Source organism: Volvox carteri, assembly GCF_000143455.1.
Source record: "Volvox carteri f. nagariensis unplaced genomic scaffold VOLCAscaffold_21, whole genome shotgun sequence".
In the NCBI taxonomy this organism is placed as follows: domain Eukaryota; kingdom Viridiplantae; phylum Chlorophyta; class Chlorophyceae; order Chlamydomonadales; family Volvocaceae; genus Volvox; species Volvox carteri.
Window position 1 is genome coordinate 1612559 of NW_003307564.1, and position 140872 is coordinate 1753430.

At 54.2% G+C, this 140872-nt stretch overlaps 9 protein-coding genes across 9 annotated transcripts; 5 read left to right on the forward strand and 4 right to left on the reverse strand.

Annotated features, from left to right (window-relative positions):
- The first annotated feature begins 144 nt into the window (after positions 1-144).
- Positions 145-2732, forward strand: tubA2 (alpha tubulin). The gene is made up of 4 exons (XM_002950961.1): positions 145-892; positions 1017-1239; positions 1445-1807; positions 1924-2732. Exons 1-4 carry the CDS (start codon positions 848-850, stop codon positions 2646-2648), a joined length of 1356 nt encoding a protein of 451 aa, XP_002951007.1. The 5' UTR covers positions 145-847; the 3' UTR covers positions 2649-2732.
- Positions 2733-4191: 1459 nt separating this feature from the next.
- VOLCADRAFT_91573 (uncharacterized protein) lies at positions 4192-12181 on the forward strand (the record flags this gene model as incomplete). The annotated part of the gene is made up of 8 exons (XM_002950962.1): positions 4192-4210; positions 5070-5410; positions 6098-6257; positions 6576-7386; positions 7728-7859; positions 8215-9733; positions 10241-11516; positions 11841-12181. The coding sequence occupies 8 exons, from the start codon at positions 4192-4194 to the stop codon at positions 12179-12181; spliced, it is 4599 nt and encodes a 1532-aa protein (XP_002951008.1).
- Positions 12182-13834: 1653 nt separating this feature from the next.
- On the forward strand, positions 13835-35961 carry VOLCADRAFT_104960 (uncharacterized protein; the record flags this gene model as incomplete). The annotated part of the gene is made up of 39 exons (XM_002950963.1): positions 13835-13950; positions 14098-14180; positions 14339-14415; positions 14597-14729; positions 14843-15013; positions 15620-15667; positions 16062-16339; positions 16807-16941; positions 17285-17571; positions 18243-18345; positions 18788-18882; positions 19210-19359; positions 19749-20010; positions 20231-20401; positions 20947-21008; positions 21215-21347; positions 21768-21942; positions 22264-22475; positions 22772-22933; positions 23887-24133; positions 24363-24493; positions 24731-24945; positions 25387-26627; positions 26882-27092; positions 27309-27350; positions 27751-27896; positions 28290-28382; positions 28766-28850; positions 29286-29407; positions 29593-29759; positions 30246-30695; positions 30994-31131; positions 31690-31959; positions 32347-32484; positions 32749-32849; positions 33183-33300; positions 33533-33813; positions 34651-34712; positions 35282-35961. 39 exons carry the CDS (start codon positions 13835-13837, stop codon positions 35338-35340), a joined length of 7170 nt encoding a protein of 2389 aa, XP_002951009.1. The 3' UTR covers positions 35341-35961.
- Positions 35962-37118: 1157 nt separating this feature from the next.
- On the reverse strand, positions 37119-52165 carry phox (alkaline phosphatase, secreted, phosphate-repressible; the record flags this gene model as incomplete). The annotated part of the gene is made up of 33 exons (XM_002951058.1): positions 37119-37313; positions 37536-37681; positions 38178-38283; positions 38442-38611; positions 38815-38995; positions 39484-39544; positions 39817-39944; positions 40386-40472; positions 40896-40992; positions 41506-41687; positions 41878-41940; positions 42297-42374; positions 42784-42903; positions 43498-43621; positions 43713-43833; positions 44144-44260; positions 44509-44599; positions 44836-44964; positions 45394-45548; positions 45858-46146; positions 46412-46508; positions 46817-46878; positions 47311-47416; positions 47605-47789; positions 48413-48445; positions 48823-48896; positions 49268-49328; positions 49542-49662; positions 49855-49956; positions 50310-50397; positions 50866-51015; positions 51552-51612; positions 51848-52165. 33 exons carry the CDS (start codon positions 52163-52165, stop codon positions 37119-37121), a joined length of 4098 nt encoding a protein of 1365 aa, XP_002951104.1.
- A 4253-nt stretch (positions 52166-56418) lies between these two features.
- Positions 56419-59657, reverse strand: VOLCADRAFT_104962 (uncharacterized protein). The gene is made up of 7 exons (XM_002951059.1): positions 59092-59657; positions 58726-58818; positions 58576-58635; positions 58197-58265; positions 57643-57732; positions 57147-57416; positions 56419-56811 (listed from the first exon to the last, which is right to left on the reverse strand). The coding sequence occupies exons 1-7, from the start codon at positions 59476-59478 to the stop codon at positions 56599-56601; spliced, it is 1182 nt and encodes a 393-aa protein (XP_002951105.1). The 5' UTR covers positions 59479-59657; the 3' UTR covers positions 56419-56598.
- A 126-nt stretch (positions 59658-59783) lies between these two features.
- Positions 59784-66137, forward strand: rpt6 (26S proteasome regulatory complex). The gene is made up of 13 exons (XM_002950964.1): positions 59784-60119; positions 60201-60268; positions 60729-60797; positions 61368-61490; positions 61821-61883; positions 62210-62272; positions 62509-62544; positions 62832-62959; positions 63358-63448; positions 63621-63686; positions 64313-64431; positions 64941-65118; positions 65516-66137. The coding sequence occupies exons 1-13, from the start codon at positions 59987-59989 to the stop codon at positions 65567-65569; spliced, it is 1191 nt and encodes a 396-aa protein (XP_002951010.1). The 5' UTR covers positions 59784-59986; the 3' UTR covers positions 65570-66137.
- A 2165-nt stretch (positions 66138-68302) lies between these two features.
- VOLCADRAFT_33975 (uncharacterized protein) lies at positions 68303-68870 on the forward strand (the record flags this gene model as incomplete). The annotated part of the gene is made up of 2 exons (XM_002950965.1): positions 68303-68389; positions 68742-68870. Coding segments are annotated over 2 exons (216 nt in total), but the record flags the coding sequence as incomplete, so codon positions are not given.
- A 10347-nt stretch (positions 68871-79217) lies between these two features.
- On the reverse strand, positions 79218-99016 carry VOLCADRAFT_91579 (uncharacterized protein; the record flags this gene model as incomplete). Its single annotated transcript, XM_002951060.1, has 35 exons — positions 79218-79442; positions 79723-79871; positions 80055-80077; positions 80604-80704; positions 81048-81185; positions 81802-82071; positions 82286-82447; positions 83085-83144; positions 83423-83589; positions 83819-83940; positions 84198-84324; positions 84492-84584; positions 84744-84889; positions 85065-85106; positions 86081-86291; positions 86663-87951; positions 88297-88502; positions 88780-88898; positions 89217-89703; positions 89741-89899; positions 90209-90420; positions 90728-90902; positions 91125-91257; positions 91632-91693; positions 91934-92104; positions 92889-93159; positions 93502-93651; positions 93948-94042; positions 95273-95375; positions 95799-96085; positions 96451-96609; positions 96982-97259; positions 98044-98172; positions 98473-98605; positions 98942-99016. 35 exons carry the CDS (start codon positions 99014-99016, stop codon positions 79218-79220), a joined length of 6729 nt encoding a protein of 2242 aa, XP_002951106.1.
- A 20869-nt stretch (positions 99017-119885) lies between these two features.
- On the reverse strand, positions 119886-129516 carry VOLCADRAFT_81342 (uncharacterized protein; the record flags this gene model as incomplete). The annotated part of the gene is made up of 10 exons (XM_002951061.1): positions 129437-129516; positions 128438-128546; positions 127902-128023; positions 126376-126453; positions 125440-125548; positions 124936-125028; positions 122178-122203; positions 121669-121746; positions 120749-120857; positions 119886-120335 (listed from the first exon to the last, which is right to left on the reverse strand). Exons 2-10 carry the CDS (start codon positions 128438-128440, stop codon positions 119886-119888), a joined length of 1068 nt encoding a protein of 355 aa, XP_002951107.1. The 5' UTR covers positions 128441-128546; positions 129437-129516.
- Between the last annotated feature and the right edge of the window lie 11356 nt (positions 129517-140872).

A 140872-nucleotide genomic window follows, 5' to 3' on the forward strand; every position in this document is an offset into this window, starting at 1 on the left:
AGGACGTTGCGACCCGGCCCTTGGTATCGACGCAACCACTGGACTATTGCAGAGTTATACAGAAGTAGCATGGGCTCGTTCACAGAGAGTAAACACGTGCCTATGCCCTTGAGTTCTTGTGTGCGCATGCATTGATTCGGGGATCCCAGATGGAAGAGGAGCGGCCCCATTTATGCGGAAAAGAGATTTACGCCAGGTTAACCTAACATAATTCTTTTCACTGAGTTCGAGTTCTATCTCGACAATATCCCGCAATGGAAGCATTTGGACAACTTTAGGCGGTGGCACGAGAATTGTGCGATAATTGATACGCGTTGCGCCCTGACTAGGAAGATTTCGACTGGAAACAAGACAACTTTAAGCCGGGTCCTCTACATTATTTGCGGGAAATGAATGCGTGCAAAAGGTCGCGTTGGTGTATTAGCGCCTCGGTTCAAATCACCGAAAGATCAAATTGATAGCAAACCAGGACAATGAGCATAGCTTTCTAATTAAGAACCTGATCGTCCACTAAGACATATCCTGACGGGGTGGAGAAGCTGTTGGCGAGGATAAGCATGCCTGACTACATGAGCAGCAGAGAGGCTGAAGAAGAGAGATGCACTGTATATCGTGCATTAATTCGAGGTGATAGGAATGTGCGTACGGGTCGTTCATTCTTAGAACCTCCGGCAAGCTGAGGCCCCCTGGAGCGCCAAATAGTTCAAATGCGCAAAGCGCCCTTCAGTATTCAGTCTGCCTTTGTAACTTTTACCCACAGTATCTTAAACTTCTAGTTGGGACGCAGGTCATTACGCCTCGCGCAACCCAACGGTAGGACCCCTTCCGTTTCCGTCTAAAATCAACCATGCGTGAGGTCATTTCCATCCACATCGGCCAGGCCGGTATCCAGGTAAGAATACAGTTTCTCGTGCTTTTCTTCATGAAAATGAGCGCGCGATAATATCGCCCCGCGGCCCAGCGCTCCTGGCCTTACCATGAATATCTTCTCCTCTCCCTCTTATCTTCACATTTAGGTTGGCAATGCCTGCTGGGAGCTCTATTGCCTTGAGCACGGCATTCAGCCTGACGGCCAGATGCCATCGGACAAGACCATCGGTGGTGGAGACGACGCCTTCAACACCTTCTTCTCCGAGACTGGCGCCGGCAAGCACGTGCCGCGCTGCATTTTCCTGGACCTGGAGCCCACTGTCGTGGACGAGGTCCGCACCGGCACTTACCGCCAGCTGTTCCACCCTGGTAGGGAAGTAGGAATGGTACTTGTTAGTTCTGCAATATAAAATGTAGACATGAGACGTTCGGTAAAAACAGCAGTGCTTTGTTTATCGCTTAGAAGTTTGCGCTAGTGCGTTTCTATGCCTTAATGTGCCTGGTAATCTTCCTGGACAGAATTTAAAATTTGCGTCTTCTAACTCTTATCGATTGTCTGGCTTGCGCTTTACAGAGCAGCTGATCTCCGGCAAGGAGGATGCCGCCAACAACTTCGCCCGCGGCCACTACACAATCGGCAAGGAGATTGTTGACCTGGCCCTGGACCGCATCCGCAAGCTGGCCGACAACTGCACCGGTCTGCAGGGTTTCTTGGTCTTCAACGCCGTTGGTGGCGGCACTGGCTCCGGCTTGGGTTCCCTGCTGCTGGAGCGTCTGTCGGTTGACTACGGCAAGAAGTCCAAGCTGGGCTTCACTGTTTACCCGTCTCCTCAGGTGTCGACGGCTGTCGTCGAGCCATACAACTCGGTCCTGTCCACCCACTCCCTTCTGGAGCACACCGATGTTGCTGTCATGCTCGATAACGAGGCCATCTACGGTACGAAGATGCTGCTTTTGATGTCGTTATAGCTTAGGCACTGTGTCAGTGAATCAGTAGGTACTTCACATATTATTGCTCAGGCAGTTCCTAACCTACTGTTCTTTACTATGCAGATATCTGCCGCCGCAGCCTGGACATCGAGCGCCCGACCTACACCAACCTCAACCGCCTGATTGCCCAGGTTATCAGCTCCCTGACTGCTTCCCTGCGCTTCGATGGTGCTCTTAACGTCGATGTGACTGAGTTCCAGACCAACCTGGTGCCGTACCCCCGCATCCACTTCATGCTCAGCTCCTATGCCCCCATCATCTCGGCTGAGAAGGCCTACCACGAGCAGCTGTCCGTCGCCGAGATTACCAACGCTGCCTTCGAGCCCGCTTCGATGATGGTGAAGTGCGATCCACGTCACGGCAAGTACATGGCTTGCTGCCTGATGTACCGTGGCGATGTCGTGCCGAAGGACGTCAACGCCGCTGTGGCCACTATCAAGACCAAGCGTACCATTCAGTTCGTCGACTGGTGCCCCACCGGCTTCAAGTGCGGTATTAACTACCAGCCGCCGACCGTGGTGCCTGGTGGTGACTTGGCCAAGGTGCAGCGCGCTGTCTGCATGATCTCGAACAGCACTGCCATTGGCGAGATCTTCAGCCGTCTTGACCACAAGTTCGATCTGATGTATGCTAAGCGTGCGTTCGTGCACTGGTATGTCGGTGAGGGCATGGAGGAGGGCGAGTTCTCCGAGGCGCGTGAGGATCTGGCAGCTCTGGAGAAGGACTTCGAGGAGGTCGGCGCTGAGTCCGCTGAGGGCGCTGGCGAGGGCGAGGGCGAGGAGTACTAGACGGATAGAAGCGGTCTTTTGACTCCGTGCATTTGTCCTCCTGCAATGTGAAACTGCATTATTGTGTAACCATTGACGGAAGTATTTGTTACGCTGTGTCCATGCGACCGCACATAAACAAGCACTGGTGGTTTGCGTCAGCATGGTTGGAGGGAAGGAACCATGTTCAAAATAAGCTCAGCTTGTCTTCACATAAGCATATATGAATATGGATGTGTTATACGAATGCAGCAAACTTGAAAATTGATCTTCAGCGCGTCAAGGACCAAAACCGAACATAAACACAAACAAACACTTGTCACTGGCGTGAGCGTGAATCATCAGAGAACTTCATGTACAATGAATGTCTCGTAGTCTTGCGATGCAATCTAAGATAGCGTACCCATTCGCAAGAATACAGCTTGATTTGTGTTTGTGCAATACGAATGCTCGAGGTGTGGTAATTTGGGCCTATTTATTGCCTCCAAATGCAACCCCAAGTGCTCCACAGGTCTTTCGCTTTAATTTCATTTACCATAGGGAAGCCTCTCAGTCTGCCGTACATCGCCAGCATCGCTATCCTAGCCATCTCGAAGGAGCAATCAGTGGCAATAATCGCAGCTCCGCCACTGCTTTCAATAGCATGACGCATGGCGACATGGATCCTCACTCGGCATGCCATGATGCCTGGCGCATGGATCCTCACTAGCTACTGAGTCGTTCAGTGGTCCCTTGAGTTCCCTTGCTATTGTACTCTATGCTCTTTCATTACGTGGCCACTATGTGCAAGATGCTAAAAGCCATTATAACATGCGTCCGAGATCAAAGAAGCGTGTACGGCTGCGCCGTGTGGGGCCAGGAAGGGTTGCAAAAAGCTGTAATACATAGTTGCAAAGCAACTTGATTTAGGCTCCAATCACCTAGGTTAACCTAAAGACTATAGCCGGGGTTCATTAAGGTGGTGTGCTCTGGCAAATTCAGGTGAGAACATCCATATCACAAACGTGTCCCGTAGTTCGGTCGTTGACTGTCGATTCTGGCGGATAACAGGGAGAGGCATCCTTATTGGGATTGCCCTCGGCCTTTAAGTTGGTTGCTCTGCATCAAATTCCAGTCTTAGCTTCGAAAGGTTACGGGCCGCAAGGTTCTACAGGTTCCAGCTGACCTCAGTCACCCGGTCCGGAACTCTTCTCCTGGCCCGCTTGCTCTTAGCAACGGCTGCTGTGACACGAGGGGCTAGCATTGCTGCAGATCTCGGAATGCATGTCATGGCATTCCAAATGCTTGTGCGGCTTTCGCCCGTGGTCCTTGTTTTGTGCCAACCCCCGTGTGGCAGGCCCCGCTCCGCGTGTAAATAGCGTGCTTCATCCCGAAAGTTTACGGGGCGGATGATTTCCTGTACTTGCCGGCTTGCTTATTGGCGTACGGCCACGTCTAAAAGTATGCACGTGCTTCATGCGTACGGGAGTTCGGCTTGCCTCCTGATATGTACGGCGTGCCTTGTCACCGCTTCCCACAGGAAGCGCGTCACCAGGGCATCTGTAAAATGGTTAGTTTATGAATTATGCCGATGTTTCGAAGCGGTGCGGAGCTGAGTTGCTGGTCAGCATCCCTTTTGTATGCAACCTCTTTGAACATCGCCGTATTGCAAGATGCAAGCATCTGCCAATCTCCCAAGCAGACTGGGTTTGTAAATGCGCTGTCGCACTTCTGTGAAAGAATGGCATTTGTACGGTATTGCATTGAATCCGACAGCTGTACCTTGCGTGGACTGGCAGCGCCGCAGAACGCTCGCTATGAACAACTGCGACATACTGTTATGTATGAAAAAAATAATGGAAGACATGGGCACCTTTCAGACCTATGCATTCTTGGTTTCTTCCTCACCTTTCAGTGTCTGCGCCGTATAAGTGTAACCGAACGGGCGGACCATGTATAGGTCTGCTTTCTTCAATAAGTCAGCGCCGCAGGTACTAGGAGCTACACCTGCGGCACCTGTTGTTAGCGATTCTATAGTCGCACAGGCACCGTTTACTGTTTTCACAAACCAAACATCAGGTAGAACGCTGAAATTTCCATCTAGCAGGAAATTTCTCTGGGACAGAACACCGCTGGGCCGTGCTGAGGTCGTCGAGTTAAAGGTATGAGGACCGCGCACCTTGGGTCCTTGAACAGGTTACTATGGGAAACACCAATATTTTCTATGCAGGACAATTTACCGGTCATCAGCGTTACAAGCGATCTGCATCTGCGCCTTGGACCGGGCAGGGTCACCGTTGCAAATGTATCTTGCACCAATGGGAGTCGAGTGCATATTAGCCTCCAAATTGCAGCGCCCACGCACCAACGTGAGACCCGAGCGGTGCTTGTGTCAACGTGTCGCAGTAACTTTGCAAATCGCACATGTCTTCAACTCATCTGTCTTACGCCACTGCTTTGCAGCTGCCCCTGGCTCACTGGCGGTGCCGCTTACCACTTCCACCAGTGGTCTCAGCCCCGACCAGTTGGGCATCCTTCTCCAGAATCTGCAGCACAGCCTGGACCAGCGCGGTGCTTCTCGCCTTACCATTGGCTTTGCGCTGGCCCTGGCCTTGCAAACAAGTGGCTCCATCGAACCTACGGGGAACACGTCCAGGGGCAGCTGTCCTTCAACAACCCTGATTGCTAAGCTGCTGCTTCCGGCGGTGACTTTGTGCCTGACGCCATTGTACGCGAAGCGGTTGTGCGATGTCCCTTTGGCACAAAACCTATCTCACCATCAGGGTCCTGAGGCAGGCGTGCAGGTGGGCCTCCCCCGCTGACAGTTTCAGCAGTAGATGATCGCTTTATTTTTACAGCACCATGCATGTCAAGGCTCGGCACTGGGCAATGAGGCGTGTCCGCCGACAGCTCGTACAATCCCGCTTTTGCATTGCAAGCTGTAATCGGCAACCTGGCAAGGGCCGCTGGGCCACAGGGCAAACCTGCTGAGGGACGAAATCCTTGCTTCAATGATCTGCTTAAGTCAGTCTACGGCATGCCTTTTAATCACCTGCGCAGAATGGCTTCTTGACCATGGACCAGGCCAGGAGCCTGCTTCCGCTTGCGGAGGATGACGCAAACGTGTGTGGGGTTGGGCTGGGCCCTTCATGGAGTCTCGGTTTTTTCGGGCAGGAAAAAAGTTTGTTCAGTTTTGTTCAGCTGACGTGGGCTCGGACATGCAAGCCTGAGGTATCACGGGTCTCGCTGAGCCTTGGCGCATTGGGAACACATCGCATCCGCTTGCAGTTGCCAGGCTGCTATCGCTGCGCGCTACCTTGAGCCTGCATGTACGTGTCACACATGCTGTAGCCAACTGCCACCGCACATGCGTCGAACAATGGCGAGCTTCAGCGCTGCCTTTGCAACAGAGCCCTTTCATAGACCTTCCATGCTATCGTGACACGATTGAGTCTCCACCAATCGCCACCTGCTGCCTGCGTCCTTTGCAGGTGTACAGTGTGCCCTTGGTTGGCGTGTGGGTGCGTGGCGTCCGTGGGACTGATCACCCGGCCGTGTACACAGCCGCGCTCCAGTTTGCGTATGGCTCCACGCTACCGGATCGCGCCGTGCAGTCAGACGGTGCCTTCCTGCTGCTTATTTTTACCGGTGGTGGGTGCTACTCAGGGGGGGGTCGGCAGGTGGTTGGCGGAGCGGCTGTCGTCACAGGGAACCGCATGGTGCGCGGTTCTTTGTTGTGTAGCGATTCTTGGCCGGGTTGTCCTAGTGCGGCCAACCGTCTACTTCTTTTTATTGCAAGTAGACACTGCGGTAGCGTGCATCTGCAGTGCATCCACGAGGGATGCGAAATTGGCGCGGAGGCTTGAAAGGAGTAGCCCGCTTGTGCGGCTTTGGAACGGCCGGGCAATAAGAGCTGTTCCCTTAATTGCTGATTATTTTTCGCGTTCCTTGCATTGCCGCTGTCCACAGAGAGTCCGGTTGCGCGCTGTTATGAAGCGCGCTTCACAGACCCGTCTGCTCAGCCGCAGCTTCAGGCGCACGGCCGGGAGACCAGGAGTGAATGTTTTAGCCCCGCCGGCGGTCCAAACTCTACCGGTGGGGCCGCAGCTAATGGCAGTGGCTGCAGCGGCTTTGGTGGCAGCGGCCTCAGAGTTCTCCCGTACTTGGTGAAAGCTGAATTGACAGGGCAAAGCGCCGCGCCTTTGGAGCTCAGACCGGTGCTGGACACAGTGACGGCAGCGGCGGCGGGCCCACGCCTAACACTCCCGCACGGCCGCGGGCCCGCGGGCCAGACGCAGCAACCGTCAGGGCAAGCACGTGGAAGCGTATCCACTCTGGAAGCAGCGGGGACGCCACGCGCTGGCTTGGACGGCACACCATCCGGCTGCAGGCCGGTTTCAGCACCTGTGCCGGGGTCCGCCAGTCGATATGATGCCTTCAGCATATTTCAGTTGAGGGGCAGTGGAAGCAAATTAATGACTAGTCCCAGCAAGGCCATGAAGATTTTGACGGGAGAGGGTGAGGCAGCATACGGCGAAGCTGGAGCCGTTGGCTGCGGTATGAGAGGTGGCGAGAAGTGGGGCCTGGGGAATGCTACCGGGGTAAGGATGCCAGTGGCAGCGCCCGCGCACGGCTTGAACGGTGGCGTGCGATACGGCGCCCGCGGACCGGCTGCACCTCCAGTCTGTGACGCGCCTGGATTAGGACTTGCCCCGGGCGCGGGGACTCTGCGGGACTCGCCTCCGGTACCCCGGAGCTCGGCAGCGCCCACACCGTTTAGGTATGAAGGTAACCCTAGGATCCAGGCCTGCACTGGAGCACCTTCATGGTTAACTGAGCCATTGTTGTTTCTGTCCTGGTGTCCTCATGCAAGGCGGTGCACGCATGGCATAAAGTGAGAGGGGGCGCCCTTCATGCTTGGTTTGTCCGCAGGCCTTCAGTGCCGACAGCTGACGACTGGCATGAAACTGGCTGCCTGCTGTCTGCCTGCGTCGGCACTCCATTACCTGCGTTCTGCATTTGACACGGCTGTTGCTCAAACGCCAGATGGCGCTGCACTGTTTAGCTGCCTCGTGCGCGCGGCTTCCTCACCACATAATTCGTTGCGTTGCTGTAACTCAGGACGGCCCCGGGCCCTACTGTCGAATCCGGGCGATCATCTGGGGTTGTCCGCCTCATAGCAGCTTCCGTGAAAGGCGGCGGCGGCAGCAGCTCTGAAGGAGGCGATATGCTGGGTCTGCCAAGGGACCCCAGGTGGGTGTGGGGCTGGGGGAGACAGCCGCTGCTGCGGACTGGTTCAGACTGGTGTGTCATAAGAGTCTTCTGCGGTATATTTCTGGCAGATTGAAGTCTCCCAACCCTGGCTTGAGCCATGCAGACAGTTGCAGAAATAGCAGTCATAGCACAGTGAGTACCAGATTGGAAGACCCGCTGATGCCCTTTACGCTGTACCTGTGAAGCTGCCTTTGAATGTCAGCGCATGCGTGTCGACTATGACCTGGATTTATTGGAGACATACCCAAATTGATTGTAAAAGATGCGTGTGTTTGAGTATACTGCAGAGGGCACTTCACCTCCTTACCGCCACGACTGATTTCCTAGCGTGCAGGCTGCAGTATCGCGCGGCCGCTGTGGAGGCACCTGGAGAGCGCTCCGCTGCCGCAGTCAGCCGCAGAGCGTTCGAGGGAAGCACTTGGACGCCCTCCTCGAGAGTCCCAGCACCCTCATCAGTTCCTCTAGCAGCAGGGGGAAGTTTACCGGTGTTGCCAGCGGTGCGGGTTTCTGCTGCTGGCGTGACCAGCGGGGCGTCCTCACTGTCACGGACCGGCTCCACCGAGTGGACCGATGCTGCGAGTGGGGTTATGGGCACGCCCGCAGCGCCGATATCTGGGCGCGATTCGCAATTTCTTGCGGCCACGCCTGGCCAGCCGCACGAGCCGACATGGCCTCACACTCAGCTCCAGCAGCAGCCCTATGCCACTGGCGAGGAAGCCATGACTGCATCGACCGTGTGTGGCGTCACAGCATGGAGGATGACTGGCATGGTCGCAAATGGTGCTCGAGGCTTCAACACTGCCCGCCAGGCTGCGTGCGCTACCGCGCCGATGGCTGAGGCCCCAGTTGCAGCACAGCAGCACCCTTGCGGCCCTGTTAGCACTGGGAAAGGGCTGGGTCAGCAGCCCTGGGTTGCAGCATCCTTCGGCCCTGAGATGGCCAGTACTGTCGGCGCGGACGTTACGGGCACCTGCAGTGGGACCTGGTGCGCAAACCAAGCAGCTGCTGATAGTGCCGGGGGACCCCCTACCGAGAAGCGTGTGGCTGCGGCTGCTAGCCAAAGCCTAGACCGATGGCTGCAGTCCAGTGTCCAGGTCACTGGGTATGACCGCGGCTCGGCAATGCACACGACGGGGACAGTGGTCACAACCTCAGTAGCTGCTACGTCGGACACTTCCGCGGTTGGTCCTGCCACAGCGGCGGGAAATCGAGGTTCCTATGATAGCGGCTATCTTGGGACTGATCGGCAGCCTACCACGGCATCCACAACCAACCTTGAGCACCCCGCCGCAGGAGCACCCCAGGCACAGCCGTTACAACGCCCAGCGTCTGCAGACCCGCACACGCGTCAGGAGTCCAGCCTCTCACTACAGCGTCCACCTCAGCAGCATCCGCTCACACAGACCCAGAAGCAACCACCCGGCGAATTAGCAAGGGGCCATGGACTGCACCGGGTCTCAGCTGCAATGCCGGACCCGTATCGCCTGCAGGAACCGCCCAGACGCCCCGATACGCAGGACAGCCGCGGTGAGCTCCGAGGACAGGAACTCCCTCATAACCTACATTCCGTGCAACAACCCGTACCACATGCTTTCCAACAACTGCATCTCTATCAGCTCCCGCAGGAGCATACCGAGCAGCCTCCACAGCAGCTGCCCCTGCAGCATACGCAGCCACAATCCTCTGACCGTTGGAGCGATGAGCAACTTCAGCAGCGCAGGCCGACGAGCCAAGCAGTGCTTGCCGACTGCGGGGAAGCCGTGGAGTTGTCAGCGCCTGATGGGGAGGGGAGTGACGATCTGCCTATGGACCCGGTGCTACTGAAGCGAGAGGTGCTGCAGCTGCGGAGACAGGTAAGTCAGGAAAGGCAGGTTTTTGTCTATTAAGGTGTTATCTTGCGTCATGGCACCTGTAGCCTTGTTTTGACACCAGCTGCCACATAGGGCTCGCGAATCGGGCCATGCGAGCCGTGCAGTGCCGGCATTTGCGATGGGTTTGTCTTCTTGAATACCCAAGTTAATTCGCTAGCAACATCAGGCTTCTGTTTTGAAATTTTAGGAACATGGGGCATTTGTGTGTGTTATGTGGTCGAGGGTGCCTGGTACCTGCATAGCTGTCTAACACGACTGGGGGAACCAAGGGCTTCCTAATGCCTGCCGAATGCTTTATCAAACTCCACAATACAACAGGTGAAATGTGAGAAACGGAAAGGGAAGGGAAAGAAATGCAGCCCCACGTGACCAAACGCAGGGTCTTTGTAGAATGCAAGCGGAATCGTTCTGTCCATAGCCTCCTCACCGCGCGGAGCGCCTCCTTATCCGAAACCCTGGCCCCCGCCCTGCCCTGGCCTGGCGATTCAGGTCGCTAGCCTTCAGCAGAAGCTTCGCAGTGTAGCCTGCACCGCATGCCAGCGGCTCCTGATTACTAGCGGACAAGAAAACAGCACCAGCAGTGTGCGGGCCATTAACCCGGAGGCGACGTGCCGACTTGCTGCCGTGGCTGTTACCTCAACTACAACTTATGGGCTGCGCCAAGCTAGCCGGCAAGCCGAATTATACGATGCAAAGTGCGATGGCATGGTCTCAGGTGGCTGTGAGAGCTCGTCCAATGGCCTAACGTGTAAGCGTCAGGAGCATGTTGCGAATCAGCAGCCGGGTGACGGGACTCCGAAGAGCTCTCGCAACAGTACAGCATGTGCAGCCAGCGCCAGCGTGAAGACACCAGGTAAGTTACGGCCCAGCATTGCCACCACAGCTGGGTCAGCATCGACGGAGGCACGGCCATCCGGTATGGCAGCTACGCTGGCTTGCTCGGGTGGAGGAGTTGAATACGCGGCACCTACTGATGCCAGCGCCATCCCGAATGATCCTTGGGTGCGACAGCCGGCAGCCGCAGCCGCAGCCGCAGCCACAGCTTCTTCCGTAGAACGGGTGGACCGCATGTCGGTGTTTTCGGAGGCTTCCGACCGTGCCAGCGTGTGGAGCATGGCGTCACTCCAAAGCTCTATCCTCTCCTACCACTCAAGCACCTCACGGATCTCTGCGGACGACATTAGCCGTGGCAACAACGGCTTCAGCTCTAGCGGGGGAGGCTCCATCCAGTCCGGCAGCCATACGATCCTTCGGCAGGACACATGCAGTGAGCCATTGCTGCAATGCAAGGGTGCGAATCAGAGCAGCGGCGGCGTCAGCAGTGGCTCAGGGAGGGATGATGCAGTCGCGCAAGGTGGCGGCCACGCGCTGCCAGCGCATCAGGCGTTTTCAACGGCCCAGCCGCACGAACGACTGCTGTTAAACCTTAACAGCAGGGTGTGTGCAGCGCAGGCACCTCAAATTGAAGCTACACCTTCTGTTCAATCTGGATGCGGTGCTGCTGCTGCAAGTGCGTCTGGGGGTCGCTCAGCAGGCCATCTGGGGAACGGAGACAGTGCAGGGCTTGAGGTTGCGGATCGTTTGTCTTCACCTTTCCAGCCGAACACAACGATCCGTGCGAGTGCAGACTATCAGCGTTTGGAATGCAAGCCGCGGCTTTGTGAGCGAGCTTCTGGCGGGGTCGTCAGCCGGGGTCAACGAAGGCCGCGACGGACCAGTAGCGACAGCGACGACCTTAGTGACCACTCCATGGTTTCAGAAGCTGGTGAGTCTGGATATGGGCGGTGTTCGTGGGCTATGTTGTCTGCCGGCTGATTGATGCAGAGGATACAACATGAGGTGGGAAATGACCCCAGGTCGAAACACATGCAAACGGCAGGCGCATTGTGGGTAGGAATTGCAAACTGCCATGTGCCATTGAATTCCAACATGCGTCATCTCGGTGTCGGCCGGTTACTCATACACCACATATGAGCGGTCGGTAGCAATGAACAACCATACCATCCGCCTGTCCTTGCTCCCTACCGTTTCCCCCTCCCGCGCTTTACATGGTGTGGTCTGCATTAATTCCTGGTTTGGAACCACTCAGATGACGTAGCCAGACCTGTACGGCCATCCGTTCCCCACTCCTGGAGAGCCGAGTTCCCAACTGCGCTGGATCGCGCGGATCACTGCAATGCGCTACCCGGTAACGCAGCAGGTGCCAACCACACATCCATATCCAGCTCCAGCGGATGGTCTGATAACCAGCCTCGCGTGATTACAGCGCCGCCACCACAAGTTTCCTCGGGGCCAACATCTGCGGCGGTATCGATTGGGCCCGTGATCCGCACCAAATACGTCCCGCTAGATAATGACAGTGACAGCAGTGACTCAGAGTCGGATGGGCTGCTAGAGCAAAAGTACGGGATACGGCGTACGGAATTGTGATAGACCAATGAGGACACAAATTACTCGTGGAACAGGCATGGAGGCGTTGGCGTGGGTTTTGTCGGGTTGACTTCAGTGTTGTGGTTGCGGTCCGGACGGTTCGTTTACTCTAGTGCGTGATTATGATGCAGAAATAAGAGTGCAAGAAGCCGCGGGCACGCGGTGGCATAAAACTTGGGAGCCGAAACACAAGACTCCGTCAATGTGAATGTGGCTAGAATTGCACGGTCGCGATTGCAAAATACCGTGACGGGCGTGCTTGGGACTGGTGATGGTGGGCGCCGAGTGATCAGTGATCAAGTTGTAAGGCATCTCCTTCTGCCTTAGGCTGGACAACAGAGCATTCTTTCGTCTTATCATGGCGTTGGATTTTGGTTGGAAGTGCGGGCCCTCAACGCCCATATGCCTTGCATGCTACCACCACTGCACAATACAGCGAGGGCCCCGCCTTCCTCGGCTCCGAGGGATTTGCACGTGTGGCCTCCCTGTGGAGCATTACTATAAGCACCGCAAAAAAGTAGGGGTGTCAATATTACAAAACCATTCATACTCGCCACTGGCCCTTATCTGCGACACCAACGTACCAAGTGATTAGCGGAACACAGTCTCCACCAGATTTCCCGTCTTGTAGAGATCTGCCAGGATGCGCCGGGCATCCGTTAATGCGGCACGACCCGTCGAACTACATTTTTCCTGTGCTTATCCAGATTGACGGCGGTGCGGATTCTGAAAACTTATTTCTGGGCACACGTGGCGGCACAATAATATGCGGGTGACTTCTGGGTATAAGTGGCCAAGTGAGAATGCGGGAAAGCTTTGATGGCCTTTATAGCATGCACGGTGCGGGAGGCCTGCGACATTGGGCACCGGCGGAGAACGCGGACAGCAACGCAGCTGCGGGGCCAGCTGTGGTAGGCCAGCGGAAACAGGGATGATAGCGGCAACGAGAGATAACCGGCACTTGTAGCAGCAACGGTGATGTAGAGGACGATGGTGTGCCTGCAGTGCGCACGCCAAATCCCGTTCCCTTGCGACCAGAACCTAGCAGCACGTATGACTGCTTGGGAGGATGTGTCGCCCATCCGTAAAGCTTTTTTCATGCACGTGGACGGGTGATGAGTAAAAACTCGAAATAGCGGCCACCGCGCAGACTTTATAGCTCAATCCAGTAAACGCATTGGTTGCAACCCGTAAGATGCCCGTGACATTACTGAGCCTATATGGTCACTCGTTTGCATTATGTAATACTGTGCGCCGCGAATGGAAAGACGACGAAAAAACGATGTATCCTGGGTGTAACGATGTGTTTGTTTACAGTTAGGTCCACCTTATCGACAGTCTATCGCGGTTGCATCCTATAAATTATGGTGACGGCCTGTACTGCTGCCAGGAAGGCGGTTGAGCAGGCAATCCAGAACCTATACGTGAGGAAAACGCAATATGGACCACAGTTAATATTCCTTATGAAGTATTGGACTGCCTGTTATTCTATCATCGCCAGCATCGTTCAGCTTTGTACTTACATTGTCCTTGCCAAACCGCATTATCATTATCTGGTGGAGTTTTTCAGATATGTTGCCTGTACTCATTACTTTTGCACGGTAGCAGTGAAGGAAAAAAATTGCCGGAGGAGAAGCAGGCACCGTTCTTAAAATGACTGAGCGAAATGACGGAGACGCGGCATCCCAGCGGAGCGGGGCAAGCTCAAACAGCGGGAACATGAGCGAGACCTCGTCTCAGCAGTCTGATGCAAAATTTTTACGAAAGCGGTGAGCTCTCCCGCCTGGTCCCAAGTCTCCTGTGCCTAACAACGTGTTTTCATGCGGATTATTTTGTGATGGCATGTAATAATTAATGCATTACAGCTTGTCTTGATGGACTAAAACTTTCGTGCGCTGATTCCGACATCCCGATAGCGCTTTAAAAGGGCAACATGGAGCAAATGATGAAACGGATTTATTGGAGCAAAAGAAGAGCTTTCAAGAAGGCGTCTTTGCTTGTAAGTATGCGTCCGTTACATCACACAGCTTCGCGACGACGGGAAATTTAGGATGCAGTTAGGTTCTTATGTACATCAGTGGTTCTTCATATATGTTATGCTTGTAAACAAAGCCTTACCCTTCGGGTGGAACGTCGGCCGCCTACCCCTGGAAACAGGCATGTACACGCTGGTTCGGCAATCAGCGCTTTCACAACTGGCTTTCGCCGTGCTGAAGGTGGTTCTAGAGTTTTTGGTGAGTAACATTAGGTTTGTGGATGTAAGAATGCATACAGACGGTCGTGTGTGCAGCTCTTCTATAGCATGGCATGCGTGTTTAATTCCATGCACTGGCGGATTTTGAAATGTTTTTCCGTTCTGGGTCAGGAACGTTATTGCGGGTCAGGAGTCGAACTGCCCACCCCTGCGTTGTACAGATGAATTTCATCGTGGCCTTCAACCCCAGTTTTAAGACATGGCGTATTGACACATCCAGCCCCCTGTGGCAAGTGGTCCGCTGGGCGGTGTGGCGGTCACCAATCATGCGGCTGTACGGCTATAAAACATACGGTGAGTTCTGATCCAGGGTAGCCGGGCAAATGTAGATGCATGCGGTGGGGCGGCGATATGCATTTATAGTCACAATCCTTATTTACTGTTGACACACGCGGTGTGTTGTGCAGTGATTGTTATGTACGTGATGGCGTCCCTCGTACTCGTGGCCGTGGTCGGGCTGGTGTGGCTGACGCTGGCGATGCGGAAACAGGAGCAGTCCAAGGTCCTACGCACGGCGGCCACGGCACTGCATGTGGTCTTTGACATCATGTTTGTAATGTGCTATGTCTCATTCTTCGGTGAGCACAGCATGTATGAACTGTAGCGGGTAGCCGTTAATATTTGCCTCAGTTTTTCTGCGTCGGCATCTGCTGGCTTCCGCATCGGGGCCCAACACGAACAGCAATAAGGGGCCAGAGGCATTTGATCGCAACGGCAACAGTGGAGCAGGCACCAGCATCGATGTCCCGCAGGCTGCCATTCACTGAACCACTCATGGACATGTTTTCGATAGTCTTGCTGGCCTCTAGAAACCAAACAGAGCGTATGGGGCGGTTCCACGTGAGCAGAGGACCTGCATGTTCAACGTGCGCATCCTGGCTGACTTCGTGATTATAGAGCAGCCCACGAGATGTTAGCCTGCAGTGGAAGCATCCTGCATACTTATGCGTACCTAATGCTTATGGTCGGGGACGAGTTTATAAGCACGAAACGTATGGAAAATGCATCTGGACACGTGGAATAATGTCTAACGTTGTCTAACATGTCACCACCTACCCACACGCGTCGTCTGCCCCTCCTCGTGCCCCTTTCCCAACGAATGTGCGCACTTGCTCGGACGGGACGGACGGGATACGTCCGGCGGGTCGCTGGCTAACCGCCAGATTTCTTTGTCTTCATGGCAGACTGCTCCTTCTTATCCACCAAGGAGCACCTCTACTTCACCGGCGTCGGTGAGTGCGGTCCAGGGGAGGCACGGTTAAGACACGCTACTGCTGGAACCACTGTCTCCAGCTCGAAATGTGTTTTTGCGCCAGATATTGACGCTTAGGGAGAAACACTACACCCAGTAACCGCTGGGCCATGCCAACTAATAGTCGACTAGCAGAGGACTGGGTCTTGTTTGAGTATCCCCTGCCTTGATAGGGAGTATTGTACTTGAAGTTGACAGCAGTTGAATTGCGATGCGTGCACCTGTATGCCGCCACTACTATCATGGGCACTGGGTTCTCTTGGGCCGTAGTTGTGCTGCCTGCCTGCCTGATTATTACCAAGCGTGGCACGGCATGCAGCTTAGAAGGTCGTACCGTTATAACCTGCTGTCTCGCCTCCTTGGGAAACGTGCAGCTTGTCTAGAAATGCCTCACCTGCTGCACATGCTGGTGGCGCTGTCCGCTGCCGCGCTGTTCCTGATTGTTACGGCGCTCGTGGTGGTGGCGTCAGCGGAACTGAACCCCGTCTCTTGCGCCTACCTGTCTACGCCGGCGTCAGTTGTTAGGCTCAAAATCCTATTTACCAAAGCGGTGTACGTTATCCTGGCAGACTGCCTTGACAGCCATAGTCGGCTGCAGAGCTTAGGCATGGCGGCGGCTGTGGTGCTTATCTTATACTGGAACTTCCGGGCGGTGGGTGCTGGGTCGGGTTGGCGGTATAGTAACATTATCCTGCCGTGGGCAGGACGAAGGGTGAGGCGAAGGACAGAAAGTGGGGATATCGTGTTTGGGATGGCCGAGTCCTACCGACCCAGCGTTGTGGTCACCATTGGATGCCTCGTGCAATGCTGTGCGTGTGTGTTTTCCGGCGGCGGCTCCACGTTGCCCGTCCGTCCCGGCCGTCCTGGCGTTATTTCTTTCAGACCGGCCCACCTAAAACGCACGGTAATGTGTCGATGGGCTTACGCGCGCGTGGGTGCAGCTATCCAAGATGCACCCGTATGCCGAAGAGCCACTGCTATCTGTTGCTGAGCATTGTTGGTGCGGTCCTGTTTAACGAAGTGATCCACGGGTCCCTGTGTTTTAGTGTCTTTCAACCCTGACTGTGTTTTAGTGTCTTTCAACCCGGCCACGTATGCACTCGCTTGATTTTCCTACAGATGCCTTTCTACCGTAAAACGGTCAACATCGTCTGGACGGGGCTGTGGGGAGGTGTCCTATACACATGCTTGGTGCTTAACGTGGTGACATTCGGTAAAGACCAGTCACCGGAGCGCCACAGGGAAATGACCAAAGTGAGGCAATCGAGTGTTCAGCTCCTTGCTTTGCCCTGCCTTGCATAGGCTTGCGGTGCTGTTCTTAAGATTCCAACATCCTTTTACTCTTAGGAGTAAAATGCGTGCTGCTGGTGTGTGCTCTGGCCAAGGACACGCCATGAATTGGAGAGGTGTGGAACACCTGTACTGTATTGCGCTGCAGCGTAGTATGAAATTCGCTTGCAGGAGGTGCAACGTGGCCGTGTGTGCGTTGCTCCTTTCCAGTTTACACTCAACCCGCCTATGGTTAGAGCAGCCGCGCTGCTTGCACGTGTTGCTTCATTTCTGAAATGTTTCCCGCTTGCGTCTGGTGTCTCCACAGCTTGTGCTGTTAGGCATCTTCCCTGCGATTCTGATGACCATGCTCGTACAAGCCTTGTACGTGTGGTGGGCGATGCGCCCGGCGCGCAAGTTTCGAAACCTTGAGTTGGGTATCAAGCTGTCCAAGGTCTACAAATTTGAGTCGGTGTACGAGGTGGAGCGGCTGGCTCGCGTGATGCGCAAGTTTGACACCGAAGGGCTGGTAGAGGAAGATGCGGCCGCACTGGGGGAGACCATCATCAAGGCCGGCCTGCAGACCTTCCCCAATGCGCCGCACCTCCTCATCCTGTAAGCGAAGCGAGCGGAAGGGAGAGCCTGCTCGTTGCATTGGCGGTCTTCTGCGTGCCTGTGGAAATACCGCTTGTATGCTGTGTGGGACAGGGGGGTCATATCTTTACCCTGTCATCACTACCCGGCAGACCCTGCCTTCCCCAGCATTTAGGGGCACCCCCATCCAGTCACCCTAGCCAACTCCTCAGTAGATTAGCACCCACCACCGGCATCCAACGGAATCCGTCGGATCGACAGCGGCCCAACTCCGTTCCTGGTCAGCTCGCAGGTCAACTTTATCCCAGGTCACCACCGTTCATCGCCTAGGGGCACTTTTACCTTCCACCATCAGAAGGATGTTTTGACCTTGGCAGGTCTCGATCCCGGAACCTCCGGGGGCATCCGTGTGTGCTTTAACAGTACTGCCTGACGCTTGTATGTAAATGTCCTATCGAGGTGATGGTTACAGCTGTTGCCGAGGTTCATCATCGCCTTGCCCAGCTCTTACCCATCCCGTATCCTCAGCGAGCTAGCTGCGGTACCTGGGATTCCTAGAATTCGGCCAGGTGTGGTTGATCTAGTATCCCCTCTGGGGGCGTGGACTTCTTGACCCTAACTGCGGTCCCGAAAAACGCTTTGTTACCCCCCGTGCGCTGGCGCCACCTATCGCTGCCCATGTGTGCGCCTAGGTACGCCAACTTTGTGCTGGAAGTTCGCAAGGACGGCCCAGCGTCAAGAACACAGTTGCAGCTAGCGGCAAAGCATTCGCCCGATATCATCCAGCGCTACCAGGTGACTGTGGGCCGTACGTTTCCGTGTGTATGGGAGCTTGCAGCGTGAGCGCGGGGCGGCTCGGGGTGCAGGGTAGGGACGCAAGCGGGCTCCGGCCTGAATTCAGGCACATGGCCGCGGCTTGTGGGACGTGTTGGATGGGTTCATAACATTACTAACAGACCGATGGCTGCGCTCATGAGAGTACCCGCACGCTGGTAACAGGTGACTCTTAGGCGTCATGTGGAGCTCGGTTGTGTCGCACGAACATACGAGCTATATTAGAACACACGTGATGCCAGGAATCCTCAAGCTGAATGTAACATATAGCGGCAGCTTGTGCGCGATCAGGTGTCGATTGCTGCTGCTCACTTCCGTCAACGCTACGGAACGCGCTGACTTGGTCCCCATGGCGCTCACATGCTAATTTCTTTCCTTTTCTTCCACATGCTCACATGGATAGATCTTCTGCACCTACGAGGCCAGCAAGCGGCTCAAGGGCAGCCAGCAGGACTGTATGGACCTGCAGGCGTACACTGAATTCAAGAGGAACTTCAGGTGCGAAGCGGGGTCGGGCGGGCGGGAGCCGATCAGTTGCTTGCTTGTTCTATGTTTGGGAAAGGCATTACGTACCCGTGCCCATACCTCTGTTATCGCAAGCTGTCCACTGCTACGTCTGTCCATGTTCATGTTCGTGGAGTCTATCTCCTGTCCTTGCCTGTAAGGCCTGGGGTGATACCAGCGTTAGCTACCCCTCAATTTTATCGGCCACTGCACTGCCGTTACCCCCTGGGGGCCCGACCCCCGGGCGACTCACATCACTGCTGGCAGTCCTCCTCACCTGTCTATCCTTGCTTCCGTGTCTATGTTTTGATGGCGCCGCAGGGCGGTTTTGCGCGTCCATCGCGAGGTGCTGGTGATGCAAGCGGAGCTATGGCAGCTTTGCATGCGGCCCTCGCTGAGAGTGAGGCAGTTTGACGAGGCACTGGACGCGCTGGAAGCGGCATCGTCACGGGCAAACCAGGTCTATAAAAGGTGCGTACTACTGCAGGTGCAAGCGAGGCGGTGCGCGCGGCTCATCGAGGTTGCGGGATGTTCATGACTTTAGACAACTCCATACACACATTCAGCTGTGGTATACATCTGGAAAGTGTGGAGCAGCGGCACGTGGTCAGGCCGTCTGGGATTGTGTTCTCTGCTGGTCCAGATGGCGGCAGCTTTCGCGACGACACAACGGCTCTTTTGCTTTTTGGAAATGAACGGGTTATCTATACGTGCCTGAAGGGTGACCGACAGCAACAAAAGCAAGCTCAGCAGTCCCTTTACACTCCCCCGTTGCGCTCCCTGTTGCTAATTGCTGATAACGCGCACCTTAACGCCCTTGGTTAGCCGTCGTTGCCTTGTACACGTGGCCACATTCCCAGGGTCATTGAACGCTACCCCAGCAATGGCAAACTGCTGCGCTGCTACGGGAAGTTCCTGGAGGACGCGCGGCACGACCACGTGGCAGCGGTGAGGGCGTACACCGCGGCCAACCGCAATGGCGCTGGCATGGCATTACTGTCACTGGATCTGAGCTCGGGCCTGCACGGCGGCGATAAGCCCGACTTTCTGACGTCCATGTCATTGGAGGATGACGCAGTGGTGGTGATTGACGCGGAGGGCACCATCATGATGGTCAGCCAGGTGCGTGTGCGTTGTGTGGAGCTTTGTGCCTTGTACACTACAAGCTACCGTCGTGAAGCAGGCAATCGTCCTCCGTGCGCGTCTCGCTGCCTGGGTTGCTTGATGGACAGGATGATACAAGACAAATCGGTGAATCTTCCCCAAGGCGATGGGATTTTTGACCGCCCGTTGACGAACGAATAACCGCTGCTGCTGGGACCGTTCCTTTCTGGCCTTGCAGGCAGTCCAAAAGACTTTTGGCTACGCCAAGACGGAGCTAGAGGGCGCAAATGTGTCGATACTGATGCCGCAGCCCTTCAGCCAGCGCCACGACGCCTATTTGTCTCGATACGTGGCCAGCGGAGAGGCACAAATTCTGGACAGCGTGAGGGAGGTGGTGGCACTGCACAAGGTGCGATGGTTGCCGTGGTTGCGCTGGCCCAAGATTAGTGTGGGGTGGGATGGGTGGGAGGAAGGACGTGGATATGCCTTGCTGCTAGCCTCGCTCATATTTTTATTTGTCGTGAGCGTGTAAGTGCTTTGGGGCGACAGAGAATTACGTGGTTCACGTTCTTGGGGAGCGTTACCTCGTTACCTTATTCCTGCTTGCTGAGGAACTTTGTATACTTTGGATGCAAAACTGTCTTGCGCGTCTTGAGTGGCAGAGACGGAGCACTGTAGGACTGATGGAACGCAACTAACCTAAGTACCCATCCATGGGGACGTGCAAGCCGCGGGACGCCAGGACGCACGAAGCAGAAAGCAAAGCTAGGTGTCCTGCGTCCATTTGCCTTTGCACACACGTCCAGAGTCCTGGCCGGGTGATTGTTTGTCATGTGTTATTTAGGTATCCAATCTTCACGAGCAAGCTGGCGCGCAGCTTCCACCTACCTGTCGATCGAGGTTTATTTCCGTATCACTCAATTCATTTCATCACGCCCCGCTCGTTGTGCTCAGGACCGTTACGTCTTCCCGGTGGCGCTTTGCGTCACCAGGCTTAGCGGCGTGGGGACGGATAGGTGAGTTCGACAGAATTGGCGGCCACTGGCTTGCGAACTGGCTACCAGCGTATGTGGATTTCGTACCAGCGCACATTGCTAGTCCACGGCGGGGAAATTGTCTGGGTCAGCGCTCCTTTTACTGCAGAATGACTGGATTGTTCATGCGCGGTGTAGGCATATCTCATGCGCATTCTTGCAACCTACTGGATTGCCTTTTGATGCAGCATTTTTCTGGGCGTCATCCGGCCGCTGCCCCCTGACATCCGCAACCTTCGGGCGTGGATTGCGCCCAATGGCGTCTTCCTGTGTTCGGACCAGCAGTTCGCCTCCTCCATTGGGGTATTTGAGGGAGATCTGGTGAGCATGGAAATTAGCTGCTGAGTGCTGGGAAGACCGCGGGACAATCCACGTGTGCGATAAGCGGGATGCGGCTCGTCAAGTCTGTACTTTCTACCGTTTCCTGTGGGCAAATGCTGGGGTTGAGTGCCTTTAAGCAATTTGTTTATTGGCACTCAGCTGGACAGTAGTGGCCTCGATTAAGATCATGCTAGTACGGGTGCTGCACTGGTCGCCTGGCGGCTTGAGGTCCAGAAGGGGTGGCAAGTATATAGGGTGGCAAGGGGCGCCCAACATCAAGCAAATGCACGTGTCGCCCTTGTGTCCTTTTTCTGGAACGCAGCAGTCGTGCGTTCTTCCCCCGATCCCTGTTGGGCTGTACTAGATTTTGTGCAGAGGTATCCCATCCGAGCAACATTATTTTATCCCCTCCGTCGCCAGGTCGGGCACCCGCTCTCCTCTCTGGCGGTGAACAGCGAGGAGGTGGAGGCGCTGCTGGAGCGCTGCAAGGCCGCTTCCGCCGCAGAGCTGGCCAGCGGGGAGATCACCGCACAGCTGACTCTGAGGCACAGCTACACGGCGCCGGTGCCCATGGCCGCCGTTGTCCGCCTGGCAGGTTGGCGAAAGTCTGAGTTTGCCCTTGCAGTATTCACTTGTTATACCTAGAGACGCTGTGATCAGGATGACCTTACTTGGAAAAAGCGGTGTCAATCAGGGCCATACACACATGCGTCATGCGTAAGCAACAACGCTACTGTGTATGTGCGATGTGGCATCGCATCTGAACTTTCGCTGTCTTGTGGGGGTTGCATGACCAGTACAGATCATGCACAAGCGTAGCGGCAGTATGTGTACCGAGTCATCAATGCTTTTTAATAAGTGATGAGCTCTAGGAACGAGGTCATCCTGGCTGTTGCTTCCTGCCGTGCTGGTCTAGGTACCGACACTCAGCGCATCCTGGTTCTTCACTGCCGACGCACTGATGGGCTGGACGGCAGCATGCTGGCTGTGGACACGCACATGCGAGTCAAGTTTGCGTCGTGCGAGGTGGCGCTGCTGCTGGGCTACTCGATGCGCAAGCTGGCCTCCATGAGGCTGGACCAGCTGCTGCCGCCGCCGTACAACGCCCTCCACGCGAAATGGCTGAGGGTAGGTGCATGGGGACGTATGCCCACGGCTGAAGCTCCAACTTCAGACGTTTTTGTGTCTTGCTTATAGAGTATAATGTATGGAAGTTATCTTGTCAATAATATTTGGGATAATTTACGGAAATTTGCAATGATGAGCTTGACCCGCGTGGTTGCCAAAGCAAAGTCCTTCTGACAGTATCTTACACACCATCATCGTTTCGTGTCCCTTGCATTGTCCCCTTGCTGTCTCCAGATTACACTCATTAACGGGCGGGTCGCTCGCTCCCGCGGTAATCCTGCTACTGCCTGCTGCAGGACCCTCCCCATGTAGTTCCGCCCGCCAGCTGCCGCTCCGGCTCCGTGGTGCATTTACAGCCTGAATCCGGATTCCCGGTCCCCGTCCGGCTGCAAATTAGCGTTCTGGACAATGCGATACAGGGGGCATCCACCGCCGCTGCCACCCTCTACGTGGTCCAGGTAAGCAAAAGCAACACATATAGCCGGTTGCGTCCGACAGATAGCCGGTTGCACGACTGGGTGATAATAACGGGGATAAACCAGTCCCACATCGTGCCTGCCTTTCAGATCTGCCTGCAGAGTGAACGGACGGCCAACTTCTGCATATTACACCTGGCAGCTTTCCCCCCGCTGTGCGCCTATACCTGATTCGGTGATGCAGATAGCCATTAAAAGCAAGTCTGCAGTCATTGCCGAGGCCTATAGACTGAATACCTCCTAACTTATATGTGACTTAGGTTTTGTGAGCGCAAGTCGCAACATGCACTGCTGTTGAAGTCTTTTATGACCCCTTCTAACCATCTACGAATAGGCATATCAGATGCCTCTGTGGTAGGTGTCGTACGGTACGGCACACCATGAATACCTATGCGCACCAGAGCACACTCAATGGTAATAGGACCACACCTTTGGTGACACCAGGAAATATTAGTTCGAATCTTGCAAAGTGCAGGGCGGCAGCATGTATATTTATCGATTAGGTTCACCAATAACGGTCTACCACGGTTATTTATGTACCTCATGCTGACTGAGAGGGCTCTGTGCCTGAAAGTCTGTTAAGATAGCTAGGTGCATGTGAGGGGCCGCATGACGTGGCCTGGACTGGCGTGGCATCTACTGCCCAAAGGTTAGGAGAAGGTAGGCACAGGCAGCTGGTGTGGCCAGGACCCGGGAGGGCCCGAGAAGGCCAATCCACGGGGGAAGTGTAGTAGCTGTCGTACAGTACGGCACAAACCAATTCCTATACGCGCTAGAGCGCGCATCTCGCGAGGAATTTTCAGCGGCCAGCTATTACAGCCTAATACGCTTGCGCATTACTATCCCAACCAGCAGTACCCCACAAACCTGTTTGACTGGACCATGCGGTCCTTTCGCCTTCTGCCCGTCCATCTACTTTGCCCGCCCACATGCAGGTGCACAAGGTCCCTGCCGACGAGCTTTTTCACGAAAAGCGGCTGGTACTGACGCTGGATTTTGCTGGCAAGGTGCTCATGGTATCGCCCCCTGACTCCGCCATGTTTGACTTCCCCGCACTGTCACTGATTGGCACCAACGTTTCTGACTCGGTCGACATTTTTGCTGACTGGCGCCAGCGAAGTGGGGATGCCCAGATGCAGCTCATCCTGCTGGCCCTCCTGTACAAGGAGCAGGAAATGCCGGGTGGGTTTGATCTAATGTTGCCCCTCGCGTTTGCGTTGGCGCGCAGCGGTACCACGCATACGCACCGTGTGATGCAGGGAACGGCATACGGCCTGCACTGCCATGGGTAACGTTAACCATGGGTAACGTTAAGCCATCGGTAACGCTAAGCCATCGGTAACGCACTGGCCCGCTTCGTTGCATGCTGTGTTTCTGGACAATGAATGAAAAGATTTTTGTTTCTTTGCAGGTACATCTTGGCGGGTCCGAGTGCACAGACCGGAGAGCGATAAGGAGGCTGCGACCGCTATGTCGTCGCTTGCAGCTGGATCCGTAAGGGCCGGCGGCAGTCGGCGAAACTCTCTGTCTGCGTGCCTGCAGGTTAGCGACCGTAATGGGAGGCCGCGGGTTAGCTGCTTTTACGGTTTGGACCTCGTCCTCTGTGGTCATATGGCTAGCTAGATTGGTTTTGGGCATGCGTTTTGGGCATGCGATTCTTTAAGTGACAAACATCAAAAGTCAACCTTTCTCTCCCCTGGCCTCTCTCAAGATGCGTCTCGTGCTTGAATCATGCGTCGCGAAGAACGGTGCTCTTTTGCCCTTTATACCGAATTACAGGTCGAGATGCAGGATAATAGGGACGAATTTCAGGCCATTGATAGGGATGGCACTGGAGAACACGAGCCGCGGGTTCGCGTTACGCTGTGGCGGCGCGACCGACTCACCTCCGTGCTGGAGCTGGACGAGGAATTAATCATTCGTCGTGCGAGTCCCCTCACGGGCCTTATCACAGGGCTGCCCACGTCCGCGATGCTGCGCAAGCCGTTGAGCAGGTGTGCTTGTATGACCCCCACCGTAGCTGTGGGTTATGGCACAAACATGAACCCATTTTTTTCGTCAAACAGGTACCTTGCATTTTACTGTTTATTCGCAAAAGGTGTGACGGACGGGAAAACAAATCGCTGCTACGGCTTAACACCGTTCCCTGCAGCCAGCCGGGATGGATGAAACGAAGCTGGAACAAAGCAAAGGACAAGTTGGATGCACTCTTTGTGCAGGTGTTTCCTGTGTTAGCAAAGCCCGCACGGATTAATCTCCCTTTCCCTCTACTGCCTCAGGAGCTACCTTTGCCGACTTACAAACTTCTAGGGCCATTCCTGAGCTGCGCAGGGCGCTCATCGCGCACGGTGTCCATCAACTCCTCAGCAACCCACATTGCCTAAGGACTGAGCCATGTCGGTGGTCCTGCTTCAACTTCTCCCATGACGTGACAGGTTTTTGAACATTCCGCACTCCGCGTCCTGGGATAAGCTGGTGGCTGCCACACGTCAGCCGGGTCATGGTCACCACAAAAAGAGCGCGCTGAAGGCCACCACCGACCGCGGCAGCATCAGTCCCGTGATGGCCTTCATCGGGCCGCATCCGGACTCGGGTACTATGCGGCTGATGGTGCAGGGAGTGCAAACCCTGGGGCCCGGGGGCAGGCCAAAAGTCACGCTCACCATGCACCCCGACACCACCTTCGTGGGCGCGCACGCCAACCTCATGCGTGTACTGAGGCTCAACGCAGACATTGACAGAAGGGCCACAGCCGATGGCGGGGCTGTCGCAGACGACGACGGTGTGCGTTCTCTGGCTGGCGGTCAGGCGCGCTCACGGGCGTCATCGGCGTGGCAGTCTCGGACAGCAAGGAAAATGAAGAGCATGAAGCAGTCCGCAGCAGTGGAGGAGGAGGGCGACGGTGCAGCAGCTGGCGATGCTCTGGATGCGTTAGCGGCGGAGGCGGAAACAAAGACAGAAGCGGAGTTGGGTGCGAATGGAGACAGCGAAAGTACCAACGGCTTAGAGGGACTTGGTAACAGTGATGAAGAAAACGCTGGTCGGGATGGAGGCGGTGGGGAGGAAAGACCGGACAGCAGGTCGAAGCAGCGTGAGGTGGTCAAGGCCACGCGGGGTGAATTGGAAGATGACAATGAAGACCCGGGCGCCAGCCTTCACCGCCAGTCCACCTCCAAGTCGGAATTTGTGGCCCAATGGGTGCGCACACTGTCACACCGGGTCAGCGGCCGCCTGTGTCTTGAGGCGCCACTACAGCAGCAACCCCCAGGCACGCCCGGTGGCGGCGAGGACGGCAGTAGCGGCGGTGTGCTGCCTCAGTCAAGGGGTAGTTCACGCCTGGCTGCTGCAGCTGCATGCGCTCCGTCGCGACTGTCTACCATCAGGGAGGCCGCTGATGCGGGTGCCGCCGAGAAGCAACTCGATCTGGCTACACAGCCCTCATCAGCTGGTTACCTACTGCACAGGGTCAACAGCAGGAGGGACTGGGCCGATGCAGCCAGCATGCCGCAAGCAGGCAGCCCCGCAGCTAAGAGCGGCGGAGGAGCCTCACACCGGGATTCCCACGAGGACGATGTCGAGGGGGGCCCTGTCGACGCCGGCAAGGAAGAGAAGGCCATGAGCGAGAGTGGCGAGTCAAGCGCGGACGGCAGCCAGGCCGCCGGAAGCATTATATCCAGTGAGCTGCGTGCGTGTGGTGTAGTGATCCGAGATTCACAAGTTTGATGACCCCACATGGATGAACATGGGTGAACTCTCTTCTCTGTCTCTACGGGGATTTAAATGAACGGAGGATCCTATATATATTGCGCAAACACCGGGTATTCCGGTGATCTGGGTATTCCAGGCACATTGTGCCATTCCAATGAGAGCTCGTGGCTATGTGCGCTGTGCGACTCTGCTGGTGCCGATGGGCCCTTTGCCGTGTTGCAGGTGCCACAGACGCCACTTCGGTGTCGGAGTACATGATTGACTCACGGCGGGGCCGGCTGCTCAAAGCTCTACACAAGCAGCTGCTGGGGCCGGCCCTCATGAAGCACGTTGACCGGCTGAGGCTGCAGAGCTTCCTGCTGATTGGTATCATGTTCGTCGCCCACGTGATTGCGTACAGCATTATCACTTCGATGATCAAGACAGAACATGAGTGAGTCGTTTGTGGAAGGGCGCGCAGAAGTATTGTCTGGTGTTTCAGGTAACCCTGATCCAACATGACCAAATATCGTGATCCTGAGATGCGGTATATAAACACGAACGTCATGTAAGCGTCCGTGGCAATGTTCGGGATGTGTGGCACAGGTTCATGTTTAAGTTGCCGACCTGCTGATCAAGCCCCCTTCCCTTTGCCCCCCCCATCTAACAGCTACGTGTATAGCGTGCACCGGCAGGCTATGGCGATGGACAGGTGGGTTGCAAGGCTAGCTGCGTCTAAGAATATGGGGATTCATCCCCTTCTGATTCTCACGGCAGGATGATGCCGACCTTATGGTTACGGTGCGCCGTCACTTTGTGTGTTCCCCATGCCTGACAAGTTCACCAAGTAGAATGTAGGCAATGCCGCCTAATAAAGACACGGGCAGTGCCGACGTCGTACCGGGGGCACGGTGAGGGACAGCCCACTCCGCGACATGCAGCTGCGTAGGTTTGCGGCTTGCCTGTACCAGCAGGGGCCAGAAAGGTGGTTCAGCAGCAAGTCGCACCAACCAAGTATCGTGGTTGCTCCCTTGGCGATACGCAAGTAATACGCAAATGGGAATATTACGTACCCAACCCGGGGCTGCTGCCGCCACTTGCTGTTGCCCCAGGTCGCAACTTATTATTGTGCGAAGTGTCGCCGGTGCCTTCTGTGAGCGCGCCAACGTAACCGAGAAGGTTTCGGTGTGCGCCAACTCCCTGAGCTTTACCCTGGATAAGCTGAAGACCAACATTGCGCGCATGGAGGAGTACCATCGTAAGTATCCGGAGGGCAACTTGTGGCAGCGGGCAACTTGCGCAGAGCGCGAGCTGCGGTTGTGTTCCACTTACCTAGTGTGCTGTACGGATGGGGGCCGCAGGGGCCCAGGGAGTCCTCGCTTGGCACACGTCGTCAAGCGCTTATATCGCCGCCAGCCTTCAGTGTCTCTGGTGTATTATCTTACGGGCGTGCATTGAATGGCAAGGTCCTTCAGGGTTTTCCGTTCGTTAATTGGTGCTGTATTGCTTTGACACTGCGTTGCTTGAGGGTCAGGCAGGGAGGAAATGCCTTTTCACCGACGTGCGCATTTCATGACCCCAGCAAGGCTGGTGATAGCTAACGATGCGCATTTCCTTGCATTTCCTTGTTTTATACTCGATCTCCGTCCAGAGGGCGTGTACCTGGGGTTTGACAAGAATAACGTGGACAGGCTGTCGCAAAACGTATATGACGTATGGACCAAACACGGACTGGAGTACCACGGTGGGTGAGGCATGGCCAGGCAGGGCATTACGCCAATTTGGGAACCCACGGCTTAGACACATCAGGCTTCAAACACATCAGGCTTTAGACAGATATTAAGGAATTGTGGGGATATCGGGTGGCCGGGTCAAGGCTTAGGCATCTTGGCATTGTTGGACTTCACGCATGGGGCTGCAAGGACCTTCCCACCCTGATGGAGGGAGCTCATCCCAAAGCCTGCCTAAGCAGGAGCTGCATCGCATCTGCCTCGGTCACGCTGGCCTACCTTGTGTACTGTCCTAGTGCCAATAGCTTACCTGTTTACTTTTTTGGATCCTTGATCCCTCGGACATGTGATATAGTGTATATGGACACAAGTTCCCCGCAAGTCATGGTGGCCACAGCGGGCGCCTGGCAGCTGGGTAACCGCTTCATCGCGGCGGCACGGGAGGCGCTTTACCTGCTGCCGAAGCTGCGCGATAATTATAAGTGAGCCATCCACAGCCACCGCAACAGGCTTCCCTTCGTCATTATATGTGTGTGTATTACACCTTGTGGAGTTGTGTTACTTTCCAAAGGTGTCACCTAGGGGCCCATACGAGCCCGAGGGAGCCCAAGGGCCCAGCCCAGGGATGGATAGATAGCATTTGCTTTCCCCATGATAGTACGAACGTAACTCGAACGTCGTCACACCGTCTGCACGCACGCGTATGTCTGGACACAGCCAATGACCACTTCGTTGCTTTTTTCGTCCCTGTCGCCGATATGGCTGGTCCTTACCACCTGCCTTCCACTTGAGCAAGCTTTGTGTCGCGCGGCAACTCCTCGTGTACGAACACAAGCTAGCTTGCTTTTCCACTACCCTCGCGTTGATTTCCACCTATTCACTTTTCGGCCGTTCCTTGTCCCTTCGCCTCCTCTTAGGCTCCACCGGACGTACCAATTCATCAAGACTAATGGGTTGGGGCCACTGTTCGAGGGCTACGCGGCTAGTCTGGACATGCTGGTGGATGCGGCGTGGGCCAGTATTGGCAAGCTACGAATGGGTAAGCAAGCATTGTAGAGTGGGTCGGCTGCGTGGAGCCTCGCCCCACAAAGACCACAACAGGGGCCACCGCCATGGGTATTGGGGCTTAGGTCGGTGCATCCTTTATTCTTGCCACTGCATGCCAGTTGCAAATAGGTCGCTCACGTACCGCTCCCGTCCCTATGCTATTGCCACGTCCTCTAGACCTGCTCGTCACGCTGGTTGTGGAGGCGATTGTGGTACAGCTGTGCTGCACTTGCTACGAGCTTTACCTGGTGCAGCGAACCGAATGGGCGCGGCTGCTGGGGGTGCTGGCCATGCTAGGGTTGCCGGGCCCGGTTCTCAGGCAACTGGCCAGCTCGGATACGAGGGTGCGTTGCTAGACTGCAGGGGTGGGATCGGGTGGGGCGGGGTTTCTGCAGCGGACGTGGGGAGTGAGGTATGGTGACGTCCATTGTGATTGTGAGAGCGATTTTGAACCGGTGTGTGCATCTGGAGGTGCATACGGGTAATGCAGGCGGCCTTGCCTTCCAGTGCGTCGGCCCTCTCGCTTACGATGGGCGCCTATCAGTGAAGGGTCCTAGCAGTCGGATGACGCGGCAAAGCACGAGTGCCGAATCCGATAGCTGTTTCTCGGTGTGGATTCGCTTAGACCCGGTTTGGCTCACTCCATTCGCTTTGCGTGCACACATACAGCCACCTTGGAACCTCCTGGGGGGGTTTGACTGTAATGGTGCTACCGAAGGAGTGCCGCCGCACTTCCGGGATGTACCAGCCGCCGCCAGTGTACGCGATGCAAATCTATTTGAAATCACTGAGAAGCTTTCCTGCCGCGGCCTTTTCATATCCTCGATCAGATTGTCGACGACAGCGACGACGAATCGGACGATGACGATGATGATAGCAGGGCAGGCGACGAGGAAGAACGACGTGGCGGTGCGACGGCAGCCCGGGCTGGCGATAATAACAGTGGCGACCGGGACAGCGCCCCGGATCGTGATCGCGATCGTGGCGGCGCGGGCCTCGTACCGACCGCCGCGCCGCAGTTACAGTCTGGTGATGTTGCGGAACCAGCAGACGTAGCGGGGCCCCTCCAGCGGCTTGAACGCAAGCCAGCGGACCTTAGCAACGAGCCCCGTGCTAATCCGGCGCCGAAGCATGTGGTGCGCCTACTGTCCGGGCGTAGGAACCTTAGTAATGACGGGCAGGTGGACGGCATGGCCGCGCCCGCTTCCGCACCATCCAGCAAACCCGGCTCTCCGAAGCTTGACGTGGAGGAGAGGCCCTTGCCGGCGGCCGGCGGCCAGGTAGGTCCTGCTATGCACGAGGGGAGCCGTGATGCCGGGCTCGATGCGTGATGGATATATGGGTGCGAGGAGTGTATGTGTGTATGCCGCTGATGTGAAGGCGTTTAACGGTAGCTTCGGCCGAATCTGAAGGTCCTGGTAGCTGCTGTAAGTTTTGTTGGGAGCGCGATTTTTGCGTGATTCGCTCCGATTCCGCTTGGTTATCGTAGCAAAACATGCTCCCTGTTACGCCTTCTTGGCAACGTCTCACATCTGGTGCACGCAACTGCCTCCCTCTCTCCCGGACGTGCACTTGCAGGCGAATGCCCCTGCTCTGCGCGCGGTGTCCCCTCGGAAGGCCGCACGGACACGCGGTCAGCAAAGCATCTCTCGGTTCTGGATGCAGATCAACGGCAAGACATTGAGACCATCGTTCTGGAACGTGGCCAAATTTATGGTGCGGTGGGAGCCGGGGTCGGCAAGGATAAAGCGACACACCCCGCACTAATGCTAATGCTGGCGACGAAATAAGTTGCCCAAGAGTAACGTGGCTTTGACGCGATCGCCTCAATAGGAGTTCTTTTAAGGATTAGAATTCGTGATCGCAAGGGTGTAGGTTCGTATCCGGGTCGGGGCACAGTTGGCGCAGGGAGCGCAGTTTGGATAGCCCAGCCTTCCAGTAGGGTCTGAGTCCGGCCCTGCGGGATAGTGGCCATGCGCCACGGGATACATGTACAGTCCGAGAAGTGCGCCTGATGGCACCTGTGAGGATGGCCGAGGGGGCGTGGGTTAGACATCCAATCGCATGCAGTGGAGGACGGTTTGACGGGGAGAATGGGGGCAACACGGATAGGGGCCGCAGGCGTATGCCTGCGAGAACAAAATACGGGTGACCAATAGCGATTCCTAACCAAGCCTTTCATAGCTGGTCCCCCGCTGGGGTTAATGGTCCTGGAACAAACATTCCTTTACGGTTTTGACATCACTGCCCTTCCGTTCATGTGCCGCCTGGCAGGTGCCGTTCTTCCTGTGGAACCTGGCGGTGATCCTGGTGTACGCCGTGTCGCTGATGAAGCTGAATGGCATGCAGGGCCCGCTGGCCTCCCTCAACATGGCCTCCCACGTCACCTACCGCTACACCCGGGTGCGGGCCATTGCACTGGCATTCGTGACGCAGGACGACGCTGCCTCGCGGGACGTGTGGCGCCCTATGTTGCTGAGCGAGCTGAGTCTATTCGAGAGCGAGTACAATGCGGTCATGTACGGCGGAGAGCCCTCCTCAATGGTGGGCTAACAGGGCGGGTCGCTTCTCCTCACCGAGCCGAGCCATGATTGTAGCACGGACGGATTGGCGGCTTGAGAAACCCACCCACGACAGAGAGCAGAGAGCGGCTGGGGACTACGCTATGTCATAGAGATTCTCCAAAGTCTCTGAAACTTGAGCGATAAGCAAAAGCTCCTCCGCTTGGGCAACGCACAATATGCAATTAAGTATGAGCCCAACGGGTTAACATTTTCCGTCGCTGGCCCCCGCCTTGTGGGCTCTTGCTTGGCCGTTTGCCGCGGACCCTACCCTGGACTGCCATCAGCCGGTGCATCTAGGGAACCCGGCAGCAGCTTGAACGACTGTCGCCCGCGCTGGCTCTCCTCCGTTACCCGCACATGCCCGCAGGCCAAAAGCACGTTCCGGCGTGTGGTCCCCGCGGGCACCTTCGCTTCCAGCTCCTTTGCACAGGCGTTCTTCCGCAGCAAGGCCTGCTTCCGATACGACAAGAGCACATGCTTCCCGCCGGGACATGTGTACTATGAGGTAGGTACGCGCTTGTTCGAGGGACAGCCCTTGGAAGGAGGGCTCCGCGCACTGCGTGCGTGGAGATGAAACTAGGTATCATGACCACCGGCATGTGGGACGCCTTGGGTGTGCAATCTGCACGAGGGAAACGAAAGTTTGTTGGCGTGTAAAGTGTGCACATCGAGTGCCTTTGCCCAGGTCACTGGAACTGCTTCTCGGCAATTGCGACCCGGCTACTTGCTTGTCCATTCATTGCTCCTCCATTCACTCCCTCTCCCGCAGGTGACCCACAATGGTTTGGATGTCATGGTCAGGAGGATGTTGTCGGAGATGAAGCTGTTGGCGGAGGATGCAGATCAGGACGTGGCGTATAACAGCTCTAGGTAGCTGAGGGAAAAAGGGGGGAAATCAGGCAGTATTGCAACCCGTAGATGGGGACTTGGGAGCTGGCCTTAGGCAAACCTTGCCTATCATCTCACGTCCGTATGTGCATACTATTACACGACTCAACATCTACTAGTGCTGCTGCCTTTACTCATGGCCAGTAAACTAGCACAGCTTGCCCTTCCTCGACGTATGCATTTCAGCCGCAAAGTCACACGTGCTCTACGAAAGCGCGCGTCCCCCCATCACGTGCACATACCTGTCGTCATACTCACCCAAACACAGGTGTGCTTACCACACCTACTGTATGCACATCTATCTAACCTGAGCAGGTACACCTTCATGGCGGTGGTTGGGGCCAATGACTTGTACGAAGGGCTACAGCAAGCGGCAGAACTGTTCGTGGACTATTCAATCTCGCGATATGTTGAAGTCTCCATCCTGCACACGGTGCGTACTCGCGCGCATAGGGAAGTCAGTAGATCTCCGTGAAATAATGCACACTTGTGCTCCATCTGTAGCAGCCTGCCGCATTGGTTGGCGGTTCTGATAGTGTGCTGCATTTGCTGCCTTTGCTGTCGCCCAACACTGATTAGTCTCGGAACGGATCTCTCACGATTTGTCCGCCGCATATCCCGCCCGTCTGTGCAATTTCGTCTGTGCTTACCTGGTGTGTTCGTAGGCGCTTCTCTGCATCTCAGTGGCGCTGGTGTTAGGCTTTTTCGTGTTTGTGTTGTGGCCCCACATACGGCTGTTGCTGCGGGATGCGGCCCGTCTGGGCGCCCTGCTGAGCATGGTCCCGCCAGAAATGGATGTGCGCGCACACGTGCGAGGGGTACTGCGTAGGGCGACGGGACGCGCACTCAGGCAAACGTTGGCAGCAGCTGCGACAGCGGCCACAACACCACTGGCAACATCGGCAGGCGCATCCTCGGGTGTTGACAAGTCGGCTACTACGGGAAGGTCAGATTCATAAGCTGCCCGTACGGCAAATGTCACCGTTGGCGGATTCTGGGCAGCTTATCCAAAGGAGCCCTGTTTGTTCCTGCATGACGAGGGAAAATGAATCTGGCGAATGTTTTCCCCAAATATTGCCTTACGGGAGGAGCGCGCGTCGTTGCTCTGTCGCAAGATTGTTGGCTGTATTATTTCTTATTATGTGTTCAATGTTTCGTGAGCAGGTTTATTAGGGCTATTCGTCCTAATGTGCATGTCCAAGCACGTGCCGGATGTGTACGCGAGGTGGCGTATCGTTGTGTATACCAGTGGTCATAGCGAGCGTGGGACTTGGGTTTTCACGCTGAATGTTCATTCTCTCTACTGATTGGTCCATTGCCTTTTTCCCCTCTTATGTATTTATGTTGTATAAGCTGATGATGGAATCTGGAACATGAGATATTACTGTCCAACGATAGGTCATGCTCCATGTATATACATAATATATATAGGTGCCCAAATGGCGCTGCGAATCAATCGCATCGATTGATTGCTATGGTTGGAGTTCGCCCATTGCACGCCAATATTGCCTACAGGTCTTTCCCACAACAGCGCTGGCTCGGCAGCGTTCAGGGAAGGGAATGACCTGATGCTATGTCTTGGTTAATTCCGCCACATTACGACTGATTGTAGCAGCATGGCTGGGCCCCGCAGCCGGGGCTATGGTTTCTATGTATAACAGCGGACATGAAGGGCAAATCGGTGTATATTTCTTTATATGCGGTTGGTGGCTTGAACGTTTACATACGCGTGTATGTAGGTCATGGCGGGTTGGTTCTCAACTGCCTCTCTATGATGCCACAGGCCCGCCGGGCAAGTTGCGGCGGTCAATTACCCGCACATGCAAAAGTGGCTGGCGGACTGCTGTGTGTGCGTAGACTTGCATACGAAATATTTCGAATTGACTGCTACCTCAGGGACGACATATATACCGTTTTGCCTGGCACGACAAGTAAAGATGCTTGGATGGACACGAGGATTTAAATTGTAGACTCTTCCAAGTCGGTGCGAGCCGATGGGCACCTGAACTGGGTTTTTTCATATTACTCGTAAGGAGATGTTTTCGCAAGCTAACGGCCAATCGTAAAACTGCTTTTCGGGGTATTTGGCTATTTGGGCTGCCATTAAGGTGGCTCATGCGCGTGTGCATGTGAGGCTGTGGACTCTCTGATGATGTGGAGATCGTTCAGATGGCTAACTAGTTGCCAAAAGACGTCGTCATCTGAAGCTGAATGAACCGCAATCAACAACGTAAGTTGTCGATGCCGGAAGCAGCGTTTGGACATAGTTTTGTTCGACGGAGATTGATCGAACGTATTGGCTGCATCCATTACGAGGTCTAGGTATGCACTTCTATTTTCAACCTTGCCGAATGGCAATTCATTTCCTAAGACTTCTCCTTGCGGCCCTCCAAATGGGCCTCCTTCAACCCCAGCCAGGGTTTCGGCCTTTGGTCGCTGGTTACGTTCGGCGGGTACGGAACAACATGCGTGAAGGGTGAATGGACGACCTCCCTTGGGCTAATGGTCCTTGGGGTGGTAATGCGAGCGCCTTTTTAGTGCAATAAACTTTCGGTTGATATAAAGGTCCTGTTGCGTGGCAGGACGGCTCGAAGTCCCGCGTCGATGGGATGTGATTCATCGTGCGTGCTGACTAAGGGCTTCGAGGCTTGTGGCATCTGGCATGCAGGTACATGCACGATCTCGGAGAGATGTATTTCGCATTTCGAAGCATGAAATAATGTTTGGAAAGGGCTCGACGATTTGACAGTCGCATATTTCAGTGGTACACGCATCCAAACTTGGGCACCCAGCCCAGGTGCGAGGTCGGCTGCTGTACCCGTCCGCAACAGGATGCACAACATCGCATTTCCATAACGTCATTCTTTATGTTATGGCGACTCTCCGCCTGCTTGATGTTTTATACCTCGGTAGCACTCGTGGCACTGCGGCGATAGGAATTAGCTAATGCCGTGCCGTGCAACTGACGTGGAATGATTACGAAACGTTGTCATCCGGGCTCATGTTAACAGCTCCAAAATCGTACGGACGTATTATAGCACGAGTTGATACCACTTACGGTCCGTACTGGTCATACACCCTTTAATTATGAAGTTGGAAGTGTCGTACGCAACTGGCATATCTCAGTCTCACATACCGTTGGAAACGGCTCCCGGCAGCGCCAGATCGGTCTGCAGAATTGTTTCCGACATGTCTCGGGTCACATAGTCAAGAAGCTAATGTCTTCACGCGTGATGCTTCGTTGATTTTCTAGGCTGCTAAGCGATGCAGCTGGCATTCATAGTCCTCAAACTGGCGGCAGGTTAATATGTTTGTCACAGGACTTACAAAGTACGCTAGTAGCGCGTACAGCACCAGTGATGCAATGATCTTACAAGCTTAGGCCCAAAGGTCCCTGAGGCCCGCGGACCGTAAAGAAATCAGCCAGAAAAAGGCTGCATCATTAACAAGCAAAATGGTCGAAGGTGAAAAGCCAGCCGATAGAATTTGACCGCACATTTGACCGCACGGTTGGCCGCAACTCCGCCGCCAACTTACGTGCTGTGTGGCGTACACCTAGCGGAAGGAACGGGCCCCAAAGGACGGCATATATGAATTAAGTTGATGATGAACAAGGAAAGCTCCGCCCCGCTCTGAAGGATACAAAACACGAATCTATCGAATCACACATCGCTTTTTCCGTACCGTAAGCTCCATCATAACCACTACCACCGCTATCACCACACCCAAGCTGCTTCTGATGACTGCAATGCGCATGCCATCCAGGAATACGCAGGATCCACTCCACCCTTTTTGACACCCCCAGACGATGACAGTATCTACCAACATAACTCGCTCCTTCTCTTGGTCCTCCAATCCTTACTACAGATACACACACATACATGCACACACTGACATACATGCAACATGCCATCTTGTCCCCTCTTCAACTGCATTCTGCCAGCCAATTAGTCACGCTGAAACGAGAAAAGATATGCAGCTGCAGGCCCGGCACGGACATGCCCGTCACAGCCCTTCTCCATCCGGACGGAGCATCCTCACGAGGCGTGAGGAAAAGCATACTGCTCAACTGGACGCATTCCCGAGCCAGCGTGTTGAAAAGATACTCAACCACAAGCCCGGGCGAAACCGGCGTAGCACGCACTTTACATCACCCAGCCAGCTGTACTTACTCATCCGCGTTCGACACCACTGAGGACTTGCTCCCTTCATGAATGTTAATCACGAGCCAAAGATGTCACGTGCGCGCATCTAATCCCAGGACGATACGCCTGCTGGCGGTGTGTAAGCCTCAGACCGGCGGACAAATCTGGGCTGGGCGATCTGCACTGAAAAGCCCGGGAAGGCTGCGGCGGTTGGTGCACCTGCAGCTCCACCCCCGGGTGCAGTGGACAGCGCCGCGAAGAGCGCGGCCAGCTCCGAGCGCAGATCACCCGAGGGGTCGGACTGTGGGAGATAAGAGTACAGATGCGGGGGAGGTATGGGGAGCGCATAGCTGTACTGGTCTGTGTCTGCAGGCACGCAGGTGCATGACGCAGGCAGGTATGGGATTGCTCGCTCTCGCACCTATTACAGCAAGTGCGCGAGGCAGCGCATCAAATCAGTTTTCTGTCGGGGTTTGGGCTTTTTTCTAGCAGAAACATCAGCGTCCATGCAGATGCAACTCACCGCCTTCTGCTGGAAGACCCGGGCCTCCGCTGCACTTGGGCCCAGCTGCACTCGGGCGAGTACGGCGTTGCGCTGAAGGGAAGTACTGTTGCCGGTATCGCCCTTCCCAGTCACACAGCGGACCGCCACCCTGGACGCGTCATCGACTGACCAAAGTGGGGATGAGTGGGGCTCAGGTAAAGGGGATATGCGGATGGAGGATTCTAAGTAACAACGGGTGTCTGCACAGCGAGCGAGGCAAATGTAAACGGTAGGTTGAGGAATAGGAAGGTATCAGCAAGAGGTTAACAGAACAGAGGTAAGGAAAAAGGTTGTGTCTTAACGTGTCTGTGTGTCGCCGCTAGCCAAGTGCCTTATCGCATGTCCCCCTAGTGTACCCCAACGACTGCTGCCACAAGGCCCAGGTTCTTTCGCAACGGCTCCTGATAACGCAAGCGGACATTCCAGATGCGTTGCAGACTATGAAACTAGATCTTGCAAATCTGCATGAACAAAAGCTCTTGGTATCTTCACTAGGCCCTGCACATGCCGCCGCCGCCGCTGCCGCCCTCCAGGCTCGCGACCTCCGGCATGTAGAACGGGTTGCGGCCACCCAACCCGTTCTACCCCACCCCGCTCAGCGTTGAGCGCTCATCCGCCCACCTGCGCCACTCAGCCGCACTAGCATGTTATCCACCCGAGCACACACGTACGCGTCCAGGCGGGCCGCGTCGGCAGGTGATGACACGGCCGCACTCTGGTACGTCACCTGACAACAAACAGTACGACAAACTCGTCAATAATAAGCGTTTGGGAGAATTTCGGCGGAATCAGGGCGTTGATGGCGTGGTTGAGCCATGGAGTATTAAGCTGATAGGTTTTTTGACCAAACAGCTCCCCCCCCCGGCCGTACAGCCATGCACTCACCTGCACCTCCACCACATACGTGTCCATGGATGCACATTTCAGACCTGTGCTGCGGGAGGGGCTGGTGGGGCTTCCTGGCGCTGCTACTGCCGGCAGCGGCCCAATCACGCCGGAGGCACCCCCCAGCCCAAACGACAGCGGGTCGTTCACCTTATCCGTGTCGGACTCGCCTGCCGGGGGCACATGAACAACGGGGAGAGAGGGTTTTGGAGGGAGAGGAGTAGCGAGCAGGGGACGGGAAAGGACGTGAGGACAAAGAAGGGAGGAGCAAACATTCCTCCAAGCTGTATCCCCTGAACTGCACGGCAAGTAAAAAGTTCTTCCCCCCACGTGCACGCCACACAATGGTGCACACTCCCGCCCATCCACGCACCGTAAGGATGCTGCACGGTTGCCGCGATATATGCGAAGCCATTGATATTGCCGTACCAGTACGCTGATGTAGTCTCAGAGCCGTAAGGCGTAGAGAAGATGCGAGTCAAGGCGCGGGTCTCAATGTCGTACGCCCACATGACGTCATTCACGTGTTCTGAGGTGTCTTCTCCGATGACGAGCTGCCGAGGGTTGTTTAGGGCAGTTAGGGATAAGGCCTTGCAGTTAATAATCGGCCGTTGGTAGGAGGGGACACGTTAATGAGGGCGAACGCTGAACAGACGGCGGCACAATGGAGGCAAGAATACAGTCATCGTGGAGGGCGATAAGCCCTCATGCATGCGCCGGCATACTAACCACTTCCTGCTGCCCCTCCGATTGTCAACGGAAAGAGCACCAAGGATCCAACCGGGCCAGGGTCTAAACACGGACCCCTGGAGCTGCCACTGCGATTCCTGGCTATATCTCTCCCCCCGCCGGCCCCGCCATCCATCCATCTAACCTCCGCATCCCAAAGTGGCCAAAGTGAGCACAATCCTTGCACCGTGAAGGGCCCCCGTCCACCTGCAGGGACTTGCAGGGTTCCCCATGCATCGGTTCTCTACGCTGACCGGAAGCCAACCGGCAACCGGCAACCGGCAACCGCCAACCACATCCAGCCCCATCCTACCAAGTCGTGTTCAGGGCTGTAGGCAACGTTGTCTGGATTTGCGATTCGGTCCATGAGGCACCTAAGAGAGGGGAGATGGGGAGGGAACTTCGCAAGGGGACGCCAAATATCCCGAATATGGTTAGCGAAGAAATGGAAGATGGGTTATGTGGTGGGGCGACACTACCTTCTCATGCAGCATGCGCAAACCTGCCCAAAACCCCCAGGACCCCCCACATATTCGCAGACACACACAGCCATACATATATATACACGAACGACGGGATCCTGAGATCCACCGATCTGTTCTTTTCCATACCTACATACACATCACGGACACACGCACGCACACACCTGTTCCCAGCCACGTAGCCCGGGGCAGCGGGGTTAGTGGCGGGTGTACCGCACACGAGCTCCTCCATCCAATAGGCACTGAAGGAACCGTCCAAGGATAGCGAGTACACGCAGCCGCATCGGTTGTACTGGTGGGAGGGGAGGGGAGGGGGTTTGCAGGTGGCGATGTTAATTGGCATACTTGGGAGCTAAGCCATGCGAAGCGAGGTGAGACAGGGTTGAATGGGGTTTGAAGTAATCCCCATCGTGAACATATGGCCCGGAAGGGTCCTTACTGCCCCGAGGAAAGGCTGAGGCGGGTGCGTGGAGAGAGCTGCTGGTGCCCTCATGCGTGTATGGCTGTGTCTGGGCATCTGCCTGTGCGTGATGTGCCTTGAGCCGTGTGATGTGGGTCATGGGGGAATGAGAATTGAGTAGCAACATTAACTGAATCACGTATGTACGGTGTTGTCACTGAGCGGATGGAGCAGGGGGGAGGTGGGCGAGCCGAAATATACGCCGCCAGTGCCCATCGTCAGGCCCGGTCAGATGATGTATTAAGGCACAAAAGCATTCACACAAGAACACACCTCGAGGCGGACGTCGTTGCTGCCGCACATGTCGAATTTGCTGCTGCTGGCCCCGCGGTCCTTGAAGTCCTCCATGCCTTGGCGTACCTGTCGTACCGCACCAGAAAATATACCAGAAAATCTATGAAAGCGGTATGTAATTAGCCTAACGCCCCCAGCTCCTGGTTTATCATCCAATCAAATTCCTTAATGCTGCATGGCTTTGGTGGATTAAATGAAAGACTTCGAATGGCGTGCAGGAACATGGAAAGAAGGGGTGGGTGATGGGATCTGGTCAGTTACGCCGTTGCGTGCACCTGCAAGTCCCTTGCAAGTACGGCACTCTGGAAATAGTGCAGCAACTCGTTGCCACCTGAGCTGCTTCCGTCTTCTCAGCCATGACGGATAATCGGCATGACTCTTCCCTGTCCCTCTTGGCCCCCTTCCCATGCTTGTCAGGTGCTTGTGAGGTGTGCCAAGCACGCCTCACGCAACCCCCACCAACCCCTCCACCCAAATTTGGAAACTCACATCCGTAATTGATGTGTAGATCTTCCTCCTGGCGGCATCTAGGGTGATTCCCTCCCACTTGGACCACTCCGTGGTGGCACCCAGGTAGGCGGCGTATCTGGTATCAGGAAGGGGAGGGAGGGAAGGAGGGGCAGGGAGGGAGGGAGGGGCAGGGAGGCGCAGGGAGGGGCAGGGAAGGGGAGGGAGGGGCAGGGAGGGGCAGGGAAGGGGAGGGAGGGGCAGGGAGGCGCAGGGAGGGGCAGGGAAGGGGAGGGAGGGGCAGGGAGGGGCAGGGAAGGGGAGGGAGGGGCAGGGAGGGGGGGGAGGGAGGGAGGGAAGGAAAGCAGCAGACGTATGAGGGGTTTCCGTGGAAGAGGGGCACGTACACGTACACGTACACGGCAGGGAGGGAAGCAGTACATGGAGAGCGAGGTGGCGGAGGGAAGGAACCTATGCGCGGCACTAACCCTGGAGGGTGGGGGTGGAAGTAAGGACGAACACAGCAGCACGTCACTCATGCCACTCCCCCCCAAGTGGCCCGCCAGTCGTTATCATCCTTCGCTGTTCCCGCTGTTTCCCCCACGTGCAACACATAACGCACGCAGTCACGCACATACATACACACACACACCTGCGCGTCTCAAAGAACGCCGCGAAGACCTCGCTCCCGGGCCGCAGGCGGAGGCACTCGCACCCCCGTCCGCCCGCGTTGATGGCTCTGAAACCCGGGGTAAGGCAGCTGCCGTTGGCTGGCAGCTCCGCGTCGAATACGTCAGGGAACTGGACAACACTGGCGGCTGCTACCAGTTGGTCCTGAAGCAAGGAATGGGGAGAGGACAGGAGGGGAAGGTCAGGGGTGCGGTGCTGAGGGGGGAAATAGGGGTGAGGGGTGAAGAGTGCGTGTGGCGAGGGGCAGGTTTTCGGGAGGATGTGAATGGAAAGCCTAGAGGAGGGGGCATGGATGTAACGACTGCGGGTTGGAAGAGCGGTGCATTTGCCGTACCTGTGTGCCGTACGCCAGCCAGATCCAGCTGATTCGGAAAGTGCCGCCGCCGCTGCCGCTGATCTGCAGGTTGAGTGAGAGTTTCACGAGGGAAAAGGAGTGGGGCTTTGTGCGTGGAGGAGTGAGGGCAATAAAGGTATGGAATTAAGGGACAGAGGGAATGTGTTTGTGTGTGTGTGGAGATGGGTCCTTTTCCTGCCGTGTACGGGAACTCGGGATTGCCCAACTGATACCCGCACGATATTGCCGTACAGCACGTTAAGGCCCGTTACCTCCGACTGAACCGCGGATGCTTGTGAGCGCCGCTTCTTCTCCCCGCGTGCTCCTGCTTCCCCCGTTTGGGAGTGGAGTTTATGACACACACGGCAGGGGCCGCCGTCGGGTTTCGTTGCAAAAGATATACATATATACCGACGCACCTGTGTCGCCTTGGCTGCGTACAGGTTGCCGGCGGTTAAGTCCCCTGGCCGGTCCGCAACAAATTTGAAGAAGCCAACCTGCAGCAGGTGGTGCGTATGCACAGTGCGGAATGATTGCAGTTGCGCTATATGTGAATGGGAAACAGCGCTGGGCCGTGTGTGTGTGCGTGTGTGTGTGCGTGTGTGAGCGTGTGTGTGTGTGCGTGTGTGTGTGTACAGAAATGCGTGTTCGAAGGGACTAAGAGTATGTACTCGTGAATGCGCGTTCACAGATTCAAACACCGCATACCCCAGTGTACATGGGGTATGCGGGTGCATGCAGGCAGGTTTGGGGGGGGGCCCAGCGAAGCAGGTGGCTGAGGGAAGGTCCCAATCATTAGCCATAACTAGGAAGGGGGGAGTGTGCCGTGTCATACAGATGTGTGCAGCAGTCGCAGAGGTATTTGCACGCACTGCTGTATAGAGTGAGGCTCAATGTACGACGTACGTTGGATCCATCATCCGTGATGTACACCGTACGTTTGTCGGGCATGACAAGACCCAGCTCCGTTGCCACGCGACCGAGAGTGTAGTGCTTCTGTACGACAGCCGAGTTGTCGTACTGAATCTGCGTGGTCATTAGGAACCGGAACACTCAGGGGAGGTTAGCTGCACAGGGACAGCGCGGGAAGTCCCCAGGTAAAGGTTTCGCGGGGCCTCGATCGATTGGGCGAGTGGTTGAAGTTGATGTGACCATGATTGCGACCATGGCTCGGTCTTGCTGGTCCCGCAGTGACGTGTGCGCACTTGGCCACCTTCACCGTCCTGGGATGCCTACCCCCATTAGCAAGCCCGAGGTGGAGCGCCATAACTGCAGCCATCTTAAGGCCAATAATTCCGCCTCTACCAGCCGTTGCCCCCCCTTCCGGCAATCCTCCTCCCATCACGAATTCCCGTACCCGTCACAAAGGGTCCCTCCATCCACATACAGAGTCGTGAAACCCTTCCCATTAAGCAGCTCAACTCCCTGATTAATGGAAGCGCTTCGATTGGAAAGCCAAGGCGTCCGCGACCCGTGGCCGCTGTGCCGGGCGCACACCCCCGCGCACCCCTACGAAGAAGACCCCAAGGCCCTAAGTCCCCGAGCTCCGTCCTAGGGCGCAGGACCAGGGCGGCCCTACGACCCGGCCAGGCCCGGCCTCGCCGCACACTGCGTGCGCACCTTCGCCTCAGTGATGTAGCCATAGAGGTACGGCTTCACGGCCGCCTTGAACTCCGTAAGGTTCATTTCACCATAGTACAGGTCGTACAGGCGACCCATCTTGAGCGCGTTGCCGCCGTCGTACCTGAAAGCAAGTGAGGGTGGTAGGTGGTGTTAGGGAGTGAAGGAGCTTGACGCCCGGACCCCCCCGACCTCCGGACGGTTGTAACGCTCACGTGAATTGCGCCGCGGTGGGACCTCCTCCGATGTCCTCCACGGTCTTGGCGTTGGCGAAGGCTCGCGCATCCGGCTCGTACTCCTCACTCCCCAGACGGGTACCCCAGGGGGTGATGGAACCTGAGATAGGAAAGGGAGATGGAGGGGAGTGGGCCCGGGTTTAAAAAGGGGTTGCGTCCGGAGCGGAGGTCAGCGAGGACTGGGAAGGTTCGGGCCGAAGGAAGAGCACTCGTCGGATTGGAACGTGCAAACCTATCCCGCCCTCGTCTCACCCACCACCCCCGTTCCGAAAGCTCTTGTCAACTACCCCATCATTTCCGCGCTCTCGGATTGTTGACATTATATGCCTGCCGAGCGCCTTACTGCACACACCATCACCGCTGTCCATCCCTTACTGCACACACCATCACCGCTGCCGCACACCACCCACCTGCGCACGGTGTCAGCAGCCCACCCCAGGCCGACCAGTCCACAAATGCCGCGTCAGAGGTGGCACTCAGCCGTCCAGTGGTGGGCTCCTGCGCCAGGACCTGGGTGTACATAGCAGCTAGGAAAGGCGGCGGAGGGACGGAAGGGGTGTAAGAATATGCACGGGATGCAAGAGGACGAGGGTCGGGAACAGGGAGCGCGGATGATTTGGTCGAGGGAGAAACGGAGGGATGGGAAATGGGGATGAGGATGGGGAGACACTCCCAGGTGCGGCAATGCCTGAATGATTTTGGTCAATATGTTTGCCTTCGTTTTGCCTAGCTAGCTGAGTAGCCAGCAGGCCATGTGTCCCTGCACTCCACCTACCGGGGTTGGCGTACTCGAAATGGGTGCTGAAGAAGGTCTTGTCGCACACAGCGGTCAGGGAAGAGAAGTCGGGGGAGTTGGATATCTCGGACTGCACGGCAGGCAAGGAATGCATGGCCGGGTTTAGTAAGAATACCTTGCTCCTCGTCCGATAGGGGAGACTCGGCGGGTGGGAGTGGACGGGGGAGCAGGACAGGAGGGTACATCGCACTTCCCGGCTATTTGCCTATATCACCCCGGCCTCTCACGCTCAATCACATGGCCAAAACGTCAGGTGAAATGGCATTTTGATGTATGGCACGTGCACGGCTCTTCTGGATCCCTGACCTTGTTCCGGAGCAGCTGCCAGTTGGATGTGATGGTGGCCACGGGTTGCAGAGCGGAGTTCAGGTTGGCGCCCCACACTGTATCGCCGAACCGCTGACCCGACCTGGCCAGAATGGTGTAGGAGGCGGGCTGGGGGCGGAAGAAAGGGTTGGCAAGCAGTCAAGTGGGCAGGTGGGTTGATGTAGGCTGCGGGTTAAGTTCAAAATTGCTGGGCTGCGGAGTCCTTAGGCAGCCCATGATCTGGGGGATCTAAGATGATTTTTGTGGGGGTCGTATTGTTCCCATTACACACTTCCTCAGGAGTCATCAGGGCGGGGTTCAGTGCACTTCAGACGGGGAGGGGCCAGGAGACCGGCCTGCGGCAGCGGGCGACGACAACAGCCGATGCGGCGGCGGAGCAGTATCAGCTAGAGAAGCCGCTTCGCGTTATCGACCTTTCCACATCAAAATCCCTTTTCCTCCCATTTCCCGTCAACTCCCATCCGTGCCTCTCCGCCCTTCCCTAAAGCCTCTCATCATGTCCACTATACCTGCACCGCATCCGCTGCAAACACCCACCACGTATTTGCCAATGACGGCCTTGGCGGAAGATGTGACCACCAGCTTGGAAGTCGTCTCCACCGGGGCGGGAATGGCCTGCAGCCCAAGGGCTTCCCCCTTCCCCAGGCGGAAGGGACCGAAGTAGCCCACATAGCCGCCCCTGCCAGGGTCGCCTAGCAATGCACCCCCGGAAGCCGAAGGGGAAAATCCGAGTGCGAGCGCAGGAACGGTATGGAGGGAATTGGGTTTAGGACGCCGGGGCTTGAAGCGGAGTGGCCGGCCGGGACAGAACATGGTACATGGCAGCATGGTAGCAGGGGTTCTAGAAGCTACCACCTGACCCCCTTTCTTAAGCCGGTGGCAGTTCAGTACTGAGGTAAATACTGGAATGATCAACCACTGGATCTGTACTCCATTCAGGACCCAACCCACACCGCCATCCCGGTGGGGGCCACATACACACGCACACACTGCCAACCCACCGGCTGACCCCGCCATCACGCCGGACGCATCCGGATGCTGAATATTGCTCCAGATGTACGACAGGCCGTTGGGCAGTGTGAAGAAGCCGATTCCGGTCACCTCCGCGCCCACAGGTGCGGCCAAGACACGTGTCATGTCTCCGGAGCTCACATCCAGGGCCCACAGAAAGTTGTTGTCGTGGTAATCAGTGTCTTCCGCAATTAGGAGCAGGTCCAAACCCGGCACGTAGGCCACGTTGTCGGGGGAGGCGATGCGGTCAAGGTGGCAGGTGTTGTTATAGGTAAGGCCCTGCGGTGCGAGGGTGTGAGGGTGCGTAGAAGGGGAAAGGATGTGCGTGCTTAAGGATGTGGTGAATCTTGGGGATTGTCTCAACTTAAGAATCAGCCTAGTATTCCGGACCGTCCTGAATAACGGTCCGTCGTCTTCCCCACCAGTCCCCATATCTCTGCCTCAGCCGTCCCTAGCGCTTTACGTAACATGCCATTCCTCCAAGTAACGTTATGGTTGCAGCTACACACTCGGACACAAGGAACTGCGACGGGAAGGCACCTACCGGCGTGCCGCCTACATCAGGCATGCCACATGTGAGGCCGTACATGTAGGTAGCGCTGTACGACGAATCCAAGTCCAAGGAGTACACGCAACCGCACCTGGAAATAGGCGGGAGAAAGAAGGAAGAAAGGGTTCTTCACCAGGACGAGCTGCACGACACCAACCTGTAGAGATCCGTATGTATGTACAGATACAGCACACCTCTCATCCTAAAAACCCGTATACCCTTTTTGCCAATCTGCCGTACTGTCGCTACGTGGTTGCCCGTACAAGGCGGCTCGCAAGGCCCTTAACGGCTGCCGCACAATCCTAGGAACGTAGAGAGGAGGATGGCTGGTGGGACATTTCATCCTACGTAACCGGGGCGACCTATCATACGGAGTGTTCGCACGCATGCTGTACGTACTTGTTGGAGGGCAGCCGTACATCATCTTGTCCACCAAAGCGTGTGGGCTCCGGCAGACAGCCCTGAGTGTGTTCAACGTGTAAGAGGGGTTCCCCGCAGGGTATTTAGTCGGTTTGCGCCCAACGGGTTGCGTGGAGTTTTGGATGGGACGGCTCCGGCAGTAATGCATAGATGAAGGTAAAAAGAACAAAGGTCAACTTAGAAGCGTTGTTTTGCAAACTGTCGGTTTGTCACTCCAGATCAGGTTGGGCGCTACCTGAAATATGTATCCGGAGGATGGTGGTGGACGAAGTAGCTAGCACAGCATGTGCGTGTGTCTCTTGAGTGTCTCTTAAGTGCAAACGACAAGAAACAAAACTTCTTTCAGCGTGCGAGTTATTCACAACAACCCCTGCTCATTGCAAGAGGAAGTACGATAGCAAGTGCATGTGGGGAGCTCCGGGTTCCCAAACCCAAATACCCGCGCCTGTCCGGGTTGGTTACCCCTCGCTTACGTCGTTCACATCCGTAATTGATGTATAGATCTTCCTCCTGGTGGCATCTAGGGTGATCCCCTCCCACTTGGACCACTCCGTGGTGGCACCCAGGTAGGCGGCGTATCTGGTATCAGGAAGGGGGGGAGAGGGGCAGTGAGGGGGGGCAAGGAGGCTGACGCGGGTCGGCACGGAGGGAAAGCAGGAGCGGAAGTGGTGTGAGCGATGGTGATGTGGTGGTGATGAAAGAAGGTACAGGCGACTCCCACCTCCCGGCTGCTGGCGGATTCAATCCACTCCCAGCCCCAACCCTACCGCCGCGTCTCGAATGCAGCCGCAAGCTTCTCCGCCCCTGACCGCAGCCGCAGACACTCTTCGCCATATGAGTGTTTCACAGGTCGGAAGCCCGCACCGGCCGCTGCACACGACCCGGCCACGGGGGCAGCGTACTCGAAGATGTCGGAGAAGCGAAGTCCAGGGATGGCGGCAGCCAGGAGGTCCTGTGAGCGCCCATTGGGAAGGGGAAGGGAGTGCTCACGATTCTGTTATGTTGGTTCGGGGACAGGGGGGTTCGGGCGGTATACCGTATGGTTTTCGGGACAGGAGTTCTGGCTGGAAGTGTGGAGGGGCCGTGCTTGTGGGGCAGCTGGACCTAATTTGGCCGAGGAGTAAACCTGGGAGGGAAGAAGAGGCGAGCCTAGCTTAGCTAATTGAGGTGACGGGAGCTCATGCCAGAATTAATTGCACGGAGTGGACAGCAATCCGCATGTTTAATAGGTATTGGTGATAAAGAAAGTCTGACGGGAAGTGGAAGGAATCATCTTTTCCCCGTAGCCTGCCCAGCCGCCCGTGTTACTGCTGAATGAAATTGCAACAGTCGCCGGCGATACGCGCCGTCGTGCTTCACACCCCGAAATCTCACATCCCACGCCTCCGCTTGTGCAACTCAAGTCCCCATCCTCCACCCCCTAACCCTCAACCCCCACTCCAAATTCCCCTCGTACAGCTTTTCTGGAAACCCCAAGCGATCCCTCATATCTCATAGGACCTAAGTAAACCATTCCAGGGTAGGCCTCCGGTTGACTTTTCTCCAACCCCGTGGGGCTGCTTACAGCCTCCCTACCTGGTCTGTACTGCCCAGATCCACCCAGGAGACCTGAGAGAATCCAGATTCAAAACAGGACGGGTCGTGCGGTTTATGTTCATAATGGGTTTTTTGAACTATGGTATGCGACATACAGGATAAAAAAAACAGATCAATGTTGTGCGCACTTATCATCCACATCCACATCGGGTGGGTGGATTGGGATTTGGGGAGGCAGGGAGGCTCACGGCGATTAGAGGTGACGCCGCCCTCCATCCGCTAGATCCTAATGGGTGCCGATTGTGGGGTCTGAACCTGAGTCCAATCCTGAACTCGAAGACGTCCGCTAGGTTGAACGGATTGGGTTACCCCAAGGCTGTCCCGAACACTATACCAATGTTTCCCTGACAAGGCATAGAACTCTTTTAACAGCTCAACGACATACTCACTGTGAAGTTCCCTCCCTTCGTCGCAGAGATCTGGGTGAACTTTGCTGCGTAGAGCCGACCCCGGCGGAAGTCACCTGGCGGCCGTGTTGGCCGTCGGGGTAGGTACGGAAGGAGACAGAGGGGGTAACCGGGTCCGTGAGGCCCATCCAATCCAGCTAGCTCGCAGTGATATCCGAGGGGGCACACAATGGATGCATGATACATGTGGCAGCCGTGGTCGCCAGTAAGCCCAGCCTTTCACTGTATGACACCAGGCCCCCGCCTCTGTTGACTCCTTATAAAAAGCTTTCACATACATACATGTTGTAATGAGTACAACATACATACATGCAAACATACACATACGTGTGCACAAACACGGTGATGGATAGCGAGAGGTTCAAAAACTGGCCGCCTGCCATTTTTGGTAATACATCATCTGCCAACACCGAACCGCCAACCGCACCTGGCCTGGACGCAACGAACTTGAAAAAGCCCACGTTGCGACCATCGTCGGTAATATACACCTGATCATGCAACCAGGTCGCGCAGAAGAGAGCTCGTCGGGCTTACAGTATGGTAAAGTACGGCAACGTGTAAAGGCAGGGGATGGTATGGGAATGCCTTGTATGCAAGACGGGGGCCAATGCTGTCGCCCTCTCGGCCCACAGCCGCTCCGCCTCTCTGGTCTTAGGCCTCGAGCCCGTCTGGCCCCCGCATTACCAGCTTCAGCCACCCACCGTTTTCTTGTCGGGCATCACCAGCGCCGCCTCCACCGACACACGGCCCAGGGAGTACCACTTGCGAGCCACAGGGGTACCCCGGGCCACATCGTACGACACCTCTGTCACAAAGCCGTACCTGCGCCGCACAGTAATCTCAAATCAATTGGGAGTTGGCGCCAATTCTACCTGTTGGTCCCCCTGCGCTATGTCCCCTCCCTCGGCCCCCCTCAGAAGTCATAACCTGGTTTTGGAAAAGACCCACCTTCCCTTCTCCCCAACGTTAATAGGCTAACTCAGCCAATCCATACCCCCAGCCCCACAGCCGTACCTGTAAGGGCTCATGACCTCACGTACTCGTTCCATGAAGGTGGCGCTGCCGTTGAAGTCGCCCTGGTACAGCCCGAAGTAGCGGGCGAATTCACGGACACGGCTACGGTGTGGAGTGGGCGGGGGAGTGGACCGGGGACCAGGGGGGACGCGGGTAAGGGGTGAGGTTAGCCGGGCCGGTGACTGGCCCCAGGTAAGACCTCGTACGGACCCCAGGCCGGGAAAGAGTGGTCGGGCTGAGGAGGATTTCCCGCATCGTTACCCCACAAGGAGCTGTGTGTGTGTCCGTGCGTGTGCGGTCGTGCACCAGCTCAGAACACGAAGTATTTATAAACAGCTTAATGTAGCTTCCGCGGAAAGTAACCTCCACGAACCCTGCACGGCCAGCTTATTTAGGCCACTGCTCATCCTGGTTTTAGGTGGCCGCAGCCGGGCCCCCCTTGTCCAGCGACTCACCTGGCGGATGAGTTGGACGAGTAAAACGTCCGGGCATCCGGCTCATACTCCTCACTACCTAGGTGGGTGCCCCAGGGTGACATGGAGCCTGACGAGGGAGGGGCCAGAGGCCCGGGTGAAACGGGAGGAACAGGTCAATCAGTAGGCGAGACGGCGGGAAAGGCGCCTCACAGCAGCCCCAGCAATGGTACAAGTAGCGGCGACGCAGGTGCTGCCGTCCTAAAGCACCCAGTTGGGACCTTACGTGCCCTCATTGTCTGTGTAATCAGTTCTAGCCGCCCACCTCGCCCTTCATCAGTACGTGGAGCGCCCCCGCTTATTTCTACTGGCTCCGGCATCACTTCTCCAATCCACACCTACTTATGGGAATTCCAGGTACGTGTTCAGCTACACAACAGCCATTGATTAATGCTACCACATGCCGCTAGTGACTACGGAGCTTGCTTCGGTGAAGTTGTTCTCTGGTATACCACCATCGCCGTTTCCCTCCTCGCGACTCCGAAGATGATTAGCACACGCAGCCACTCGCCCACTCGGCCACACGCGCACGCCTCACCTGCACACGGTGTCCACACTCCCCCCCACGCGGAGAAGTCCACGGGTGCCTGGCTCCTCACAGCCAGTTGCCCATCGGGGCCCACATCCAGCTCCAGGTGATACACGGAGGCCGGATTGGGGGACTCGAAGTGGACAAACAAATCGGCCTGCGTGCGGGACGTCCGGTGGACAGGAGGTCGAAGAAATGAGGGCAAGGCGAGGGGCTGAGCGGAGTGCAGCGGAGGTTGTTAGAAAGGGACATAAGCAGCGGCCGCAAGTGTGCGAGCAGTGGGGCGAGCAGTGGGGATAGCTCGAGGCGACTTCGGGTTGTGTTTTGAGCAACCGGGGAGGCTTGGAGGCAAGGGGTTAGGACGCCGAGTCGGTCCTTTGCGTACGTAAGGTAAAAATAGGGAGTTGCGGTTGCGTAAAATAGGGAGTGCACTCTCGTATATTCCCAAGCAGCCGATATACCCTTTTGTTGATATGAAATGTAATTCACGACGACGACAAACTAATGCATCTTTTGGCGCAATGGTGTGTTCCCAGTAGGTGCCGTATTCCCGAGGGTGTGACGGCCTTCAGGGTTTGACTCTCAGCTGGGACTTACCGACCGGTATCACTACCGTACCGCCGTACCTTACCGACCGGTATGACTACCGTACCGCCGTACCGGTATGACTACCGTACCGCCGTACCGCCGTACCTTGGTGGGATCGCCTTGGCGCGGCAGCAGGGTTGTATAGTCGGGATTGACGGAGGTCTCGGGCTACACAGACCGCACGGGGTCGAGGGGAGGGCGGGGGAAGACATAGAGCCGTTGGGGGAAGGGAAGACGCGTCAGGCAACAGAGGCCCCATTCGCAGTAGTTACAGAGGTACATTGCAGCTGTCATTTCTATCGGAAACCGCGGCGATATAAATTACGAGTTTGCATGAGCGGGAACGACGTTTTAAAAACAGCCCAGTCAGCTTTGAGGACATGGTTGCGAAACCGCGTCGTACCGTGGAGCCCTTGGCGTAGTTTAACGCGAATGACATTACAGGCTGGCCGTTGACGTCCACCACTGCGCCTGGCCCGCCAAGCATCGCGGTGCGTGTGAGCAACTGGAAGCCGCCAACCATTCTGCTTGCGCGGGCGGCCACATTCGGCTTGAGTGTGATGCCGCGCCCCACGATTGCGTGGTGGATCGACATCACCGAGTGCTTTTCCTCCTCGGTAACAGCTGGGGGAATATTAGGAAAGTAAATGGCGGCCTCGACGCACGTGGCAATGAGGACATTCGCAAGCACGAACACGACAATAGGGGTCTGTGCTTTCATATTTCCTCTATCCTTAAAATTCTTGGATGGGAGCTCAGCAAGCTCACTACCGACTCAAGTGATCGCGAAATAAATCGGCCGAGGGCTAGGATTAAGTCAGCGGGAGATCCGCCCGTCGTCGACTCCCTCCATGCAAGCGAACAACCTGGTCATCAATCACTTATACTTCTCAACATTTCATTTGGGCCCTTAGGCGGAACATATGTAGGAAGATTCCGAATGATATTCTGCATTACTGTTACGGAATCATGAACCCTTTCGTTGCAACTGACAGTAACCGTGTTAGGCAGGTTGTGCCCTGTGCGTTGCAATGTATGATAAATGGTTTTGATACATGAATCTTCCCCATATTATCTTTGGCGTCCCCTTGCACTTGTATGTGCTTGGGATTCAAATCCGTCTACTCGATTATTGGACCAATGCGTGATGCGCGCACTCATTCCGCGGCCCGCGATTCTTTTCATTTATCCAGTTAATAATTACTCGCTTTATCTCAGTGATGTATACATTTGTTTATTTGTGAGTGCGATGCGGGCGTGTCGAAGTGCCGGCCGCTTGGCCCACGTGGCACACAGTCTCAGGTTTCTCATAGCCTCTCTTGTTCTTTTAAATTATGTCAGAAAATAAGATGAAGGGAAGATGCTTTTTGATTGGGGGTCGGTCGTGTTAGTCGACCTGTGCACGACATGGCGATTACGGCAATGCTTTCTCTCATGAATCATTCCACACCGATGGCCAGGTTATGAGACAGTTCTATGCTCTTGATGCATATAATCTGGTCATTGTGCGTGTTCTGGAGGGGGGGCAACCAGTATTTCGGCCGGTCATATGGAAGACGCACGCTCGCTACCTTGGCCTGCACTTTGGACCCAGCGCGGCTTTCGGATCTTGTGCGATGGGTTATACTCAGGGGGGCCATCGGGCCATGTTTGCTCTATGCAGAAGATTACGTCGGCAAGGATTGCTACTGCCCTGCGTCGGCATGAAGTGTTTCAATGTGCAAGTACGCTCTATCTTTTCCTACGGCGCCCAGCTGTGGGGTATCGACCAGGTTTTGATGATGCTAGGAAAGGGTTATCCGGCCAATGAAGCGCCGCGTTCGTGCTCCTTTGAGGTGGCGGTATGGTCAAACTACAGATCTGGTTCATGAAACAGCTGGTGGAAGTTTCTTTCTGTACCCCCCCCCCTTCAGCTCCTGTTTAGGGTGCTTGGTCAGATGCCGCTGCAGTTGCATTGGGCCGAATCCGTTTTTCGTTTTTGGAATAGTTGGTGGAGGACACTAGTAGTGTTTACCATAGTGCCTTTCGACAGGAAGTTCGGCTGGCGCTGGCAACGAACTTTCAATGCGATGGAGGGGTTCCAAGGTCATCAGGGTCCTCAACTACTTAGGGCAAGACTGGGTTGAAGGAGTGGTCACAGGTGACATCAATACGAGGGTCAGGCGTTACTCTGCCTGCAAGCTGAATGTTGTGGCGCTACTGGATACCCTCAGGGGCCGTATCAATGGGGAAGTGGCAGGCTAGGTAGACCCAGGGGCCTTCATCTCGGACGGCAATGTGTCCTGGATGGGGCTGCCGAAACATATCGTGGGTTACGTCCCACCGGCACACCACCATGCCTTACTTCGTTTCCGGTTGTGTGTTTCTGAATTGGCGGCTTATAGCGCGAGCAACAGATTTAGGGAGCAACGCGTATGCACGGTTTGCGGCATAGATGGTGTCATCGAAGATGAAAAGCACTTCTTGCTGGAGTGCCCGGCGCTAATGTAGGCATGGCAGAACCTCTGGGACCTAGGAATGCCCATTAGCGCGAGCATCCTTGATATCAGGTCGATGATCAACGTGGGCTCGCGAATGACATGTTTCGCTTATGACACGAGCAAGTTACATCCTAGAACTGACTGGCCATTATAGCAACGTATTTCTTTTTTAGGTTTTATTGATCTTTACTGGTACAGGCGATGGCGAAGCGTGAACTAGACTTTATCTTTTTCTCTTTCTTGCGCGACTGAAAGCCGTCGTTTGAACCGTACGAGCTCGCTGTAGCTTGTAATACCCATCCATCCATGAATTATCTAAGAGTTATTTAACATATGGAACAGTTCAGCAGCCGCAGCAGCTGGGTCGGCAAACTCCTCATTAGATAAATACCGTATTACTGTTGGCTTGCTCACCGGAGATTTGACGAGCCATGAAAGCCTGCATGGGTCGTAGACGAACAAGATATTGACAAGAAGTAACGTCAAGGACGGATAGCGAGACAGACGGTGGTTTCTGCGTTTGGGGTGCGGCGTGACATGCAAGCACGGAAGTGTAGTGTGAATAATAGGAAGATTATGAAGGTAAATCTGTGAACTTGAACTGCGAGCAGGAATGACAGGGCCGAGGATAGCGCGTGCGAATTACGACCAACTGCCGCATGCCGAGCCAAAGAAAGCCAACAAGCCAAGTGAAACCCCGACCAGGCGAGTACGCCAGAGATTCTATTTAAATGTAAGCTGAAAATGAAGAGATTTTAACGAAACCGTTTTTTATCTTCAGAAAGGAATATGAGGATGGATGAGATGGATGAATGGATGGATGCATGTGTCCGGCCCAGACGAACCCGATAGCCTCTGGACCGCCTTAAGATGAAAGGAATATAAAAATGATTTGCGCATCACGTACATGCGCCCCGGTAGATTAAGGAACTTCTCAAAGATAGCGGTATAGCAGCGTTCACTTGTTCCGCCATTTGGGTGCTATTACAGTTTTCTTGTCGACTTTTGTGCCACCGCTGACGCAGTGATGGTGTTCCTGTTATGCCATTGCTGAATACATTCGTTACATACCAGCTCCGGATCCCCACCATTCCTCACATCCTAAGCCCCCAAACCCCGCTCCACCCACCATCACGGCCCCCCATACATAGGCGGTCCGGCTTCTGGAGGTGAACCGCCATCAACCTTCTATGCATCGCAACTTCAGTGCCGACTGCTTTAAGCTTGCCCTGGCATCATTAGGATGCAATCATTGCAAGGGGGACAGGGAACCAACCCACATCACTAGCCGTACATGCTAGCGGTTGACAAAAAGCCAACCTACCCCAGGACACGTACTCCGGGCAAAAAACAAAGGAGCCGTGCATTTCGCAAGTATCAAAAGTCCACAAATACGCCTTTAAACCGGCCGGGACGAGACTCGGTTTACCGCAATGAAATGTAATGGAAAGTGCCTAACCATGCATAAGAAGTGTCTTGTCTACACCTGGTTCGGTGAAGCAACCAGACCTGCCTGCTGAGCTGCTGCTACTGTGCTGGCTGGTGCACGCTGACAGATAACTTTTTTTGTGATAAGACTGCCTATGTATACATCTTATACTAGGGTTTGGTACTACTGGTTACGCGCGACCATTGCCCCCGGGAGATCCCAGGATCGATACCCGTTAGGGTCAATAATCCTTCCGATGGTGGAAGGTATTGCGCCCCTAGTTGATGGACGGTGGTGACCTGGGATAAAGTTAACCTGCGAGCCGACCAGGAATGGAGATGGGCCGCTGTCGACCCGGCAGATTCCGTTGGATGCTGGTGGTGGGTGCGGAACCTGAGCGATCCACTGAGAAGTTGACTAGGGTGACTGGATGAGGGTGCCCCGAAATACCGGGGAAGGCAGGGTTTCGCAGGGTAGCTGCCACGGGTGAAGATACACCCCCCCTGTTTCACACATCTTTAGGCTTGGTTTAACATACGCTGAACAGGGGTAAATTCCAAAACTTGGACGAAGTTCTTCACAAACAAGTTTTAAAATCCAATACTTAGCCATTCATACGCGACTCTTTCGACCCGGCCCAGAAGTAGTCTTAATGAAGAGCTACATGAAGCATGAAGCAAAATTGGCTTTTGTGAAATGCTTGACTCCGCTAGACCTCGCGCTTTAGAGCGTCCTCATCTGGGCTTTACGACATCGCCAGCTTGTAACATCACATAGCCAGGCTTGGTAAGCCGTAGCTCTCCACCTGCTATTCTGACCCTCGTTAGCCAGACATCGTGGAAGATTTGCCAACTTCAGCTGTTTGACTGCTGCCATCGCAACCTTCATAGTCTGATTCACCTGAAACCTGACTGAAACCCTGGATGTTCTATTTGCTGGGCACTCAAAAAAGTATTACAGTAATTTCTAGCACGTTGCCGCTGCTGGACTACTTCCTTGACTAAGGTTGCACGTGTGTCAAGTCCTTAAACCTGGCCCATATCTGCCTATTACCAGCTATTACTACCGACCCTCCCTCCTCACCAAGTGACCCCACCCAAACACCGTGGGGTCTGCTTCTCATTCACCGCCAGCTCTTCCTCCTCTGTTCCTACAATACCTTGCCCTCAATAGTGCATAAGCCCCCTTCTCCGCGCCCCTCCAGTTGCCCCCATATACAATCAAATCAGCTCAAAACGTCCAGCATCATGATCTTCCCATGCTGGACTCCTCCACGGGGCCCAGGTACTGCCGCAACCGTGGTGAGAAGACCTCGTAGATGAGGGTCAGCGGCCGGCCCCCACTCCAGAAGACGTAGTGGCGGCCCCAGAAGGGCCCTGCACAGCCCATTAGCTGCTCCAACGGGGGACTGCAGCCGCAGAACAGCGCGTGGACCTCCCGGTACAGCTCGATGTGACCCTAAAGGACCAAATCGTGGTAGTGGGGGTATTGGTAGGAGTTAGTGGGGGCTCAATCATACCAGGAGTCAAGGGAGTAGCTGCTGGCGTCCAAAACGTAGTGGGGAACGGGGTGGTGATGGTGATCGTGGATGCAAAACAGATGTTTACAAACACCAAAATCCGCCTTCCCCTTCCTCGTGATCAACCCCACCTCGCCCCACCTCATCTGTAACCAATATGTACCCATCAAGCCACCACCACTACCGGCTCTACGAACCATCCATCCACATTCCCCCCACCTGCCGCCCCCAATCCTCATCTATTCCTCTAAAACTATGCATCCTACCCACACACCTGGCTAAGAGACACCCAAATGGGCTTGGATTTATCCCTCAGGTACTCGTCCACAGTGTCCGCATTCCACCAAGAAGACGCATAAACCAGCGGCAACAATGCTGGACCCTGAGCGCCCCGACCGCCCCCATCATTATCACCACCACAACCACCACTGTCATTGCTGTTGCTGCTGGTGATCTGTGCGCTGTTGTCGACGCCGCTGCTGCTGCTCTCGTTGGCGTTGCTGTCCGCGAGGCCACTGGTCACCGGTTGACACCGCAGCAGGACCTGCAGCACCATCCGGCAGCCAGACTGCATCAGTCCATATAGGTCGGCCATGGCGATCTTTTCCTGACTGACTGACGCATATGGCCATAACCACTGCAGCTCCTCAAATGCACCATCGCACCCCTCACGGCACTACTGGTAGGGTCCGCAAGTTTGGACTAAATGCTTTTCCTTGACAGCCTTCCTGTCACCCTAATCACCCCACCACCTAAACTCCGTCCCCCACCTGTCGCTGCACCCTAGGTCCAGGTATCAGCTCCGTGCCCGGGGGCAGTCCCTCCAGGGACCAGCCCACGTTGCGCATGGAGAGACACTCCTGAGATGGGAGAGGAGCGGGAAGTGGGGAGAGGGAGGAATTGAATACGGAGGAGGACACGTTTTTGAACTTCATACGCGCAGATGTGGGGACAAGCCAAGGGGAGATGTCAACGCAATAGAAAAGGGACGGGAGAAGGAGAAAGAAGGGTTCAGGTTGATGCGCAAGGTGGGACAGGGCACGGGGGGGGGGATGTCCGTAAGGTATGTCGGGAAGGCCGATTCCGTTAGTCCAGGTGGGGGTAGGTAGGTAGGGACGGACGAACGAACACGACGGAAACAATCCAAACTGCACAAGTCCCAGGTCTCAAACTAAGAGGAGCCGGCGGTGGTGAAGATGATGAAAACAGCTGTCAAGCGGACGATGAGTGGGCGAGCAAGAAGGTAATCGGGGTTGGGCACGAGAGGGTTCACGACTCGTGCGAGGGGAGTGTCTTCCTCCTGGGGTGTCATCACCCTTCTTACCACAGCGACAGGTGAGCCGCTGAGGAGTTGCAGGTGACGTGTTACGGAGCCATCACTCAGGAGCAATACCTGGACCCAGGGGGGGAGTCGGGCCCGGGGCCAGGGCGGCGACGGAGGGATGTTATGTAAGGTATACGTAAGGAGGCAAACAAAGAAGCCAAAGAGGGCTGAAGGGGTTGCGACGGGGTTCGAGTTCAGGAAGAAGACAGCCGGGTCGGGGGTAAAAGGAGGTTGCAACGGAGTGCTTAGATAACAACCCGTTAGCAGGGCAGCCCGGCCCCTGAACTCCGGACCAGCGGCTGTGTCTCCTTATCACCATCTCCCCTGGTAAACCATTTCCCGTGGGGAGCAATCCCCGTCCCCGGGGCCCCTATCCCACCTTCCACATGGGCGACAGGCCGCTGGGCACGGCGTTGGACTGGGCATCCTCTGCGGAGGCCTGGAAGGAGGTGTGGTAGAAAAAGCGAACGAGGCGGCGGGGTTGGAGTTAGAGTGAGGAATGCACGTCCAAGAACGCGAGGCTGTGCACCTGAAGTGGGGGGTTGGGTGTTCGAGGGTGGCGTGGTAGCGGCGCGAGTGGAGTGGCGGAATGGAATGGGGTGGGGAGGGGTAAGTGGGGCGGCTGGGGCGGTGTTGGGTGGGTTGTGCTGTGGTAGGGTGAGGGAAATCACGTGCCAAAATGCAGCTATGAACTGGGGTGAGGTGGGATGAGTTAAGGCGTATCAAATTCCCGTCAAACGTGCAATGGAGGAGACGAGGAAAGGCGTGCGGATACGTTGGTGGAGTTGTCGCGGTGCTAATCCGGTCCCGGTATTAACCTTTGATTGCGCGCAAACGAACGTGCGGAATCGTGTGGAGAGGATGAGGGTGTGCAGCCAACGCCCTGACGCCTTACGTTGTAGGAGAAGGGGGGCTGCAAAGCCGGCCAGAAGGGTGGGGCCTCATCTGCTGGTGGGCCTGCTGCGTTTGAGGGCCACGTAGTCGTTGTGGAAACGCCGGCGTAGGAGGAAGGTGCCGAGGTATTGGCCCCGGAACCGTCATTATTGTGCGCTGTTGACGCGCCTCCAGGACCAGGAAACGCTCGCATCTGACGGAGGCGATGGGCGCTCCATGCGTTCATTAGGCAAGGTGCTCGCCTTCTGTACGATCCAAAGGATGCGCGTTGTCCCCAGACCCATGGGACAGGCTGAGACTCTTTGCGTGAGCGGGCAAATGCCGCGACCGCTGCGCATTTTGCATGGATGCCCTGCGAGGCCCAGCTGTCGATGGCTGTGCATGGCATGATTGCCCAAGGCAGCCGACAACTACCGCACGCTCATAAGGTCAAACTAAATAATAATTGCTATCAGAATGGTCTGAGTGTAAAAGTCACCGCGACCTTGCGTTCATTTATGATGGATGGCTCACAAGAAGCAAAGGGTAGTGATAAAGTAAGGGGCTGTTGCAGAAGGTTAACTTATACCGTATTATAATGTGCGTGATGTAAGGGACGACCATCAATTGCCCACCTGACGTGTTGTGCATCAACATGCATTACGCGAGTTAACATGAAGCCGTTCACTAGAGAATGTATCCTACAGTTCTATACGTATAACACATGTCTTCGTTCATACATTCGTATCCGTGAGTGTATAACTGAGAACAGAATTTTCATTAGGAGCGATCTTCCCGCTTAACTCCAATTTTGCTGCTTTCTTTGCCGGTCCGCCAAGCCTGTGCAGAATTACTTAAAGGATTTGCTAGGAGAGGTAGTTACCCAGAGAACTGTAATAGTTAAGAGTTCAGCCAAAATGGGTAGGTCCGGAGGCGAGGGCCTGAAGGGATACTACCGCGCGAAGATTGAGGAGCTTGAGCTTCAAGTCAAAGATAAAACACACAATTTGCGGCGATTGGAGGCGCAGCGCAATGAGCTGAACTCACAAGGTTCGCTTACCCGCCGTTTGTGAGGGGACAAATGGCTATGAGGCATATTTTGGGGCTTATTTTGGTCGCTTTGTGTTGTAGTTCGCATGCTAAAGGAGGAGATTCAGCTCCTTCAAGAGCCTGGATCCTATGTGGGCGAGGTCATTAAGGTGCGCAGCGGAGTTTTGTTGTGGGGTTTCATTATGTTATCTGGTTTCTAATTGTTTCCCTGGTTTCGGAGTTACGCTGCACCATGGTGCTGGTCTTCTTCCCCGGTTTGGGCTCTCTCGGAGTTACCTCGGTGTTCAAATGGGGTGCCCTGGAATTGACATGAGGCCACGCCTGCGCGAGTCTTGCGCGAAGGGATCACGTCAGAGCCGGCAGAGATATCTAGGGTTTGTCCGCTTAGCCCGCTGTTGCCCACCTTAGTTTGACATGCACTTCGTAGGGGGTTTGACTGACCGATGGCCTAACATGGCGGCACCATACCACCAACTAGCCCACCCTTTGTGAGGGGTTTCGAGACTTGTGGTTCACCTGCGTTGTCGCTCGCCCCTAGTATATCGTTCCTCGTGCTGGTTGCAAGCCGTTATCAAGGAATTCCTTCGTCCGGTTTGTCCTTCTGCGCAGCTGATGGGCAAGAACAAGGTCCTGGTGAAGGTGCACCCAGAGGGCAAATATGTGGTGGACATTGATAAGGTGAGGGGAAGGCGCTATTAGGTGAGATGCGATTGGTAATGATGCAGAGGGCCTGCCAAATCGATTGCTGCGCCTTGTTATGCCCCGGCAGCTCGTGGTGTTGAGAGTTTTTAAAAAGCAGGGCCACAACGCGCGGAGTCAGGAGCGGCGAGGACGTGTGTGGATATGACGTGGGAGGACGGGCGATGACTTGACTCGTGGTGGCAGGCGTAGCGTCTATTCACACCTTGCGGACAGGGTTCAGGAGGGATTTCAATTCGCAGGAAAGAGAGCTGTGGATTAGGACCTTGTGACGCGGCGTGACGTGGCAACCTTTACTGCTGCACTAACTCAGCACCACTTTCGCGCGCCTCTCACCTTCTTCCTAGCTCTGCGACACCGTTTGTCTGGGAGAAGTGCTTCCTAGGTGGCAAGCATGCCATCCAGCATGGCATGCCCGATTGGGCATAAGGCATAGGCCTTCTTTCTGCGTGCCTGCGGGGTGGCAAAAGTGAATCCAAAAAGCCAGTATCGACCTATAAATAACGTGGCACGTTCCTCCCCCTTTTCCGTGTCTGTCCCACTCGGCAGGACATCTCCATTGACAAGCTCAACCCTGGTGCCCGAGTGGCCCTCCGCAACGACTCCTACACGCTGCACCTGGTGCTGCCCACCAAGGTGGATCCGCTGGTCAGCCTTATGAAGGTTGAGAAGGTGCGTAGTACGTCAGCGACAACCTGCGCATGGAGGGGGATGCGTTTGTTTGGAGATTTACAAGCGGGGAAGGATCGAACGAGTAAAAAGGGGAGAAAGTGGTATGGGTGCGGGCTGGGAAAAGGTGGGGGGTATGCCGAAGGGGGACGCGAAGCGCTGCTTGGGTAGACGCCTCCGTGCGCATTTGCGGTTTGAGGGGCGTGATGTTTGGGCAAGGAGGCGGGAAGCAGGTAGAAGGATACAAGATGCTACAGGAGGCATGCTAGTCCTTGCGATTTTACAGCTTTTTATCCAAGAATGCATAAGTTTCTTTTGGATACTCCGCTGCAGGTCCCCGATTCCACGTACGATATGATTGGTGGCGCTGATCAGCAAATCAAGGAGATTAAGGAGGTGCGATTTTAGAAGGAACGGGCGCAGTACATTGGTGGACGTTGCCGGATGCGGCTCTGGGGTTGGCTTCCCTGTGGCATCAGGCCGTACAAGTCGTTCCCGACGGAATCATTGCCATTGGAAGTTCGGAACCTCGCGGCCCTCCGTTTGGTTACGTCGCCGAGGATACATGCTAGGCTAGTTCGGCATAAGGAGGCTAGCTCGTATGCGGGTCGCGTACCATCACGGCCAGCTGCAGTGACCTTCGCTATGGTTAGCGTAGCTTTGCCAGATCGATGTGCTCCTGCAATTCTTGCCTCATACCTCTCGGCCCTGTTGCACTGAAGGTCATTGAGCTGCCTCTGAAGCATCCGGAACTGTTTGAGAGCCTGGGCATTGCGCAACCGAAGGTGAGGCGCGCTGGACGTCTCGCTTCACGGTTCTGTTCACCTCGCTCAGACAGAATGCGTGGCCGTGACGGGAACAGCAACCGTAGATCTTTCCCGACCTGCTTCATTTGTCTGTCGGGCATCTAGACTGTCACGTTCTATTCGTCCAGCGTTTGTACATGAAATTTGTCTTAATCTGAGGGTTGCGTCGGTTGCTTCATCGCCTCTGTGTCCTTGCTCCTGCCGACGTATTGCAGGGTGTGCTGCTTTACGGACCGCCTGGTACGGGGAAGGTGCGCAGGGGCTGACGGACAGGGACTGAAAAAGGGACAGCAAGACTGTTATGTTTACCTGGCAGCGGGCCGGGCAGAGAAGCGAGCGCCACAGCCCACGTACCTGCATTCGCTACCGCACAGCTGCCCGCCTCCCCCTCGCGTCATGGCGCAACTACGCATTCACACAAGGGCTTCCGTCGCGTCGTATGCCCATTGGATGCATGCCTTCATCTTTGCTCTTCGTGGTCTGCTTGTGGTTACTCTTCATGGCGCCCTCGGCTGTATGCGCACCTCTTTTCTTCCAGACGCTGCTGGCTCGCGCGGTGGCGCACCACACCGATTGCACTTTTATCCGTGTCAGCGGCAGTGAGCTGGTGCAGAAGTACATTGGCGAGGGCAGCCGCATGGTGCGAGAGCTATTCGTCATGGCCAGGTATGGCACGGATGGGTGGGGAAGAGCTACTGTTGTGACATGGGGGCCAAGCGGACTATGGAGAGACCCGGCCACATGGGAGAGGGCTAGATGGCGGGGTTGCGACTTGAATGCAGGATACTGTGATGCGCCATGTCGTGGAGGTGGTCGCTAAACGATTCTATTGGGTTGCCAAGCGGCGCATGCGCTACACCCTGTGTGTGATGAGCCGGTTTATGATGGCGTACTCAGCTCACAGAAGTTTTTTGCGGTGGGGGTGCTTAATGAGCGTATGTTGGACTCTTAACGACGAGGGCTGTATAGTCGTTACTCTTGCCAGGTGCCCGATACGCGGTACTCCATTTTTAGTGCACCCTGTTGTGTCCATTCAGCTCGCACGTCTCCCACTGTCCTTGCAGGGAGCATGCCCCCTCCATCATCTTCATGGACGAGGTGGACTCCATCGGCTCGGCACGTACCGAGAACTCGGGGGGTGGAGGGGACAGCGAGGTACGCTGCTGGCACTGATGCGCTCCAAAGGTGTTTGCGCTGTCATGCGTACCCTGGCCTCTTGTAGGTGCCAGGGAGTGTGACGTGCCCTTTCTGGCATCTCCCCATGTGTTACCGCTTTGCATTCCATCAATCCTTCTGCTGCACATGGGCCTGCGTTTCTTGTCCCCAGGTCCAGCGCACCATGCTCGAGCTGCTCAATCAGCTGGACGGCTTTGAGGCGTCCAACAAGATTAAGGTGAGCCTGATGTGAGGTGATGTGCAAAAGACATGTACATGTACGTGCGTGGCCGAGGCTGCTTGCTGTGTGTTTGGCAAGAAGTTATCTAGACGGACGTTAGGTTGTGTGTAACCTGGAAAGGCCTCTCAGGAAATGTTACAAGTTACAAGTGCCGCACGAGTGCGGGGGGGTCCGTCAAAGCCGGGAGGCCATGGACTATATATATTGAAAGTTTATTACACCGTACAACCGGCGGTGTTTTGGGGTCCTACTAACTAGACCCATCCTCATCCAGTCACCCGACAACCGTAGAGGCAGATCAGCCATCACCACCAACTCAGCATGCGAAACTTAGTCCATCAACTAGACCTCATGTCCACACCTCAGCAGCGATTTGTAAAGGAAATGCGGACTTATTTTCCTTGAAATCCCCACCATCACCAGCACCGTCTGGCGAAACATAATGCTATGTGTTTTACGTTGTCAGGGATGTATATGTACTGTCTTTGCTCGTGCGAGGCTCAAGCGGGGTCAGGGGCTGATGAATCTTGATACCGATCACCATAATTGATCTGAACTATCGTCACCTTTCTGGCCCTCATTGGCATCGCTTGGACATTGCCCTCCCTCGCTGTTCTCTGTAGGTCCTGATGGCCACCAACCGCATCGATATCCTAGACGCTGCCCTGCTGCGCCCGGGTCGCATCGACCGCAAGATTGAGTTCCCCAACCCCAACGAGGCGGCCCGGCTGGACATCCTTAAGTAAGATTCCGTATGGCTTCTCTGTGTCCTTAATCCTCGCGGTTTTTGCGGCCGGCGTGCAATGGATCTGTGGGGGAATTGGCTAGGGGGCGTCAGGACGGCCTGGCACACACCGGAGAATCCTGGAAACTCTTATTATTGCCATTAGGATAGCGTTGATATGCGTTATGCCGGCCTACGGTTGGAATGGTTGAAGCTTACATGCAGGTGAGGCCCTGCCGCAGGGTGGGCTGGAAACCGGAGGCAGTTGGCCGCCGCTAGCCTCATCTCTATTCCTTTTACTGTATACACTATGCTCCCAGGCCGCGCTGGGTAACTGCCGTTGGCTGTCGTAAAGAGTGCGCGCCATGGCGGCCTGAGCTGCACAGCTGGTAGGAGGCATACACGCTGGAGGCTTGAACCTATGTGTTCAAGGGACAGACATAGCAACACGGAGTGCAAAATCCCATCAATGAGCCTCCTCCCGCTCTGCCTTCTGTCGCCTTCGGCGCCCGCCATCCTGACTGCAGGATTCACTCCCGTAAAATGAACCTTACTCGTGGCATCGACCTGAAGAAGATCGCGGACAAGATGTCCAATTGTTCGGGTGCGGAGCTCAAGGCCTGCTGCACAGAGGCGGGCATGTTCGCTTTGCGAGAACGGAGAGTGCACGTAACGCAGGAGGACTTCGAGATGGCCGTAGGAAAGGTAAGTGCAGAGGAGGCATACGTCCGAAAAGAATAGTGGGCGAAATCGTCTAGAAGTAAAAGCCGGGTAAAGCAACGCTGCTTATGTGTATTAGCGGCCAGAGCGAGCGGCAGTCTAGGACTGGATGGTCTGGTAGGTAGGTTCTGGGGTCAAGGGGTTTGGGGGGTCTGAACGGTATTTGATGGGGAAGAGGCAAACTAGTTGGAGGTAGAGGGGAGAACTGTCGGCGGGTGGAGCGTGTGTGTGGTTTCCGCACAAGAGTGAGGGGGCATGGAGTAAGTAAGATGATTGGTCGCGCCACGGTAAATTTCGAGTTCGGGAGCTGTGAGACCGACAGACAGAACCTTATGGGCCCTGCTGACCGGTTTTTCTTGTGTAATTATTGCTTTTCCCGCAGGTTATGAAGAAGGACTCAGACAAGAACATGTCCATCAGGAAGTTGTGGAAATGAGGACGAAAGCATGTAAACACCTCCTTCAAGATACGAAACGCATGCAAGTGGTGCAAGGCAATGACAGAGCGGAATGGCGTGGAAACAAGGGCACGGGAGGACTTGGCGGGTTGAAACGGTGTTGGTATGCTCCCTGCAAATATATGTCGGAAATGGCCCCGGCCCTTGGCGATTGTGCACCGATTCAAGCGTGTCCGCGAGGAATGCTGATTGCTGGCTGATGAGGAGCGTTCCTTTGCTGATGATGAGCATTCTGGTCATATAGGGGGCGGGCATTTGCAGCCAAGAGGCGGTGAACAGAAGCTTCATACTTTCGTGGTACTTGCAGCCGTGAGAAATCTTTTCGGTTGGGGTTGCAAACCCGTGTGCCTGCATTATGCCGCCAATGGTGGGGAAGGAGGAGATTAATTTGCGGCTGACACGACGGCTTTCGTCGCAGGCCACAGCTACGTTTTCCGTTATGGCAACCTTTGGCAACTCGAGGTCGCCAAGTTATGTGGCAGGGACAGAACGCTTACTTAACGGCTGCGCAAGGTTACGCACGCACTTGTAAATGTTGTATTCTTGGCCCGGTTTCTCTCTTGCACACCTGGTTTACAGTCGTCCACGGCATGGTGCAGTGAGAGGTAGGACAGCATGCAATGCCCGTGCGGGGACTAAAGTGTTTACCCTTTGATTGTCATTAGGTCAAGCTGCAACAAAACAACCTTTGATGTCCGATGCAAGGACATGAACACGAACATCCAACCAAGGACCCTGTTTGCGCTAGGGCCCAGAGAGCGCAAAACGATCATGGGGCTACAAAGCGGAACGCCTATCCGTGGAAGCGGGGAGAAGAAGCAAGGCATATCAATGAAGCAAGCGTCCTTCAGGTTACACTTCGGTTAGTTGCAGGGTTCGTTACAAGAGGGGGCACGGAGCGGAGGCTTAGCTAGCACTAAAACAGTCTATCTACACAAGTATGCAGGATATGGCGATCGCGTTTCAGCTGGCAGGCTTACAGGGTAAAGCTGAGGCAACTCCGCTGAAGGCCGTGCACCTTCGCCTTGCTCTCCAGAGCGAACAATGCATGGGACAGCCTATCACCTAAGAACACCAGGCAAGTAATTGCATGAGTCCATTATCCAATTATAGGACCCTAGTAGGAAAAAACGGTTGATTGAGGTGAAGCTCTACCTGGTTTTACCTCTCGTACAACGTTATACGACACTGTTTTTCCACACAATCCCGACTGTGAGATTAATCGTTATGCCGTTTCTAAAGTTGTGATGTGATCGGGGCAGCTAACTTGAGTTATGGGGAAGATTGAGTCCCCCGAGTCCGGGGCGCCCGCTCTCACCGAGCGTGGCGCCCGTGACTTGCTCAACCACATCATGGAATACTTGCAGTACCTACAGTATCACCAGACCGTGCAAACTTTACTTTCGGAGCGAGCTACTAAGCGCTCGCAACTGAACAACTCGCTTATTAGTGCAAGGACACAGAGTAAAGATACTCGAGAACGTCTTCGATCAGAAATGGTAAAGCACAACATAATGACGCTTAGCTCGAACGTTAGACGGTAAGGCCCTACATTTCGCATTTCGCTCACAGATGCGTAAATTTGACGAGGGCCGTCGGGATGACTTCTTCACGCTGTGGCAGCAGTATGTCCCGGCATCCATGCTTGGGCTGGACTTCGCTACTCAGAAGGTGAACTAGCTCACCAATCTCCCAACAGCGCTCTGGAAAACCCGCGGCCCGTAACACCTTGAGCACAGGGCGCCTCTCCCGGACAAGCGTCCACTTGATGCCTAACACTTCATCCTCAATAACCCATATCCACAACACAAAAACACCCCACCCTCGCGAGTTTCCTTTTACTTTCCTAGGTTCGCAGTTTCATTAACGCAAAAAACCTGCCCCAACCCCATTCCTGCAGATGGAGTTCTACCTTCAGGTACGAGCTCTATAAAACACCGCAGCTCTGGCAAACTGGGCTGACCGGCGTGCGAGACGGGGGAACAAACGATAGAGGGGTAGACGCCCACGAAGCTGGCGGGGGATGGCCATCGTGCTTGGAACTTTGATGCTCGCATTCGCAGCGGTCCATGTGTCTTAATTCCTGCTTATGAATCTACATGTCCCGTCCGGTCTGCAGCTCCTGCTTTACTTCTGGGTCCCCCCGTTTCCCTCCTTCCTCCCAAGCCACCCTTGCCGCACCCATTTGGGTCTTGCTGGGACTGGCACATTCCATAGCCTTAACTCCCTTCCTCCCTCCCTCCACCTAAACGTTGCCTCCTCCCCTTCCCTCCACACACACACTTTCCCCTTCCTCCCAACCTCCCTTTCCTCACCCCTACATATTCACTTTGCCCTCCTTACCTCTGTCCATCCAGGTCTATTTCGCCATCTACCCGGTCCTGCCGTCCTCCAGTGTCTTGGTGGTCACTCCCGGGGCCCCGGCCCCTCCCCCCGGCTGCCGCCACTCCCCTCATAACACCTCATCACGGCATGAACTGGCGCTGAGGATGAAGGTAGGTACGGGGTAGGGAAAAGGCAAAACAACCAAACATGAGCCGCACGCAAGGGGGAGGAAGGCCGGGAACAACACCCACTTGACCATTAATGAATACACATCAGAGGGGATCCGCTGAACCGGCTGATAGATATGGGAGCTGGTGTGATGGGAGGGGGACGGGACCGGGACCCACCACACGCCCCCACTAACTCGTCCTTCTGTAACCCCAGGCTTTCAAGTCCTACTTGGAGGGTCGCGGGGCTGCCCTCGCCCTGACTGCGGAGTTCCTGCCGTACTACGCACTGCCCTTTGTACAACAGGTGTGATCCTATGCTGCTGGGCTGGGAAGGGGAATTCTAGGGCTGAATGCGGCCGATGGGCCGATGGGCCAGGTGGGTGGGTGTTTGCCGTTTGTTGTTGGTGGTCATGGTGATGATGGGGGGAGTAAGAATAGCTTCGAATACTCATATTGCCGCATGTGACGCGTCCTATGGGTACGTGCTCTCACAACTGTCCCCCAGCTTCCTTTCCGTACACCGAGCCCCCTCCCCTGATGCCTTCCCATCTTCCACTCTCTCTTCTCTCTCCCTCTCCCTCTCCCTCTCCCTCTCCCTCTCCCTCTCCCTCTCCCTCTCCCTCTCCCTCTCCCTCTCCCTCTCCCTTCTCTCCCAGCCCGAGCACCACCCCTCCTTCGAGGCCCTGTTCCAGTCCCGCTGGGTGGACGAGGAGCGACTACAGCTGAAGAACTTCCTAGAGGGCCTTACGGCGAGGTCCGGTGTACCGCAGCTGTACATCATGTACTGCGAGCACCTGGCGACAACAGGTGTGCACATGATTGTGCGTTTGCGTCGTTGTACTCATACACCTCCTGTGCGATTACCCCCCTTGCTTGGGGTCAAGGGTTAAAGGGTTTAGGAAATTGTTGCCTCGTGTTAATGTCCGCCTGTACGTTCCGTTATACCTCCATCCTCCCCTGCACGTGAACATCATGAACTCGTGATACCGGTAAGCCAGATCCTCCAATGCCGCAATCCCTATGCCCTTAATGCTTGTATGTGCACCCACACCTCTGTGCTAATTAACTCGTAGACGGAGTTCCCCGCCTGTCACCACGGGGTAAGGCCCTCCGAGCATCCAGCCGAGCCCACCCTAAATCCAGGGAGGCCTCCCGAGGCAGCGTCGGCAGCGGAGCACTGCCGCCACCGTCACACAACCACGTGCAAAACCAGCCGCCGTACCCGCACCAGCATGCACCAGGCGGCATCCGCGGGTCCGGCGGAGTTGTTGACGGCGGCAGCAGCAGCATCTTGCAGCAGCAACACCTGCAGTACCTGGGCCGCCGCGGCGCCCTCCCCGCTCCGCTGCCGCGGGGCTCCTTTCGCCGCGTGTCGGGATCCGGTTCCGGAGTTAGTTCGGGGCCCAGCTCGGCGGCGGCGTCGTTATCGGGACCGTTGGATCGACGCTCTGGGCTGGCAGCGGCGCCACTACAAGCGGCGCCGCCGCACGGTCTTGGTGGCGGAGGGTTCGGCCACCGTGGCGTCAGCGGCGAGCCAGGGGAAGCGGAGGCGGCGCGGAGCTGCCGCCGCCATCCCGGCGGCGATGATGGGAGTTACAGCGACGACGGATTTGTGCAGGACGATGACAGCGATACGGTGTCGGAGGCAACGCTCGGGCAGCAGCGGGAGGGACGTGGCGCCGACGGCAGGGGGGGGCAGGGCGGCGGCGTGCGGGCGGATGAGGTGGAGGAGTTCGATGATGAGCCGGATGAACGGGAGATTGCAGAAGCGCTGCGGTATGCTCGGGATTTGGGGGAAAATGAGGGCGGTTGGTGTTGTATATTTGGTTTGAGGGATAGTAGCCAGTATCACATTCTGGCTTGTGCTCTTTAGTTAGACACCTTCCTCCTCGGTACCATGGCTGCGTATATTAACCCCCTGCTGAGCACACGCTTTGCTTTCTTCCTCGCGTTCTCTGTCACCCCGCACACCCACAGGACTCCAAGCAACGCGGACCTGCCGCCGGGACGCAGCGGCTTCGCAGCCGGCAGCGGCGGCGGTGCCACCGCAGCTGACAATAGCGACGAAGCTGGCGTCGACGGCTCCGCAAACCTATCCCTGGAGCACCAACTGGGCATGGCGGAGGGTGCCATACTCCGGGAAAGCGTACAGCTGCTGGAGAGTACCATAGGGGGGCCCTCTTGGAGGGGCGGGGACGGCGGCGGCGGCGAGTCGATGACGGGGAGCCGGTCGGCGGTTGCGGAGGAACTGCTGGCAGCGGGTGCGCTGGCAGCGGCGGCCGTGGACGGCGACGGCGCCGTCGCCAGGGCGAGCTGTCCGACAGCGCTGGCCCCGCTGGATTACCGTCTTTTCAAACGGGACCTGCAGGCAGGTGGCGATCGGGCAGGGGAAAGAATGCAGCAAAAGCCCCATAAAAAACTTCCGACGTCCACATCACAGCTGCTAGAAGAGGGGAAAGAAACTGTAGTATCATGGAATGGAGGGATGCGTCCGGGGTCCGGGGTCCGGACGACGAGGTTGTTCGGGATTAGGAGACCCTAATGTTGGTAGTTGGGGTTGACGATGGATGATTTTGTTGATGATGAATGATGATGTTTTGGGGGTAGGTCGCAAGGTCATAAATCCGGCCATGTGGATGAGGCCAGGGGAGGTCAGGGGGGTGTGGGCAGTGTGGAGGACTACTAGGAGAGACATGGGACCGGGGAACCGGCCTGAGGTTATGTAGTGTCGTGTCTTCCGAAAGTAAGCGAAAAACGAACGCAAGCCTACACCGAGCCCATAGGCCTCGAGCTCCCCAGCCCAGCCAGTACTCCTTTCTGTACTCTTACGTTGACCTTGGCGGCCTGGCTCCAGGAAGAACACGTGTGTGTGTCGCATTAGTTCGCCCCCCCCCTTGTCCAAACATGCCAACCACCCCAACCTACACCTAGCCACCCCGGAAACCACACATCCTGCCACGCCGTCATGCCGCATCATCTCCCCACTCCCTTCTCCCCTCCAGGGCCGTGATACGCTGCTAGCTGCCCGGCTGCTCCAGGCGCTGCGGTGGCGCCTCACCCGCAGTCGTCCCGGGGCTGAACGCTGGGGCCTCATCGCCTCCTGGATAGAGGTCGACTTGCTGGACTGCCACACACCCCTGGTTCGAAACCCACCGCCACCACTACCTTCCTCAACCTCATCACTATCACCACGTCCAGCTTCAGCAGCGACAGTGCAGCCCCAGGCGCCATTGCAGACAGCAGCCGTGGACGCGGCTGCCGCGGCGGCGGCGCACCATCCATGTTCGTTGCTGACTGTGTTGGCGGGGTCAAGTGACCCGCGGGTCGTTGAGGAAACGGCTCGCCTGGCCAACGCAATTGCATCCGATCGTCTGGGTCGTAATTACTTGATGCTGCAGGGTGGCGGTGCAATAGTGGCGCTCATGGGTATGCTGAGGCGTAACGTGACCGGGGCGGCGGCCCTGGGACCCGGTGATCGTGATGCTGTTGCTGATGCCGATGATGACGGTGCTGGTGGCAGCGGTGCTGGTGGTGGTGTACGTGATGGGCCGACAGCACAGCAGGCCTTGGTGGCGTTACAGAAGCTGAGTTTAAAGCGGTCGGCTCAGAGTCAGATGATTCGTGAGGGCGCCGTGGAGTGGATTGTGGGTTTTCTCCAGGTGGGTGGGTGCGGGGAGTTGAGCATGGGCGGTTGGGAAAATGGTGACATGACCTGGGAAGGGGGGGAGGAGGGAGAGGAGAGGGTCCCGCTTATCCTAGTCCCCCCTTCCTCTCCGTTGCGCACAGGACCTGTCGACCGTATCTCCTGCCTCCGTGGAGTACGGCACCGCGCTGCTGATGAACCTGTGTCTGCGCTCCGCTGGCAAGGTCGCCGCCTCTCGTTGTGCGGGGCCCTTACTGCAGCTGTCTGAGGGTCTGCTCAACTGCGAAAATGACCAGGTAATGAGCGGGCGGGTGGCAGGAGGGGGCGGGTATCGCATGGGGGAAAGCGCATGTGGCGAGCGGGTGTGGGGGTTAGGAAATATGAATTTCCCTCATGGCGTGTGCTGGTTGGTATTAGTGGGGGTTTGGTGGTGGGGGGAGGAGGGAGGCATAGCCTGGGCAAGGTGTCTGGGCTCTGGATAACCTCCTCTCCAACCTGTCCACCACCAGCCGGGTACTTACCTCAATGTGACTGACTTCCCTTTGATACCCCACTTTGATACTCCACCCTCTCGGGACTTCCATTTTCGTGGTTTGCCCTTTTCCCCATTTCCTTCATCCTCGCCCAATGCCACTCCACAAACATTTTCAACGCTCCCGGGGTAATGTGGGTGGTGCCATACCTGGCAGGTACACACCTACATCAACGGCACGCTGTACAGTGTGTTTTCCCGTGGCTCCATTCGTGAGGTGGCGTTGAACCGGGGTACCGCAGAACTGCTGGAGGAGGTGGCTCAGTCGGGAAGACCACCTTTTGCAGTACAGGTACGCAATGGATGCAGTGGTGGCGGTGAAAGGAGATGGGACAGGAGGCGGGTGACGCTGATGGCGCTGATGGATTGTTGTGCCTATGAAGTATGTGTCGCGCAGTTCTACACGACCCTGGGCAAGCGCTTCCGTGTTTGGCATCTTACGGCATCCGTATTCACCCGTACACCACCTCAGCTACCCCCCTCATACGGACCTACGCAAGTGCCGATGTCGTCGCCTCCTAACGCATACACACATACGTACACATGCACCACCTAGCGTTTCTCGCACGCAAAGCTGAACTATAACAAGCCTCCCGCCATACACTGTGGACCACTGATTTACGCTTGTTACCGCTGCTACTGCTCCTGCTGCTGCTACTGCTCCATACACAATTGTGTATGAACCCTTTTTTTTACCCCTATTGCTGCTGCTGCTACTGCTGCCACACCCCCTGTTCGTCCCCTGCAGTGTCAGCACATCCTCCGGCAGCTCTACATGCCGGATGTGTCCGAACCAGAGCTGGACGTCAGCGAGGACGACGCGGAACCAGACGGGGATGTGGATGCGGACGGAGACGGGGAGGGGGAAGAGGGGCGTATGGATGAGGCGTATGCTGACGTGGACATCACACCGGAAAGTCTCACCGGGCAGCCAGGTGGGGCTTACGTGTGCGGCGGGAAGGGCCCCGGCCCGCGGTGGGGTGTTGTGGGTTTGGGGGATGGAAGGAGGGAGTGTGAGAACGCTGGCAGAGGCGTGTCGGCGCATGGGAAGTGCATGTTAAGGTGGCCGTACCGGGGTCTCTGTAATGGCTCAAAATGGTCCTGAGCTCCACGTCCCAAACCCCGTTACCCTCATCCCCTCATCTGGCACGTACCCTAGAACCCGGGCCCCGCAACACCTGTCCTTTCGCCCCACCCCGGAAAGAACGGGCAGTTGCGTCAGGCCTTTGAAGTCCAGCAGTTTGCCGCTTAAGTCGCCAGCAATCATCTCCTTGATTGTTGCGCATAATTCCCACCCCCGTCCCTCAACCCTTTTCAGGTGCGCCCTGTGGTGAGGAGCTGCTGTGTGGCAGTGGCTACCTGGCCAGCTGTGAGGCGGCCCGGGAGCACCTGGGGGCCGTCAGGAGCTCCGTGGCGGCGGCGGCGGCGGCCATGGCGGCGGCGGGACTGTCCTCCCTGCGCGGCAGCGTACTGCTGGGCGCACTGCCGCCGCCGCAGGGAGGGGGTAGTGTCAGTGGCGGCGGTAATGGAAATGAGAATGGTAATATTAATGTTAATGGAGGCCTCGCTGCTGCAGAACCTGGGTTTGGGCGGCAGAGCAGGAGGCTGGGGAAGCAGCAGCTAGCAGGGGCTGTGTCGGCGTCAGCTGCCTCCATGACGCTGAGTGGTTCCCGGTTCTTTCCGGAGGAGAGTTCTGTTGTGGTGGTGGGGGGTACGGCAGCAGAGCTGGAGTTGGAGGGAGTGGAGGATAGGGCGGGAGTGTCAGGGGTTGAGGAGGGAGAGGACGGGCAGGAAGAGGGAGGGGTTAACGAGGATGGGGTGGAGGGGGAGGAGGGAAGGGAGGTGGATGGTGCAGCAGGGCTTTCGACGATGATGGCGAGGGAGGGGGAGGAGGGCGGAGAGGGATTTGCGGCTCCGGAGCGGGGGAAGGAGGCAGACGGAGCCGCAGCAGAGAGCGCTGATGCGGACACCGCCGAGGATGGAGGATGCGCGGATGCGGATGCAGGTGCGTCGGCTGATGTGCGTCGGCGTTTTCCTGTGGACGGGATGTTTGGGCTCATGGTGGAGGGCCCGGGGTTAGAGAGACGGGCCACACGACCGGGCGGCAGTGAGACGTGAGCGGCGTGCTGCCCTGCTGACGGATTCACATTTGCATTCCACTTGGGACATTCCACTTGGGATTGTTTGGTTTTAATGTTGCAACTAACCGGGTGGAGCTGCTCGCAGCTGGAGTCGTAGTGCGTGTGGGGAGGGGGGGAAGGAAAGAGTTCTGGGGACTTTAGCCCTGGAGGTGGGCCGCGGCGAATGGATGGTAGCGGGGTGGTACTGAGTGGAACCGGAGTGGATTTACAGATAGCAGCGGCTTCTGTAACCCATCTAGCTGCGGTGCTCCTACCCGGCGGCCTCCGCTATCCTAGTACATATTCCTTGGGTATGCTGCTGCTGACTGTATCGGACACCTTCGACGCGTTTGCAACCCTCCTCCCCCCCTCCTCCTTATTGCGGTGGACGTAGCGGCGGAAGAAGCTGAGTCAGCTCCAGGGGGGACGGACTTCGACCCCGAGGGAGACCCTGATGCAAGTGCTGTGGATGCCGCTGCCAGTCGTGGGAGAGGCACTCTTCGCTGCCCGGCAGATTCCACCGCCGCCACAGGCTATGATCGAGGAGATGGCGGGGAGGTGCGTACTAGATGCTCGAACGGTCTCTCGGCTTCGGGGACGATGCCTGCGTCGCCTCCGCTGCCACCGCTTGGCGGCGTCGGCAGCGGCGACGTTGACGCCACCGCTGAGGACGTCTACTGCCCGAGCAGCCCTTTGCCGTCGTCCGTCCAGCGCAGCCGCATTACGGCGTCCCTAAATCCCGAGGACTTGCCGTTAGTGGCCGGCAGCTCTACACATGCCCATGCATTACCCCGCGGCAGTGCCGCCAGCGGCGGCGTCAGCGGCGGCAGTCGGCCGTCCTCTGCTTACGTTGCCCTTGCCACCAGCACAGCCAGTACCAGCATTCTGGCGGCGGCACGGGCTCTGGAGGGTGCTCGCCTCAGTGGCGCCGGCACGCCCACGTCTGCACGGCGGCGCAGCTACATTAAACCCATCACGCCCACGTCCCTGGCGCGCGGACTTCAGCCGCCTTGGGATGCGACGGGTGTACGAGGAAGTGGCTACCTTGGCGACGGCGGCGACGGGGACGCCGAGGAGGGCTCTGCGCGAGACGCAGCGAGAGCAAAGGGCCACATGACGCGAATTTCCGAGCTGGAAGCTGAGGATGGGGTGGCGATGGCGGGGCCGGGGGCAACGGATGTGACCGCCTCGGTGTCCTCGTCTGTGGGGTCGGCGCCGACGCAGCGGCGGCGGTGGGAGGTGGCGCAGGAGGCCGTGGTTCGGGACTCAGGAGAGCATGCGGTACTGAGGGAGTCGGCGGAGACTGCGTATGAGCAGACGCCGGCAGCTGCCGCTGCCGCCGCGGCCGCTGCAGCTGACGCGCCAAGTAGTTCGTTGTCCCGAAGGGAATCGCGGGCTGGGTCGCTGGGACAGCCTCCTCGACCACCCACGGCAGGAGCGCAGCAACCGGACGCCGTGGCGGAGGTTAGTCCGGCAGGTAGCCTGGTGGCGTCTACGGCTTCCGCGTTGGTGGCCCGGCCACCCATCCGGCAACATACACCAGTTCCTCCAGGCCCCCGGGGCTCGCTGGGGACGTCGTTTAGCCGGCGTGACTCGGAGCCGGGCTCGCAAGTGGTCGCGGCGGGGACGGACAGCGCCGCTCCGACTGCTGTAGCCGGAACCAGTGAAGGTCAGTTCGTGACGGCGGAGCCTGCCGGGGGAGGTGTCCTCCTGTCGGCTACCCCACTGAGCGTCCGTCTCCGTCGGACGGGTAGCTTAAGCGGCATGGCAGTGGCCGCCGCCGCTGCTTCCGCTGGATTCTTGGGGGGCCCGGAGAGCAAGGATGGCGGCGCACCGCTGGGTGCCAGCGGAGGGGACTGGAGCTCCAGCGAATCCAGGCCGGCTCCGGCTCCGGCGGGTCGGGATGAGGGGGTTGGGGACGGTGGTGCCGGTGATGACGGAGGCGTGCGGCCTACGACCGCCGCCTCGTCTCGCCCCTCCACGTCTGCATCATCCCGTCGGCCGGGCAGCTCCATGACGGGACGACCGGGTTCAGCTGAGCAGGTCAAAACCCCCCCCGCTGCTGCTGCTGCTGCTGTTGCGGCCGGGCCAGGCAGCCCTCCGCCGGTGCGCCGCTCACGACCTTCCTCACCGGAGCTTTCATCACGGCAGCAGTCGGTTCCGGAAGGCGATGACGATGGTCGAGGGGACGCCCCTACTGGGCAACCGCACCTGCCGCGCAGTAGTGCTATTGAACCGGCTGGTGCTTCACTTCCAGCGCCTAGCAGCAGGAGCAGCAGCAGCGGCCGAGCTAGGCAGAGCCCAGCCCGGATCCTGGAGGGTGCGGCAGCAGCATCTGCCTCCAGCGGGGTTCCCGTCAGCAGCCGTCGGTCCGGCGCACCCGCAGGGGCAAACACCGCTGCACCGCGTCCTTCTGGGCCCAAGGTTGGGGCACGCGAGCACAGCCAGCAACAGCAGCAGCCGCAAGCCGGGCCCGGAGCCCGCCAAACGTCTGTTAGCCCGGGACCGGAGCAACGGGCAAGAGGCATTCCCAGGCCACCCAACCAGCAGCGGCAGCAACAAGGAGATGCCAATGTCGGCGCGGCAGCGCTGGGATCTGGAATCCAGGGGACCTCATACCGTGGGGCCCCAGTGCCAGCATCTCCAGCGGTAGATGCACCTGCCGGTGGCACCACGACTCGCAGCCCCACGCCGCCGGGAGGACGCGCTGGGAGGACTCGCATGGGCCCGCCACCATCGGGCCCGCAGCCCAGCGGCGCATCGGCCGCCGCTGCCGTGTCCGCATCGCCCCCTCGTGTGGGCGCTCAGGGCCGCCATGACGGAGCCGCCGGGGAGTCACGGCGGCATCCGTCTAAGACTGCCACCGGGGGCCGGGCATGAGATCAAACGCTAATGGATCAAACGCTACCTTTCTTGAACCTTTTTCCGGGTGAAATCTAAGGGTGCATTAGTGGGCGGCGGGTGCATAACCCGCATGCCGAAGACTTTTGGAAGACTTGATGTGGCGTGCGCGAAACTTACAAACTATCCTTTTGCCATGCCTGCGTGCTACATGAGTGGTGCATGCGCCCATCGCGCCTGTTCACACCTGCGTCCAGTTGCCATCCAACCCAACGCGGTTGCATGATCGTGGCAGCGCAAATAAGCTTGACTATTCTTTTAGAAACGGCATGTGACTGGGGGAGGGCAAGCGGAATACGACGGCGTTTGGGAGGTTCTTAAGGCAAGAAATGCCAGAAACAGGTAGGGTTTACAATCTACTGTCGCTAGCATGTTTATGCCACCGTGTGCGTGTGCAGCGAGGAGCTGTCTTTTAGGCATGAAAGTTCACAGGTCCTGTCTCCCCAGCAGTTTGAACATCTCTTACCGCAATTTCATTTTTCTGTAATTCCACATTTTCGCTGAATCCGCATTACAGTTTCATAAAGTTAACCCATTGGTCTATAGAGCAGATGCACCCCACTCGACGTCCCGGGCCTTAGTTGCCATGTTAAGCAACAACTATTGATTTCCCATCCTCCTGCATGGCTCTAAAGGCTGCGGCGCGAGGCAGCACCTAATAGGAGTCAGCTGACATTTAGCGGGATTTTTTCCTTCGCGAGGGGGGTTACAGGAGAAGTATATGACCAAGGAAACGGGATAAAGGCCCTAACGACTACGAACCAAGACACCCCCCCAAAATCGCCCGAAACGCAAAGCTTACACGGACAGGGAACAGCACCGGAACTCCACTAAAAAGTAAGATGGGTAAAATGGGAGAGAAAAGCAGTAGCAGCAACCTCTCGGGACAGGACAAACAAGTCAAACTGCCGAAAACGATGTTAACCACGAAGGCGATAAAGAAGGAAAACGGACGATGTCGAAGCGCTGCTTCAGGAATAACAAAAACCACTATTAAGCCACCGAAACCCGTCATGCCGGGTTAAAAAATATAAATGAAACGGTGAGACCTCATCAAACCTGGGTGAGACGGCCCATGACAGTAAATATACTCGAAGTTCTTTCTTGCGTCCTGGTCCTGTCCGCTCCGCTAACACAAGCAAAGCAGCCAAGCAAAACCTGTTCCCAACGGAACAGAACAAACAGCACCTGCCATACCGCCTGCCGGGGCCCTCCGGCTCACACGCCCCCGAAACCCCACCAGGGTACACGGCATTTTATAAACACTTGCCTCAAATGACCAGGACCGATGGGTGCAGAGCTGGGCACATATTGCACGTGCCAACCAATTTAATCAACATAAATAACGGGCTTCTTAAGCTAGAATCTAGGACCCTGTTGGAGACTGCCGTTCGCGCGAAACCCCTCTGCCCCACTCTTCCCATGTACACACATTTAGTAGTACATCGTACCCATGTCGGGACGACCATCCAGCGCAATTACGTATGTACGTCCCAACTATGTAAAAATGCAACAGCCTTATATAAAAATGCAACAGCCTTATTAGGCCTTCCTGTTGCAATCTATTCTGACGCAAATGTATGGGCCAGGACACCAGGGCATAATGAAGCAATACGATTTGATGCAAATCACGCATCGGAATCAGGATCTATGCGTGATTCGCATACAAAGCATCCGAAGCCAAGATCCTGTATATACACGATGAATAGGTTTGCTTAATAAGCCACATGGCAGTCCCTTATGCACGAGTATAAAAGTCCTTCGCATTCGTGACACTTCACAAAGTCCTGGTTACAATTCACAATACTAGCAACGACACGCTCCGCGCATCGATCAAAAATTAATTCCAAGCCGTGTTCCGGATCCCCGCCGGATCCTCCCAAACACATACGCACGCATTCCACCTGTGTATCAGCTGGGGTTTGACCTGCTCGGGCTAGCCCGGCCCCTTGTTGGAACTCCCTGCCCTGTTGCCAGCCTTTTTGCGGGCGATGCCGCGCTTGAAGACCATCCGTACATGTGCCCGAACGTCCATCTCAGGTGGGACTAGGCTCAGCAGTGCGCTTTGCCTTGCAGCGTCCCGTGCCGTGCGCGCAATGTGCGGCCAGAGCAGGAATACGAAGTAGGCGAGCATGAGCCCAACGGAGACGACCAGAAGGATCTACAGGCAGGCCGGTCAGCAGGTAGTTAGGTGCAGGGGACCAACCCGTTTTGGTGCATTTCCGCACACATTCAAAGTAGCAGGCAGAGGAAAACTGCAAGGGTGGTTGCGTTAGGACACATGCCATGTACATGAGGGCGTGCCTACCTGTCTTCATGTGCCTTCGACGCACATGAGCACACACTTTCGTGTTATCCTGCCCACCCTCATTCCAGGCAAGCACACAAAATACATTCGGACCGATTCTCTACGGCGTGGCTCTCTAAAATTCCCCTCTCACGGTACCTATATCCCTTCGCACGTTTCCCTTAAAAAGGGTCAAGCCCGCACTTGCCGTGTGCGTTTTGAGAATATTGGTATAGTGCGTAATGGAGTAATCGACGAACAGCTGCGCCGCTTGCTGCAATCCTTCGTAAAGGTCGTTGGCACCTGAAGCGCATAGCATTAGGGCAATTTCGGATGATGAGGAGCCTAACACGATCCTGCAGGATCGCCAATAGGCTGATCCAGACATTAAAGATTACTGCGTGCAGCTGGAGCTGCACAGCAGCCTGAGGCGCACTGCGGTTGCAACCATCCACCGCAAAAACGCCCAGTGACAAAGTGCCTCACCTACGATAGATGTGTAAGCATACCTGCAACCAGCGAATACAAAATGGGCACGACACCTTGCGCGTTAGGGTTTTGCAGTAGGGTAGTAAGCACATAGTCGCATTACAGCTAGAAGCCAACACGAATGCCTGGAGCTTTTCGTTCCACCTCGCAACTTCAGTATCTTGTGCATCCTTCAAGTGGGAGTCTCCATATTCGCCTTTAGCGCACTCAGACGCCCAAGAACATGTGCAGCACCAACTGTACCAAAGCGGTGGCTGACAGTTAGTTGCGTTTTGTTGCTTTAGATACAAAGGGCAGGCGACGAGACGGTTTCTTCTCGTCTTATGTTCCACTGAAGCTCCCCATGGAGGGTGAGTGGCCGATTTCAGCCTAACCCGTTCCTCGCAGACCGTGAAATGCCCGCTGATGGCTTGATGGCGGATGTGTCGCGACACAAACGAGCCGTGACGATAGGGAACGCAACTTGACCACTATCGAGTCCACTGGACCCAATCGAAAGCTCGGGGATTTCAGATGCAGCCGCAACCGCCGCAGGCCACAACTAACCTCGAGTTGTTGTACGTCACGTCCGCGTCGTCGTCCAGCGACAACAGCCTCAATTCATACACCAGCCGCCGTACCATGGCGTCCAGCCCGTTGTGGGTAATCTGCGTATGCATGCGGAATGGCAATGTTTCTTCGTTACTGCACGTTAGGAAGTGCCTCTAGCTCTAAACCGAGTGTGGCGATCCAACAGCCCAGTAATCAAGAGATTATGTGCAGGAACAGCCTCAGTCCCTTCAGTAACAGATGCGGTATGCGTGGTCAATCCATTGTGTGCCGTAAATAACAAGATGCTAGTGCTTTCACACATCCTTTACAGGACTTGCCAGGGCGCTTTCAGTAATCTTACGTCCTTGAAACGGTTTCAAAGACCACCCATCCTCGTTTGGACGAATGCACGCAAATTGTGCGGAACGCAATAATCACCCTTTGCCAGCCATTACGAACCTCGTAGTACTCATTTCCCGGGGTGAAGCAGGTTTCCTGTTTAATGCGGAAACAGCCCTTGCTCTGGAAGAAAAGTCGCGCAAAAGAAGCCGACGCAAAGGTTGCGGCCGGCACATAGCGTCGGAACGTGCTGTTCGCCTGTTTGGGAAATAGTCCAAGGGCAGTAAACGCCACCGAATCGCTAGGATAAGGGAGCCACGGCGGTGAGGCGGGAACAAGGCCACTGCGACGATCGTGCTTGGCAACAAACGCATGTGTGAACATGCGGCTTGCCGCAAGACATCGTTACACACTATGTGGCATAAATTGTTCGGCTACGACGTTTGATAGACAAACCAATAGCCACCAAACCTGCGCATCGCATACACAGCCCAACCAGCGATGATGTAGGCGCAGTTTAAATAGCAAGGCGCGGTAGAGTAATTCAATAACTCTTACCACTCCTCGGGGGCCATTGCTGCCGTCTCCAAGTGGTTAGCTAGATAGGTTAGGTTAGATTAGGTTAGGTTAGGATGTAAGCCCATCCTTTTCGCGGAAACAATCTCAGCAAGTACTATCAAAAAAGAGCAGATCAGGCTCTGGGCGGGTCCCAACATCGTCTCGTGGTGTCAAACCGCATTATACAGGACGAAGTCCGCTCGGGATGAAGAGGGTGAATTTACAACCCATACTGCAACATCGCTTGCTACTAGCAGCAAGCCCATGCTACCATTGTGGCGACAGCTCGTCAACAAATACTCTCAACCGGCCTTACCATGGAAGAAGGAACGCCACCATACATGAGGGCGCTGTACTCGCTTTCCAAAGTGTCCAGCTCCGAGGACAGCAGCGGCCGCCAGACGTCCTTGCTGCCGCTGTCGTCCTGGCTGACGAACACCGCCCCGATGGCGCGCAGACGGGTGTAGCGATAAACGATGCGCGAGGCCAGGTTGAGGGAAGCCAGCGGCGATTGCATCTTGTTCAGCTCCACCAGTGTGACCGTGTACACCACGATAACGGCAATGCTCCATATCATAAAGGGCACCTGAAAGAGAATGCAGCACGAGTCCACCATCCAGCAGCAATCACCCATTGACACACAGATAACGCACCCAATGACATTCCTCGGACTACGCATGCAGAATACACCATATATGAAAATATGCAGAGATGATAGGGATTTTTTTTATCATTTCTCTCCCTCTCTTAGCCATAACACCGCAAACTAGCGGTTATTGCGACCGGCCGTTCGCACCCACCATGAACTTCGTGACGTTACTGTACGACGGCAGCAGCGATTTGCCGTTGACACAAAGGCGCTTGGACCCGTAGCTGGTGGACTGATCTTCGCTGCCCCGCGAGCCCTTGCGGGACATGCGAAGGCGCATGACGCGCAGGGTGCGACCCCCAATCCCACGTTCCTGAAGATCCAGAGTGCAAACCCCAAAAACGCACAGATTTGTTCCGACTTCAACTCCGCTCAACATTTCAGCTTTTGCCGCGACCGCAGGTGCTGTTTTCCAGTACATGAAACGCAGCCTTCTGTCCATAACTAAAACAGGAGAAGCCATTTTCCTTAAATGTACAAGCACTCCTTTTCAATAAGCGTCAAGTCTTGTGTGTGTATGCTAGTTTCCCCTTGGCGCTTCTGCTCTGAACTTGCCTTTCCGTTGCGCGCCTCCGCCGGCAGCGGGTCGCCGCAGGTACCGGTACAATCTTGTCCTCCATTACACGCTATGGGAACGACCTCCGCAGCTGCAGCCGTGACAGGAGGAACAGCGGCGGTGCTGGCCATAGACATGGCTGCGCCCATCGGTTGGGACTGCTTGGCAGAGCCGCCTCCGACTGCTCGCGCATTGTCATCTGATCCCGCGATGCTGCCTTCATCTTCAGTCTCATCGTCGCTGTCATGAATTATCTTCGCATGCGCACAACACAGGAAAGAGGAGCAGCAACCATGTCTGGCACCAATCCTAGATTCCTTCCGGCAGCTCGTAATGTGGACCCTTCCATACAGTATGGAAGGGTATGCAGGCGTATGCACGCAAAGCAACACACCTCGAGCACTGCATAACTACGCAGTGCTTGTTGGCATAAGCCCCCCGTTAAGCAGCACGTCTGCATGCAGGCAGTGGTACCAGTGTTTTTAATACATTCCTTTGTTAAGGAATACGTCGGGGGTTTTCGGCTCTGGGAAAAAGGACGGATTCACGTCCTCCCGCAGCATCCGTCTGTCCGCCACCTGCTTAGGCAAGTGTGCAACCCAGGCGTGCGTCCACGGACGATCGAGATCCCAAACAGCCGAGCGCGGTGGTGCACAACTCAAATCACGCCAATACCCCCTCGCGCATGTAGACTTGCGGGAGCACGAAATACGCGTAGCCAAGCTCACCAACCTTGGTATCGATAGCCGCCAGCCTGCGCAGCACGGGCTTCGGAAGTCCCACAATCGCCAGCACGCCCAGCACTCGAGCCGCCTCCAGCCGGTGCACCAGGAACAACTCGTACAACGCGCAGCAGATTTGGATAAACAGTCCCTCAACCGCCAGGAAGATCAGCATGTCTGCATTGCGGTGTGGTGCAGCAGCGGGTCGTGCGCCGTCAACAGGCACAGGCAACGATCATAATGACAGGGACGACACGCTTGACTGTGTTTTCTGGATGAGGGATAGTTAGCAAAGCCCTGGCTGTGAAGGACCGCAACACGCATAGGAGGCCCGCTGTGTTGAAACTGCCGACTGCGTCGACTTGTGACCAAGAACAAGAGCCAGCCGCGGGAGATACATACGCACCCTTCCGCAGCCCTAGGACGCCCTTCCATGCCGCCGCCACCAGATAGTCCAAGCTGCTGGCATAGACCCCGAAGAGCGACCCCAGGCCGTTCGACTGGATGAAGGAGTGGATACGGTGGAACCTGCAGGTGAAACAGGACGGGGTCAGTAGTGCCGCTAGCGCTATGGAACGTATGTAATGCTTACATTTAGTTACGGCCACAGCGTAACTACACGCGTGCGGTTCAGTAACGCCGTGGCCTGCTTTGGCTATGATACTACCATGCTTACCCAATCGGCCCGCATACTTCTACGGCTCATTCCCCTACTTGCAAACATAGACGCCGTGATTGCTAGTAAGTGAACCAGCACCACAAGAAAGGAAAAGGCAGTGCCGTACTTGAAGTTCTCTTTATAGATCGCCATCCAATACACGGCCTCCCGCGCTGCCGCGATGAACCGGTTGCCCAGCTGCCAAGCACCCGCCCGGCTCGTGACGGTTTGTGGCGGTGTCGTATCCAGGAACACTGAAAGCAAAAGGACCAACATATACAAGGGCGGCTAAATAAAGTACGGCAGCAGATGCCTTCTCTTCACATACAAGGATTGGCCACAGCTGCTCGCTGCTAGATTCAACAGCTAAATTCAAGTGCACCGTGCAGATGTCGCAGAGGCCCCCGATGTCCCTGCACACCTTGGTAATCTACGAGCGGCCGAGTCCAGATGTTGTACACGTTCCATTCCGGCTCCGATGTTTTTTTCCCATCAAAGCCCAAGTAGACGCCTTCTGCAATAGGAAGCCGCATCGCGGGCGTATCCTAATGAGCCATTAGAAAGCTTGAGACTGAACGTGTACATACGACAGAAGTACCAAAAGCTCAGGTGCAAGCGGCGCAACCCCAGCCTCTTTCCATTTGCGGTTTGCTAACGCCCTTGGAAAGCTCACGGTGGTATTGCTCCATCAGCAGCGCATTTGTCTGAAGCTTGTTGAGGGACGTTTGGAGGGAGTACGCGCATCCCGCCACTCTCTCCGTAACGTTGGCGCGTTCGCAAAAGGTGCCCAGGACAGTGCGCACCACGATCAGCTGCGACCTGCAATACAATTACCAGCAGTACACAACACGACTGCGGTCATTATTGGCGGCACGACCAGTGTCAAAAAAGGAACCGATTTCTGCACGTATTTCTGCCCGCGTAAGAGAAACAAGAAGTCCAATGGGATGGTGCGATTGGCGGCGACGCATATGCTATCAATCCTATCACTTACCGATCCATCGCCAGAGCCTGGCCGTGCACCGCGTATATGCCCCTGCAGGGTCGGCACAGCGCTAAGTTCTGCAATTACTGGCTATAATCCTCCTGCAGGTACGCATGGCTTCGTGCAAGCATAGAATAGGCAAAGCGGTTTTAAAACGAAGGCGAGCACGCATCGTACCACACGCAGTAACAACGCATTGTTGTCCGTTCGGTTCGAACCACTGCTGATGAAGTGTAACTCCTGGGTGTCAGTTGTACCCGGTTAACGCAGGACAGCGCCCTGCGTTACCGCCACCTTAGTAACCGTCGACCACCCAGCGGTCTTTTGGTATATTAGTCTCTACTGCAGTGCACGGCCAGCTGGCCCGATGGCTCTACTCTTCGGGAGTCTGGAGCCCACTGTAACAACCACACACACCCAGCGATCAAAGCAGGCAACTGACGTGCGTCCACCGCGTAAATCAATGAGAGGGTTGAAGAACAGGCTATTCGCTACGCACTATAACTTCGTTATGGCGGAGCCTATCTTTTTAGCTATTTTTGTGTAAATTGTGTAACATGTTAGTTATTTTTATACATACTTACTACATTTTTGTTTAAAAAGTCAATTTATTTTGTGTGAAACAAATAGCATAGCACCTTTACCATCTACTGGACGCGCTAAAGCATCAACAACACGACCTAAATATGCTTCACCTACTGGAATTTCAGCAATTTTACCTGTACAACGAACGCAGCTACCTTCTGTAATTTTTAAGACACTTAAAATTGCATCACACTACATTCTATATAAAAAAATGTTTTTCAAAAAATCATTTAAAAAGTAAAAAAAGCGCCGCATCTCTAATACTCTTAAAAATTAAGCGATATCCCTCAAGGAAACTAGGCTTACTTCATGGGCTCCGCCCTAAAAACATGCTTATTAAAGTCTAGAAAGGTCAAACCCGAAAGACAACCCGATAAGCCAACGGTCCTAAACTTAGCAAAGCTACTTAGGCAGAGTCAACAATTCGGCCTAATACTCACGTGTACTGCTTCCGGATCTCCATGGATATTGTGACGTAACCGAATAGGTGCGCCACGAACATGATGATAATGAGGATGTAGCTGCGCAGCTTCAGGCGGTCAATATGCGCCATGAGGGCTGGCCCCAGCATCACCTTATTCAGGGCCTTGAGCAGCCGGCCTCGCCGGGCGTCAATTACCACCTCGGACACCGAAGTGGCATCTGTCGTACCTGCAGCCACATACAATGTAACATGCAGACAGGCAAGCACACGGCGTGACAGAAAGTCAGGACCAGGACAGCATGCTTTCCAAGCATCTCCCACCTATTGTGCTGAATATGCTTCGAAATGTTGACAACGGGCGACTGCAAGGGAGGAAACAACCGCACTACGGCGATAATATGCCACGGATTGTCCTGCGAAAGAAACGTAGGCTTGGACAACCTTAATTCATCAACACGGCACCCACAAACCCCAGTCCATGAACCTAGACACACAGACACACACACGTCTTCCTTCGCCTGAGCTGAATGATACAATCCAGGCAAGTTTACACAGTGCAGGTACGCAGCGCCCACAGGTGGCACCATCCGTGACCCACCTGAAACAGCGCTTGCCACCTGGCTTCCATCATCCACACTCGAACCGTCCGCGGTACTTCCCTTGTCGCTCTTTGCAGCCTCCTCTTCCTCGTTTTCCTGGCGGCCCTTGTTCACCACCGTCACGATTTTCGCCTCCGCGCCACTCCGCGCTTCCTGTAAACACGCACCCCCGCCAGCCGGCAAAGGACCCGTGACCGCAAAACTGAGCACCCGGTTGACTGCGCGATGCTGCCGCTCCTGCACGTCCAGCAGGCCGGATGGGCTTCCCCGCAGCTGGGGTATGGCGATTAGGTTATCATCATTGGCGCCACTCAACCTGCACTCCGCACCAAGGGCCAAAGGCGCCTCTGGCGCCGAAGGCAGACGACTCGTAGCTCTCGGCACCATTGCTTGCGACGCCAGTAATGGCAGAGCCAAAAGACTGCTCTCCTCACGTGAGACTGCCACAGCGGCAGAAGAAGACGCTGCTGCAGCTCCCCTGTCCGCCGCCTGCAGGTTCTGGCTTCGCTTTCGACGTTGCCGTTGCGCCTGCACTTCTAACTGCCCACTCCCTTGGTGTGTAATAGATCGCACCCACTGCATCACGAACTCTGACTTGGACGTGGCCTGGCGATGAATACAGGTCGCCTGCGCCATGAGCCCGCCGGAGCTGCTGCCGTCGTTCTCGTCGTCCACCCCGCCGCCAAGTTCATCGTCATCGCCGCTGGATTCCATTTTCTCGTCGAACTCCGAGCGGCCCTCCCCCTCGACGGCTCCACCCATCTCCTGACGGCTGCATATGTGTTCCGTGTTGTGGCCATCCTCGCCACCTGTCAGCGCTAACCGCGGCTTGAGAGGCGGCTGCGACGCACTTGTCAAGACGCCGAAGCTCCGCGATCGCAGTGCAGGTGGAATTGCTGAAGTAGACCGGGCCTGCCCGCTAACACGCGACAACACGTCGTCGTCTACATGGAGAGCAGAGCTTGTGTAGCTGCCGGCACCGCCATTACAGCTGTCCTCGAGCCTCAGTACACGCATGAGGTTGGCGTGCGCGCCCGCGAAGGTGGTGTCGGGGTGCATGGTGAGCGTGACTTTTGGCCTTGCCCCAGGCCCAAGGGTTCGCACTCCTTGCACCATCAGCCGCATAGTACCCGAGTCCGGATGCGGCCCGATGAAGGCCATCACGGGACTGATGCTGCCGCGGTCGGTGGTGGCCTTCAGCGCGCTCTTTTTGTGGTGACCATGACCCGGCTGACGTGTGGCAGCCACCAGCTTATCCCAGGACGCGGAGTGCGGAATGTTCAAAAACCTGTCACGCAAAGGCAGACGTGGTAAGCAGCAGTCATGTGGTGGATACGCACGGCGTGATGTTGCGATTGTTATTGGGATGAAGTGTATGTTTATTGGGATAAAGTCTGGTGTCGACAGGCTAGCCAGCTAGCTCCAGCTAGCATGGAGAAGCACAAAGCGGTATCGTTGAGTCTATCATGGAGCGCAGGGAAGCCGACTAGTGTATCGCAATGCTTCCTCCCCTACATAAAGCATACTCTAGAAAGGCACAGGTGTTCACCAGCCACACAAACGCAGCACGAATTCCAGGCCTACAGATACCCATCAATCCAAACATGAAACATATTAGCAGCAGCACACTTACTGGCTTAGCGGCCTGCGTAGCATCGCGAACGTCGGCAACCCTGTGATCAGGCCCGCGAGTGGACTCGCACGCCGGATGATCAATTCGTCGTCCAGTTCAAGCACCCCGCTCAGCAAATCGCGCCGCCACAGGGTCACCTGGATTCGGACGCCCGATTCGCCGTTCACCTCGGCCCCGCCACCTTCGGCTTCCTCGTCCAGCTCGACCTGAAGTCCAAGTAAGCCAAAACAGTCGGTACACATGCAGGTGGGAAATAACAAAAGACCTTTCAACGCAAGCCTATGCGCCAACAGGCAAGGCAGCTAGGGAATTGTGATGTCTAGACGCACGGCACGCTGGAATGGGCATATGCCGTTTGCTTAGCCAGCAGACAAATTAGTCATGTCAAAACGCCACACGCCAAATGAGCGCCACGTGGGCCGCTCTGCCCGTTTCGCACGAGCGTGACACCGCATAGCCAGTATGCTATGATCAAACGTGCACCTGGAGGCACGCGGATCGGGATATCCGCCGTGGCTCGTTGCCCATGGCGCCAATGGCCGACGGCAGCCGCGCGTCTCCCTCGACCACCGGCTCACGTACCCGTACCCGCCAGGAGGTACCTACATGCATTCATACATAAAATATGCATGCCAACACTTCAGGAAATTTGGTTCGTTATTGCGAAATCTGCCGAGGTACGCCGCATATGGAGCCTGCTTTTCCTACGTCTCGACTACGTTAGGTCCCAGTAGTGGCCATCTTTTCTTTTAATTTCTTTTCCTCCTACCTTCCTTGATGTACTGATCGGTACGAAGCACCTTTCCGCAGCCAGTAGGGAGACCCGGCAGGATCGGATTCACGCACTCATTCTGACAAACGAATGATTATTGCCAACGGAGGAAACGGAGGTGCACGAACGCCATACGCTCTTAGCCTACCCGGCATTTCCTGCTCCTTTCCCAGCAGCGCCAGCAGTATCATTTGCATCTGGGTCTCCCCGCTGCGTCGGTGCCAATCGGCGAAAATGTCGATCGACTCCGCCAGGTTGGTACCCACCAGTGCCAGCGCCGGAAACTCGAACACAGCGGATTCCAGTGGGGACACCATCATCACCTTGCCGGTGAAGTCCACAGTTAGCACCAGCCGCTTTTCACGAACCATCTCATCTTGTGTAACCTTCTTTACCTTAAACACGACGGAGGAGAGTTTAGGATAGAAGTGATCATCATCTCGCATCAGAAGAAAGGACATCTTGGGAAGAGGGTAGGATGTTTCCAATATCTTGGTACCCAGGCTTACTGCACGCATTCCCAGCCCGGCTCCGGCCGCGCAGCTGCGCGACACACGCGAAATGGCGGCAAATAAACCCTGATGCGCGTGCCTTCTGCTGAACAGATTCCAAACTCCGAAACCGTAACTGCGTGCCTATGTGCGTGCATGTGTACAGGCGTTGATTGCTCACCTTGACGATGTAAAGAGGGACACCGCCAGATGGCCCCCCACTGTCGGATTCCGCAGTACGTATCTCGAGCCGCACAGGTACATGTACACCTGCCTCAGATAAAAGGTGCACCACAGCCCCTGTACGGCAACTACCCGGTCGAGAAGTGTGTGGACAGTCCTGTATGAAGACGCGGTACATATACACACGCTTGCATTGATGGTAAACGCCGTAGGAATAACAGTGTAGCGAGATCACGTCACCAGGTTTACAATAGCACAAGAACATGTACGTATGTAGCTTCTGCAAAGTGTAGCAGCGCATGGAATGCAACAGATGCAACCCGCGAAATAAACAACAGTCGAGGAAGGGGTCCCTATACAACATACGCGTGAACGAGCGGCAACTTGAATACGCGCCAAGACAGAACTTTCCTGGAAAGGAGAGGAGTCATCCATTCACTCATGCCCTCGCGCTGCGCGAACCTACCCTCAGCCATTTCGCGTGGAGGGCGTTGTACGGCGGCGGTAGCAGCTGGTCCAGCCTCATGGAGGCCAGCTTGCGCATCGAGTAGCCCAGCAGCAGCGCCACCTCGCACGACGCAAACTTGACTCGCATGTGCGTGTCCACAGCCAGCATGCTGCCGTCCAGCCCATCAGTGCGTCGGCAGTGAAGAACCAGGATGCGCTGAGCGTCGCTGCCTGCACGCGACACGTCATGCAGGTGCGGTCATATTCCAGTGCGAGTATACAAACGTCAATCGTCCTATTTACCATCACAGTCGTTCACCTGCATGGCGCAACACAAGTGCCAGCCAGACCTCGAGTCCATTTTCTTTTTAACAGTTAAGGTCGCATTTCAATGCGTAAGCCCGCAGTACGCAGAAAGCTTTCGAGAGGCAGATCAGCTTAACTTACTATTGGTACCTTCTGCAACGCTGACCATTTCTGCGACTGTGTGACAGCAAGCTAGGACGTCGGCCATGCGTTGCTAAAGCAATGGACGTACCCGCCATGCGAACCTCCACGCGGAACAACACAGGTTCTAGGAATCGGTGGTGAAAGATCAGCTCCGTCGTGATATCACCAGACTCGAGCTCCTGTGCGGTAGCGGCCTGGCAGCGGGCTAGAAGCGCCGTGACGGCCTGGGGCTCCACAACGAATGTCGCCACTGTATGTCCCACCTGCGGAACAACAACAGGGTTTACATACACGCATCATGTCATCAGACCCGCGGCCTTGCAACGATGAGAACCCACGTTGCAGACAACAGGAAATTGTTCATAACTTCGTTGGGTTGTCTACATAGGCTGATCTAGTGTGCGATGTGTTTTGGCGGAGCTAATAAGCGAAACACAGTGGTGAAATCCAAGGCTTGTTGGTGCAGGAAACGACAGGGAACCCACCACGTCTCCCTCAACCATGCCGATGGCCGAAGAAAACTGCTGGTCGGCGCACAGGAAGACGCCGTTTGGAGAAATCCAGGCCCTCATGTTCAGCAAGCTCGCCGGCAGGGGCCGGATAACACCTAGGAAGATGCTGCTCGCAGGCCAAATTACATGGGACAAGATAGAGGGATCGCATCAATACATTCAACAGGTTAAAACAATTGCAAGTCTGAGGCTTGCTTGCATTTGCAAGGTCGTCGATTGAACTCAAGAAAGCAGAGAGGCAAAAGGGTTGCGGAACGAAACTTCCCAATTGGGCCTGAACGAAGGAAGGTGTGCTATATGCGACGTTCCCGCGAGACAGCATGGCTATTGCCTTTTACCCGGGTCCTATCACGCGGAATGCCCAACCATACCTTCCAGCTCACATCCTGACCGCCCCGAACATCCAGTCGAGCCCGTTCCATAAAGCAACATAACAGGCACTGTTAACCCGTGCTAAAAACCGGAACCTTGGATACGCACCTGTCAGAACCGACACCACTCAGCCTAGTGACGCACAATGAGGTTGGAAAGACGTAGCGATCCTGCGAGCATGCAAAGCGCACGTCCCGTCACTAACTCTTACCGGCGTACAGTGGTCGTACATGGGTCGCCACACACAAAAGTGCCAACAGCTTGGTGCGCAAACTCCCGCCATGCCAATTTATTTGCACTATCCATTCGCACATGAACACGCGCGCCTACTCAGCAGGTAGACGAACAGTGAAGCGGTGCTAGAGGAAATACTGGCAGACGCTGCCAGCAGACGGGCCAGATGGATTCACCTTGTGCAGCGCCACCATCTCACGGACAGTATCCAGGATATGCGGCTCGCCCGTACTGGTGCACCGCTGTACGTAGCCCGCGTGGCGCTGGCTGAACGGCTGCGGCATCAGCAGGCTCACATTGGCCCCTTCCAACTCCACTTTGGAGTAGCCAAAAACCCTCTGGACCGCCTGTAACTCATTTAGAAAGGAAAGCATCAGGTACGTGCGGCCATTACTACGCCAAGAGGACGACTGCCTTGTCATAGTCCACCTGTAGCAGCCGGTACACAGTACGGTGCTATACATACGCACAGAGTGCGACCACCAGCAACTCGAGAGACCTTTTCAGCGGTCAGCTGCTACATTTGGTATCGAGACCTCGTGAAAATTCACGATCCTGAAGTCGTCGGTTCAAACCCCACCAATCACGCTTGAGTGGAAATCGGGTCTGGCGACTCAGAGAGCGAATATCGCACAAATTATAAAAGTAGCTGAACCGACTGGACTGTCTCTGTGCCTGAAAAACCTGAAGACGGCTAGGCGCATGTGAGCCGGCACATGACGTGACGTGGAGTAAGTACCCACTGCCCGAGGGTAGGCGAAGGTAGGCACAGGCTGGCGGTATACGAGGCTCTAAGGGCCCGGGACGGTTCCCTTCAAAGGGGGGGGAATGTAGCAGCCGGTACACAGTACGGTGCTATAAATACGCACAGAGTGCGACCGCCAGCAACTCGAGAGACCTTTTCAGCGGTCAGCTGCTACACCACCCCACCTAACGCCACGGGTTGCTAAAGATGTGCTACGCAAGCAATGAGATTTCAGGCATGCTGGCTACGGAAAGTCAAAAGGTATGCGACCCGCTCTAACAATTTGCTGGCGCAATATGCCTCTTATCTTTCCAATTCACAAAGACTGCGCCGCAGGGCCAGCACACCATCAAGTAAGCACAGCGCCACGCATGCATAGACCGCACCTGGCTGACCATCATGATGGTGCCCTCCGCGTCAATCACCACCACTGCGTCATCCTCCAATGACATGGACGTCAGAAAGTCGGGTTTGCGTCTGTCCTGGCCGCAATGCACAGTGCCGCCGAAGTCCAGAGAGAGCAGCGCGTTGCTGGATCCAACACGGTTTGCCCCGGCATAGGCGCGCGCCGCAGCAACCTGGTCGTGCCGCACGTCCTCCAGGAACTTCCCGTAGCAGCGCAACAGTTTGCCATTGGTGGGATAGCGCTCCAAAACCCTGGAAGGGGCCATTGTCAAGGGGGGTCGACAGAGAGCCGAGCGAGCAAGCATTTAATCATTAAAATATCCTAATGCAGTGAACTTGGGCTCCCAGAGCGCCCGGCTGGTGCACTCTCTATACGCCTGCTTGGCAACAGTGCCCCTTCTGCTGGGCTCATATTCCAATGGTCAATCTAAGCGACACGTTTAGGAAAAGCTGTACAACCTCCCATCACCATACTGTGTCCCGCCTGCCGTACATACTCCCTTGTCCCCCGGGCCGCATGTCCCAATTAGGTTCCCAGCAGTCCCAAAATGATACACTTGCTATAGGATAGGAAGGGGAGGGCGATAAACACACCTCCTGTAAACTTGGTCGGCCCTCGTACTCGCAGCCTCCAGAGCTCTCATGGCCTCATCGATCTGTGCTACCCGCAGCGTGTCCCGCATGCACATCTGCCACAGCTCGCTCTGCTGCAGCAACACGTCTTTGTGCACGCGCAACACCGCCCTGGTTAAAGACAGCATGAAGCGACAGTCAGCAAGCGCGTAACTGTGCATCTATGTGCAACTGTCTAATTGCAATCTCTGCTGCTAGACCCCTGCATCCATCAAGTCGTCCCCTGCATCCTGCGTGAGCTTTCGTCCTCCATAGACGCAGGTGCTATACCGCACTTGCAGCACATAGTGCCCGTGTTAGCTTGCCAAGCCATGCACGCAGGTATGACGACACTTGCCTGTTGTGAACCTATTTCCCGCTTTACAACCTTAGCGCATAACAGCAACGGGTAACTCGAAGAGTACTACCTGAGGTTCCTTTTGAACTCCATGTACGCCTGCAGGTCCATCCCCTCCTCTTGGCTGTCCTTGAGTCGCTTGCTGGCTTCATTGGTGCAGAAAACCTGCACCGGAAGTGCGTCGTAATAATTATGTACGCGCGTCACGATACATAGTGCGTACGAGATTCAGCAACACCGAATATACATGCTTAACGTGCAAGGGCGTGCACGGCGCCCTTTTCGCGCGCAGGAGGATTTCAGCAGGGAGTAATAAGTGCCCATAAATGCAGCAGCCAGGAGGCTGCAGGCAGAGTGAGCACGTTAGATAGACCTGAGAACACTCCGACGTCGGGGTCCTTGAATAAACGGTCGCTGCCGGGTTTCGACGGGGCTGCGAACTGGGTCAGCACTTAGACGGCTGACTGGTGAGCACTAGGGTAGATGATGCTGGCGCTCGGCCTGGTAGGGAAACTCCCAGGTAGACATGAGACGTGTTGGTGGCTAACCGTGGGTGGAAAGCCACACTTTGGAAAACGTTCTACAAGAGAAATGTGGCATACGGTTTAAGAGCGGTTTCTAATCCGTGAAACGGAGGACCGGGGATTACTTCAACACGTCTGCACAGCTGCTTGGAGTGTCAGGTGTCACACAAAGCCCGTAGTCGACCCAAAAACATCTGTTTGGAGGTTGTGATAGGCTCGCTCCTTCTAACATGAGCACATTTTGTTGGCCGAGGGACCAGGAGGGTCTATCAAGCAGGCTGTTTGGAATGATAGACCTGCGAAGGGGTTCAACGAGCAAAGATGTAGGGGTCCAACGCGCGAGTGCATCAGGAGGCCTTTTCAGCAGCCAGCTATTATAAACTGCGTGCAAGCAGCTGGAAGGTAGGCAGCAGATATCTCCGACCGAAAGAACGCGAGGTCCTAAGCTCCATCCGTTCGAGGAGATCTATTAGGTGGCTAGAGGACACCTGTGGCTTTATGCTCACATCGCACCACTGTACAGAGGCTTAGACGGAACAATGAAGGCACGTAGCCTTGTCTGTTTAATCGTCTATAGGTCACACCCTAGTTGTGAAGTAGAATGGACGGTCTCTATCTTGTATAGCTAGTAGAAGGAGGTGAACCTCGCTCCCTACCTGCAAACCCTGCAAACCGAACCACCAAACTTCGCAATAGCCCTGCTGCGCTGCGGGCTGCGCAGCTGTATGCTACCGCATAATTATTATAACTTGCTCCGGAGACTGCCGTCCTTTGCTCCTGGCGGCAGAATTAAAGGCTATTTTTACGCAACGGTGTTTATTGCCGCCGTTATGAACAAAATTTCACATGATACTGTTAGCAAATGCCCTACCTGGTACCGCTCCACCACGTTCGGCATCTGCTTGCCGACCAGCTGCAGCTGTGTCCTCGCGGAAGGGCCGTCCTTGCGCACCTCAAGCATGTAGTTAGCATACCTGGGCAGGTAGGCCGGTGAGTGTGTATAGTAGCGCCGAGGACAACAAAAACACAGTGGAGTACCAGATAGATGATATGTGTGGTGCATCGTAGGGTGCATCATCGTCTGGTGCATCGCACGTAAAATTCGAGTGACTCTTGGGAACTCTTTCTAGGCGCTTCTATTTAGGGTAGCCAAGCAGCTCGCAGCAAGAGGCCGGGCAAGCCTAAGCCACACCGCATTGAGCAATCAAACTCCGCATTTCATCAAACAGAAACCGCCAGCCACGTGAGGTGATTAAAATGGTCGGCGTCTTGCAATTAAAACCATATGCACGTGTTCGTAGGTAGGCTCGCGTCCCCTGATCGTGCGATGGGCTTGCTCCGCAAGCTACTGAGCAGGGCAAGAAGGCCGGGCTCTCCCTTCCGCTCGCTTCGCTTACAGGATGAGGAGGTGCGGCGCATTGGGGAAGGTCTGCAGGCCGGCCTTGATGATGGTTCCCCCCAGTGCGGCCGCATCTTCCTCTACCAGCCCTTCGGTGTCAAACTTGCGCATCACGCGAGCCAGCCGCTCCACCTCGTACACCGACTCAAATTTGTGGACCTTGGACAGCTTGATACCCAACTCAAGGTTTCGAAACTTACGCGCCGGGCGCATCGCCCACCATACGTACATGCTGGTAATCGCCATTCCACCCGCGACGGCAGGAAACATGCCATAAAGGACAATCTATCAGGAGGTGCAAAATGGGTACGTAAGAGTCGGGAGCGAGATTAAGTTACTAGTAATAAAACGAAGAGCCACAGACCTATATTTCACATTTTTCCAGTAGAGCTAGGTCAACGCGTCCGATCAGGGATACTGAGCTTAAAAATACGCATGGCTGCATTAACTCGGCTTCAGGGCGCAGTGCGCAAAATTAATGTAGGCGCACACTTACGGACGCATCTGCAAGGAAGACTATCTGCCGCTAATCACGACGTGTCCAGTGCAGCTGCATTTCGCTCAGCAGACCGCCGCGCGCAGCCTTGTGGCAGGACGTGGTAGATGCTTTTCGGTTCATCCGGGCGCCCAATTATAAGCAAACGGCGAACCCCCAATCTACACAGCAAACTCGCCTGCGTCATTGCCCGGTAGTGCGCATCTGAGTGCTCCTTGCCGAATGTGACAACAACCAAGATGACGCACGGGTAAAGGATGCCGCACCACAGGCCAGTCCACACCACATTGGTGAAGTTGAAGTAGAATGGCAGCTACGTGCATGGGGGAGAAAACATTCTGTAACTGGCAGTTAAGGGATGCGCATAGCACCATGCAAATCAAACTTGGCAATTATAAATATAGCGTTCGCTCGCAGCAGCGCTAGCTGCGGACGTGGCGGACGGGACGCCATCCCAGCAGAAAACACGTCCAATCTCACTTGCACATGGAGAAGTAACAATAATGGTCGTCAAAACTGACCAGCAGCTGCGTGCCAAGCTGACCGAAAACAACAATAAATTACGGTGGTCACCTATTCGTTCACAGGGACGGACGACACAAGGATGTATCCGGTTGGTGAGCTGGCATAACATAATGCAGCCTACTTGCATGCATGCATTGCGAAGGTGAAAGCAGCAGCTTACCGCACGCAAATTCCAGAATACAATAAGAGTGACGGACGCAACCATGCCGATGACCTGGACCTTCGTGTTACTGTCAAGACAGTTGGCGAATGTTATGAAAACCGCCTTCGCGAAGAGGATCTTCAGGCGCGCATAAGCCGCCGGGGAGGCCAGGACAGCACGCGACACGGGGTCCAAGTCGCACGATGCTACCACCACCAGCGCAGTGACAAAGAGAAACAATATCCCCCCCGAGAGCGCCACCAGCATGTGCAGCAGGTGAGGCATCTTCAAACACTCTGCGTGCGGTATTCAGCCAAGCAGGAGTAATTGCATGGTGCTTGTGTGATGCACGCATGCATCAAGCATGCGCGTGCTTGCTTCCACAGGTCCGACGAATGGAGAGCGTCGCAGCAAGCGCAGCAGCGAGCGAGGAAAGTATGATAGATCTTCAGCACTATGCAGTTCATCCACCCTGAGCGACCTGTGCAGACGCCTGGCAATCCGGTACATGGCAGTTAGCATGCAGGTGGACATGATGTCGGGGTCAACATACAAGTTCACTTGCTGGTGCACTCGCCCACAACAATAATGCAGCAGGCGGCGGTAGCTACGTAGCTAGCTGTGCTTACCAATGCCGTGGAAATACATGTGGGTTCTTGTGCCAAAGAAGTCGCAATCAAGAGCGAACGTGAAATAATCTGCGGAATAATTTGATTTGGAAGCATCGACGACATGTTGGAGTTTGCTCGGCAGAGTTGGGGCACCTGTGGGAATAGTTATCTTTTGCTTGGGAAGATATGCATATTCCAGACCAAATAAGAGTTCTCTCTCTTTATTGAACCGTCAGCTCGGTCATTTTATTTTAGTGGAATAGGGCTGACTGACGTCACATCGATTCTGCATGCTGCTCTCTGAAGACTTCGCATACCGAATGCACGGAATGGTTTAGATAGGCGATCCTCCTGTCGGCCGATATGGTCGGTCAATCTCGCTGTCTAGCATGCATTGACGCCAATGGTGAACACAGATGCCACGTCACATACCTTGGTATTGTGTGCACATGCACACGCAGATACCCACCAAAAAAGGCCACGTAGCACATGACGAAGAAGATATCATACACGACGTGGAGGCCGAGCGCTGCCAGTCTTAAAACCTTTGACTGCTCCTGCTTACGCATGACCAACGTAAGCCAAGCTAGGCCAAGGACTGACAGGAGTACGGCAACAGCCATGACGTACAAGATGATTACTGCATTGCCAGGAATTGCAGGGACGTGCCATACTCATAATTTGCCATTTGCCAGGTGAAATGAGGGCATGATGAACGCAATATGGTGCGCGTTATAAACATTCGCGTTACTGCTGTCGGTTTGTTTTGGCTACTTGCTTTTTCCAACAAAAACATGGCAAACACTAACCCAACCCAACGGGCCGTTAGTGCACATCGTTGCCCGTTATTGATATCTTTGCGCAAACGTGTACATGCAATCAACTCCTGGCGACTCACTATATGTTCTATAGCCGTACAGGTGCATGATTGGCGACCGCCACACCGTCCAGCGGACCACTTGCCACAGGGGGCTGGATGTGTCGATACGCCACGTCTTAAACGTGGGGTTGAATGCCACGACGAAATTCATCTGGAAATTTTGAAAGTTGGATGAAGAAAAAGGCGGCCGGCTCAAGCGCTTTCTATCTAGCGCAATGCTGCCCGGGGGGAACAACGGCAAGGCGCCCGAGTAAACACCTCCGCATCAATGACCAATTTGAATGTGGGCCTAACAATAAGATTGAACACTAAGATTTCTTTCATGTTCCGGCAAGGGCGGTACGACATGCTTTCTAGCCTGGGTTAAAGCTGCGGCCCGGACGCGGTGGGCCAGGACGGAGCCCCTAGCGCAAAACACAACCCAGAGGAAATCCCCCTTGTCCCGACAACCTTCGCCAAGTAAGCGGCACTAGATATAGGCACTCACCAGGAACTCGAGAACGATCTTTAGGAATGCATACTTCCAGTGAGCCAGGGCCGTCTGGCGAACAAGCGTATACATACCTGCGCCACGCAATAAATCATCAGACTAATATATCGATCTGAATGTCACGGAAGGTTGGTATGACTACTCCCGCGTCAGCAGCCGTAGATAGATCATCGACACCACCTACAAGCGAAAACGCCATCCTGAAAATTTCGTTTCTGTCCAAGTACATCTGCTTCTTTTACGTTCTTATCTTGAACTCCACGCGTCCTGTTGGTTTCGGCAGGGCCTTGATCAGCATTTACCAGCAGCCATTCAATTGCCACGAAACGGGCACGTCCCACCTCCTCTTTAAAAACTTTGCGTCTGCTCGCTGTGAAGATGTTTCGCTTACTCCGCTTGCGCCACTGTTGCCGCTCCGTTGGCTACTTGCGTCACCGTCATGTTCCGCTGGCATCGTTGCCTTGCGTCCAAATTTCCTTTCAAGACAACGTAATTAAAAAAATCAACGGAATCCTGCTGCATCGGTCATGCCGATGAGATGTTGTAACATCACGACATTTATGAGACTTGATTGTTCAACTCCAGCAGCAAAGCGCGTAAGCTACCGTTAACCGCAAATGCTCCTGCTCTGTGGAGCGTTGTCCGTTCTACATGTATACTGAACTCTGCAAATAAATGTGCACGTTTTCGGTAGCTCTCAAGGGTCCTCGTCATCGCTGTGAAGGACATGACTAAGGCGTGTGCGACATTTCGCTAGGAAAAACCCTGATCGGTCGGTCACCTGAACTTCGCATAAAAGACCGAATCAGGAACATAAATCATGCTTATAGAAATGCATTTGGTTCGTAAAAAAAATCCTACCACGCACCAAATCTTGGCGTAGGTTCCCTGACTTCTAGGCCGGTCCAGGTGGGGTACGCTATATGGAAAAAGGTTAGTCAAACCCTGGGTAGGCATTACCCACCGGTTACCCTACCCAAAGCCCCTACTCCCGCCATAACCCAACTCCTTGGTAAGGGTAGGGGTAGGGTGCCCGTATCCGCATACGCCCGCGGGGAAACTGGTAAGTACCCATTATTCGTATACACAAACTACCAAGCCAATTTTAGTTGCATACCCGAAGCGTAAGGTTCGTGCGGCCGGTCAGACAATGAGTAAGGCTAACGCACAGCAGCAGCAGTTACTGTCAGGACGAAGTAAACAACCCGAAATCCAGAGAATTATGCAGCTGCAGCTGCAAGTCTCCGCATTACACGAGAGGAAAAGCGCCCCGCCACCTACGGGCCGTATTATTGACTCCTCACACATTCCAGAGGTATATGAGAACTGATCACTCTCCAGCACACATCATTCGGGAATATTGCCCTCGTCTGGTTCTCCTGGTGCACGACGACGCTGCGAGTCGTCATGCATGTGCTTTACAGAACACTGAGGAATTCGGAAGATTGCACGGTGACAGCGACGGCAGCGGCAGCTACAGCGGCAGTGATGGCGGTGGCAGCGCTGCAAGCTGTAGGACACGGTGAAGCACACGGGGAGCAGAGGTCATACCGCATCAGGACCAGCCATACACACTCTTGACACTCTGGGAACCGGCTTCCCTTCGATTCCCGGGATTCCCTTCATTTGGCGTTCGTTTCGTGCTCATTTCGTGCTCATTTCAGAATTTTCCAGAAAACATGAATTTCCTTTCATTCTGAGCTCATCCCAAAATGTCCAGGACCGGCCATACACACTCTTGAGTGATAGATCACTCAATATCGTGACTGTCTGCATGAAAGAGCAGGGGGGGGTGTATGGTGCCGCCATGCGGTACACATTACTAGCACGGGGGCCCGTGTAATAATTGTGCTTGACGGCCAGAGCAGCCTCGACCACGGGTACTGTTGCATTGGGGATGCCGTGGTTGATATACATGGCATGCATGCAGGCGCGCAAAACGAGATCTCTGATCACAACACCTGTGCGGAGAGCCTCATAGGCAACATGCATGAATCGTCGGGCCCTCTTGACGCCATCTCTGCCAGGAAGGTAATTGAGTGGGTGTGCACCTGGTCGGGGATTGATGGTGGGTTCACATGCTGGCAGGCACGCTAGTGAGATTGCACCACCCGTACCTCCCCCCGCATAAAGTTAGTTTGCGCACGTGTTCGTTCCTATTGTGTGTGTTACACCTCATGTGGGTTACTCTCCAAATTGCATGTTTAACCATGCAACAGGCCCATACGAGACTGGAGCCCAAGGGCCAGCAGAAGGCTGCAGCATTCAGACAGCTGTCTGAAATAGAAAGATATCATTAAAAAAACACAAGACATACTATCGCTTAAGAAGAGAACATATGTCGAAATAACTGAACTATCCAGACTATTATGCCGTAGCAGTGCCTGCTATTTGAGACTGGCCACTGGAAAGGCCTCCCAAGACGCTGGCAGAGCGCCTTAGTGCGTACTTATAGACGATGTGTGTGCCGTACTATACGGCAGCTACTACAAAATCCCCCCTTAGTTAGCCAGGTACAGTTGGTAAGGCTCGCCAACTTCAGCCGCTGGTCGTTATGAATGGCACATTACGTCAACCCTCAGGGTTGGCTACCTTCAGTGTACTTAGGCTAAGTACACTGAAGGTAGTGAGTGAGCGGCCATGGAGACGGTATCGATAACCAATCGTGGTAGTGGTCTCATAAACACCTAGAAACGACAGATCGCATGCGCACCAGCTATTGCATTCGACACCAGGTAACGAAACGAAATGCAACACTCGCAAAGTGTGTGCGGGATTGGCCGGGGGATACGAGTTTATTTTTGAGCTTATTTAGCCCCGTTGGTTCACGGCTTGTAAATCTCTGTATTGGGGGCTCTTATCCGACCAAGCAAGCCAGCCAACCAGTTTTCCCGGACTATGTGCACATACTTGGGACTCGGGTTAGGTACCCACCTACCGTTGGGATGTTCGTCGAATATATTGACGGTAGAATCTGCTGATTAACGGATCAACAGACCCGTCTACGGCAAGGGATCACGCCACCTACCGCATCCTCACTTTCTTCAAGGCCGGGTTCCCAACTCCTTGAAGAGCCTAGCATCCTAGGATCAACACCAGCAGAGACAACAGCGTCACACCACTTCTCTTCCGACAAACAGCCCAGTAAAGAATGCCGCACACGCACGCATGCTAATTACCCATAATCTATATATTGTGCGCGTTTGCACAAGTACGCGCATATGAACACCGAGCCAGTTTGCCAGCATAATCCAATTAGCTGGTAAGTTGGGTCGACGAACACAGCTGATGTTAGTAGCAAGTACCGAATTGAAGATAACTATCTAACATGCATGATGATAACTACATGCATGGTTTATAAGCCAAACAGGTTAGCAACCTATGTACATACATGGAACAGGCACAAATGACAGCGCGCGGGGGACTGCATCCTTGAACACTAGTCGAGGCTGCTGCAGGGAGCCGTGCTGTCCAGGCTTGCTGCTGGCTGGCTGCTTCAGTCCAGTAGTGCAGATGACATTTGCCGACCTGAACCAACATACTATGGCCGGCATGCTGATAGGAAGCTGCATGCCGAGCGGATGCTATTTTCGCACGGTCTGTTACTAACTGCTGCTGGCTAAGTGGGGCACACACAGCTGTTGATCGCTTGATGCATGGATGGACGGATAGATGGATCCACCTCACTCGCTCAAGCGACCTGGCTCGCTATTTAATCGTCAGCACAAGCAACGACTGATAGATCGTGGCGAGGATGTGTGGGCTGTGCACGTGTCTCCATCAGAATCCGACCAGCATCGGAGTGTAGCTGTATCGGACTCTGTAGGGATCTTGACCAATCTCGCCATAATAATTCATCCTGCGCAGGAATGTTAGTAAAGGCAAATGAAGTAGGGAGCATCGATGGCTGGTAATGGGAGAACCAATGGCTGGTAATGACTCATCAATTGCAGTGCTGCTTATTGGTAGCACGAACCAGCTGCGATAATGTAGTCAGTCTACTAAATCCATGAGCCATGCATGCAACTCAACATGCACGCGCCGGGTGCCTCCTCTAAGAGTGCTCCCGTCCCGTGGGCATGAAGTCCTCATTCATATTTTTATATTCGTTTGGACGGTCCATAAATAAGTGAAGTAACTGGCCGCTGAAAAGGCCTGTATAATACTGGCAGAGCACTGTAGCGTGTAATCATAGACGATGTGTGCCGTACTATATAGCAGCTACTACGTTCGTCCTCCAGGAGGGATCCATCTCGGGCCCTACCGGCGTCGGGAAGTGGTTGCTCAACCACCTCATGACGTGATCACGTCATGTGCTCAACCACCCCACATGCGCCGAGTCAGTAGGTAATTCAGGCAGAGTCTTTCCCCCAGTTACACCTCTGCATTCTGTCCTGGTATCTGTGCCGAGGGTCGCCATGGCTGACCTCGTCGTCAGCCACGATGTTTATTGTGTAATGTAAACTATTGCGGTCGATATGGCGACTTTAAGGTCTGCAACCGATGTAGTAGCTGGTTGCTACGGAGGCCGCTTAAACAACTGTCTGATACGTCATCGCACGTCATACATGACATATCGTATACATAGTACGGCACACATATCGCTTATAAACATATGCTATATAGCACATGTTTAGAAACGTGCCGTACTATGTACCGCTACTACAATGAGCTGGCGCGCAGCAGAAAAGCTTTATATTTTAAAAAGAGCCTATAACATGAGTATGCCCCTATGTGGTAACAATGTACTAGCAACTTTCGAGTAAAACCTGTGTACCTCTATAGGTAGTAGCATCCAAGAATGTTCGGGCCCTTGGAAGCCTAACCATGTGGGAAATGCACGGAATCATCAACTAATACAGGCTGAAAGTAGCTACCGCCAATGCCTCAATTGAGGAACATGCAAGTAAGTATAAATGAGCGTGCTTTAACAAGTTCCTCCAGAGCGGGAAGTAGTTACCTCGGCAGTAATGTTGGTTAGAGTTTGGCAGGGGTTCCTTCCGCTGGCAAAAATTCCATATAAGTTCGCTTTCTCGCTTTGCTCACCCCCAGCACTTGACGACATTCCCTGGCTGCAGCAGCGCACAGACTTGGTTGCGGCCCGTCGCCACTGCCACCGCAGAGAAGCCCGCTCCAAGGCTCACAGCTGGAAGTGCAGCCCCCAGCTCATTTGGTTCGTCGCCTACTCCGAAGGAGGAGAACCCCAGGCCAAGGTTTCCATTATAATTTAACCTGCACTCAGTGACAGCGCCGCATGGATGATAGTTAAAACGGAATTGATATACACCCGAATCGATGAACGGTACGTTGCGGCGGATTGTTCACGGACGTTTACTGCACATACAGCAATAGCAGTAATGATGGTGGAAGGCGACACTACCCCGCAACAATTAAAGAAAAAGGAATGCGATAGCAAAGCAGCGGGAAGGAAAATTTGAACATGTGTTGAGGCAGCGTCTGAAAAAGTTTCGATTGCAATTGTCTACATCTAGACAATCTATTTCAGGCCTACCTATTTATAATACCATGACACAGTCCGTATACCATTCTATACTATGAATCTATATATACGATCTACTTCTTAATCCTATCTATATAGGATGACCCTTTCTATAGACGGCAAATATGTTTTTCTGACAGGTTGCGGCGCTTTATTTAGCGTGGGAGCGGCTGCCATACATGCTCAACGGTGTCGTAGCTTACAGATGTGTGAAACAGGGGGGTGTATCTTCGCCCGTGGCAGCTACCCTGCGAAACCCTGCCTTCCCCGGTATTTCGGGGCATCCCTCATCCAGTCACCCTAGTCAACTTCTCAGTGGATCGCTCAGGTTCCGCACCCACCACCAGCATCCAACGGAATCTGCCGGGTCGACAGCGGCCCAACTCCGTTCCTGGTCGGCTCGCAGGTTAACTTCATCCCAGGTCACCACCGTCCATCAACTAGGGGCGCAATACCTTCCACCATCGGAAGGACTTTGACCCTAACGGGTATCGATCCCAGGATCTCCCGGAGGCAATGGTCGCGCCTTACCAGTGGTGCCAAACCCTATATACAAATGTATACGGCAAATTAATAATATGTATGTATGCTATACGGCAAATTAATAATATCCTGTCGTACTATTCATGAAGCGTCTCGCCGCCAATCCTTTCGCGATAACACATTTCTATGATACTCACCCCCAGCATTTGATTTGTCCTCCGGGCTGTAGCAGTGCACATGTGTATTGGCTGCCAGCCGCCACCGCTGTAGCCGCCACCCGGGGTCCCAGATCCACTCTTCGCAGTGAGACACCCATCTGGCCGGGTCGCGTTCCCCGGTCCTGGGTATCCCCAAGACCCAGCGAGCCATAAGTATTGACCCTGTGCCGAGAGTGGGTTGTGGGTGTTGGTAGGAACTGCGGAGATGGAAAACAGGAGCTGGTTTGTGTCATCAGCTTAGGTCTGTGTCATCAGCCAATCTTTCTTGATAGGGCTCCAGGATGCAGCATTTTTGTACGGCTACTTCTCCCCTGGACCAGCCCAGGAAGGGAGAGGTAGAGGAGGTCAGTTGCTGTGAGGTGGCTGCAAGACGTCTTGTGGTTTCGAGCTCCCTAAGTCTTTCTTTCTTGGAGTTTTTACTGTTGTTGGCTTGTGTAGTGTATCAGGAGCCCACCTCTACCTGAGCTGCCCTAACCATCTTTTTCTTTTTTGTTTTTTTCCTTGGGATCCCTTTGTCGTTGGTTGTGCTTTGGGGGTATGTTTCAGAGAGCCTTTGCCTTTGCCCTAGCTGAGACTTGTGGACTCGCTCTAGCGGGAGCTGAGAGCCCTTCGTGATGCTTTCACTGCAGCGCCATCCCAGGATGGAGTGGCTGCGGAGTGGCTGCGTATAGTGTTGGCAGTCTGAGTCGGGGTCCGGAGCACACAAGACTAACCGACCCGTGCTATGTGATCCCGACCCTTGCGCTGTGTTTCGGCTTCGGCCCCCGGCTCTCGCGGCCCACAGTGTAATCTAAGTCATACACACGGCGGGGAACGGTCCATAGAGATTGACACAACAGCACGACACCTACCTGCTGATGCGATGGTTCATGAACCGCATGAGCACAACCAACTGAAAGAGACGTTGACAATAATCACCATTTGTTTTCCGAGCCAACATAGCAAAGCTTTGAACTTGAAGCTGTTAGTTTTCAATTCTCCAGGGCCGTACAGGAGGATTGGTCAATAGGCGCTCGGGGGTTCAACCCAGCAAGTTGTTGGCTGGACAAATTATGGCGACGGAACACGAATAACGGCATAATCCAGAAGAACTTTCCCTACTTATCCCTCTTGCCTATTTGCAAAGCTTTAAGGAAGAAGTGTACTTAACATTTGGTAAAACTTGCTTCCAATGCATACGCATTGTTACACACCGGCGAACCCTTTAATAACGAAAGGGCAGCCTCTTACGCCACCTCCACACACGCTGCAACCCGAATCGCAAACAAATCGCATATTCGACTGGTGGTTATTTCGGTGTTCGGTTATCTCCTTGCGAAGAATCCGCACTTGTGGATGTCAGCTTGGACCCTAGGAGTATGTGCTTTGAAATCAACCACGAACTCGGCCGCCGCTATAGTTAACAAACAGCAGGTCCGAAGTTGCTGCACATACCCTAGGCCTTTTCCAGCAGCTTCTTGGAAGCTGAGGCTCTACTTGCATTGTCAGCATTATCGCGTCCATGATTCCAATCATGGCAAGTTTGCCTGTCTGGACATACACCTAAGTTATTAACAGCGACTTGAGTGTCAGCGGCCACAGATTGATGAACGCGACGATGTCATGAATAATAGAGAATCTACCAATCAATAGCGTGGGCATGGAGGCAGAGGTCCTGGTCGCACGTATGTATGTACTCACCCCCAGCACTTGATGACACCCACAGGTTGCAAAAGTGCGCACACGTGGGCATAGCCGGCGGACAGTGCTGTGGCATTGTACGCGGGGCCCAGGTCCACCGGCAGCAGGGCGTCACCCATCTGGCCCGGCAGCACGCCGCGGTCCAGAGTATCGCCCTGTCCAAGCTGGCCATATTCATTATTCCTGAAGGGCAGTGGACGGGCAGGCGCAGGCGTGTCCGATCCAGCGGTTGGCTGGATATACTGTCGGTCTAGTCGCTAGTGCTGCCTAAATCGCCAGCAGGTCGTCCATCGGGCAAGCGTATGCATCATTTTTATTGCTTGTATTTCACCTTCGTTGCTCTTGTTGGGTACCTGCCGTACCTGCTAGGAGTTGCAGTGCGTGAGTCCAACACCTTGGACACATTTGCGTGCCTGCCTGTCTGCCATGTACGTGCATGACTGCGCTTGTGTGCGCTTGTATGGAATCAGTTATCATGTGCTTTCAGGTTCAACATACGAAGAGTGTATACACACAGGAAGTGTAGCTTGTTCATTCTATTTCATTGTAATGCCAGCAGTGTACATAGCGTCCGCTGCTTTAGTCCTATGCCAGCGTCGGCCTGTTGATGAATATTATATATGTATATGTATATACTTATCTTACCCCCAGCATTTTACGACATTGCCCGGCTGCAGCAAGGCACACGTAAACCGCCCTCCGGCTGTAATTGCTGTTGCCATCAAACCAGTGCCAAGGTCCACCGCAGGAAGGTTTGCACCCATCTCGTCAGGTGAATCTCCGATGTTCCGACTGTGGCCGAGGCCAAGCTGGCCATATTGGTTGTTCCTGCGAATGGGGTATAAACACATGTATATGTGTATGTTTATATACGTACATACACTAAGGTTCAATGACACAGAACCATAGAACGATCATGCGCAGGCTCCCGTTGTAACACCAGGCAAAGAGTACTCAGTTGGGAGATGCCAGGGGAGCTGATCCCTCTTACATTCCTCCCCCCCTCGAGCGAACGTCCTCGGGCGCCCCCGGGCATATCCCGTAGGATTTAGGTTGTTTGAGATCCCGTAGGATTGTGAGTTTGAGTGTTATTGACATTTCGTCAGTCCCCGTCCGAGATGGAGGTTGGTTTTACTCAGCTGGTAGACTTCTCGCCCACCCGGGCATCCACCTTTAGGGTAGAGTATGCTGCATCGTGCCTGGTGTGCGATATGTTCGCAACCGGATTTGATCCGGAGAGTTCCCATCTCCTAGCAATTCGATATGTAATACCAAAAGAGTACTTAGTTGGGAGATGCGCATCTCTTGGCATGCCAGGGGAGCTGATCCCTTTAACACCCGTGCAAGCAGCTGATGATGTGACAATGCAAATGTAGACCCAAGTATCGTTACAAAGTTTTTTCCCCGTAGTTGTTCGTTCGACACCATTGTTGGTATGTGAAGCAAACGCTTATGCTGAGTTAACTCAATGTAACAACGTTGTTACATTGATAAATATTGAAATTGGGCCGACACCTATATCAAACATGCATTGTCACATGTACGTCTACGGGCAGGATGGATCACAGACTATGGAAAAATACGAAAATAAACACTGGAAGCATACAGATTTACGCATAGCAGCCAGCATATCGTAGCATGCTATCGTACATAGTCAACTTGGTGGGCGGCGGTTTGAGGCTGCGTAATTCACATACACACAAGTGTATCTCCACAAGCAGTCTCCAACATTATCAACTCCCTGCTGGAGAGAACACCTCCAGACGCGCATACACACCATCACATGCACACAATTGCTTACCCCCAGCATTTGACGATGCCTCCCGGTTGCAGAATAGCGCAAGCATGCGAGCTGCCAGCAGCAAGTGCAGTGGCTGTCAGTCCCGGACCCAAATCCACAGCGAGAAGGTTGAAGCCCATGTCTCCGAGTGCAGCGCCACGAGACCTGGTGTTGCCTAAGCCAAGCTGTCCATACAGATTGGAACTGGTGCAAATGCACATGCAAAGAGGGGGTTATGTGCATGCGTGAGGAATATAAATGACGTTGAATTCGATGAATCATAATCGGCGTCAGAGATGTTCTTGACATTAAAGCACAGGCAAGGGACGCACTAGGGATACATACAAGAGCACAATTGTGCAAATGCCAATTAGTCTGCTGCCAGGGTGCATGCGCAGGGCTCGGTATGCTGCCATTGCCATAGTATCATAAGCACTTTTATTAACCCGTACATACGGCATGCCAGGTGTAACCAGGAAGCATTAGGTTTTAGGTTAGGTAATGCTTCCATGCAGTTTTCAAACGAGTCTATACAGAGCGCCTATATGGCAGCCGGGGCTTCACTACTGTCATTGCACAACGGCATTGGATTGATGGATTAGCCAGCTGGCGCCCAGCAGTTAATTACCTTTTGGATTGAGCGGTTCACACCCCTGCAAATTGCGGCCGCAGCTAGCTAAGTAATGCCCTAGCGAGGGCCCCTGAGGCCTAAGTTTCATTGGAGCAGGGCCATTTCAACGGGGACCCTCGCTAGGCGGCAGTGACAATGGTGCAGCTGCTAGGTCTCAGCGGTCAGCTCAAGGCCACAGGCGTGTATCAGCTCGCTTCCAACAGGTGAACCTTCAACGACTAGCTATGCGAATTAATGGGTGAACGAGCAACAGCCTGTGGGCTGAGCATGCCCACATCGTAGGAGCGGCACCCATGTATGAAAGCCGACATACAGCCGATATCCCGGAAGTGCAGGCTGTAGTAGCCGGCCGCTGGAATGCTCTCAAGATGGTGGAGCGCCTTAGTGAGCATTTCTAGTAGACGACGTGTGTGCCGTACTACAGCTACTACACAGGCCGCCATGCTTGTGCCTTTATTTGCAGGCCTCTCCACTCCAAGAACCTGAGAGAGGATCTAATAAGCGACGTCTGTAAAGAAGCATTTAATCGTCTGTAGATTGTGCTCTAGTATATTAGATAGGGACCGTCCATCCTATTATATACCTGGGTGCAATGTACAGATGGTAAGTTATTTTACAGATGGAGATCCAAAGCCGGTCGACTAGTGGCCGTAGCTCACTAAGCTCGTACAGGGCACGTGCCCGGGCCTGGGCCTGGGAAGGAGACCCTTCAGCCTGAAGGGTCCAGTGGATGCTCTACCCCATGATCAGTGCCGGAAAAAGATCGACAGCATCCCTCTGGGCTGGAGGGACAGAGGCCGACCCTGGCATCTACATAATATAATGCTAATGATGATGTTGCTTGCGTTTGAGAAGGCAGGCTATACTTTGACCAAGACTAGCAAGCGAGCTGATGTATGGCGCAGCAGGCCGGCCGGCATGATCCGGAACATGCATGTCCCCTGGATACTACACCTTTCATAAGATTGCCTCACTGCTCGCAACGGCTACGTGGCACAAACGACAGCCAGGTACACAGGCAAGCTGCAAGCAGGGATATTATTTGTATACTCACCCCCAGCATTTGACAATGCCACCTGGTTGCAGCAGTGCACAGCTAAAGCCGTCGCCGGTCTCCACAGCCGCCACCTTCAGCCCAGGACCAAGGTCAACCATGGGCAGGTCCATCACATCGCCTGAGTAGCTTCTGTAGAGTGTAATGCCAAGTTCACCATCAAAGTTACTCCTGAACACAGGCGCACACAATAGAAGCACACCCACAGCAGCAAGATGCACACAATATGCGGTGCGAGATAGTTTAATACCCCTCCATTGAATGTACGAAGGTAGGTACCTGCACCGGTGCATGAGGCTTGCTTGCTGCTATTGCCTACATACAGTGACTTAACGGTACTAGTACTGTAACACTGTCGCAAATGTGGAGGGGCATCTGTAACGTTAAATAACGAACCAGCAGCGTCAGTCCGAAAACCAGGTTAACCACTGGGAGTTGGGTTAACGCTTTAGATGCCCCCGTGCATTTGTGACAGTGTTTGATCCTGTCACAACCGTCACGTCGGCATTCAAGTTGAATGCATATAATCTAGTGCATTAATTTCTACGCTATGCAATGAATTTTGCTGCTCCAATAGTGCACATATCTCCGTTCTACATCTCAAATTCAGTTCCAATATTCACTGCTATTGTAAATGCATTTTCCACCCTTAGCCTATCTCGTGCTGGGAGATAGGACGAACACCATGTCACTTATGCACACCCATATGCATGGGCCCTGCCCTCAAATACGCCCACCTCCTTGCACAGCCATGTTGGTGGTGCTATATTGCAAGCACGTTGTCATATGTGATAGCATAAGTCAGCAGTTGGCTCACCCGAAGCACTTCAGCCTGCCATCCGTGGAAACAACGCAGGTGTGCAAGCCCTCTCCTGCGGCTATGCGGCCTGCAAGCATGCACGTGACCGTAAGAAGTGCACAACCGTCGGTAAACGTTTGCATCATCTATAGACAGGGGCATCGTGTAATGGATAGGACCAAGAAATTGATCGTCGTACAGAATGGTCTACAGACCGTGCCATGGCGTAATAGATATGCCTAAACTTTTGAAAGAAATAGTCTATACACGGTCTTCAAATTTTACAGACGCGATACGGTTGTGGCTTATACGCAAGATAGGCAGAACTAAAAAATGGGCTAAATGTATTGCTGCGTACCGTAAATTCTCTATCTCTCTGCTGCAATGGAGAGTTGGACAGTTGTCCAAGCAAGCATCAGCACCCAGAGTATACATGCTATAGCTATCACTCGTGGAACGGACCTATCTTAAGATCCCACTTATCCGCTTAGTAATTACTTCGGGGCATCTTGGTACCAACTACAGCGATACTTAGGTTGCGTTTCGAGTACCATTAGTATGTAACATGATACTAAGTGATATACTAAGCGGCCTATTAAGAATAGTACCAAGTAGCTATGAAGGACATACGAAGTGGTTAGCACCAAGATGATATTAAGAAGGTAGGTATCAAGTGGCGGCGTTCCGTGAGTGTATGCTCCCTTGCTAGAGCGCTGTCAATCTCTGAGCACGCGGAAGGAAAACACAGTTGTTTGATTACATATCTATAACATCTACAAGGGCGACCGCTTTTTGTTGGCGCGAAATTATGCAACGAGGCCCTTCATCGCACTCTGCTGGACAAGGGCCTTCACGTTTCATCGCCTGCAGCTATTTTTCTTGCACCGGAGACTTTTCATGAAAACTCAAATGCTTCGCCTTCATCTCGCCATGAGCCTAATCCGCGTTTTCCTGTTTCTTAGTCCTAGTCCTAGTCCTAGTCCTAGCTAGGGGGCCAAAGGGTAGGGCAGCGTTGGGCTAGGGGGGCGCAGGGGAGGGCACCGTTGGGCTAGGGGGGCGCTAGGGGCGGCCCCCTAGCTAGTCCTAGTCCTAGTCCTAGTCCTAGTTATTACCAGTACTGGTAATAACTGGAATTCAGCCTGAACTACGTATATTGAACCGCCCTGCACTGAGTCTTGCTACGTTGAAGCAAGGAATAACGCCAAAGACAGAGCAGACGCACGTCAGATGACAAACATAAAATGCAGGCAGGACCGGAGTTGGGCCATCATACACAACGTTAACATACATACCAGGCGTGAACTCCGGCCGTGGCGGTGCCCCATTCAAAACACCTGTCGGATAAATAATAACGGACACATCAAGATATATACATTGGGCAGGCGGCTGGCAGAGGTTAAGGCCTGACTTCTGCTCCCAGTCGACCCAGTCGACCCGGGTTCAAATCCGCCTGCCGGCTCCTCGGGTGTTTGAGGAGTGATGAAATGGGAGGTGGCCCCCCATCTTATGGACGGTGTAGGACGTGATAATATCAACTTGCGAGCTGACCAGGAACTAAGTTGATGCGCCGTTGATCCGCTAGATTTGGTTGGATGCTGGTGGTGAGTTGCCGAACCCAACGAATACATTCTGAAGTCGGATGGGGTGACGGATTAGGGTGCCCCTCTAGCAGGGGAGAGCAGGGACTGCCCCGGGAAAGGGGGCCGCTGGCGAAGTTAACCACCCTGTAACAACATACATTGGTCTGGTCTGGTCGACACTATTGTCTTGTTCAGTTTAAGGTCCTGGGTCCAATTCCTGGGGAGACCCCGGACATTGTCGGGAGCGTGAGATTATGGCTAGCTGCTGAGATGTGGAGTTCAGGTCACAGTTGATGGATCGAGATTCGCACGCTAGATTGGTGGCAATTGCTGAATCCGGATCGGCGGCGGCTCAACTCCATTCCTGGTCAGCTCGCAAGTCAGCTTCATCCCAGGTCACCACCGTCCATCGACTAGGGGCACTTTACCTTCCACCATCGGATGGATTTCCGACCCTGACCGGTCTCGATCCCGGGATCTTCGGGGGGCAATGGTCCGTGCCTTACCAGTAGTAGCAGTAGTGCCTAACCTAGTATTACATGTGTATGCATGCATGCAAGTATACATAGGATCTATTGTGTGCATGGATTGTATATACATGCATATATTCATCTATTTACCGTCGCCGATGAACGGGCACCAGGATTCATTGTTAGAAGTTGCTGCTGTGCGCTAACACTGCATACAGTTGCGCAACTGTCAAGGACATCTCCAGTAAACACTATCACCCAGCGATGCACCTACCGTAACATCGAACACCCACGTCCTGCGAACAGAAAATCGCAAATAATAAATGTGCAGGCGGAAACACTGGTTGATGCATTAGCTACATAACTACATAGCTATTTTCAACCTGATCAGAAGATTTCTGCTGAGAAAAATAAAGCAAGATGTAGTAGCCGGCCATTCGTGAAAAGGCTGATATTTTTTTAAGTAGAGCGTCTAGAAAACTAAGGTTTTCTGCGAATTCGAAGTGCCACTGTACGATGTACGGACTTGTGTGGTTATGTGTTGCTGAATTTGTGCTGGTTACTTCGGGTTTGCGTAGCTACGTTTAAACGTACCCAAATTTGCGTGCTGCCCTGAAGCGGTTGGTCCTCAGGCCTAGATGTCGCGTCAGGTTAGTGCGCCCACACCCGGCCCTACCCTATCACGATGGCTGTTTTCATTCCTTGCGCAGGTATTTTCCTTTTGTAACGAAGACTTCTCACGAAAACTTCTGAAGATGCTGTCAGGGCGCTCTAGCTATTTAGTGTGTGTCTAATACTGTACGACTACTGTCGAATCGAGATGCCATACATTAAGATGTACTTGATGAAGTTTAGTTTGTAAAGGCTGTATATATTACTAAGCAAGCAATAGCTAGTGTTGTTATTACAGATATGCGTACTACATTTTAACACATGGATAGTAGAGATATGCCAAGTCCTGCTTTGCAAAACAGCGCATGGGAGCGATTAATAAATGGGCAAAAGATTAATGATTGGCAGGATTGTCTGTGATCAAATCAGGATTTGATTTAGAGGACAAGCAACTGATGAGTGATAAACGCCACCAAACTAGGGGGCCGGCTTTCCAAAGCCGAGAAGGGGCTCGGGTCCGGTGCAGCCACTTGACCCCCCCCCGTTTGATTCGCGGGGCAGTCCGTACAGCATAGGAGTGCAAGCACAAGAACGCCGCCACGTTTGGAGTACACACTTGTTATTGAATTTCTCAAACATTTAAGGTCGGCAGACTTGCTACGGCGGTGTAGACCTGTCTGGATCGTTTTAGGGTTTTTAGCCTTTTTTAGCCATAGCATAATCATTATTGACTGAACAGTTAACCTTCTTGTAGTGCGGCAATCCGTAGAATGACATACACAAAAAGCAGGAGTGTTATTGCGGCAACGTGTGTTGCCGCTGCTGCGCCACATCCCTGAGTCGGGACTGCCCGATATGTAGGTGGTACTACCGTTGCATCCATGTTCGACGCCGGCCTTTCGGTCTGCTGGCTGGCAGTTCAAGGCGCGCCAAAGTGCCCGTGCTTCATGGACCAATTGTTGTCCGCTCCCAGCCAGAACGCATTCGTGTTACCAGTAGTGCCTAACCCTAGTATGTATATATATAGCTATATGTTCACATATATATGTATGTTGTTACAGGGTGGTTAACTTCGCCAGCGGCCCCCTTTCCCGGGGCAGTCCCTGCTCTCCCCTGCTAGAGGGGCACCCTAATCCGTCACCCCATCCGACTTCAGAATGTATTCGTTGAGTTCGGCAACTCACCACCAGCATCCAACCAAATCTAGCGGATCAACGGCGCATCAACTTAGTTCCTGGTCAGCTCGCAAGTTGATATTATCACGTCCTACACCGTCCATAAGATGGGGGGCCACCTCCCATTTCATCACTCCTCAAACACCCGAGGAGCCGGCAGGCGGATTTGAACCCGGGTCGACTGGGTCAACTGGGAGCAGAAGTCAGGCCTTAACCTCTGCCAGCCGCCTGCCACATATATATGTATGTATGCACGTCAGCAGACACTATCATATGTTGAGCTTTGCATTCATACACGCTCACCTCAAAGTTGACGCAGTTGTGGATGTACCAGCCGTTGAAGCGGCATTGGAACAGCCGGCTCGGCGGTGGAGAGCCAGAACAGGTAACATCATCCTGCGAAAGGCACCGGTAGCTTTGTAGGTGTATGTATGTAGCGCGTCCTTTTGGAGAGCAGCCCTAGGCCTAGGGGAAGCCCGAGGAAGGCCTTCCCCCAAAATTCCTTGTGGCCTTTTATGAAAGGCCTAAAGAATTATGATGGGTAATAATCAGCGTTTTTTTAAGTAATATATTTTACTTAAAAGGAATAAATTGGCATTTTGGCCTTTGGAATAATTTGAGGCCGACATACATATGTAAAAATGCATTTTCATTCCCCCAGCCAAAAACGTCCATTACTGCCATATTTCTCCGAAGTGTGCAGAAATTAGTATTTGCAATCATAGAATAGATATGAGGGGCCGTAAGAAGGTCACGCCCATGAGTCACCGCGGCATGGCAGCATGGCGGCATGGCAGCACATATAAGATGATATTAAGAAGGTAGGCACCCAGTGGCGGCGTTCCGCGAGTGTATACACATGCTGGTGGTGCGGCTCGCCTAAAACAACGAGGGTGTTAAGTGCCAACTATCATGGGCCTGGATTTGCGAACACGTACATAGGGATGAAGGCATGATCAACATTTATACAGAGCTTACGGTGCACATACATCTTTTACTAACTCCGATACATACGTTGCCAAATCAGGATACATACAGGATTTATCAACTACATGATTGTCCACCTGTTTTATTAAGCAATCAATGCACACAATGCTCACCATGAGGATGGGACCGATGCCACCACCCCATTGCTGTACAGCAACGCCTCTCTCGTACCCTAGCTCCCGGCAAACCACCGTAGCCTCCGTGTCACCGAAACCATCATCGCTGCACGAGCAACAACAAGCAAATATGTGCTGAGGGCGCCATGATAGATGCCATGGATGGAAACATAAAGTTATTTACTCAACCCGAAGAAGTCGCCGCTGGGGGGGCAGCAATGGTGGAAGGCGCGTACCATTATTATGAAATGTAACGGTATGCATACACACATATGCCAGTCGGCACCATGCCGACCTCGTGTGTCAAACACCGTGTGCTATTAGGGCTGTCAATGCAGTGGCGATGTGCGGTGGATATCAATATAAACAATAATCAACCTGTGAGTGCATGCAAGAATAGTGTTCATATTTGTGAGATCCCCAGGTGACAGGATGGAAACACACTACTACTTTTACTACTACTGGTAGAGCTGGCCACTTAAAAGGCCTCTCAAGGAGCACCTTAGCGTACGCGTATATTTGTAGATAATACGTGCACCGTACTATGTACCAGCTACTACACTACTACTACCACCACCACTGCTACCACTACCACTACTGCCATCAACACTACGATCAACACCACCATATGATAGTGATGCAACACTACCGCCACCACTACTACAACTAAAACTATTACCAACAACAATACGACCGCCACTACCACCACCACCACCACTACTACCACCACCACCACTACTATACCAGCACTACAGCCACCATCACTGCTAATAGTAATACTGCCACCAACACTGCTATCACCAACACTCTTACCACTAGCACTTCTGACATCAACATTACTGCCGCCAACATTACTATCACCAACACTATTGTGACTACTGTTGGTCAAGAACGCCATTTGAATGCTGCACTGCAATAGTTCATACCTCCGTATGTGCGGGGGCCTTATCTGAGCAAAGCTGGGACCTGCACTCCTGGTTTTTTTGGTCAATCGATCTGAATAATTTCCTGTTTGGATTACGGTCGTCTGGAGATCGCGTCGCCCAGTCGCACTGGGGTCTATCTTTTCGGCGCGAGGCCCAAGTGCATCCTTGGCCTGCTGCGACTACCTAATCCATCCATTTGCCCCACCGGTAATTTACGAGTTGGTGTTATCACAACTGCAGCTGTGGTTGTGCCATACAACAACATCTGTGCCGGTCCTAACTTATTAAATGGCGGTACCTGGCGGCAGTGCGAAGTATGAGTGCAAAGATTTCCGTATTACTAGTAACAGTCCTGTTGCGATGGCAAGGCGCGTGGCGATACTTCACATCTACCTACTAAGCGTACCAATAACTAACTTCTTACACATGCACGTGTACACGACACGTATCTGCTTTCATTCGTTGTTTGCTACTTGTTTAAGCAAGCTCCCATGAGTTGCTAATGTAAGACAACAGGTAGGGGATAACGTCAGCAGCAGGCATCTATCTGTAAAACGCTTCTTGGTCTATAGCTATAGATCATGCCATGGTAAATGTACAATAGGTCGTCTGTAGACATTATTCCGTCGAAGGTACAGGTATCTCGCCCGGGGTCGTATGTATGAATTGCAGATGCACAGATAATTATCTGTGCATTGATAAATGGATATGTAGACCGTGTGCGTATGTGTCAGGCCATACACAAGCTCTATGATGCATCATACCCTGAATGACGAGGGAAAATCCAAAATCCGCCCCGTCTCCTTACTTACCAGACAGTGCCCCAACTAGATCCATAGAAGATTTCAACACGGCCCTCGCTCGGACTGCTTCCGCCCACGAGTCTGAGACTGTAGAGAGATGCGGGCGGCTCAGGAGGCGGTGGTGGCGGCAGCGGTAATAGTGGCGGCGATGGTGGTGGTGGTGGCGGTGGATCTGGCGTTTCTGCAAAACGACACATTGATCAGTCCATGCATGCTACCTTAGCTGCTGGATACTCTTGAATGTTATGGGGGAGTTTCTTTATCCAAACATGGGGAAATGACATTATCCCGGGGATCATAATATCTAGATAATGATATGCATATACTCATATGCTGTATGTGTACACTACAGTGTACATATGCACGACTCATGCATGTGTCTATTCATATGTGAGCCGCCCACGGTGCAGTGCATGTAAAGAAGATAGACCACGCGGCGCCAATCTATTAGACTGCGGAAATACGGCGTACATGGCAGGTATATACCAGCGATGAGCTGGTCCAAACATTAATTGGTGAGCACGTATTGGGGTGGCCATGCGCATGCACAACTCACATACCGTAGCATCGAACACCAACGTCCTGCGTGCAAGCAGTAAGGAGAAGCGAATACAAGCGTGTTGGATCGTGCCTTTTCCATAACTCATGTGCTGTCGCCATGTGGACACTTTAATGACTCTAGTGGGCTATAAGATGTAAGTAAGTGTGTGTGTGTGTGTGTGTGTGTGTGTTGTTACAGTGGTCTCCAGACTCACGAAGACTAGAGCCAGCTGGCCAGCTGGCCGTACATTACTGCACCTGAGACGAACATGACAAACAAGACTTCCACCCAGATGCGGCAGCGCAAGTCATCTAGACAGCCAGAAGTGCATCCAAAGGGAATGCTCGGAACCCACAACCATTACTAAATGAGGCCTGAGCCCCAAAAGTCCCTGAATTAAAAGAACCCCCAAAAAAGAAACAAGAATAGTTGATAGCTAATCGTCCATCGATGGCCGCTCCCGGTATCGGTGGCCGCTCCTAGGAGCGTTCACAGGCCTGTGAACATAACAACTTGCATTTGTCTGACACAAATCGCAAAAAGGGGTCTCATGGACTACATTTATTATTACTTTTGTCCCCCCTTTGTATACCAGGACATACAAAATACAGTACCAGCACCAGTACAGTATACCAGTACAGTAATGAAGCTTGGATTGTTTTGACTACTGGCAGTGGGTATTCCGCACTTGGCGCCTGGTCGAGCTGGACATGGCTCGCTCCCCGCCCCCACCCATCATAACCTTTCTTCCTAACTATATGCTGCATGTATGTCTTTTCCTTCCTGTTCGGGTCATATTTTGAGTAGTGTGAATAATGTATGCTCGGACCTGCTGGGGCACGAGTTGGCACCCATCTGGGTTATTACCTTGCAGATGCCTTTCATGCTGCTTGCTGAGTATCCTGCAGCATATATAATGTGTGAAGCGGGGGAGTATATCTTCACCCGTGGCAGCTACCCTGCGAAACCTTGCCTTCCCTATTATTCCGGGGCACCCTCATCCAGTCACCCTAGTCAAGCGTCACAGGGGCCTTCTCAGTGGATCGCTCAGGTTCCGCACCCACCACCAGCATCCAACGGAATCTGCCGGGTCGACAGCGGCCCAACTCCATTCCTGGTCGGCTCGCAGGTTAACTTTATCCCAGGTCACCACCATCCATCAACTAGGGGCCCAATACCTTACACCATTGGAAGGACTTATGCCCGGACAGGTCTCGATCCCGGGATCTCCTGGGGCAATGGTCGCGCATTACCAGAAGTGCCTGCTGACATATATATGTCCATGCTATGTGCCGCCATGGCAAATTGCTCGTCGGGACTAGTACGAGTGCTCGTAAAAGCGCTGCTCTCTGCTACTTGCGGCTGCAGCTGTTTGATACTACCTGGCTGGTGCCGTACAACTTGTGCCGAGGACCTTTCGAAGGTCGGCTACATTGTTTAGAGATGCCCAGCTAGGGCTGTGCTGTACAAACAGCCCTTCACGCACAGAAATGTACCCGCAGTGTACTCGCCCGCTGCAACAAAATACTGTAGTGAAACACACGACAATGTGGAGAGGGTAAAACTATCCATTCAAAAAGGAGCAACTACAAAGAGCACACCGAAAACAGAGTTGCCAAATACAAGGTGGGCGAAAAACTTCTACTGAGTACAAAGAATATTCGGTTTGAACAACCAGGGACGCCTTTCGCCCATAAGTGGACCAGACCATAGATTATGGACCGCCCGTCGTCAAGCGTATCGGTTCTGCCGCCATAAACCTCAGCGTGCAAACTGAGGATAACGTCAACATAGCATCTATTTCTCGTTTCGGTCGCTATGCCATCACACGCAACTGGGCAAAGACGTCTATCCAAATAAGAAACAGGCACATTTGTTTGAGTGGGACAAGGTTCGTCGTGGGTAGCTGTAGGATCATACATATTGCATCCATACATGCTCACCTCAGCATGGCTACAGTCATGCATGCCCCAGCCGCTGAAGCTGCACTGAAACAGCCGGCTCGGCAGTGGAGAGTCATCACAATCAACGTTATCCTACAAAAGGCACCGGTGGATAGCATGGTAAGTGTATGTATGTGGCGCGAACTCGTGGAGTGCGTGCCCTCAAAACTCACGCACTCCTTGTGGCCTGGGTTGCTCTACCTAGCAGGTACGCCTGCAACCCGATGTATGCATATTCCCGCACGTAGACCTGCTGGTGGTGCGGCTAGCCTATAGACAACGAGGGTGTTAAGAACCCACCTAACATGTGCATGGGGGGCATGGCGAAGACGTGATCAACGTATACATGGAGCTAGGTTAAGGTGCCGGGGACCTACATATCTGTACTAGCATCTTTACTCATCTAGACAAGCATGTTGCCAAGTCAGGATACATACAGGAATTAATTTCGTCGCGTTATTCTGCTGGCCGGCCGAAACTAAGCAATCAATGCACACAATGCTCACCATGAGGATGGGACCGCTGCCACCACCCCATGTTTGTACGGCAATGCCTGTATCGTACCCTAGCTCCCGGCAAACCACCGTAGCCTCCGTGTGATGGAAGTAGTCATCGCTGCAATAGCAACAACAAGCCAAATCTATGCGTGCATGCCAGATCGATATTGGCGCCGAACATGTGCAACGATGAAGTGTCTGCGCAAACCGGTCAGCAGGCAGCTGTAAAACGACCAATTGCCCCCGCCCAGGAAGACGAACTAATGCATGCAAAGTTAGGCAGGTTACCGATATCTCGTGGATGATTTGTCTCCGTTTTTTCGTTTGACTAGTCCATGGTTTGTTGTGGAAGGCAATGTCGTTCATGGCACGGAAGCCGGTTCCAAACAGCACTGCACGATAAGAGTGTTGCCAGCGGACTACGCAAACATAGCACGTAGTTGTCGTACAATACGTCATCGGTAAAGTTTAATCCAGGACCATTTGTTATGAGGGGGCTAATGAAAGGGTTGGGAGTCACTACTGTCACCAGAACACACACACACACACACCATCACGTTTATACAAACATGTTATCCACATTCCAAGACCATATCAAAGCGCGTCTTGAGAGGCCTTTTCGGCGCCAGCAGCTACTTCACATGCACTTCCAAACTGCCTGGCATGGCGGATGACGGAGCAAATCGTGTCCACTGCAACGAACTAGCCAACTGTCGCTTGAGTGCTTGTATGTTGGATGCATGCACGTATGGCCCACATTGGAACTACGGACACTTCATTAACAGCTTCCTCTATCGCCAGTCGCTTGGAGCACATCCCATGAGCCTCTGGGACAGCCCACTTAACAAGTCGTACACGTGCAACACATCCCATATGTGGCGAAAGTAGGAAGGTCGAAACAAACCGGGCCCCTTGTCCGTCTTACTTACCAGACAGTGCCCCACAGCGTTCCATCGAAGATTTCAACACGGCCCTCGCTGGGACTGCTTCCGCCCACGAGTCTGAGACTGTAGAGAGATGTCGGCGGCTCAGGAGGCGGTGGTGATGGTAGTGGCGGCTGTGACGGCGGATCTGGCGACCTCGTTCCTGCACAACCACATATTGATCAGTCCGTGCATGCTACCTTCACCTAATACTCTAGTATGTTATGGAAAGCTTGCTTCATCGCAACAAGGGGAACGCTCATTACTACCTCTTGGATTGTAAATTAGGTGAAGACATATGTACACACATATATACATGCATTGATACATAAACGTATCGAAGTACATGCACATCATAGTACGTCCATACATGGATCCACATTCATGTATGACATTTGTCACCATATCAGTGTTCAAATAAATGCTGCTGTCCGTACATCGTATTGCAGGAACAGCGGTCAGAAGCCAGCAGCAGCCCTCCTAAGGGTGATGAACCCAACACGCACGCAACCCACATACCATAGCATCGAACACCAACGTCCTGCATGCATGGCAGGGTTCATAATGGAGCAAGTATATCGGCAGTCACCGGCGTGTACTGCATATTCCTGCTGATGACGTGCTACAGTGATGCGGACAGTGTGCGACTTCATTAGGTAGCTTGCTGCTAGGAGAACGATGAGCTAAATAAATGATATTTTAGTAGTGCTTTTGTATCCCGGCTTTATACCCCTACGAAGTACCAGTGCACTTGTTGTTTATGTTATGCATTGCATATACATCATACATTATCGTTTCATCATCCTGTCTATGACATACCTAAAGATGTTCGTGCGCTTAGGGGCGTCAGTAAAAATTATCTAGCGACGCGTTCGTATAGTAGGTAGGGACCGTCCCTACCTATTAAAATTTTCAATCGCCTGTAGACGACGCCCTCTTCTAACTTTACAAGATATAAATAAATTTTGCCGACGTGAGGCAAAGTAAAGCCAAGGCTTTCCGTGTGCTTGGCGGAAGCGAATGTATACCTACGGCAGCCTACGGTAGCTACGTAGCTACCTATAGGCTCTTCAGCTTCACGCGCGAGTTGATTGCCGAATATTGTCCTCGGTAACATGGCCTGTCGCATGCTCGTGCGTAAATTGCGCGAGTTCACTCATCAGCACTCCGACACCACATACAGCAACGTGTGGGCTTCTGCCCGTGCCACCTGCAGGTCAGCCCACTAGTTCCCGTTGCCGGTTGAAACCTTGCTCACCTAACCTATCAGGAAGCTATGCTGTACAACTTGTACGTCTGTGAAATTGAGGGATGTCTATAGGCAATCTATCCGGTGCATGCCATCTCTTCCCCATCATTCAGATCAAATCAATAAGTGTTATTGCTTATTGGACCTGCGGTGGTTAGAGTTCCACCTATCTGGACTACCTTCCAAATGTCTTGTATGATGATGACGCGCATCCGGATCCTGCAACATATGCCCATGCTATGTGCCGCCGTGGCACAATGCTCGTCGGGACTCGTACAGTTCTTTATTTTAAGTAATATATTCCTTAAAAGGAATAAACAGGCCATTTTGGCCTTTGGAAAAAGGAATGAATTGAGGCCGATCCGTACATTTTCATTCCTCCAGCCAAAAACGTCCATTGCCGCCAGATTGCTCCGTAGTGTGCAGAACTTAGTATTTTCAATCATAGAATAGGTATGAGGGGCCGTAAGAAGGTCAAGCCCGTGAGTCAACGCGGCATAGCAGAATGTGTGACCGGTCCTCACATAGCCAAACACGCAAAAGGCAACGACTCAAACGTCGAACAAACACCAAAACAGCAAGATATGCCTGAAATTTTTCCTGATAAAGGCGTTTGGGACGGCGGTGCTGTTGTCGGTAATGCATCGGCAATGGTGTTGCTGCCAGCGGCGACGAGGAAGTGGCTGGACAGCAGCAGCAGGGGCCGGTACATGATGAACCGGTAGAGTCCTAGTGTGCTGTGGTTTGCAGTGGCGGGTGACGGCCTGTGATTTGCTACGCGGTTGCTTGCTTTGGGCCTTTGCTTGGTCGATTTTACTAATTGCTCGCACAACAGTGCCAGAACTATCTATGCATGTGCATGAAGAGTGCGCACATGAACGAAAACGCGCCAACTCAGTGCGTGCCTCTTGGTCTACTAGGGGAGTTGTAACTTATTGGGGGGGTTCTGGAGGGGCGTAGCCCCCCCCAGCGCCCCACACTTAAGATATATTACGACGACCCTAGCAACTTTGTTACTTGGGTTGGAATAAATTGAGACCCGCCCTAAATGAAAAAAAATCACTGGACTCGTAACAGTGCTACTCTCTGCTACTTGCGGCTACAGTTGTTTGATACTACCTGGCTGGTGCCGTACAACGTGTGCCGAGGACCTTTCGAAGGTCGGCTACATTTTTAGAGATGCCTAGGGCCGGGCTATGCTATACAAACAGCCCTTCACGCACAGAAATGTACCCGCAGTGTACCGTACTGCTACGAATGTTTCGCGCCACACCTTTCGTTTTGGGCCACGAAGTGTGTCACAGTGGAAAAAGCTCTATGGGGAACATTATTCACTTGTCGCGAAAATGTGTGGCACGAATGTGTTGTACGCCGTGTACATGGTGTAGAACAGCCAGAACTGAGTTTTTACACGCCAGAACTGAATTTTTCATATAGTTATAGCTTCCTTTTATTGTAACTGTTGTTTGCCGGACATCCTGGCACGCTACGTGACAATGCGTTGACCATGAAGCCCTGTTGTGGCTTCCCTGGAGCCCCGCGAAATGTGTGTTCATGTAAACAAATGTGTGCCATAAAAACTGACAGCCCTCGCGAATTGGTGTAACAAAACGAAAAATTCCAGCTATATTTTTGGGGTACCCGCGAAAGGTGTGGCGCGAAACATTCGTAGCAGTACGGTAGTCGCCCGCTGCAACATAATACTGCAGTGAACCACACGACACTGTGGAGAGGGTAAAACTATCCATTTAAAAAGTTCAAATGAACTACAAAGAGCACATCGATAAACCTCGCAGGCAGAGTTCCCAAATATACGGTGGGCAAAATGTTTCAACAATTCTCGTGAGTACAAAGAATATTCGGTTCGAACAACCAGGGACGCCTTATTTCCGACCATTAATGGACAAGCCCATGGATAAGGGACCATAGGACCATGCACCGTCGGTCGTCAAGGATATCGGTTCCTTACTTTACATGTTTGTCGTAGGTAGCTAAGGATCGGTATTGCATCCAAACATGCTTACCTCAGAATGGCTACAGTCATGCATGCCCCAGCCGTTGAAACGACACTGATACAGCCGGCTCGGCGGTGGAGAGCCATAACAAAAAACGTTATCCTGAGGAGAGCACCGGTGGATAGCATGGTAAGTGTATGTATGTGGCGCGAACTCGTGGAGTGCGTGCCCTCAAAACTCACGCAATCCTTGTGGCCTGGGTTGTCCTACCCAGCAGGTACCCCGGTAACCCGAGGTATACATATTCCCACACGTAGACCTGCTGGTGGTGCGGCTAGCCTATAGACCACGAGAGTGTTAAGAACCCACCTAACATGTGCATGGGGGGGGGCCATGGTGAAGGCATGATCAACGTATATGGAGCTGGGTTAAGGTGCCGGGGACCTACATATCTGTACTAGCATCTTTACTCATCTAAACAAGCACGTTGCCAAGTCAGGATACATACAGGAATTAATTTCGTCGCATTATCCTGCTGGCCGGCTGAAAGCAATTAATGCGCATGATGCTCACCATGAGGATGGGACCGGTGCCACCACCCCATGTTTGTACGGCAATGCCTGTATCGTAGCCTAGCTCCCGGCAAACCACCGTAGCCTCCGTGTCACCGAAACCATCATCGCTGCAATAGCAACAACAAGCCAAATATATGCGTGCATGCCAGATCGATATCGGCGCCGAACATGTGCAAAGACGAAGTGTTTGCGCAAACCGTCCAGCAGGCAGCTCTAAAACGGCCAATTGCCCCCGCCCAGGAAGACGAACTAATGCATGCAAAGTTAGGCAGGTTACCGATATCTCGTGGATGATTTGTCTCCGTTTTTTCGTTTGACTAGTCCATGGTTTGTTGTGGAAGGCAATGTCGTGCATGGCACGGAAGCCGGTTCCAAGCAGCACTGCACGATAAGAGTGTTGCCAGCGGACTACGCAAACATAGCACGTAGTTGTCGTACAATACGTCACACGCCATCGGTTAAGGGTACTCCAGAACCATTTGTTATGAGGGGGCTAATGAAAGGGTTGGGAGTCACTACTGGTCACCAGAACACACACACACACACACACACACGCCATCACGTTTATACAAACATGTTATCCACATTCCAAGATCATATCAAAGCGCGTCTTGAGAGGCCTTTTCGGCGCCAGCAGCTACTTCACATGCACTTCCAAACTGCCTGGCATGGCGGATGACGGAGCAAATCGTGTCCACTGCAACGAACTAGCCAACTGTCGCTTGAGTGCTTGTATGTTGGATGCATGCACGTATGGCCCACATTGGAACTACGGACACTTCATTAACAGCTTCCTCTATCGCCAGTCGCTTGGAGCACATCCCATGAGCCTCTGGGACAGCCCACTTAACAAGTCGTACACGTGCAACACATCCCATATGTGGCGAAAGTAGGAAGGTCGAAACAAACCGGGCCCCTTGTCCGTCTTACTTACCAGACACTGCCCCAACTAGATCCATAGAAGATTTCAACACGGCCCTCGCTGGGACTGCTTCCGCCCACGAGTCTGAGACTGTAGAGAGATGTCGGCGGCTCAGGAGGCGTTGGCGGCAGCAGGGGTGGTGATTCTGGAGGTGGAGACAGATCTTCTTCTGCACAACCACATATTGATCAGTCCGTGCATGCTATCTTCACCAAATGCTCTAGTATGTTATGGAAAGCTTGCTTCATCGCAACAAGGGGAACGCTCATTACTACCTCTTGGATTGTAAATTAGGAGAAGACATATGTACACACATATATACATGCATTGATACATAAACGTATCGAAGTACATGCACATCATAGTACGTCCATACATGGATCCACATTCATGTATGACATTTGTCACCATATCAGTGTTCAAATAACAGCTGCTATGCGTACATCGTATTGCAGGAACAGCGGTCAGAAGCCAGCAGCAGCCCTCCTAAGGATGATGAACCCCACACGCACGCAACCCACATACCATAGCATCGAACACCAACGTCCTGCATGCATGGCAGGGTTCATAATGGAGCAAGTATGTCGGCAGTCACCGGCGTGTACTGCATATTCCTGCTGATGACGTGCTACAGTGATGCGGACAGTGTGCGACTTCATTAAGCCCACATTAAATTAAATGTTGAAAAGTTAGTGTTCGGACAAGTGGAAACACCCTGTAACTCCTAAATCGATCTAATTACAGGGGCCAGGGCTGATAGCTGAGTTGGAAGAGGTGTTGAGGTGTCTGTCGTACACGCACGTATGTTAGGGTACGGCACACGTTTTTCTACATATATCATGTTTTAAGGCAGCTAAATGGATTTGTGACGTCTTTTCGTTCAGAATAGGATTACAGATAGCGTGTAGCACTTATTGCCTGAAGTCTTAGGTTCGACCCCCTGAGAAATGTGCACTTGTCAGTCTAAGTACAGGTGAGGAAGCAGAAATCGGTGATGTGGCTGGAGGACGATCGTGTTTTTCATCACGACCACCTCTTAAAAATCCCATATTTTTAAGGCTTAAGAATGTAAGCAACAGACAAAATTCCCTGAGCATAAGACTTAAGAATGAGAGCCATACTTAGCAAACCAGTGGTAGGAATGGTTGAAAACCGCCAAAGAGCAGCTAAGTATGCTTTGGTCGAAAAATCAATCAGTTACCCTAAGAACGTATAAGAACACCCCAAAGAATCAAAGAGAATACATAAGACTGCTGGGACCTAAAGAATGCTAAAGAATTTGAAAGTGTGGTTTTAAGATAAACGGAGGTCATACCAACGTTCTTAGGACGGTCAAATAACGGTCAAATAACGTTTTAATGGTTATCAAATTTTATCAATTTGGCTTGGCTAAGAACGACTTAGGGTTAGATGAGAAGACTTTCCTTCCTCAAGGCTAACCAAACCCAAGTCATAATAATCCCCAGACCTTCACCCTGTAGATCTCTAGAGCCAAAATGATTTCCAGCTAAGGTTCGTTGTTGTTTGATGTTGCATACAATGTATGCAACTCATGGCACCATGGCAAGCTCACCTCGGAGTGGTCGCAGTTGGCCCAGCCGTTAAAACCACACTGAAACAGCCGGCTCGGCAGTGGAGAGTCATCACAATCAACGTCATCCTGAGAAGAGCACCGGTGGATAGCATGGTAAGTGTACGTAAGTAGCACGAACTCGTGGAGTGCGTGCCCTCAAAACTCACGCAATCCTTGTGGCCTGGGTTGTCCTACCCAGCAGGTACCCCGGTGACCCGAGGTATGCATATTCCCACACGTAGACCTGCTGGTGGTGCGGCTAGCCTATAGCAACGAGGGTGTTAAGAACCCACCTAACATGTGCATGGGGGGCCCATGGTGAAGGCATGATCAACGTATATATGGAGCTAGGTTAAGGTGCCGGGGACCTACATATCTGTACTAGCATCTTCACTCACCTAAACAAGCACGTTGCCAAGTCAGGATACATACAGGAATTAATTTCGTCGCGTTATTCTGCTGGGCGGATGAAACTAAGCAATCAATGCACACAATGCTCACCATGAGGATGGGACCGGTGCCACCACCCCATTGCTGTACAGCAACGCCTCTAACGTACCCTAGCTCCCGGCAAACCACCGTAGCCTCCGTGTCACCGAAACCGTCATCGCTGCAATAGCAACAACAAGCCAAATATGTGCAAAGACGGGGTACCGTGATGCTATGGATATAAGCACTTCCCTATGTACCTCAACGCTAGCGGCCATAGGCGTGACTCGCGTGCAAGTGGACTTAAGCGCGGCATACGGCCTACTTTGGCTACAGGCTTATTATACTGCTGCACGCAGGCAGTTGTAAAAACGACCAATTGCCCCTGCCCAGGTACACGAACTAGTTCAAGCAAAGTTAGATAAGTTACGGATATCTCCTGAATAATATTGTCTCCATGTTTTCGTTTGACCTACTGTCCATGAACTATTTTTTGTCTCCATACTGTTCATCTAATCCTTGAAGTGCGTAACCTAAAGTTCTGAATGATAAGGAGCGGGTTGCAAGCAGCATTAATATTAATGGCAGTATGGAAGCTATGCCAGCGGCGGATCCAGCGTACATCTCACACCGCCGCACACACTCAGTCTGCCTGGACGTGGAGGCTGTAGGAGCATAAAGAATCCCCTGCAACTAACTAGCTATTCAACTGTCTTTGGTGCGCTTGTACGTTGGATGTATACTGGACAGCCCTAGACTGCAGCTGGCCCTTGCAAGGGCCAGCTGGGCCCGTTGGCCCAACTGCCAATTGGGCCTCTGGCTCATATGGGCCTGTTTCCCCTCCAGAGAGTAACTCCACCAAGGTGGTATCACACACAATGCATACTCTTTTGGCCCACATTGGAACTACGGACACTTCATTAACAGCTTCCTCTATCGCCAGTCGCTTGGAGCACATCCCATGAGCCTCTGGGACAGCCCACTTAACAAGTCGTACACGTGCAACACATCCCATATGTGGCGAAAGTAGGAAGGTCGAAACAAACCCTGCCCCTTGTCCGTCTTACTTACCAAACAGTGCCCCACAGCGTTCCATTGAAGATTTCAACACGCCCCTCGCTGGGACTGCTTCCTCCCACGAGTCTGAGACTGTAGAGAGATGTCGGCGGCTCAGGAGGCGGCGATGGTAGTAATGGTAGTAGAGGTCGCTCTGGTGGCCAAAAGACTGGCAATCCAAGGAAAAACTCGTGTGCCAATCCCGAACCAAATACTCTTGCATGTGTTCAGGGAACCCTACATGTGTGTGAGCCTGACGCTTCTAAGCTTAGCAACGGCCCCGAGGTCTGTGGCACATGCATGTGCCTTAAACCAGCAGACAAAATTCACACTACTGAGCCCTAGCAGCAAAAAATGTGTCGAACGTTATTAGTAGTAGAGGACTTCGCAGAACGCTCGGGCTGTAATTCGTTACACTTTCAACAAATAAAAATGCACGCCTTCCATGGTAGTAACCAAGAACGCGCATACATGGATACATAAATACATGCTGCATGCATGGGTACAAGTATGGCATGGGCACATAGCACACATAGGTAATACATGAATACCCTGCACCTGAATGTGCATGCACCATCCAGTAGTGAGTACAACCCAGGCAGGATGTGCGTCTGGCAGGCTCCCAGCCATGGATGTATCAAGCAGCTATCCTACCGTAGCTGAGATCTTACGGCAATGTAGCATCCGTACGCTTTGTGGCCCATCAAGGGCAGATTAAACCGACTTACCTTCCGTCGGAGCATGAGGAGTATCTGGATGTTGCGACGGAATGGGGCCTGCTGGGTGCAAATATACATGTGTGTGCGTAGGGAGGGTGCAAGCAACACGATGAATGATGCCGCCGCTGCATGCACATGCGTCAGATCAATACAGGCACCGAGTCAGGATGTTAGGATGCGGAATAGGGGATACATGGCACTGCGGCCATGCATTTGTTTGTCAGCAGTCTAAACAACAGTCATCCCTGACAACCGAATGTGTCTGACTACCTGCGTTAGCGTGCGTTGGCGAGCGTGGGCATCGTCGTCAAGTGCAATCTAGCTCTCAAATGTCAGCAATATGCGAATCCCCTCATCAGCTAAGTAAGTGTCTAGTGCAACCATGGAATACGTTACGGCGTAGATGTATCTGTGACTAATACCGACCATGATTGAGGAATGCAGCAGCCCACGAAGGAATGCCTGAGCCAGCAGCCCGCCTCGCCTTGGGGCCTCCGGGCCGACGGAGTAAAAACGCATGACAAGGATGGTGCCCACGGCTAGGGCGCGTATGGCATGGTATACACCACAACTCAGTTATCCCCGTTGGGCGCTAGTTTGGGCTGATGTTGGGCTGATGGCGGTGTTTCTTTTTCTCCGTTCGTGGCTTTTAGGCGTTTTGGTAATTACCTTGGGCCTTCAGCTCGTATAAGTAGTTCTACAGGTATGGGGTCACGCACAACCCAACCTTGTAACACACACACTCACATGGTATACAAAGCTGCATGCGTGCTTTTAACCCATTACTACATGCACGTATGATGCATGCATTTTGCAGATAACCACGTCCTCATGGGCACCATCGTGCGGTCCTTCTACCGACTCTTGCTTCCTAAAACCACCTCTATTTGTCAACTCGACATGTGCATGTGACTCGACATGACGGAGTGATCACGCCGGCTGCAGGCTCATGATTCAGCGTTTGTTCACCGGACGTACAGATACACGGCTTCGGATGGCATCTATCTGATCTGGCCACGTACGTAATGATGTAGCGCTGCATACAGTCATGCGTACTGGGCACATGCAGCTGCCCATGCCGCTGACCGTTAGCTGATGCATAGTGATGCATACATACCCGCCAGCCGCATATGTATACACTGATGTTCGTCAGATAAATTTTGATCGCGATCCCTATCTATTATACGAGGGTTTGGCCGAGAGGCGATCAAAGATTTTACTGACGGTCGACGCTGTTGTAGCTAGCCGCTGAAACGGAGCGCCGGTCTTAGTGCGTACTTATAGACAATATCTGTGCTGTACTATATACAGCTACTACACACACGCGCGAAATAAGCGTCGTGCAAGCCTTGGAGCCTTGGAGGTCAGCGTTGGAGTTCGATACGCGCACAATGATCTTCCGTTTTTAGGAGAAATACAGATATGCATATAAGCATACTGTACACGTGCTCGAGCCATCAAATTGAAATGGGCAGGCCCGGGTGGCTCACTCACACGATTACCTATACCTGTGTAGACGATGTAGATAGAGACGATCCCCAAGACCCGCCAACCTACCTTCCCAGTCGTTTGGCGGCGCTTGAGGATAATAAGGCGCCCGCGGGATGTTTACTGGCGGCTCAGCCACAGCCCCAGAAATGCCTGGCGGCTCAGTCCCAACCCAAGGGAAAACTTGTGCTGGCGCGCCTTGAGCCACAACACCGGTTGAAAGGCACATTGCCAGCGCCATGAGCAATAAGGGCATCAGCAATCTGCTTATACAGGACGGCCGAGCACACCTCCGCATGCACATGATCCATATAGTGGAAAGGGAAGCGGGAAGGAGGTGCTGCTGCATCTGGACTTCGACCAGCAGGTCACATACAGCAGAGTACAAGCTGAAGAGAAAAGCGCGAATTAACGGTAGGCCCTGCGGTCAGCGCATGACGGAAGGCGTGATATACAGGAAGGCAGGGAAGGCGAGGCAACAGCAGGCAGCGGAGAACCCCGCCCACCCAAGCAGAAAGCTGACCGGGTCCCATCCGTTGAGCTGCCGCTGCTATATAATGTAAACACATGCTAGAACACAATGCAGCAGTGTAGCCGGTTTCGTGACACCTACCCTTTAGCATAGACCTATTTACTGTATAGTCCCGCCAACTCTAGACAGCTTCTCGCACACAGCAGGCAGCTTGTGCAGTTCACGTAACTACCGCCACAGAAAGGAAGAAGCCCAAAGGAATTAACACACACAGACAAGTACAGGATTACAAGATTAGAGGGGCGCCTCGCTTTCAAGGTGTTTATGACTCAGGAGCAAACCGCACAAAGTAGCAGCTACAAAATTCTTTCCCGAACAATCAACAGCTATATACGAACAATTACCGGCGAAAAGGTCCCGTCTCCTAGACTCGGCTACTTCTCGTAATCAACAAGGTCTGCGTCTTACGAAGGAAACAAGGAGGACAAGCACTTACCTACCTAGAAACCATGTTTACATGAGATAAATAAAGTGCCTGGAGCCATGAGTGTGAGGACTTATGTATATAGGGTGAAATTGAAAACCAAAAAAGAGGAGATCGTCCCATAAGGCCCTTTGGAAAAGGCACGCGCTGTAAGGGAAACATGATGATCGGACGATTATTTTGAAATTGAAGAAGCCCCGATCATTCAGTGAATGATTGACATGGAAAATGCGGCCCATCAATGCCACTAGGATTATTTATGGTAAACACCTAAAGGCGACATTGATTCGTTAGGAAACGAGTGGTTGGAGTGACACCCACTTTGAACACACTTGGCGGAGCTAGTGTCTTCCGGCCGCTCTGAGAACAAACTTCCTTTCCGTTGCCCATATCTTCCGAAGGGACGCCGTACCGAGAGCGACATAGGTGCATGCCATGAGATGGGAACAGACATAGGTACAAAAATACATATACACAGATACAGATACATAGGAAGCAATAATGCAAGCTTCACGACATCCTAGGCGAAATGAAAAGTATTAAGATGAAAAAGGGCCTCCTTTCTCTTTACGCATATTGCTGTAGAACTTCTCTGAAGAATAGGTGGCATGAAAGTTGTCGGCAAAGCAGCTATGGCGGATTCACGGCGCACAATTTCACGGCGCAAAAAAATCCCTTTTATAGTTTGGCGATACAGTCTAGAATGTTGTGTATAGATTTAAGTGAATGGTTGGTTTCTGCAGGCTGGCGTCCCGCTCTCCCGGGTAGGAAAGTTCCTATGCATGCTAAGACGATCTTACGCAGTAGGATGGAGCTAGCTGAGCTGGTGGAGCATCTTAATCCCCTGTACGAATATTATGTCCGATAGTAATGTTCCAAGGTCAAGGCGCTGACTTTTACCTAACCAAGGGACCGAAGGCGAAGGCGAATGTATGAGTTTCCTTAATGGCATTAGTGTCATGATGCCAGTGTTAATGTCACCTTGTCATTTTTAACAGGAATTCGCTAAAGTGGGATGGACTGCGACAGTCACGGCGTTGGGCTTTCGGCACAAGGCATTGAGCATCTCGGAACGTCATCCGTACTGTCGAAATATCATTAATAATACAAGAAAATAATTGGTTATTGAAAAGGGCAGTAAGCAAGGAAACCAGGTGGAGTTGTTGCCTGAGGCACCACGGGAGTCCTTAATGACAATTAAGCAGCGATATTAATGAACACATAAGCGCAGCTTCTTATGGCTCCTCTGGCGCTGGTCTCGCCGTTTAAAAAGAAACACGCCGCGTAGGACTTCCTAAATGGAGCCTCGCGTTGGGCCGTGGAGGGCGGTGCGCTTAGGGCACCTGAGCCGCTGGGCACCTGAGAGAGCCGCTGCGGCGGCCTGCTAACAGCGGCACGAATGCACGCCCGGCAATCACGGAAGGCGGAGCACTACGGTTGGCCAGTGCAGGACGATTGGCGAGTGACAGGTGGTGAAGTTGACTCTGTCAACTGGACAGCGAGGGATTGCTAGCTTCACCATGCGGGTTGCAGCTTTTGTGCAACGGTGGCCAGGCAGGTGGGCAGAAGACCTTGCTCAATTGCTTGCAGATTTCCCAGTGGCAGTGGATGGGCGTCTATCTTTACTGCACTTGCGAACCATGGAGGGAAGGTTCATGTAATTTATAGATAACGCTGGCAGATGTGCATAATGGTGGGAATGGTTGTGGCCCAGCAGGTCCCAGCCATTCGTTGGCTGTGCAGCAAATCGCTTGTGAACGCAATTCCTAAGGTTGCCCGATGTCGGACTTCCTGCCTTCTCCGATTTGGGCTAAGCGCGGACATATACACCCTGGGACACAGCCTACTAGGCTAAGTAAGCTTGAGCGGAGTCGAGCGGGATGCTGCACGATCGACCGTAGGCTTGTGTCCTGAAGTGCCTGGGAGTTTTTTTTGATGCCGAATGTTTAGCGTGTAATACATGGCACCGTGCGGTCCCAAGAGGGGAGTAGGCTGCTGGCTTTCCAGGGTCGATAAGCTCAAGAGCACGTACAGGACGAGCGAGGTTTATCCTTTTCATGTTTTTATACTTTCTTACCAAGTTGATTACCTCTTGTATCCAAAAACGCTAGATGCGCTCGTTCTCTTCGGTCGGACTCACTTCCAACAGCCAAGCCGTTTGCATCGTAAGCCTGCCTTAACGCTGGCTTGCAGCACAATCTCTAGACTCTACGGACGTCACATTCCAGGTAGCAAATTTGTATATATGAAATGCTTAAAAGAGTGCGGCACAATATCTTACTGAGAGTATTCTCATGGTTACATAGGTCTGGGTGGGATGTGAACAGCACAAGGCAACCTGCAGGTTGCCTTGTGAAGCAGCTGCTCCAGGATTCGAAAGCCGCAAACCAGTAACGCATCACTTACGTGGATATTTGCTGAGGTAGATTGGATGTCCCTTCTCAACACTGCTCACGAAGTAATGACTGGCTTACACTTGGCTAGGGAAGTTATTAGGACAGAGTTCGCCGCACTCGCGATGTATTATCGGATTCGAGCCTTAGACTCTAGTCACTAGCATTTATCGCGAGCTTACCACAGCAACATAATTACGTTTGTCCACGCGTTTGTGAAAACTTCCTTCACTGAATGCGTACGGCATCTAAACGGGAGTTTCTGTAACCATTTCGTCCAGTAAAGTGCGGGAAACTTAACCTGTACGGTCGCACAAAGTCGCGCTTATGAGTAGCCGATATCGGTGATTGCATCCAATAACATGTAGCAATGGTATCAAACCCATTTGTAAAGGAAGTCAAGCGCAAGCGACGCAAGTCCCTGTTGATACAGGGCTGCGCCAGTGCGCTTGCTTGTTGCTTTGGCCAAAATGAGCAGACAAGCGCGTCAAGATGTGAGAATAGTGACTTTAAATTGCTATCTCGCACTCGCCTGCAAAGCGGCACACCTGCCAGCCCTAAAGCAGCAGAACCGATGTGCGTAGATCAGATGGGAAACAAATCCGCAGCCCAGCATGTGTCAAGATGTCTGACAAAGGTATGCTTATTATTCGGGCCTTAGCAATATAGCGACTTCGTTAGTCCAAGCTCTTGAGCCGCGCGTGATCTCATCCTGATTCAGGTACCACTTCCAGGATGCGTTCTGGGACATGAAATGCGAGACTCTATGGTGAGGTTCTCTCCGGATTGTGTTAGTTGGTTTTCGCGGTCCTAGCTACGCGCTGCGAGAGCTTCCATATTAATTACATTTTCACATAAAAAATATCGTGTGGATATCGAAAGGATTAATCTTACCTACCAAGCCAACTCAGGGCCTTACCCATTTCTACAGGTCCTCTTCGTCAGTTCGGCCATCGTCACCGTCTTCTCCTTGAATGACTTTCGGGTCATTCACCAAAATCCCAGTTCACTATGTCATTATGGAGATCTAAGTTGTGGTGGTGATTATGGCAACGTCCAAGACCGAGAGCGCGATGGGACAGTTTGCGGGCAAGACGTACTGCAGCATATCTTCTCGCTGGACGCTTGCAAGCTCCAACGCATGCTTGAAGACATTCGCAAGGGAGGGGTTGGAAGATGCTGGAAGGGTGAGCATGGCCGTAGCTGTAGTTCGTGGGCACTGACATGAAGTGGTGGTACGAATTCCCCCACACATGCCCCACGACCCCACTCAAGCCGCCGAGGGCTAACAAGCCGAGCCGCCGCGCCCTCAGCGATCCTTAAATCCTAAGCATCAAACCCCTGAATCTCATTCGCGTTGTGTCATCTGTTGGCTTGGTTGTATGTTCATCACGCCCACAGCGTTTCTGACAGGGAAAGTGGTCATTTTCCTCTGCATATCGCAACTGCATATTGCAGTGCAATAGATGCTGGGGACCCTTGTGCGGCGTCTTGCGCTGTAGTCGATTATTGCGCGGTAGTCGATTTTGATGGCCTTTGCTGTGTGAGCAGCGTGCTCCGCCGTACACGCCATCCGTGCACGTTTTGAAGTGCGAACATCCAGTATGCTTATCCCTAAAACCCAACCGGGAGGAGGGGCTGCTCCTCGCACGTGCTCCCCCTTCACACCCAGCGAGTACCCACCTGAATAGATAGCTAGGTAAGGGCCCTTGATAAGGTTCAAATTACTCTGCAGCCCTTACATGCACGGTACTTCTCCCCCGGTTGCCATCCCGTCGGTTTTCACGGCCATCACATCACCTGGGGGCCGCGTCTCTCCTTTACCCCGTTCCGCTTTTAAGCTTCCATAGAAGGGGGCTCCCTTTGCTTTCCGCTTGGGCGTTCCGCTTGGGCTTGGCTGGCGTACATGCAATGCAGGTGTTATACGCGTACCTCCAGCTCGCAGTTTTCGGGTCGCAGTGGACACGAAAGCCGGGGTTGCGATGTTAAGAGGTCTGGAGGTGGTGGCAGAGGTGGAGGTAGAGACGGAGGCCAGATGTTCACTTGACACGAAGCAATCAAAAGCAGAACTCGCCTCGCCGCGGGTCATCAGCAGCAACAGATGTGGAGGCGGAGATGGAGGTGGAAGTGGCGGAAATCAAGGTGGCCACGGTGGTGGAAACGCAGGTGGGGACGTTCCAGGGGATTGCTGGTCTGACGCTGCGGGCAAAGCGACAGCATCCGTGCGATCCAGGCAGCCGCTGCAGCTAAGGCCGGAATGTGGGCGTTGACCTATCATATAGGCATGAAGTGGACCTGTACCTGCTCATCATGGTACTGAAACGCAGTGGGAAAGGCGGCCGATGGCGTAAAGGCCGTGATGGCAACTTTGTAGGCACTTTTAAACCTGTTGTGCATTAAAAATAAATAATGCGCGATCTCTTTTCACAGGGTTGTATATGGCTTTTCCCTTCACCGTTCTTTTGGTTCATCTGCGCGCGGCCCAGTTTAGGGCAGGCTCCCCCCGCCATTCGGCAGTCGGCAGCCAGCACTAAACGTCACAATGGGATGCCACGTTTGCAACCGCTTTCGTTTTAAGTGGAGGAGGCGACCAGGATTATGACTATCAATATGTGTCATACCGATTGCATGAGTCGATTGCATGATACACAAAACCCACGCTTTGGCGCTCTTTTTGGAAGCTATAGCAGCACCTGTGGTAGCGGACTCTTGCATCATCATCATCATCATCATCATTATCATCATTATCATCATTATCATTAACAGCAGCAGCAGCAGCAGCAGCAGCAGCGATCCCCCGGTTGCTGCGCGTGCTTCTGAAGTACCTGTTGAAGGGTGTTCGCCTCAACTTCCAATCACACCCGAGTAAACTTTGGGACCATCGGGGTGGGTGCTTGGAGGAGGCAGTTCCTTCAAGCCTTGCATGCTGTGTCCCCGGTACTGGGAATGGATGTCGTACATCAGGCACAACACACAAGCCATACCATCCCTTGCGTTCCCGCCCCACCTCCATGCATGCTGCTTCCTTTTTCACAACGATATCACCTCAGTTGCTACAATACACACTCCTATCAATGCCTAGAACTGAACCCCCTGGACCCCACTCAAGGTCCCCCGGATGCACGTCTTTTGGCTTGCACTGCAGAATCCGTACTTGGTACGGCACCGGATTCCGAGCTGTCAGCCACGCCTGACGCAATGCCGCCGCCGCCAACCCCACATGTGGCGGCCTGTAGCCCCGGTGGCCAGGGCCCCATGGTGGCGTCCCACGCTGCCACCAGCAGAATCCTGGGGCCACGCGATGATGTTATGCTACATCCAGCCACAACCACCCCTACTGCCACCGCCACCGCCTCCTTCAACTCCTCTTGCTGCCCAAGCCAACTAGCAGCACCGGACTCCAATATTCTGGCGCCTGGTGGGCGGGACTTGGATGGTGTGACTCCGCCGTCACCTCCAGATGCAGGAGGCTCCCCAGGGCCGGAGGCTCCAGGAAAAGCCGTGGGCAGCATGACATGGGCTGAGCAGGCAGGTCAAAGAGGGTTGCAGGCCATCCGCGGTGACAAGGCGAGGGGCACGCTAGCTAGGGGCGCCACCCTTGCAAGCGCCTCTCCTGGAGGCAGCACCAGTGCTAGCGGAGGTGGCGGTGGCAGTAATGGTCCAAAGCAGGGACGTCTGACCTTCCCTCTGAAAGCTTTCATGCTGAATGTGCATCGCGGCAGCGGCGGCGCCAAACTTAGCAGCCACGGTCTCCGGCCGGAGCGCTCCCTGAGCGGCCCTGGATGCAGCGGGCACTCCCAGACTGGCACTTCCACCTCTGCCTCTACCGCCACCGCAACCGCTCCTAGATACAGTGGCGGCTGCGGTGACGGTAACGGTAGTAACGGTAGCTGCAACGGTCGCATTTCAAGAATGATCGGTGTACCAATCCGATCTATTACAGCCGCCTCCGTTGCTTCTCCTCCAACCTCGTCTCCATGGGTACCACCCTTCGTCTCTTCAAAGCCCGGTGCAGGTGTGACGGTTGCCACTGACACCTGCGCTGGCGTTGGCAGTGGTGCCGGCGGCGGCAGCGGCGGCGGCGGCGGCGGCAGTAGCGGTGGGGAGGGCCGGCTGAGTCGACTGGGCCGCTGCCGGACGGTTGCAGATCTGGTGTCGATGTCCTTGAGCAGCAACTCAGGCAGCAACTCAATCATCAAGTGTAAGCGGGGGATCCCCGGAAGTCCCCTCACCCGTAGCCCTGACCGGCATCACCAGCGCCAGATGGCCTCCGCTGCTACGACTACCGCGGCGGCTGCCTCTGCTTCCGCCATTCGGTTTGTTGGAGCGGGGGCCATCGCAGGTGCTACAGGGTCCGCTGCTGCGGGTTCTGTCACCGCGGCGAGGGCTCAGATGGACATGGACGAGCACGGGGGGACTTCGGAGGTGCCCCTGGAGCGTGTTTGTTGCCTCACCTTGGACCCGTACAATGCAGCCCTTGACAATTTCTCCTTCGCGGTGCCCACTCGAGGCGCCCGTTCATGGTACACGACGGCATCGGCAGTACAGGGACCCACGGGTCAGCACCAGCAAGCTCCAAACCCTCACCTGCAGCCGCCGAGGTCCGAGTACGAGGCTGCGCCTCTGCCACAACCGCTTTCTGTATTGCAGAGGGGAACGTCGGGTAACGTGAGCCTCACCATGAGTGGTGCGCAGCTGCTGCTGGACTCCGTGACCTCTGTGGGACACGGGGCCAACCCAGGTCCGCAAGCCACATGGACGCAAGCTGCTTCGCTTGCTCGCACCCATGGTGCTCCTCCCGCACCTGTACGGCGGATGCTGACGGGGCTGCCGCTGCCCCATCAAGTGCCAGCCGTACAGCACATCGACCCGTTGGTGCGTACATATGCGTTGTACTACGTTCTTAATTTAGCTTGTGGCTCCTAGGCTCCTCTTGGGCCCCTACCTCTGACTCGTATGGGGACTCCTTACACCTCTCCGGGTAACGCAACCGAGGTGTAATACACACACACACATATACGCACACACACAAATGCCTACATTGTGCGCCTATCTTGAAAATCAAGCCCGGCCTGCCCGTGGGATATGTACCTATGGCACAATGATATGCGGTGTCGTCCAACCCTCCACTATGGATCCAAATCCTTAAACCGTTGCTCCTAATTTCGTACGGAGGGTTGCTGCTGTGGTTGTCGCCGTCCCAAAATACCTCATTGGTCACAACTGGACGAGCGTTTCGCTGTCGAGTTTGGCCGCCACTGCCTGGGGGCCAGGGGGAAGGAAAGGGGGTGTTCTGCTTACCTTCTCCGTGATCCATATCGTGCCTACATATGCTGTGCGTAGCTCACTCATTGGAACCGTGACTGCCGTCCCAGCCATCTTAACCATCACTGGCTGCTGCGTCAATTTTTTGGGCGCCTACATCAGTTAGCGATTTGGAATATGTCGGCGTTGTTGGTAGTTGTATCGTTTCCTTACTTTTGCATCATGTACTCCCCATGCCACCTCACCCAACCCAACACACATGCAGGCGACCAGCACCTTCAGCTTATCCCTAGGGACCCTGCCCCTGCCATTGGTGACACCACTTCCTACCATGACCACTCGGTTTTCCTGCTCTGGAGCCGTCGTCAAGCAGCAGCAGCAGCAGCATGCAAGCTTGCATCCCGGCCCGGGGCTTCAGATGGTGGGCAGCTGGAGGGGCGACCTGGCCACCCACCCCGTCGCTTCCTACACCTCTGCCAACAATAACGCCGTCCTAGGACCCAGTACGGCCTTCACAGCGGCATGCACCAGCCTCTCAACCGCCAACCACCCGCCGCTGCATCCGTATCCTCATGTCTCGCAGCCGCCGATGCAGCACCACTCCGGGCGATTATCCTCCGCCACCCCACA

What these genes read in the sequence shown, in the direction of transcription:
- tubA2 (XM_002950961.1), top strand. Translation starts at nt 848, where the DNA reads ATGCGTGAGGTCATTTCCATCCACATCGGCCAGGCCGGTATCCAG. An exon ending in TCGGCCAGGCCGGTATCCAG is followed by an intron (nt 893 to 1,016) that starts GTAAGAATACAG and finishes CTTCACATTTAG; the next exon opens with GTTGGCAATGCCTGCTGGGA. An exon ending in CGATAACGAGGCCATCTACG is followed by an intron (nt 1,808 to 1,923) that starts GTACGAAGATGC and finishes TTTACTATGCAG; the next exon opens with ATATCTGCCGCCGCAGCCTG.
- VOLCADRAFT_104962 (XM_002951059.1), bottom strand. Translation starts at nt 59,478, where the DNA reads ATGCCATGCACAGCCATCGACAGCTGGGCCTCGCAGGGCATCCATGCA. An exon ending in GACCTAGGGTGCAGCGACAG is followed by an intron (nt 57,417 to 57,642) that starts GTGGGGGACGGA and finishes ATGGTGCTGCAG; the next exon opens with GTCCTGCTGCGGTGTCAACC. An exon ending in TTTGGGTGTCTCTTAGCCAG is followed by an intron (nt 56,812 to 57,146) that starts GTGTGTGGGTAG and finishes TTGGTCCTTTAG; the next exon opens with GGTCACATCGAGCTGTACCG.
- rpt6 (XM_002950964.1), top strand. Translation starts at nt 59,987, where the DNA reads ATGGGTAGGTCCGGAGGCGAGGGCCTGAAGGGATACTACCGCGCGAAG. An exon ending in GAGCTATTCGTCATGGCCAG is followed by an intron (nt 62,960 to 63,357) that starts GTATGGCACGGA and finishes CTGTCCTTGCAG; the next exon opens with GGAGCATGCCCCCTCCATCA. An exon ending in TCGAGATGGCCGTAGGAAAG is followed by an intron (nt 65,119 to 65,515) that starts GTAAGTGCAGAG and finishes CTTTTCCCGCAG; the next exon opens with GTTATGAAGAAGGACTCAGA.